The sequence below is a fragment of the Muscardinus avellanarius genome (assembly GCF_963383645.1).
Source record: "Muscardinus avellanarius genome assembly, chromosome: 1".
NCBI classification, from domain to species: Eukaryota; Metazoa; Chordata; class Mammalia; order Rodentia; family Gliridae; genus Muscardinus; species Muscardinus avellanarius.
The window spans coordinates 80,554,919-80,699,097 of record NC_137786.1 but is presented as its reverse complement, the minus strand read 5'-3'; the positions used below and the strand labels follow the sequence as shown (position 1 = coordinate 80,699,097).

The window sequence follows — 144,179 nt, the reverse complement described above, 5'->3', positions numbered from 1 at the left end:
GCATGGTGATATACACCTCTAATCCCAGTATTTGGGGGCTGAGACAAGAAGATCTCAGGTTTGAGGACAGACTCAGCAATGTAGAGAGACTCAGCAACCTAGTGAGACACTGTTCAAACACTAAAATAAAACAAGGCTAGGGTGCAGCTCAGAGGTGGAATGCCTCTGGGTTCAACTCCCAGTATCAAAAAAGAGGAAAACATGTTAAGTCTAAGAAAAGAAGTATAGATAGAATTGCATAAATCAGTGTTCCATTTTATACTTCTATTAGAAAGGATTGTTTCCTTTTTAACTCGAGATTTTGATTTATAAGGGTTACTATGTGAATGTGTCTACAGAAACTAAGTATTGTCTTAAATATATCCATGAAATTATAAATTTTGACAACTTAGTTGTAAATAAGACTAATTTACTTTTTGGGGTTCTTTTACATTAATGTAACATGAAGATGAATGGTGAACATTTCACACTTCAGGGAGGAAGAAGATGGTCCTGGGAGGGCTGAGCAGGTGCCCTGGGTCACCACGGCGCCTGACAGCTTCCCCGCCAGCTTCCTCTCCTCTCAGTTTCTTCTCGAAGTGGATTCTTGGCTTTGATCCAGCACTCTGATTTCTCATTCTCATACAGTAAATTGGGTGATTCTGCATCCTCTGCCTTCATGTTCTTCAGGAAGTCTTCTTTGATTAATCCCACCTCCTTGATTAATCACTCCTCAGGTCAAAGTCCCCTCAGAATTAATCCTAAGCCTCAAGATTCTCAAGTATTAGAAGGCATTTTCATGTAGTGTCCCTTTGTCCGTTGCAGCAACTCAAGGACACGAAAGTCCGGTATCTCTTCAAAAGCTCAGCCTTTTAAAACTGCACACAGTGGGTACTCAGAAAGTATGGACTGAATGGCTAAATAAGCAGAGGCAAGACCTCTCTCAGAATGAAGCCCTATGTCTTTTGCATAAAAATTGTAAGGTGCCAGCAACAATGTCTCTATTCATATTAAAATTATGAAATCTAGTATCCAGAGTTTCTGCCACTTATAACCACACCAGATTTATTCCCAAGGGGCAGCTGGTTCAGTGGGAGAAACCTGACTCAGCAGGTTTAAATTATTCCTTTTGAGCCACTTAACTTCTGAATTTCCTCATTCAGAGGCTTCAACTCGACTTTAATACTGCACGCACTCAAAACATTTGCATTTAATTGTAGCAGTAGTATGTTTTCCTGTTGGCATCTGAAACATATTCATTATCAGTGTCAGGCTTATGTTGAGAGAGTTTGGTTATTTATATCTACAAAATCAAATTCAACAAAGATAAGTGAAGGCATGTAAGTAGATTTTTCTACTTTTTTATTGTAAGAATGTGCAGCCTGTAGATACACAAATTCAAATCCTTGGCAAATCATATTTTCAATGACTGTTTGTCTAGAGATAAATGGATATGTGTAGAGAAAGTTATTTTAAGAATGATAAGTCAACATGAATTTTATTTTTGAAATGTATATAAACATGTATTTTGAATATGTGTATGATTCAAGAAAATATTGTATCTGGCAGAGTAATTGCCATAGTACTTCCTGTGATGAAGAGACTCAAATCTTAGAAAAATTTACATAAAAGTATCTTAAACTTTATTTCAAATTAAAGAACATTAAGATCTCATCATATGCTTATAACTACAGGGTTAAAACTGAGGTTTGAGGTACCAACTGGCTTGGAATATATATACCAGCTGGCTTGGAATGCACCCCTCTGACTACTCATTTTATTTTAACCAACATATCTTCCTATTAAAATGTCATGCCACTGGGGACTCGTGTGTGGAGGTTTGATACCTTTTGCTACTCCAGGATATATTTAAATTAATTTAAGAGCCAAGTGTTGTCCTCGATGTACCAGTTTTTGCTGTCATTTTAATCAGAACCAGAGGGCTGCTAGCTGCTGCAGATGGGACCATGTGAATATGTGTTGATTTCTCGAAGCCTGTGTGCTATGCCCTGTTGATCAAACCACATTCTTGTCTAACAGTAAAAGTTTTCTTCTTCAAAGGTGGAAGGCTGCCTACAAAGGATTGATGTACTTTGTGGATGGATAGTGACCTTTGAAAGGTATTCATTAATCATTTACAATGGTCCTGCAAATACAAAATGAAATGAATAAACGAGACAAGTCCTTGCCAAATTTTAACACCAATTTTTACTTAAAATACCGAGGTAATAAAAGAGCTGTTCTCTTAACCTAAATCACAAGGAAACATCATGCCAGTTTTCGTCCTTTCTGATTATGCAGATGCATTGACACGAAGCCAGTGCTGCTGTTAAAAAGATCTCATGTGTTTTAACTAGCAAAAGATGACAAGGTGATCAGAAGCCACACCTGTGAGACATCTGCAGCCTAAAAGATCAGAATAGTGAAATGCTACTAAGTGTGGGTGTACATAACCCTCCAGTATATATTGAGCTTTGTGGTCTTCACTGAGCTGGGGGCAGTAAAGAGAAGAGATTATATATATATATTATATGTACATTGTAGTCAAACATCACAATGGAATACAAAACTTGTGATGATATACAAGCACACATCATACAATTAGCCTTTATCCAATCCCCATCCCATTCCCTTCCCCTCCCTCAATCTCACATACGTCATGTGCTTTAAAGAGATTCTATCTTCCCCCATCCCATCCTCTCTGATCAGTCATCTTAATTGCTCCTCCATAGGGCCCTTTCTTCAACTAGATCTCCTCCTATTACCCATTTCTTCCTAGTTTTTGCATATTAGGGAAAGCATCTGATTTTTTATTTTCTGTGATATTTCTCTGTGTACGCCGTATTGCAAGTTTCGATCCCACTCTTGAAGTCCCTGGCACCAGCCTGGCCACCCGGCAGACTCTGATCCCAGCCTCGCTGGCTCCAGCACCAGCCTTGCCTCATGGCAGGCTCTGATCCTGGCCTCGGAGGCCCCAGCACTGGCATTGCCTTAAGGCAAGCTCCTATCCCAGCCTCGCTGGCTCCACCTACGGCCTCACTGCATGGCAGGCTCCAATCTTGGCCTCGCTGGTCCTGGCACCGGCCTAACCCCTCGGCAGGCTCCAATCCTGGCCTCGGAGGCCCCAGCACTGGCCTTGCCTCACAGCAGGCTCCGATCCTGGCCTCACTGGCCCCAGCACCGGCCTAACCCCAAAGAGAATATATATATATATATATATATATATATATATATATATATATATATATATATTTTGGTGGTACTGGGGTTCCTGGAAGCCCTTCTACCTCCGGGCTACACTCCCAGACCTATTTTAAACTTTCTTATTTTTGGAAACAGGGTCTCCTTAAGCCAGCACGGCTGGCTTCGAACCTGCATGATCCTCCTGTCTCCACCTCCCAAGCGCGGGGATTAGAAGTGTGCACCACCACGCCCGGCAAGAGAGGATATTTTAAAATGTATATTAACCTCTGTTCTCAAGGTGTTTCCCCCAGAAATGCCTTTTTCTCATTAGAGAAAACATATATTAGTCCATACAATGGATGCTAATAAGAGGACAGAAAAAAAGAGGTCACGGGTCCATCTATAGATGAGCATCATTCTCAAGTCTCAGAGCCAGAAAAGATGTAGCAACTTCAGCAGTAAAGAAGGACTTCTTGTAGGACTGGGCAGTTCTGAAAAATGGGTAGAAATCATCCAGGTGGAGGAGACGTCAAAAGGATATTTCAGGTGTGGTGTCCAGCATGGGCACAGCCTGGGATGTATGATGAATGCTCAGAGGGGCCACATATGGCCACTTGCTATCTCTGGGCTTGTTGAGCAGGTTCAGAATCAAGCACTGCATTGGGCCAAGTGCTTCTACTGGCTGTGTTGCAAACAAATTGATTTCACAGTTTTTAACTATAGGACGGACATAAATTGCAGTGTTTTAGATGCACTAAAGAATCTCATCAGGAGGCAGACACCACAATGCCAGAATAAGGTGAGGGCTGTCTGACCTGGATATCTCAGTAGGAATTGAAAACTAATGAAAAAAAGAGGTTTTTCTGATGCATTTCTAGGGACTAACACCCCAAATTACCTAGGAAACGGGAGTTATCTGTAAGGCTTCTGATGCTAACCATGAATTAGAAGTTTTTTAAGTGTAATGTGCCTGCAGTTTGCCACATGTGCCACTAGGTGGTGAACGTGCATTATTCATTATGGTGAAAAGGTTTGCAGCTTTTCTGCTGGTAAATGGGATTTCGGTAATTTTGAGGGTCTAAGTTCTAATTAAGTTAAATTAGATTTTCTGTTACTGAAATATAACTTTATAACTTATTTGACTAATTATTAATAGATAAAGCTGAAATGTTATTCTATGGTACTTATTTGAAACAAAAGAACCTGTGTAAAAGGGGCTATCTAAATAAAACTCCTATGGGATTCCCCATTTTATTATTTCCTAAACAGTAATAACTCAGAAAACATATTTATTTATTTATTTTGTTTATTTTGCAACACTGTGAATTGATCCCAGGGACATTCTACCTCCAAGTTAATCCCCAGCCCTATTTTTGATTCTTTATTTTGAAGCAGGGTCTCACTGAGTTGCAAAGGGCCTCACTAAGTAGCTGAGGCTGTCAATGAACTGCAGTCCTCCTGTCTCTGCCTCCCAAATGCTGGGATTATAAGCGAAGGCACTATGCCCGGCTTTTTAAAAGAATTGTATGCAAAGATTTTCACTTTTTTGTTTCTTGTAGTGTTCATTTAAAATATGAATGAATGCAAGTGTGTGTGTGTGTGTGTGTGTGTGTGTGTGTGTGTGTGTGTACACATTTAGGATATCTGGCACTTTGGAATTAATCTTTCCAGGTTCAACAAAATTATAATTTGGGTTGTGCTAAATTAAGAGTTAACCTATATTTATTTGGCTTACATTCATCTATATAAACATAGAAATGTATCTTAAAATCATATAGGATATTGGAATTTGGGGACTGTGCTGCCATGGTAATGTTAAAAGTGTTAATAGTGGTTAAGGTCATTCATTGGGGATTTATTATATATAATCTTTCTAATAACCAAGTACTTTGAATCATATCTTATGGATAAAGAAGCTGAATTTCAGAGCTGGGGATATAGCTCAGGGGTAGAAATTCAATTAGCATGCACAAGTCCCTGGGTCCATCCCCAAAAACAAGAAAGAGAGGGAGGAGGGGAAGGAAGGAAGGAAAGTCTGAAGTTCATATGAAACCAGTAAGGTATATGGGGACATTCAGTTAGCAAGATTCAAAGCCAAGGGCAATGAATGTAAACCAAGGTCAGAACCTAGTGCTATAAACTATGTAGCCTGTGGATTGGGAGGCTTGAAAATCTATCCTAAGAAGCAAAATAGAAACATTTATTCATATGTACTTATGGGGTTAGACCTTAGATATAATCCACAAATACTGTCAAAATTTTCTTCTAGTATATCAATTTTGGTGGAAAATGCCATGGGACAAGAAAAATTCTACTTGGTTGAACAGTAGCTTGAAAACTATTTATGATTTGCCTATACTATGAAATATTCAACTGGTTTAGCCATTTCCATAGTCAGAGTAAAATTACCCTCGTTTCTAACAACATATTATGTACTCAATTCTGTAAGCCAAAATATCATTTCATTCAAAACATAAGATAGCCAAGCGTGGTGGTGGACACTTGTAATCCCAGCATTTGGGAGGCAGAGATTGGAGGATCGCATTCGTGGATAGCCTCAGCTACTTAGCGAGGCCCTTCGCAACTCAGTGAGATTCTGTTTCAAAAAATAAAAAAGACTAAAAAATAGGACTGGGTGTGTAGCTCAGAGGTAGAATGCCCCTGAGTTCCATCCCTAGTACCACAAAATAATAATATAGACAAATAGTATTTAACATGTAAGAATAAACCCTATGGAGCTCTTCTAGCAACCAGCCTGGGCTTCCAAATGTTCTTGAAATTTCAGGAAAGAGAGGAAACATGTCTGTGATGCAACCTGGCAAGGAAACGGAGAGCTCCATGTCCTCCCAGTGGGAGTGGAAGCTGTACAACCTCTTCTGGAAAGCAAATTGGCAGTGGGTACCAAAATTACAAGAAAACAAATCCTTTGGCCAAACACTCCCACTTCCACAAGTTTAACCTGCAGACGCACTTACACATGTGCGAGCTATCACATGCACAGGGTGTGCTTTGCTTCTATATCCTGTAGTAACAAAAGACTGGTAAAGAATCTAAGCATCCATTAAGGGAAAACTGATTAAATAAATCATGGTACATCCTTGCCATGGGCCATTATGCAGCTATAAGAACAAGCAAGCTTTTAACATTGATATGGAACAATTTCCAAGATACATAGCTTATTATGGAAAACGGGCATGGCAGTGTTATAATATGCTATCGTTTGTGTCTTAGAAAAGAAAGAAAATAGAATACACACACACACAGTCACTCATACACTCATTCACACCTGTATTTGCTTGACTGTGCACAAAATAATCCCTGGAAGAATATGTGAGAAATTGAATGACTGACCTGTGTCCAAGGAGGGGTATAAGTGGGCTGGAATCAGGAAGTAAAAGGGAAGTTTTTCCATTCCAATTTAAGCATGTATTATCTGATTTTAAAATCCTTATTTTTTTACTTTAAAAATTAATGCATGTATAATTTTCTATCCTGCATTTTAATATCTAAAACTTTGGTTTGAAAGCCGGGTGTGGTGGCACATGCTTGTAATCCCTGCTCTTGGGAGGCTGAAACAGGAGGATCGCACAGGTTCGAAGCCAGCCTTGGCTACTTAGTGAGACCCTGTTTCCAAATAAAATATAAAATAGGTCTAGGAGTATAGCCCGGAGGTAGAAAGCCTCTGGGTTCCACCCCTGGTACCACCAAAAAATATATAAATAAATAAAAGTTTGGTTTGAGGAAATTATGAAGGATATACCAAAGACTTATGGACAAAGATATTTTTATATAGAAAGATTTTGTACTATTATTTAAAATAACAAAAGGAAAGACAAATCAATAAAAACACTCTGAATTTGGAAATTAAAAGCAAGAAATATGTGTGCATGCTACACATCTCTTTACATTTTTGGTATCAGGGATTCCAGATCAAGCCTGACCTTTTCACTGAATCTATAGCATTGGACATTGTGCTGGACATATAGTAATCACAATATTAATAATTACAGGAAGATTACTACACAGAAGAGAGACTGAAAGGATATATCTTAAATTGTTAACAATGTTTACCAAAGATCCTTTCTACTAGGCTTATTTTTAATTTTCTGTTTTCCAAGACAAAGTTATTATTTCGTGACTAGAGAGAAGCACACGTGTTATAAACAAGTATCCTAAAAAATTTTCTATTTTTTATGCATGTCTATCTATAGAGAGGAGAACAGGCACTTTAATGAACACCAGTGAGTGTTAGTATTTGATCAGCAGTGCTTACAAATTCTGGGAAGGGAGGTGATGGTAGTGGTATGTAAGAGGCAGCTGGTACTTTTAGTGAACATTGGAGGTACATGAGAGGATAATTTGAATGTTGATTACAAAATCACTCTACACCTAGGAGAGAGAGATCACAGAACTAGGTTTGGTGTTATTTGATTGAACAGAGTTATATAAACATTGAGGTCTTTTCTGTAACATTAGACCTGATTATTGTTTTTGCCAAGTTTTTGACTACAGACATCTAGGTTCTGGTCCCCTTGCTCTGTGACCTTTTGAAGATTATATTTCTCCATTCGCAAAATGAGGCTAATCATATGGTCTTTGCAGAGTTGCTTGTGGAGTATAGTCCTAATGCAAGTAAATGGCTTAGCATAGTGCCTGGCATAAAATACACAGGGCTCTCTCTCCCCATTCTGCTTCTCCCAAACCTTTCACTGAGTCCAGAGTATGAATGAAGAACTAAAGGTTGGCTTAGAAATGGGGAAAAAAGCTTATTTTCCAATCAGACATGTAACTTAATCCCACCAGTGTTCCATTAAGATATGGATCATCCAACTTTATTGATGGGGTGAGGAGTGTTGCCTTGGGGATCTATGACCATCCTACCACCTTAATGATTAGCATCTATATTGTGCTGATACAGAATAGACACAGATCTGCTTTGTGGCCTCTAGAATTTTGTTCTATGGAAAAAAGTAGGAAATTGCCTGTTAACTGTGCTGCTATACCTAAGGGTAATAGAGAACTTGCCACGTTAATATAGGCGTGGGGTGTTTACCTAAAACCACATACAGTGTGTGTGTGTGTGTGTGTGTGTGTGTGTGTGTGTGTGTGTGTGTTTCTGGGAATTGAACCTAGATATATTCTATCCCCTAGCTATATCCCCAGCCCCTTTTATTTTTGGTTCGGAAACAGATCTCACTAGGTTGCAAAGAGTATCACTGAATTGCCAAGGCAGGCCTTGAACTAGTGATCCTGCTGTCTGTCTCAGCCTCCCAAGTACTGGGATTAAAGGCATGTGTCACCATGCCCAGCTACCATAAACTTTTTGGTGTCTACTTTCTAGCCCTGAGAATTCCTCATCACTCATAATTCCTAAAAATAAGATAAAGCAGGACTTTTTTTTTTTTTTTTTTTTTTTTTGGCAGTACTAGGGATAGAATCCAGGGGCATTTGACCTCCAAGCTACATCCCAAGCCCTATTTTTTATTCTTTATTTTGAAACAGGGTCTCACTGAGTTGCAAAGAGCCTCACTAAGTAGTTGAGGCTGTCCTTGAACTGAGAGATCTTCTGATCCTCCGTCTCAGCCTCCGGAATGCTGGGATTACAAGCCTGTGCCACCACACCTGGTTAAAGCAGGACTTTTAATTAAAACATAATGGAACACGCTTGTAATTCCAGCATTTTGGAAGCTGAGACAGGAGGACCATGGTTCAAGGATAGCCTCAGCTAATACTTAGTGAGGCCCTTTATAACTCAATGTGACCCTGTTTCAAAATAAAAAAATAAAAAATAGGGCTGGGGGGATGTAGCTCGGAGGTGGAATGCCCCTGGGTTCCATCCCCAGTACCTCAATGGATAAATAAACAAATAAATAAATAAATATAAAAACAAATTCACATTCTTTCCTTTTCTTTGACTACAATTACAATTAAATTACAATTTCCTAGCCGGGTGTGGTGGCCCACGCCTGTAATCCCTGTGCTTGGGAGGCTGAGACAGGAGGATCACACAGGTTCGAAGCTAGCCTCAGCTACTTAGTGAGGCTCTCAGCAACTTAGTGAGACCCTGTTTCCAAATAAAATATTAAAAAAGGGCTGGGAGTATAGCCCAGAGGTGGAAAGCCCCTGGGTTCCACCCCCAGTACCACCAAAAAAAAAAAAAAAAATTACAATTTCCTTTTGACTAAAATTACAATTAATTTTTAATACTCATTTTACAAAATATTTTCCTATGTGTGTTCCAGATAAGTTTTAGCATTCTCTAACACAACAACTAGCTTACTTAAGTAATAAAGTAGATAAGGATAGACACATTTGTCATACTTGGAATAGATAAAATTATTCTATAATCTTACAAACTTCAACTTGAAAATAAAACAATAAACACATATAAAATTTTAACACATACAAATAATTTTATAAACCTATCCTGGATGATTTATTTTTTAAATGTCTCGACCAATTTAGACTTCTATAACAAAATGCCATAGACTGGGAGGCAAACTTATTTCCCACAGTTCTGAAGACCTGAAAGTTCAAAGTGAAGGAGCTGACAAATTCTGTCATCTGTGAGGTCCTCCTCCTGGCTCATCCATGGCTGTCCTCGGCTGTGTCCTAACATGGTGGGAGGGGCTGGAAGAGCTCTTCTGGATCTTTTCAAAAGAGCATTCACTCCATTCAGGAAGTCTTCACCTTTATGACCTGGTCCTCTCCCAAAGACCCCACCTCAAATATCACCACACTGGAAATTAGATTTGCACATTTTGGGGGGAAGAAGGCACACACACTTAGTCCATAACACTTGGATTATCTGACTAATTCTTTTTTTGCAACTAAAGTCAGCTGAATTTTCTAAGCCAATAAGGTACCAAGAAGAAATATACAAACCTTCAAATGCATGAGTATTTTACCCTGGCAGAATATAAGTGTAGCAATTAGCAGCATCAAATAATACTGCCAGTTATCAAATACTTTCTGTTATGTAATAATACTGTCTTCTAACATTTCTTAGAAACCATGTTTTCTAAATGTGGTCACCTTTTCCTGCACTAAGATGTTTGCCACTAAGGTATTTCTTACAAAATGACCCTTTAAGAATGATAGTATTTGGTATCACTGAATTGACTTTTTTTTTTTTTTTTGGTGGTACTGGGGTTCCTGGAAGCCCTTCTACCTCCGGGATACACTCCCACGGGCTACACTCCCAGACCTATTTTTTAACTTTTTTTTTTTATGTGGAAACAGGTTCTCTTAAGCCAGCGAGTCTGGCTCCGAACCAGCGCGATCCTCCTGTCTGCGCCTCTCAAGCGCGGGGATTACAAGCGTGCGCCACCACGCCCGGCTATACTTTTTTATTTGGAAACAGGGTCTCCTAAACCAGCTCGCACGGCTGGCTTCGAACCTGCGCGATCCTCCTGTCTCCGCCTCCCAAGCGCAGGGATTACAAGCGTGCGCTAGCATGCCCGGCCTGAGTTGACATTTTTAATTAAATTTCTCTCATTATCTCTTTTAATTTAAAGGAATAAATAAATGCCCATTAAAAAAATAACGATGCCGGGCCTGGTGGCACACGCTAATCCCAGCATTTGGGAGGTTGAGACAGGAGGATCATATAGGTTTGAAGCCAGCCGCAGCTACTTAGTGAGGCTCTCAGCAACTTAGTGAGACCCTGTTTCCAAATAAAGTCTAAAATAGGTCTGGGAGTATAGCCCGGAGGTAGAAAAGCCCTTGGGTTCCACCTCCAGTAACAAACATACACACACAAAAATAAATAAAAATGATAATAAATAAGTAAATGCCAAAAAATGCTCAGTGTCTATACTTGAGGGATATTTGTTTCTTTTAAAGAAAATATTTAAATGATTCTCAGAAAGATAAAAAAATCAAGAATGTAGAAATAAGAACAATTTTGATGTTTATATTAATACAGCGAATAATAACATTTTAAATATTAATTTATAATGCTATCTTTGTTTTCCCCAGCTATGAGCTATGTGTCTGTCTGGAGAATGCTACGTCTATTTGTATTTTTGCATAGCAGCAGTTTGGCTCAGATAAAATATCTAATTCATAATACTGGTAGATGTGCCAAAAAGTCACACAAACCAGAAGGTTCAAAATAATTTCTATCAACTCTGCACAGTGTGTTTGAGGAAGAGCAGATTGTTGTAACTTTCATGCTTACAATCAGGAAGCATTCATAAACAGAGGCATTTAGACGTTTGTGTACATCTGATATCATAAACACATAAAAATCAGGTAGGAAAAGTCAATATTGTCATCTATCTTCCAGCGCTTAATGATATTATAGTAACAAATAATAGTAATAATAACAAAATGTAATAAGTAACATTTTTGAAAATTATTGTAAACTAAGTATTGGGATAAATGTTTTAAAAATTTGTGGTTAATCCACCAAATTAGACTCAGAACAGCACTAAAGCTGGGTATGATGATGCATACTTGTAATCCCAGTACTTGGGGGGTTGAGACAGGAGGATAGCAGGTTCACAGCCAGCCTCAGCTACTAATAAGGCCCTCCACAACTTAAATCATTTCAAAATAATGAATAAAATAGGTCTGGAGGTATAGCTCAAAGGTAGAATGTCCCTGGATTCAATTCCCAGTAACACACACACACACACACACACACACACACACACACACACACACACTCCTAAATTGTTCCAAGTATATCTGAATGTATTAGAAAATATAGCAAAAATATTTTACTTTGTTTTTCTGAAATAGCCGAATGGAAGAATTAGAAGGAAGCCCCCCCTGCATTGCAGTGGTGCTGTTTTCCAGTGCCTTTCTATTTTCTTCTTATATTTTTAATACTAGTTCTTGATTTTATGTTGATCAAGTTCTCCTGCAGAGTGTGTGTGTGTGTGTGTGTGTGTGTGTGTGTGTGTGTGTGTGTGTATGTGTGTGTATGTGTGTTGGCTGGAGTTGCTTGCTAACATTTAACTGTGACCCAAACTCAAAGTGTTTATGATTTTTTATGGAGGTTTCCAAATGATGACATCTTTTTCAAACTCTGTTGAAACATCTGAAAGTGGGGGCTTGGTAAGGAAGAAGCATGTTCCAGGATGAGAGGAGAGCAAGTTACAGACAGCTGCTGGGGGTGAGGGGTGTGCACTTTCATGAAAAGTTTAATGAGCTGGGCTGTCTATGTGGCATGCTTTTTTTTTTTTTTTGTGGAACTGGGGATTGAACCCAGGGATATTCTACCTCTGAACTACACCCCCTGCCCTATTTTTTATTCTTTATTTTGAAACTGGGTCTCACTGAGTTGCAGAGGGCCTCACTAAGTAGCTGAGGCTGTCCGCAAACGCGATCCTCTGGTCTCAGCCTCCCAAATGCTGGGATTACAAGCATGTGCTACCACGCCTGGCTTTTTATTCTTTATTTTGAAGCAGAGTCTCACTAAGTTGTGGAGGGCCTCACTAAGTAGCTGAGGCTGGCCATGAACCTGTGATCCTTCTGTCTCAGCCTCCCAAGTACTGGGATTACAAGCACACACCACCACACCCAGTGAGGCACGACTTTAGAGCTTGGTTCAAGTCAGCACCTGTGTGTGCTTGCATGGCCTTCTCTGTCACCCACTTTTTCTAGCTGCATAGAAGACAAAACATCCTCCTTGTTTGATGCTGGGATCTCTTGCACAAACTAGACTGAAAGAAAGGTCTTCTTGGTGCATATCCTTGAGGGATGGTTGTTGATCTCAAGAGCCAGGCAAGGGCAACATACCTTACAATCGTTAGAATATCGGCAGTGGGCCTGTAGTGACCTCTTTCTCTCTTTTTACAACCAGTTGGATGTGTGTGGTTCCAGAAGTCAACAAAGACTCTTCTCAGCAGTAGCAACTTCCCAGATGGGCAACATCAACTTGGTAGGGCTCTCTACTTTACATATGGATTTTCTACCATCTCCACCACTATGCCAGCTTAATGAAACAAATTTAAATCACCTGTGACCCAGTCAAGTTCTATATTGTTTTCCCAGTTTCTTAACTAAGAACCACCCTATTCTCCTTAGAAATCAAAAGTCAGAAACTAGTAAGAGAGGAAGAAAATAACCCATTTTCTTGTTCTTACATGAAAACTGCTGTATTCCGGTCTGGTGGAGGCTGGATGGCCTAGTTCTGCTGGGGAAGGGTCTGAAAATTTTTCTTCCAAAGAAGGATTTTCTCTTTCTACATAGGAGCAAATCATTGGCGATTGAACACATCACTAATTTGGACTCTAACAGTCAAATTGGTGACATTCTTTTAAACTTTATAAAATGGGGTTAAAGACTGGGTAGACAACAAGATAAAAGCCTTAATGCTACTATTAAGGCAGTTGAAGGGAATGAAATGCATCAGTAGAGAATAGAGCAGTGGAATGCTGCTGTGAGTCACCCTACAGGGCCCAGTCAGCCCTGAGTAGGACAATGGTGTCCCCAGAGAACAGTGTCTCACCAGTTGCAGTCCTGCTCATTCTTAGCTAATGATTTTTCCTCCTGCATCACTGAGAAAAACAGAAGCGATGAGAACTCCCAGGTGTTCACATCTTCCTATCATCAAAGCTAAGAGCCACTTTATCTTCATACTTTTTCCTTAACTCTGGTCACCGGAGGTGGGGGGGCAACCCTATTCCTCCTCTCCATCCATCCCTTTGCAAACACACTGCAGCCACGGTTTATACTCATCTTCTGCAGCATTTTTTCTCCTCTGTGCTAGATCATTCCCGAAACAAGTAAATATGCTCTAAAATAGCCCTTTGCAAACTTCAACATGCATGTAAATCACCTGAGAATTTTGTTAAAATACAGATCATAATTGGAATTGTAAAGTATTTCTAGCATTTATCTTGAGAGAAAAAAAAAGCAAATGAAAAGCCTCTGTCAACCCCAGCTCTGCCACCACAGTCAGCCGCCCTCTGCAGCAAGCCTTTGTGGGAGGCATCTACAGGGAGCACATCTGCATTTCAATTTCACATTCTGTGGACCCACCCAAGGCGGCCACTCTACCACGGAATGGAAATTGCTTCTCTCAAGGACACGGCAATCTACTGGCCAAGCCCACGGGCATTTTTCTATGGTCCTTCCTGCACTCTCAGTAGAGTTTGGGAATTTCCTCCCTTTTGAAACACTTTCTTTTTATTTATTTGTTTTTTTTTACTTCCTTGGTGTATTTCCTCCTTTTTGAAACACTTCCTTCTTATTTATTTATTTTACTTCCTTGGTGTAATTCTCCTCCTACCTCAATCTTTTTTCAGTCTCCCTTGCTGGCTCCTATTCATCTGCTTAACAGTTTAGTTTGGTTCAACTTCAGGATTCTCATTCATTCTCTCTCTCTCTCTCTCTCTCTCTCTCTCTCTCTCTCTCTCTCTCTCTCTCTCTCCATACATCTTAATGGGGTCCAAGATGGTAGAGCATACCTGCACACATCACTCATTTAGCCCATCCCCATTTCCCACCCCATCCCTTCCCCCCTCCCTCCTTTTCATGTTTGGCTTCTAGATGACTCCTGTTCCCACAAATACCAAGGACTTCCAAATTTATACCTCTTTCCCTGACTCATGTTCCTCAAACTACTGATATCACTGCCTGGATACCCAAAGGGCACCTCACACATTTTTATACAACTTTTCATCTGTCCTTCTTCTCTGCATGCTCCTTCTCCATCCACTCTTCCTTGACTCAATAAAATCAGTTGCTCAGTCCGAAAATGTAGGTTTCTTTTCCCCCACTTTTAGATTCAAGCTAGTAATATGTCTTTACTTTAAAAATATCCTAAGCTGGGCATGGTGGCACACGCTTGTAATCCAGCATTTGGGAGGCTGAGACCAGAGGATGTTCCCGGCCAGCCTCAGCTACTTAGTGCAACTCGGCGAGACCCTGTTTCAAAATAGAGAATAAAAAATAGCCCTGGGGGTGTAGCTCGGAGGTACAATGTCCCTGGGTTCCATCCCTAGCGCTGAAATAAATAAAATAAATAAATAAGTTGATTGATTAAATTAAAATATCCTGCCAGGCATGGTGGCACATGCTTTTAATCCCAGCATTTGCATTTGGTGGGCTGAGACCAGAGGATCACAATTTGCGGACAGCCTCAGCTACCTAATGAGGCCCTTTGCAACTCAGTGAGATCCTTTCTCAAAAAGAAAAAGACAAAAAAATAGGGCTGGGGTTGTAGCTCCGAGGAACACTGCCCCTGGGCTCCATCCCCAGTACTGCAAGGAAAAAAAAATCTTGAATACATCCACCTGATCTCAACTATCATCACCCTTTTGCAGATTGCTATAATTGCCTCCCATTTCCTCTGTAATATACTCTTTAAGTGGTCTTGTATAAGTGTCAGATAGACCTTAGACTGTGTTCTGCCCTTCATTGAGACCCCACAATGTCCTCCCGTCATGCTGAGAATAAAATCCCATTCCTGTTCTGGCTGACAAGACCCTCTCTGTGGAATGCCTTCTCCTCCCATATCTTCCAGTTCCACTCTGGCCTTCAGCCGATGGCCACACTCAGGGATTCTGTTTCCTCCAGGTGGAGCTGGTTTCTGCCTGTCCCCCTGATCTCCTAGTTAATGACTCATCATTTGGTTCTGTTATTTATTTATTTATTTATTTATTTATTTATTTATTTATTTTTGGTGGTACTGGGGTTCCTGGAAACCCTTCTACTTCCAGGATACACTCCCAGACCTATTTCTTTATACTTTTTTATTTGGAAACAGGGTCTCCTAAGCCAGCGGGGCTGGTTTGGAACCTGTGTGATCCTCCTGTCTCCGCCTCCCTAGCACGGGGATTACAAGCGTGCGCCACCACGCCCAGCCTATTTGGTTCTGTTATATTATGTCTTTGCTTTCAGGTTGATCCCACCTACCTTCTTCTACAAACCTCATTCTTTGGTAGGGAGTGGCTGGCCAATGGAAGGTATTGTAAGGAGATAAAAAGAAGGAAAAATAAAACAGGACAATTCTCCCCAAGTCCTCATATTTCTCCTTGATTGTTGGGGCATTTTAAGCAGTGACTAGGTGGCTGGGGCTCCTCTGTGGCTTAGCTCCCCGACAGACAGATCTGTCCATCATCTCAAATACTGCTGAGTCCTCTATAACCCTGGCTCCTGCCACATGGATGGTCCATATGATCTAGTATCTGGACCCCCTTAACATCACATCGCTTCCTTAACCACCAAAGTCTGCCACAGTTGATATTTGATTCTCAAGTTTTCCCTCACCTATGCATCTACTTTCCTATGTGAAATTCCCTTTGAAACACCCAGTTTTTGTTTTTCTGATCCAAACACTTCTGTACTACTGCGTTCATCCTTGGAGGGGCCCTTCCTGACCACTGGGTCCCCCTCGAGTACCTGCACCCGTATCCAGTCTCTCATGGCACTTTTTACTTTCTGTTGCTTTCTTGTTTACTCGCTTGGTGCTATTTTGCTTATCACTGTAATCCCAGAGCCGATGATGACACTGTCAGATATTGTAGTTGATATTCAATTAATATTTGATGAATAAATGAGTAAGACAGATTTAGCGAAACAGAATACCGCTTGGATGGGGAGATGATGTGACTGATAAGCAGGGCTCTAAATATAAATTCCAGGAAAAAGGGAAGAGAAAGAATTAGCAAAAAGAAAAATGTTTACCCTTTGGGAAGAAAGACAATTAGTGGGTAGAATAAAACTATATATATATATATATTGGTATTAGGGATGGAAACCCAGGGCCTTGCACATGTTAGGGAAGGGCTGTACTGCTGAGCTGCATTCCTAGGCCTTTTTAACTTTCTGAGACAGATTCTAAGTTTCTCAGCTTACCTAAAACTTGCAAGCTTCCTGCAAGTACCTGAAATTACAAGTGTGTCACCGTGCCCAGTGAAACTAATATTTATGTAATGTCTACTAATGCCTCAGTTCCTTTCACACATGATTTAATCGTAATCACCTTTAGGCAGACATTGTCTGTATCTTACTGATGAGGAAACTTAATATCTGAGAGCTTAAATGATTTATGCAACATTACACAATTTGTAAAATACAATGTGATTCAAACTTACAACAACCATCCATATACCCTATTAGGACAAGCCCAGGAAAGTACATTATAGCTTCAATTTATGTCCATCCTACTTTCATTTTATATGCAGGAATTTTAAGTGCAGGTGAGTATAAATGATCATTTCTAAAGGACTTGTTTGATCCTATCAAGCCGACATCTGCTCACACTGTAAGATTTTGAGGCCCTTTTTCACACTGATTCCGATTCTCTTCCCCTGACCCAGCCCCAAAATTAATTGAAAGACAACATCATACTAAGTACACAGCAATGCTGCTATTAAATAAATAAAGCAGGACTTCTGTGCTTTCTTTCATGTTGACCTCAGAATGAGCCTGTTTTAGTGATTTAGTCTGCAGTAAGGAAGGAGTTTCTGGGTTAGACCTGCCCCATATATCAGCAGTATCGTATCGAGCATGAAGCTCTTATCCAGTTATGTGCCACATATGGCATCAATAGAGAAAGATGGCCTCCTCCCCTCCATATTAGCCAAGTCCTTTATTTGTACCGACATCATCTCTGTTTCATTGAATTTCCATAAAGAACCTTATTATCTTCTAAGGAGAACAACTGAGTTCTCAGCCCTGCCCTTGATTTTTTTTTACATTATGCTTAAGTCTGAAAATGGTGGGCCATGTTGTTGCTATGGCATTTATAAGAAAATTGAGTGAGAGAAAGCCCAAAATGGTGGAAGAAATACTTTCCTTGTATTGCCAATTTCCCTTACTTGGTGGATTCAAGTCAGGCCATCAATGGGACTTTGACGTTGCTTTTTCTCTGGTTTGTTCTCAAGACTTTTCCCTACTCCCAAACATCATGTTCTCAGAACACTTAAAACTTACAGCAGACAAACAAATCATGGAAATTAAATAGCAATAAAACTGTTGTTGACTTCATATAAAAAATATTATCCAGTATTTAAATGGCGATTATTTCCAGAAACTTGGCAATTGTAACCATACAAATGATGAAATTGATTCCAGTCACAGTCCATCTTTGTTTGGAAAGGAAATACCAGTAGTGTTTGAAAAATGGATTATTAAAGACCTTGGTTTGCTGAAGGTGGCTCATATGTTCTATTTGCTAACACAGCATCTTGTTGGGGGAAAAAAGGAAAATAAGCGCAGCTTTTCCCTACCCCAGATTATTTTCACTACAGATCTTTAGAGCAGGAAATAAAAAACAGCTAATGGTTCATGGGGCATGTGGAATTAGTTTAAACAAAGCCGAACCCTGGTCCTGCTGACCGCCTCCTCTTTCCTGTGCTGTTTTGTCTATGCCGGCCCTAGAATATGTCAACAAATCTCTTTTAAGCTCAGATGGGAGAAGGGATGGTGATTCTCTCTCTTTCTGTAATTTGCAACAGATGTGCTTTTTTAGAAAGGTACAAGTTTGCCTTGTAAAATATTTGTAAAGAAAAATAGCCTCCGGATTTTACAAAGTAATTCTTACTTGCTTTTGGAGCTGTCACAAAGAGCATTGTTTTTATAATACTAATATGATTCTTTTCTCGCACAATTTGATTATAACTCAAGATTGGTTTTTGGGAAGAGCCAAGTTTAAATATCTGAAACAATGGAGTGAAAAAATACCACATGTGACTTGATGGCTTTTTGACAGTGACCTAAACCAATCCCAGTTTCCATCATGAGACATAAGTTACAGTTTAGTTTCCCTATCCATCAAATGGGAGAAACCACCTGCTCCTGTCATCTCAAGTGGGAAGAAAAATTTAAAATGCTTTATAAATCATGTTTTTAAAAGGTAAATTATTATGTTCACAACAAATCCATTTAATAAAAACTTTTTTGAGCATTTCATACCTTGTGTATATGTCTTTTGGGATAAATATTAAAAGGATATCTAGTCGGGCATGGTGGTGCATGCCTGTAAGTACTTGGGAGGCTGAAAGAGGAGGATTGTGGGTTTGAGGCCAGCCTCAGCAACATAACAAGACTCTCAGAAACCTAGTGAGATTCTGTTTCTAAACAAACAATAAAAAAGAATAGGGGTGTAGCTCAGAGGTATAACACTCCTGGGCTTAATCTCCAGTACCACACACACAAAAGGATTTTCTTTTTTGATTAAAAATGGCACTAATAGGCCAAAGATGTAGCTTAGTGGTGGTGTGTGCTTAGCATGCTTGAGGCCCTGGTTTTGATCCTGCAGCACGCGTGCACACTCACACGGTCACGCACTACACTACACTAGAAAGTAAACTGGCAACAAAGCTTGTCCTGTTTAACATTAAATAATTTAGACCATGATTCAGGCAGGAGGCTTGCGGAAGAACAGACCATTAACTGTAGTGGGAGGTGGTATGTGCATAAACACTGGCAGAGAGAATCCCATGACACATGAGATGAAGGTGTGTGTTCTGCGCGAGGATGACCAGCGGCCTGTGGGGGACACAGTACTTTCAGTGGGTGAAGGAATACTGTAAACACTTGAACTTTCTACTCACATGCCCTTTATAAACCTCCTGTCTCAGGTGAGCATAAGCACAGCTGGAGACACGGAAGGCATGTGAGCAGCGTGTGGTACAAGGGTGAGGAGAGCCTCTCGGTAGCAGATCTTCCGTTTCCTCCAGTAGGATTGAGAGTAATTCCTGTCATCTTGTGTGACTGTTGTAAGGGTGGTATAAGATGGTGCCTATGGCAAGATACAAACATAAAATAATATTTTGGGGTTATTTTATATGTAAGAAGGGAGAAAACGGTCCTTTTATTATGATCTAATAAAACATTTAAGCATTTTGTAAAGCTACTTCCTTTTTTGGCGGGGGGGGGGGGAAGTAGTACTGTGGTTTCTGGAAACACTTTTACTTCCAGGCTACACTCCCAGACCTATTTTATATATTTAAAAAAAAATTGGAAACAGGGTCTCTTAAGCCAGTAAGGCTGGCTTCAAACCTGCGAGATCCTCCTGTCTCCGCCTCCCAAGCGCAGGGATTACAAGCACGCCACCACGCTCAGCATAAAATTGCTTTTTTAGTCTCTTCAGTTTGTGTGTGTGTGTGTGTGTGTGTGTGTGTGTGTGTGTGTGTGTGTGTCTGTTACTGAGGATTGAACCCAGGGGCATTCTACCTCTGAACTATACCCTGAGCCCTATTTTATTCCTTATTTTGTAACAGGGTCTCACTAAGTTGCGGAGGGCCTAAGTAGCTGGGGCTGGCTGTGAACCTGTGACCTCCTATCTCAGCCTCCCATTCAAATTGTTAATGATATCAATGACTAATTTTCTGAGCACTTCTTATATCCCAGACATTTGTGGTAAATGCTTTTGGTGGATTAAATTAGTTTTATTCTCTAACCATCACAAAATTAGGTTCTATTATTTCCCCCAATTTACAGAGGAAGAAGTAAAATAAATTTGCTCATGTAGCTCAGGAAATGATGGGGAAAGCATTTGAATCACACTCAGCAAAAGAGCCAGTTATCCAGAAACCTAATCACCTTCTACCTAAGATTCTGGTTCCCTAGAATTCGAATAACCACAGATTTCTCTACGCTCTCAATCGCCCCCTCAGCTCTGCCTCTGAACCTCAACAACTATTGTTTAAACACACATTTGAAAATTAAACAAACCATTTCAAAAGGCATCCACAACTATTTCATTAGAAGTTGGGATAAAGCAAACCTAGCCCGACATTTGCTATTCGGAGTTAGAAACAATCTCCACATGTCTACGATCAGACTTATAGGAAGAGCAGAATAATTTCCACCCACCAGCAGTGCCCTCTAATAAGCTCTCAAACAAGTCAAAGGGACAGAGGCTATTCCAGAGCCCTTGCTATCTTATTTATAAAACTTCAAAATCTAACCAAAAGAGATTTTTGGAACATACCTCATATTAAAACTTTTGTTCCTTTCCTTTTTTTTTTTTTTTTTTCAAGTAAGGTCCCAAAACAGGCAGGGACCTATCAGGGCTGGTGTAATCTTGTACTTCTTTATCAAAACTTTTCCACATTTATTCATTTAGGTTATACAGAAAGCCCTGTGGGCCACACACGTTCTTATCTCGGCACTTCTGGGTGAAAGTAGCCCTTGTTACTTATTTTCATCCCTTGTTACTTTGGACCAGCAGCTCAGAGCTCCAGAGTGGTTCCATCAAGGTTAGCCTGGGGCTAGGCTTCTTGGCCCTTTCACTAGGAGAGCATCAGAAAGCAGGGCTTCTCCTGAGACAAAGGCCTGACACAGGATAATCTACGAGGTCCCTCTCTAGAAAGTATACTTTCTGCCTGCTGGCAAGGAGGGTAAATCAAAGGTTTTGATATTGATATATAACCCTCATCTTTTAAGAGTTTTCAAGTACTTGTAGGACAGTTAGGAGCTTTCTTAAATCATTAGGACCAGGGAGAGTTGCACCTCCCTCAGGCCCTGTAAGATGAGGGTAAGCAGCAAGAAATTGTACTCCAGGGAACACTCCCCAGACAACACGACTCTACATCCCTGTGCAGACTTTTTTTAAGGTTCATCTTCATTTACCAGGAAAATAAATATTTTATATACAGTCCTTTATGAGTAATATTTTTTGTTTAATTAGAGATTAATGTAGTTAGGAAGTTTTTGTTTTTGCTTGACATATTTTCATTCCTGATATGTCTTCCTTCTTTTCTAAAATTCACACCGACCTCTTGAGGAATCCTCATTCTCCTGTCTATTGGAGTGTCCTTTCTAATTGCCCTTTCCCCCTTCTATTTTCTCCTCCTCCCTCCTTCTCCTTTTTGTCTAATCTTCTTTATCTTCTCTCCTTTTCTTTTCTTTCTTTCCCATTCTTTATTTCCTGGTTTTTATTATAACTCTCAATGTGCCAGCTGATTTTATTTAAAAATGCCTTTTTTTTTGTGGTACTGGGGTTCCTGGAAGCCCTTCTACCTCCGGGCTACACTCCCAGACCTATTTTTATATTTTTATTTGGAAACAGGGTCTCTTAAGCCAACATGGCTGGCTTTGAACCTGTGCGCTCCTAAGCGTGGGGATTATAAGCACAGGCCACCACGCCTATTTTTTTAAACACTGTCTACCCTGGGTAATATCTCTGTCCAAAGTCTTGTTACTTTACAATCATCTTAAAGTTAAATGTAAATGTATAATTGCCATTACAAATTACATTGTAGAAAACAAGCTAGGAAAAGTATCAGGCTACCTTGCAACAGAGTTAGCAAAAACAAATGAAGACCAGGTAAATATTCATTTTGCAAGCTTAAACGAAACAAAATGAACAAAAACCTCCAAATCTCTGCAAGTTAGAAGATCCTTGTGTGACATTAGACTCTACCACTGTTGTCTAAAATGGGATCTGACAGGTTATCACTAGATAACCTGGAGCAAAACTAAACATGCACAGACCATGTTTTATGTCTTTTATGTTTCATATTGCCAGGAATCCTCTCTAATATTTAAAAATTTTGTTTTTATTTAAGCCAGAATGAACACAAATAATTTGAATTCTTTTTACTAAATAATTATATTAATAATTTATTATTACTTCTACTTGTTAGAAACAGCTAACTTGTACTAGGCGTGCTGAGCTCGGAGCTTTATATATAAGTGGTATCTTCTGAAATTTAATCTTTCTTATGACACTAAAATATAGATGTTTTTGAGAACTTTTATTTTTAAGAGAAAAATAGACTCTTGTCACATGATATGCATCAATCCTTTTCATCTTAAATATCTTCCAGAATCCTTCAGTATCACGGTGGAGGGTTCCTATTTTTTTCTTTCTTTCTTTCTTTCTTTCTTTTTTTTTTTTTTTAAGGAAAAGAGCCAAGGCACCAAGTAAACTGGATAAGATCGGATAGAGTAAGAACTGAGTAAGACACTGAGAGAAGATTTAGTAGCCAAGGGACTCTGAGTTGCCAAGCTGCTCTCTGTGAGAATTCCAGTATTCTAGATGGAATTTTCTCTTTCTAAAGAAGGAATATTGGCAGGGAAGAGACATCTCATCACCTTTTTGTGTGTCTTTATCCAATTTATGTGTCATATCTAATATATTCTCAATAGGTTAGTATACAGAAGTGAATGGTTTTATTTTTCTTTTAGTAGTGGACCAAAACCATCTTTAGCGTAGAAAATAAATCATAGGAAGCATAAACATATTCCAAATGTAAATGCAGGCTTCATGCTATGTGACGCTCTATAGAAGAGCTGTAGTTCATGGTAAACTAGTTAATTATGTCCCAGCAAATATCAATGCTACCAATGACCTTTTGCCAGAGGTTATATAGTAAAACTTGAAAGAAGAAAAATTATGATCCAGATTAGCTCTTTGAGGTAGAAGATATCTAAAATCTGAATACTTTCTCCAAGAGGTAATATGGTTCCATTTGATGTTAGTTACTCTGACATGTAAGATTTAATAGCTTCCCCTTTCACGTTTAAGACATTTTATTAACAGTAATATTGTGAACAAACACATTCTTGGTACCTGATAACTATGATCAACGTTAAGAGTTCAACAGATTCACTTTCTATGACGTCAGCAGGGTTGGCAGTGACCACTTGGGCAGGGCCGGGGACACGTTCACGACTAAGGCAGGATGCATCTCAGCCTGTGGAGTCAGTCCCAGAACACATCCCTGGTGCCCGTCACTGCGGTTTCTTGTTTTCGTTCAAACTAGAACAATGAAGGGGTGCCTTTGCCATTTGGGCTTAAAGATCAATGAACGGGATTCTCTAAACATATATTCTTATTGATTCCTTGAGTTTTTAGGTTTTTGTAAATACCACAAAGCAAGGAAGTAGCTATTTCTTTGGCAGAATCTAGTTAACATTCTGTATGATAGGAAATAGTAAAATAAGCAACTATTAGAGATCACTGTAATTCAAGTTTTATAATTATTGATGTTTTGTGGTCTATTTAAAATCTAATAAGCAAGCTTTTTTGAAATTGCACAGAATTATAATAGATGTGCAATATAAATCTCACATGTTCTTAGATTTCTAGTTATAGCTTTTTATGGGTCATTTTCTTTACATCTTCAAAAGAAATCTTAACAATTCATTTGTTAAAGAAACCAGTGCCTTTGGATGACTACACTATGATATTTCTTTCATCCAAGTAGAATTATAAAGGAAAGCAAAAATGTCAATAAAAGAAATATACCAATTTATTCTCTACTAATAAAGTATTGAACGCTAGGGGGAAATATACAATATTGGAATGCAACACAGAGTAATACCATTACCCATCGCAGTTTTGGATCATGTACTATATATAAAGAGTACCTCATTGGTTGGAGACCACAGTGGAGGAACATAGAATCTGATAAAAGATTTTAAAATAAAAATTTTACTCTATTTGTTTTCCAAAACTTTGCCAACATTACAAACCATCCTACTTTGTCTTTTGGTGGCCATGGGTCAACAGAGTGACAGTGGGCTTAAGAGTACAAGACAAAGACAATTTGAGAGTGAGCTGGTTTTCTTTTTTGGTGGTACTGGGGTTTCTGGAAACCCTTCTGCCTCCGGGCTACACTCCCAGACCTATTTTATAATATTTTTTTATTTGGAAACAGGGTCCCTTAAGCCAGTATGGCTGGCTTCAAACCTGCGCCATCCTCCTGTCTCCGCCTCCCAAGCGTGGGGATTACAAGCGTGCGCCACCGCGCCCAGCTGAGAGAGCTGGTTTTCAAAGAAGCTTAGCCAATAATCATATAAAACTGGATTTTAAAGTATGTACTAAAGATTGTCTTTGTACATACTTTGCAAGACACATTCTATTAATGAAGGTCCCATATTAATATTTGAGCACTACACTGTTGATGTTAAACATGATGATTTCTAACGTATCTTTCATTTTTCGCCTTTGAATCAAGTTTCTGGATCTCACTTCCTTGCTGAAGATTTTAGTTGCATGATGAGGCTGAAGGCTAGATCGTGCTATCTAAAGGTCTCTAAATATTTTCACATCTTTTCTTCTTACTTTATTGGGATTTCAGGGAGTAACTGAAACATTCCTGGATAGACTAGGAGAGTCACACGGTGCATTATTGTCTAGAGAACAGACTGAGCTTGGTTAGTTATAATCCCAGTCCAAACTCATCAATTTTCTCTGAGCTTGTTTCCCTTGTAGAAAAACATATTGTAGGATAGTATTGAAGACTGAATGACCTATGTGAACTTAGTCATAGTGCTAAAGGAGTACCTATGTATATTTTACTTCTCTCTAAAATTACTTATGCTACCTTATAATAATATAAAATACACTAAGAAAAATGTAAGATGTATGACTAGAATGCACCAATAAAAAATTTACTAAAAACCACAGTAAAACCATGCTCAAGTAAGTTTTAATGAATTTATTTCTTCTTTTGTTAACACTATTGGAGCAAATCAGGGCAATATTCTTATCATTAAAACTTATTAATTGCAGACTTTGAATCATTATCATTTTTGCTATTAAGTACTTCCCTAATTTTTTATTTCATAATTAATCCCAACCAATGCTAATTATTTTGATTATAAAGGTAAGTTCAATGAAATTTTTTTCCATTGTTTCTTATATAGGAAATACCATCCTATCATTTGCCAGATTTGTTCCAGATTTTTTTCCACTTAGCCTTTACAATTTTTTGTTGCTGTGGCAGACGGAACCCAAGAATTCACACATGCTAAGCAAGCACTATACCACTGAGCTATATCCTCACCTCTAGCTTTTTAAATGTTTAATGACATAGTTTTATGTAATTTTATGTAACTATAGCGATCAATTATTTCCTTTGTGATTTTTTTTTTACTGCATTCATGTTTAGAAAGTCCTTTCCAATTCCAAGGTCAGTAAATTATTTACCTATATTACCTTTTTATAACCTACTTCTAGCTTTTTAAAATTAACCTAAAATATATTTGGAGCTACTTGAAGTAGATGTTCAGGTAGATCTGGGCTATCTCAAATAGGTTTGATAGTCACAGAATTGTCCCGAAGTATTTTTTTTGGGGGGGGGGGATGGTACTGGGGATGGAACCCAGGAGCCTTCTACCTCCGGGCTACACTCTCAGACCTATTTTATATTTTATTTGGAAACAGGGTCTCTTAAGCCAGCTGAGGCTGGATACTCCTGTCTCAGCCTCCCAAGCGTGGGGATTACAAGCATGCGCCACCATGCCCGGCTTCCCAAAGTATTTAACCCATGTGCCCAGTAACCTAACACTTCCTCTGCAAGATGGGTGCCTTATTACATACCAATCTTTCACTGCCTGTATCTCATTTTAACGACTCAAATGTTTGGCCCACTAAATGGCTTTATTGCTTTTACAAAATTTTCTTAGCTATACTTACCCATTTATTTTCCAACAAATTTTAGAAACATTTTATCAAATTCTCAGTTCAGTCCAAATATTAGGGTATACTTGAAATTGCATTCAACCAGAAAAAATTAGAACTCTTAATATTTAGTATTATAATATAAAAACACAGTATCTGTATTTTCATATGTTTTTCTTTTTGGTGGTACTGGGGTTCCTGGAAACCCTTTTACCTCTGGGCTACACTCCCAGACCTATTTTTTTAAAATATATTTTTATTTGGAAATAGGGTCTCTTAAGCCAGCGCAGCTGGCTTCGAACCTACGCGATCCTCCTGTCTCTGCCTCCCAAGCGTGGGGATTACAAGCGTACGCCACCACACCTGGCTTCATATGGATTTAAAAAAAAAAAAAAACAACTGTGGTGGTACTGGGGTTTCTGGAAACGCTTCTACCTCTGGGCTACACTCCCAGACCTATTTTATATTTTTATTTGGAAACAGGGTCTCTTTAAGCCAGTGCGGCTGGCTTCAAACCTGCACGATCCTTCTGTCTCCGCCTCCCAAGTGCGGGGATTACAAGTGTGCGCCACCATGCGCAGCTCATATGGATTTATTTTATTGATATTGCCTAAATATTTTATATAGTTGTGAAATAAATGAGTTTTTAAATAATTTTGAAGTAGAAATACTGTATTCTCAATGAACTTTTATTGTACAAACCATGGTTTAGTTCATTTTTCTTTTGGTGTTGGGATTGAACCCAGGGTCATACATATAAGTGTGCATCCTACCACTGACATACACCCCCAGCCCTCCAGCCTATTTTATTACATATGATAAATCATTTAGAAGAACACTTTGCTTATAGACATAAATGATCTTACCTGGTACTTGAGATAAAAACACTAAGGGTCATGCAGACAAACTCTGTAGTTATGAAAGGAACGGCAAAGAGCCACTGGTTATTAATTTAATTAGAAAGTGTACAATTACACAGGTGAAATTAATGCATTTTATTAAACAGAGGGGGAGAAAACATAAGAAACTGATGCATCCTGACTATCATGTCAGGTGAAGGGTGACTTCTGAAGACAGTGGGTAATGTGGAGAATTCCTATGCTGTTACTGGACTTTGTGTCTCATCTACCTCATTGTTGGACAATCTGTTTTGGCATAAGACAAATGAATAATGTACAGTTTCTCCCGTGGTAATTACATTTAAAATGAAAGCTCAGAGTAATTGGTATCTGCACTAAAGATCAAGTCCTTGATCCCAGTGTACCGTGTCGTCCTTGGAGGATGCGCACACACCTGTGATTCACTTGCTTTGGTTCTAGGTGGCAGGATGCCATCCCTGGCCAAGTGTTCTCAGTGTAACGTGCTTTCGACTTCTGAAATGAAAGTCAGTATGTAAATGTGCAACATGACATTATTATTCTAGCTTCCTGGCTGCTTTCAGCAAGCACTGACTGCCACATGAGGTCTCAAGTGTTCTGGCATAGTATGCAAGTGTTCAAAAGAAGTTAAAAGTAATGAATTTGGATCTACATTCCCCTAGATATTCAAGTTGGCATGGAGGAATGGAGTCATGGAATCAGGGTTGGATGGTCTCCACCAACAGCCTAGGCAAGTGCCTGTGATGCCAGGCTACTAAGCAGAATTTTCAATCGTGAAAGGCCACCACTATTTCTCTGGGTCTAAAATTAAAAATATGCACATTTCTCCTAGGCTCACAACCACTCTGTGTGCTTTATGCTCCATTCCCACCCACCCATTTCCCAGAAGACACCAGCTTTGCTTAAACTTTGCACAAGTTTTAAAATGAATTAAGTAAAATGAGGAGGGGTGGTGATGGTTGGGGAGAGCTTAGAATGTTGACTTAACGGTATTTATTATATGAGTATTATTTTTAAAAGGAAAATCAAGGTTAATGTCAATCTAATCTAGGAAGTGTGCACTTAATAGATTTTATTCTTGTCACTTCTGGCAGCTTTTACTGTTCACAAGTTTTATTTGCACCTACCATTTTCTGCTGCTGAAATATTTGGAGCCCAAACTATTAAGTCTGTGGGTGGTGGGGTCGAAAGACTGGGTTTACTAAGTAGCGTTGGAGGGTCCTGGGTCAGTAAAAAAATCCAGGTTTGGTAATTCTGGGATCGGCCCTCTCATAGCCCACATGTTTCTGTTCATAAGGGTAAGAAAAATCGAACTCAAGTCATGCGTGTTGCAACCATTTTAATAGGAGCACAGGTCCATGATGCTGGGTACCCTTCTTCTTTATGTTCCTTAATATCCAGAAATTTTTCATGAGTGCCAATGATCCATTTATATACACACAGAGATAAAGTCTGTTTAGATTTTGAAATGCAAGAAATAATCAACCAAAGAATTCAAGCACTAAAGTATACCTTTTACTCATACAGAATTTCTTTTCTATTACATTTTAGGACAGTGAAAAAAAGGGATTTATAAATAAAATCTATGCCATCCAGGAGGTATGTGTCAGTGTCCAGAACATCCTAGATGAAGTGGCTTCCTTTGGCGAGAGGATAAAGAAGTGAGTGATGCTGACATGTGAACCCTGGCCTTCTGTGGGACAGGGCGTCCATTTGTTTCGTGGAGGGTGAAATGCCACATTCTTTTGGCAGGAGACACTCCTTCTGGGTGATCTATTGCTCAGTTTCATCATTATTTACTTAGTTTCTGCCAGTCTTTGGTTTTATAAAAGTTCTGTCAATTTCCTCCCTGGAATTTAGAACATATTGGTTGGAAAGAAGTCATACTTGTAGCTTTGAAGAAATAACACCGTCCTAAATTTTAGCACATTTTTCACAGTGAAAGACTTTGTTCATAAATGGAATATAAAATCATGATAGAATAAATATAAGCCAAGCTATATGAAGATTTCAGGTAATCAAGACACATTTTTTTTTTACCAAGTTATGCTAAATTTAAGAAAATATGTATTATGTATATATACTAGCCTACAAAAATGTTCTTGAAGTATTTCTAATTTGCTTAAGTAGTAAGATAATTATCAATGAAATAAACTTTTATCATTTAGAAAATCAGAATGTTTGCAATTAAAACATTAGAATCTTCTTAATTTTTAAAATATAGTATCGTTGCGATCTAATATAAAATTAAGAAATTAACTCTTAATTTTGCATTGTTTGATTTTAAGTAATTTTTATTCTTGTACTTGTTGGGTTTTTTTGGTGGTACTGGGGTTCCTGGAAACCCTTCTACCTCCGGGCTACACTCCCAGACACCTATTTTTTATATTTTTATTTGGAAACAGGGTCTCTTAAGCCAGCGAGGCTGGCTTTGAACCTGTGCAATCCTCCTGTCTCTGCCTCCCAAGCGCAGGGATTAAAAGTGTGTGCCACCATGCCCGGCTTCATGTATTTTTAAGAACCACTGTTTACTTACAAAAACATAAAGGTGGATTCACAGTAATTGATTGAGTTAAAGATACACTAAGGGCCCATACTAGTAAACTGTGTAAAACTGGCCTGTATAAAAGATCTAGCCTCGAAAGGATGCTGTTTTTCTGGATAAGCATGGGTTTTCTTAGTTTCATATATCTATTTTTTTATTATTAATAACCAAAAGTGTTCTGAAGATTTAGATCCTTGGACATACACAGTACTTAAAAGGAGTAAATTATTTAAACCAGGGCTGGGCATTGTGGCACATGCTTGTAATATCAGCATTTGGAAGGCTGAGATAGGAGGATCTGGGTTCATGGACAGCCTCAGCTACTTAAGTGAGGCCCTTTGCAACTCAGTGAGAGCCTGTTTCAAAATAAAGAATAAAAAATAGGGCTGGGGTAAAGCTTGGAGACAGAATGTCCCTGGGTTCCATCCAAGGAACAAAACAAACAAACAAACAAAACAAAACAAAAAACCAGGGGTGTGAGTCATTCATCTGGTGTCTTTTCTGTGACAAGGGATTTTATTTTTAAGGGATTTATAATTTTTTGTTTAATATATTTCCACATGTGGATAGGTGCTGCTTCCACTTTTTTATATTACGTTAGAACAGCTTCCCTTTCATTCCAATATACCTCTAAGCAACATTCAGTCTGACTTCTAAAGGCTCATGGTCACTGTTTCTCTTCTTCTGCTCTGTTATTTCTCTCTCTACAAATGTTCTTTTGTTTTCCATACTCTATCCACCCAGGCATGAGGCGAAGCCCTAGATTTGGGGTGCTTCACTATTGGGTGTTGCCCTTTATTTAGGGGTTCATTGTACATTCATAAGTGATAGAAACCTCTCATTTAAACCAGAAGACCCTCAGTCAGCTGAGGGCAGACTAGTGAACCCTGAGGGGAGGAAGGTTCTTTGTAACTCTGAGTGGTAGGAGGCATCAGGAGGAAAGCTTGGCTGGAGAACATGATGTTCCAGAGGTGGACGATGCTTGGGGAAACCTGGGTTTTGTAGAACTTTCCAGATGAAGTTATAAGAATATGGTCAGATCCAATGAATCTTACAGAACCATCTCTTCTAAACAACAATATTTTGGATACTAATACAGTAAGATTCCCTTGGGGTCACATGAGATTAAAAACATCTATCCAGAAAGCAGATTCTGAAGTTATTTTTAAACACAAAATGAAAAGCTTCTATAAATACCATGTTTTGTTACTAAATAATCATTCCAGAACTTGAATTGCAACTCTTTTTTGAGGGAAGAACATATTCTAGATTTAGGTTCCATAATCCAAAATATAGAAATAGAAAAGGGCGAGCTTTCCCCCTTAACATTAGCTATGCTGGTGAGGATTCTTTGCCATTTATCCTTCCAACAGGAGTTAGAAAAACACAGGGAGTCCTTCGGTCGGGCTGCCCAGAAGGAAGGCTTTCTGAGTGAAGTGCCAGTGCCCTCACACATGGAGCTGTGTGATGGATGGCTCTGAACTGAGCCACAGGAAGGCAAGCAGACCCTTTGCCTTCTGTTCGCTCCACAAGCAGGCAGATGCAAGGGAAGCACAAGTGTCCATCAAGAAAGGAAGGTGTGATCTGTACCTGCTGACAGTTACAGGATGTTCACTCTGCCCGTAAAAGGGGTCAGGGACACAAAAGAGCCAGACTCTAAGGGTTATTCAAACATGGAAACCAAATTGATCCAACTTTGGATCTCTTAATAGGAAAACAACTTTAGGAAAGTGAACTTAGAAAAAGCAAGCTACATGCCACAAAGCTAAGGAACAACTGGTTAAGCTGAGGCACAGTAAAGGAAGAAAACTTCTTAGCAATCATCCTTTATTGGACCAAAATTGCCCTGGACAAACCCCACTACAAATGACTACAACATATATTACCAGGCAATTAGAAAAAATAAACACTAACATTTATCTACATCATACATAATTTCATATTTTTCTGAAGTGTCTTTGGAGCCCTTCTCTAAAAATTGACATACTTAAGACTCCTGGAGTTGATTAGCGCTAATTACTTTGATTCACATAAACATGTTACCATCACAACCGGTTTTCCTCGAAATAATAAAAGCTACCCTCATTTATAAAGGAGAAAACTGAGGGCTGGAGAGGTTAACTCATCTAAAGTCACATAACAGAACTTAGGCTTTGAACAAAGATCTGCTTCAACTTCTTGGCTCTTTAAAACACTATGCTCAAGAGTTAGTAGACAGGATATGTTAGTTTCCAATTGATAGCTAAGCATCAAGAAGATTTAAAAAAATGCAATGGTGTTCCTGTAAGTGGTAAAATATTTACGTACCCAACTCTGGAGGCTTCATGTAATGCTTCTATTTACTGTATAATTTTTATTCTCTCCTAAAAATTATCAGATTCACCATAAACTTCTACACAAAAAGTCTTAAATGATTACAATCTTTCCACCTTCCATTTCCCTGATTATCTACACTGTCTTAAATTTTTCTACACCATCTTATATGCCTTTATTTTTCTTTTATCTTTTTGTCCCACTTAACTTCCCAACTGTGTGTGTGTGTGTGTGTGGTACTGGGGATTGAACCCAGGAGGTTCTACCTTCAAGCTACCCCTGGCCCTATTTCAATTTTTATTTTGAAACAGGTTCTCACTAATTTGTTAGTTGCTGGGGCTGATCACAAACCTATCCGGTCTCAGCCAAGTACTGGGATTACAGGTGTGTGTCACCATGCCTACCAACTTCCTTTCCTATTTGTTTTTATGTCGTCTTATTGTCAATACTGTCTTGCAGTCTTCTGAACAAGCCCTCCACCTTATGAACAGTACAAACAACTTCGCAGCCCCATCCCCATTGCCCTGATAAAATCTACACTTTCCCAGTTTGTACTTCATTTTCACAGTTTGTCCTACAAACTCACTACATATCATGCTCCCTTTCTGCCAGAGGTATTATAGGGAGAACAATAAGCAATATTGAATTTATTTCTTAATTAACAATGTGTTTTTAGGAAAAGGGCAATGACAGTAAATGAGTTAGGAGGTAACTGCTTATCTTTTTCCTGATTTCTAGCTTCTATTCCAGCAAAAACAGAAAGGAAGGATTCCTCTAAGGAATTCTAAAATTCAGAAGGTTTACACAGAGTATAAGATTTATGCCTACAAAAAATTGCTGAAAACATTTTACTCCCAATGTGGAGAATATGAGAATTGTTGAAAGAAAGGATGGTAGGCCCTGGTGCATTCTGCTCTATGAATCACTGTGGTAAATAGTGAAGATGATATGTTATTTGCTCTTTGGTAGGTGAACATTAAGGAGATTAATGCAATAATGATTAGACTGTGAAGTCACCTAGGACAATCTGGTGGGACTGTTAACAAAATCTTTCCCTGGGCCCTGTTTATGGAATTTAGCAGATTCTGACTAACCTGTGTCCTTGGGTACTATATTACCCTTGATTTCTATTGTAGAGAGAATTATAGACTGTTCCAAGTTAGTCAGAATCACATTTATTTTAATCTTTGTATGAAGAAGATGTGAATTACTCAGGCTGCTGATGTGTTAATTTTTCATTCAGTACTTTCAACTGGACTGTCCCATTCTTAAGCTGGCTGGCCATTGTAGCCCTGTGTGTGTTCACAATCATCCTGTACTTCATTCCACTAAGATACATTGTCCTTGTCTGGGGTAAGTAAAGCCTTTTTTTTTTTTTTTTAAACTGTCTTAGCTGCTAAGAGTAAACTATTTTTAAGGGATGAGTTATACTGTCAGTAGTTCACTATATTTATGGTCATGTAGCAATTCCATGATGAAAAGAGACAGGTCAGTTAAAAATCACAACAGTATAAAGATTTAGGTCTACTTGCAAAATGCGTTTTTCTTATCTGGCACCATAGGCTCCATCATACTATAAACATGTAGTTGTACAGATTCTTCATATATCAAAATGTAGCTTTGTCTAGATATTGTTCTGATTTATTTCTGCCACTTACACACAAACAGAGGCATTTCGATCCACATGGTACATTTAGGACAATAGTGTGGTACTTTATAATTTTTTTTTTTGCTGTGGTACTTTATCTTATGGAAGTGTATGTAAACATGGTACTAAACATGGCTGCCTGTTTAAGAGGTCACCTTTAGGATTCAAGAAAAGGGTTGTTGGCATTTACAGGATCCATAGCAAAAACAAAAACAAAAACAAAAACCCTTGGTTTCTATGTACTGAACAAGAATGCTTCTACAAAAATCTACAATAAAGGTATTTTTTGGAGGAGGGGGGGCCCAATTTTTAATGCAATTTTGCTGCATGCCAACATTCCTATATACCCAGATTCCACTTAGGAAGTTGTCGATTTCAGCATACTTCAGTTTCTTTCTGGATGAAATTCTGGTTTGGAAAAACCAATTTTCAGTCTTTAAAATCTAACATGTAAAACTATGATGTTAATGACACACACAGGACTGGGCAGGAGAACTCTCTGCTTGCCCTTGCCTGCACACCCAAGAGTGCTAATGCTATACAAAATGTAAAGAGCACAGATGGAGCTAACTATTGAAAACAGGTGCTTACTCTGAAAGCAAAGAGAACAGAGGAAGTCTTTTTTTCTTTTCAAGGTTTTAAAAGAAATTTCTAGAATAAAGAGTCAAGGCCTGACATCTCCAAGCCCTCTTGTTTTAAGACTCCCATTTCCCTATTCTTTGGTCCTTCTTGTTATCCGAACAGGCCCTCTTACCCCTTCTCATTACTATCATCAATACCTTTAGACACTGGGTCAGGGCATGAGGAAGTAGTATTTCTTTTTCTAATGTCTAAAATATACAGAAATTTAATTGACAGCACTTTCACTATACAAGGAATGAGGTGTTTCCATCATAGTCTTGCTTCTTACTGTATATTCAAGCCCTTATCTTTTGTGTTCCCTGCTGATATTTAAAGCAGATGCTGCACTACTGAATGACTTAGGGTAGATAATCACAGCGGCAGCTTCTTAACTCTTAAGTTATCGAGGGTCAGTCGTGCTTGGCCATCTCCTTTGCCATAGTTAGCAAACACTCCCATCCCCCCAAATTATTTCCTCAGGTTCTCAGAAACTGGAGCTCACGGCAGACATCTGGCTATGTAACCTGTGGTGGCCTCACTTGCTAGCTATCTTAAAAGTAATTTTAGAGAATGTGTTTGGGCCTCTTGTTTCATCAAGTGAAATAAAAAAAGAACAGTATTCCTTTAGTGGTGGGTGATTGCTGAAATATTAGCCAGATATCTAAGACATAGTTCTTACGTGGGAAGATAGAGACCAAAATCACAATTCCAGAAGGGCCAACAATGCTCTAGTTCCTGGTTCAGTTTTTACCAGTGTGTTGATGTCATGTAAAACTGTTTATTTTTCACAAAGTTCTTGGCAATCCCTTGCTAAGGTTTGAAAAAAATCAAGGTCACATGTCTTCTAAATATTGAGCTTCACAGAAGCACTCACCTTTCCCCACAAAGATGCATCATTTGAAAAGGAGGAAACCAATCAATTAGATTTTCTGCCTTAACAATCTCAATCCAAAATTCAGAAAGAAAAATTTCATCATAGCTGAAATACTAAAGCAAAGCTTCTAAGTAGTGTTAACACAGAGGGAGGAAAAATAAGAAACTGTTCATTACTTTGAGGCACCTCACTTTGTTTCCCAAATTGAATGCTTTTCCTGATGGAAAGGAGTTACTAAAGTGCTAAGAGAAAAACAAAGCAGCAGCTAACCTGGAAAAGGGGGAACATGAGGAAAAAGCTTAGAGAAGGGGCTTGTTTGTAGGGGAAAGAGACACCTTAGGTGTACTGGTTTGTTTACTCAGTTAAGGCTGAGGGGTAGCATATAAGCTAGGTCTTCAAATCAATGTAACACTTCAGCCAGAAATGTGCTTTTTCTAATTCCAAAATGGAGATTTCAATAATGTTTGACCTATCACTTTTTTAGGCATCAATAAATTTACAAAAAAGCTTCGGAGTCCGTATGCAATTGATAACAATGAACTACTTGACTTCCTTTCCAGAGTCCCTTCAGACGTACAAGTGGTATGTAGATTTCATTATTACTGTTATTATTTTGATGTAGTGTGGCACTGCATTTTAACTTTTATATCCTTTTAATGTCAAAGGTTTTAGAAGAGCCAGGGTCAGTAAATCTTATAGCAGAATTTACCAATGAGCAATTTAGCCAACATGGGGTGTTATTTAAGAAAAGCTTACAAAGAATAGGGAATGGGAGAATGAGAATAGATTACACAAAGAACCTACCACGGCTATCTGGGACACTCTTCCTCCAATTAAGCTCAGATGGAGTTTATGAAGGGGCAACATCATGACCTGAAGGGAGAAAATAGGAATATTTGATGATGAGCAAAATGTACCAGTAAACATTTAAGAGAGGAACACTTCAGAGTATGTATCAATTAAATGCATTTTAAAGATGCATATTTTAGACATTAGTGAGGGGGAAGAAGCCAACTACCTTTTGAAGACTAGGGCATATTTCTTCTGAAATAATTTGAGGTTAGTTTTATTAAGCATCAACTACTCTCAGAGTAAAGTAAGAAAAGGTTTATAATCAAAATCTTAAAGATGGCTTGTAGCTAATACCTTTTCCCTTTGTTTCAGTTGAGTTTTTCATCTACAGGAGCATGGGCTGGTTAGAGAGAAAGATTGTATTCAACGAACAATAAGTTGCAAAGAACCATTATCCAGCCCTTCAAAATAGACTGAGATGGTTTGGCTTTAACGTAATGTGCTAGGGTCAGTGAAGACCCTAGCCCATTTCCAAAGTTCACATCAGGGTTCCATCAAGTTTCTGGCAGGATTTCCTTTCTGACTCTCGCTCTATCATTCTATTGTTTTGTGCATCCCAGCTGCAGATCCCATACAGCCTCTAGAGTAAGCACACTCCCTCCCCCAGCCCAGTGTCTCATTCCTTTGCTTTTCCTTCTTTTGCCAGAAAGTGGCCACCTGATCAGTCTCTCTCTGAACTCTGTTTAAACAGGTGCAATACCAAGAACTGAAACCAGATCCTTCCCATAGCCCATATAAAAGGAAGAAAAACAATCTTGGCTAGCCAGCTCCCAGCACTGAGGAGACCAGCATCTGTTTGGGAGATAAAAGCAAAAGCCTTCAGCCTCAGCAGCATTTCCTTTCTTTTTGCTTTTTATTTATTTTGCTTTTTATCATGATTGAGAGAATTTGTAAATAGTCTACAGAGGCATATATATGTATTTGAAAATATACTTTCATTGTACAGACCCAACTTGATAAAGGTTTATCTACTGCTGTGTGAAAACCTTGTTAGCTATGGATAATAATATAACACACTCAAAGAACAAATGTAAGGGTGATGACACTGGAAGATACACACTTCTTTAATTACAAGTATAAGAACCAGAATCCTAGTTAAATGCTCAACTGTGCTCTGATTAAATCTACATAAAATGTGAATGCCAATTTGATTTTAAAGTTTTTTTATGTGACTATTTTTATCTGATATGTGATCCATTACAGTTTTCTATGCTTTATACATTTCAAAAAGGGGGAAATCCTAAAGCCTGGCTAATGGAAAGGATGCATTTCAATTTAACATAGCACCTGACATTCACTCCTGTGCAAATTGCTTATATATGACCAGGCTGATTTTAAGCTAATGAGTACAGGTACATCCACCCCCTCTAGAAAATCTGAGATCCTATAAAGAAAACTTACAAACCTTCTATCATTCCATCTAAAACCTTAAAATCTCTTCAGGACTACATTAACATAAATACTGCCAGGTTTATATCTGAATTTTTATATCTACAACTACTTTAATTTACACTGAGTTAGCAAATTAGCAACCCAATTCATTTATCAAAAACATTAGCAAAATCCACATTGCTGTTATCAACATATCTTTGTGCATCTAAAAATATTTAATACTCAAGTGTTCTCATAGACAAAAATACTTGCTTTTGCATTAGGTTATTGAAATACTTTAATGCGTACTATGATTTTCTGTTAGTAGTGTGGGTTTTAATGTAGAGAAGAATGCAGTGTGCTAAGTGATAGGCCATTGTTTCATTACATTCACTTATGAAAAAATAACTCGATAATATGAATGCATGAAAACCTGTTTTGTAAAATAAATTGCTTGGGGAGGGTTGCCTTTAAAACTGTTTCACTATTTATCATAGAAGCTATACTTAAAAATTGCATTCCCAAGTCTCTTACTGTAGCTTTTGTACTTAACTCCCTGGTATTTCGAGGGAACATACCTCTGGAGAAAAATAATTTGGTCAGTGAGAATGTCTAACTTCCCTGACTTGGCAGGGAATTAAACTCAGTTGAAACTGCTGCAGACAGTGTTTTGCACTATTTTATTAATAAAAGACTGGGATGGGATGAAGGTGGGGATTAATCTAGAAAAGCAGAAAACAGAAATATATATTTCATTCTAAAGGAAGATTCTTTAAATTTAATCTCACAGAAACTGATTTTTAAAGTATTTTTATTTTAGAAGTATGTTGTTAAATACTATTTCTTATAATAGAACTATTTTGATCTGTTTATACACTATGCTTGAAAGAATGTCAATTAAATTCTCTTTTTACAGAAAGGCTTTGACCTCAACATGCTCTACTTAGTGCATCATGTTTAAAATGACATGTTTCACCTCTGCATACCATCACTGTTTGTTGCTAACATGAAGTTGATGTTACTATAGAAAGTCTGATGGCATAATTTGTTTAAAATAACTTTCAATTATACCTTGTGTGAGATTTTTGTTCTGTGCTGAAAATGTCTACACAGATGTCTATAAGCCTGATATTCTAACAATCTCAGACATATGTAGTGAGTAGTAACCATAAACAGATTATTAATTTCTATCTGTTTCATTGTATCACATTTCTGATGTTTAATTCAATAGTAATGTTGACTATACATTCACTGCATTAAATACAAAAGAAAATATTGTTTTCTATGTATAATCAGTACTCCTATCTTTTTTTTTTTTTTCCTTTTTGGTGGTTGAGAGAAGAATGATGGGGAATTGTGTGTATATTCTTATAAATGACACTTCACTTGAAGAAACATACTCAGCTTGAACAAACAAGGCTTTTCCTGAAACCTTGACTATTGTATAAAAGTCAATATTTTTGGAGGGGTGGGCATCCAATGAAGCTGAGAGTGCAGTAAATAGCTTGAGGCATGGAAGTGATATCCAGGTAAACCATCACTGACTGCTTTTAGAAACTACTGGAGTCATAGGCTAAACACAGACTATCCGAGTAGAATTTTAACTATTTCTTTCCCTTTCTCACAGAGGTATACTTTGTCTTAAGAGCTGTCTAATTTTTCTTGGTTTTGAGAAACTTTTGATGCAAATATTTTAAGATATCTTAAGAAACAGGTGTCAGCTGGGCATGGTGGTACATGCTTATAATTCCAGTACTTGGGAGGCTGTGATAGAAGTGCAGGTTTGCAGCCAGCCTCAGTTACTTAGATTCTCTGTAACTTAGTGAGACCCTGTTTCAAAATAAAGAATAAAAAATAGGGCTGGGGATGCAGCTCAGAGGTAGAATGCCCTTAGCTTCAATCCTCAGTACCGCAAAAAAAAAAAAAAAAGAAAGAAAAAAGAAAAAAATAAAAGAAACGTCATTCTAACAGCAATTTGGACTGCTAAGTACAGTAGATATTGTGAGCAATAAATATTTTCCTCATCTTTCAGTGACTTAATATATTGAAAGTTATCTGTATTTACATTCCAGATTATTATCACTATTAATTGTGATAATTCAAAAGAAATGCAGTTCTGTCCATATTTTAACTTTTTTCCCTCACCTATATAAAGAACACTATACTACTACTTGTTCAATTTGGTACTCTTCCAGACTAACAGATTCTCTAGGAATTCCAAGTTATTTTGAACCATTCTATGCACTCTGAGAATCTGAGTTGGGATACTCATTAAATGACTGCTCTGTGATGTACTTATTTAGTACCTACCATATGACCCTGTCACAGGCAATGGTGTTTAAACTAATGACAGTACATTAAGATCATACCTTGAACTGAAGTACAATGAAAGTCAAATTTAATTAAAATATTTCTTACAGTAACTTATTCTGCACTTAAAAGCAAAGAATAATTTTGTAGCTAGATCTTCATTCAGCGTCCATAGAAACTTTCTTTTTTACCTCAATCTAAATATCCAAGGATATCCTATACTAAAATAGCCTACTTTTGTATTAACAAATCTTCTTTAAAGGCTATAGTTTCAGTCTATAAATTTGTTAAATGAGCCTACATGTTTATAATGCTTTTGGGTTTTGTACTTGCTACCAAAAATAAAGTATAAGGCAGTTAATGCTCTAGAAATACAAGAAAAGAAAGTCAACATTTTACCTCTTGAAAAAGCCTCAGGTTAAATCCTGGGGCTTTAAATGTCATGAGAATGTGTGTACAGATGTTTATTCATTGGTTCAATTAGAGTATCTACAATCAGTCTTTCTCCTTCCTTCCTTCCTTCCTTCCTTCCTTCCTTCCTTCCTTCCTTCTTTCTTTCTTTCTTTCTTTCTTTCTTTCTTTCTTTCTTTCTTTCTTTCTTTCTTTCTTTCGCAGTACTGGGGATAGAACCCAGGGGCATTCTATCTCTGAGTTACACCCCCAGCCCTATTTGTTATTCTTTATTTTGAAACAGAGTCTCACTGAGTTGCAAAGGGCCTCACCAAGTAGTAGCTGAGGCTGTCTGTGAACTGTGATCCTTCTGTCTCAGCCTCCCAAATGCTGGGATTACAAGTGTGTGCCACCACACCTGACTTAGAATCAGCCTATCAACCTCTTATAACTGCTCAGTCAAGTATGAATTAAAACCATATAAAACCTAGTGCAGTGATACTTACAATAGTGCTATTCTTTCCAATTATAATTTTCTTTCAAGAGATAATTGAAGTAACTCACTGAAAAATATAAAGCATCCTTTTTTTGGTGAAAATATTATATCTCAGGTTTAATGTTTATACAGTGGCTATCACATCAGAAGACTCATTCTAGCTGAAACTCCAAGGCTTAAGAAACACCAAGAAAAACCATTATGTATGAACACTGCAAATAAAAAACATTAAATTATGTAAATACATTGACAATGTATTTATATAATGTAGAAATTAAAAATGCAATGAAAGGTTTGTTGGAATTTAATGACTGTATTTGTACTTTTACAGGGATCTGGGTCAAGAACCAAAATAAAAACAAAAAACATGAAAACAGAACAACCAAATATATAACTTGTCTCAAATGAGTGTCTATTTATTGGGAATCTCTTCTTTTACATTCTAAGCTAAAAACAAACAAAACTCCCCCAAAAGTGTTGTACTCTATGAACAAACAATATTTTTGGGTTTTTAAAGTCTTATATGACAGGCCTATATATTCTCCAAATGTCACCAAAAAATTATGTCTATTTTAATGTAACAAAATGGCCCTACTTTGCTTTGGTCAACTAAAAGAATTATTATATTAGGCAGGCTTTGTTTTTAGGAAAACTAAAATGGTTTAGGATAATAATATGCAAAAGGTTATTTTCAGTCACTATGTAGCAAAATTAATATTGCAATGTAAGTCCTATCTTAGATTCCTCAATATGTCTTCAAAAGTAAGAAAAGACTCACCAATCTGAGTCAGAGAACAAACCTGAAAAATCACCTTATTTTCTATGGAGGATTGCATCGAAGAGCTTTTGAGACATAGCTGAGGGGAGCTGTTCTGCTACTACTGAGGAAAGATGATAATATTGGGTCAATTTTATTTTCTGATCATAATCAAGCTTCAAAATAGCTTGAGTCAAATTGAGGGATTTACTTTTGCTAAAGCTCAAATGGTGATGAAATTGGAGAAAATGCCAAACTTCTAAAAAAAAGTGACATGCTGGGCCTCAACCACTTTTAGTTAAAACTTTTTGACAAGCTACTTAGGTTGATCTTGAACTTATGGGCTCAAGTGATCCTTCTGCCTTAGCCTCCCAAGTGGATACTACTAAAGGCTTGTGCTACCACAATGAGCTCTCAGCCATTTTTAATTGTCTTTTGCATTATGAGACATCCCTAGGACAACAGTCAAGCACTATTACAGAGACAGCTGGACCACAGAGAGGCAAGGGGAAAGAAAGGCCAATTTTATTTCAAACTCAAGAGATTCCTTTTTAAAGCAATTATTAGAGAACTGGATACCCTATAATTACATTCCCCATTAAATATTCTTCCTTACATGGTATTGATTACAACAACTGCAAGTGAAAATCTTTATGTACCTTGTCTTGGAAAAAAATTAAAAAGGTGCTAGTAGTGTCCATTTCCCATTATATAGGAAAAGTTATATCTGTTTATTATATGATAGGAGAGACAGCTAACATTAAAGTCTGCCCAAATTTACACAATGGTACACCTATCTCTCACCTTTGTCCTAGAACTTTTATAGACTTCAGTTTCAATGAACAAAAAAGCCTCACAAACTGTAGTAGGGTCTTTAAAGCACATGGAAGTCAAATATTATTCACATATTAAGAAGCCATAAAAATATACTAATGAGCTGCTCATTTTATTTGAAATTCCTAAACAATATCCCTTTAGGATGTACATAAAATGCATTTTCACAAATGACAGTACTTATTTATTTAATTGTTTATTTGTGGTACTGGGGATTGAACGTAGGGGCATTCTACCTCTGAGCTTTTCCTCAGCCCAATTTTTTATTCTTTATTTTGAAACAAGGACTCACCAAATTGTGGAGGGCCTCACTAAGTAACTGAGGCTGACCATAAATCTAAAGTCCTCCTGTCTCAGCCTCCCAAGTATTGGGATTATAAGCATAAGCCACCACATCCAGCCAAAAAAAATTTTTTTTAATTATCAAGTTATCTGGTACTTAGTATAACCAAGAGCCAAATATACTGACTCTTATGGGTGAACAGGTACATGCTATTCATTTCTGTGTACTACAACAGTAACTTAAGAATGCACATGTACTTGGTCTCCTATTACTATGACAACCCTGACAAGCAAGCAAGAAATGTCCTCTAAAACAGACTGATCAATACTCTCCGATATACTATTGTTATAATGTAGGTATCGTGTATATAAAACAGTTAATTCATTCATACTATAAATAATAAGTTATATTCTAAAGTGGATTTATTTAGCAGATTAATAATAAGGATATATATACCTTTTTATATATTTCTGAACTATAAATGTAATATATATATATATGTATTTCTGAACTATACCACCAGCGCTTTTTATTTTTATTTTTAAACAAGGTCTTACAAAGTTGCTAAGGCTGGCCTCAAACCTGCAATCCTCCTATCTAAGCGTCCCAAGTACTGGAATTATAGGCATGTACCACCATGCCCAGCTAGAAGAAAATTTTTAATAAGACAGTAGTAAATGCCTTTCAAAGGCATTTTAGGCACAACTTTTGGTAAATATAGTTATCATTTAGTCTTACCAGGATCTTCCTCATTTTTTTTGTGTTGAACCTTAAAACATCCATCAGAAAAGTAATTCTTCAGGATCCATTATTATTTTTACAATCTGAAAGTAAAGATACAACATATCATGACTAAACATGAAAAAGTTTTCTCTTTAGCAACTAAGGAATACTACTAAAGAGTAATGATCTCCCAATCCCCACGCCAACATGGTGAAGCTCTACTTTAAAGTAGAATACAGGAAGTCAATAAGCAAAGTGATTAGTCAGATTCACTCTCAAAGAGGGAACACATACGCCAGGTGTGGTGGCACACACTTGTAATCCCAGCATTCAGGAGGCTGAGACTGGAAGATTGCAGTTTGCGGGCAGCCTCAGCTACTTAGTGAGGCCCTCTGCAACTCAGTGAGACCCGGTTTCAATATAAAGATTAAAAAAAAAATAGGGCAGGGGCATAGCTCGGAGGTCAAATGCCCCTGGGTTTCACCCCCAGACCAGCAAAAAAAAAAAAAAAAAAAAGAGGGAACACATAGTACAAGTGTATATATGAGATCTATAGGATACCAATAATTGTAACTATGTCCTACCTTACAAAAAATTTATATTTTAAAGTTGTATTTTATCTTCTATAAATCTAGTAGATATTTTAAATAAGACAAACTTAGAAACATTTCAAAACAGATTTATAAGCATTACTTTTAAAATAAATTGGTTATTAACATAAATATAAATCAAGCTGGGTATGGTGGCACATGCTTGTAATTCTAGCATTTAGAGGCTGAGACAGGAGGATCACAGTTCACGGACAGCCTCAGCTACTTAGTGAGGCCCTTTGGAACTCAGTGAGACCCTGTTTAAAAATAAAGAATAAAAAATAGGGCTGAGGGTATAGCTCGAAGGTAGGATGCCCCTGAGTTCCATCCCCAGTACTGCAAAACAAAACAAAACAAAACCTATATATACATATATATCATATTATTAACAAACTTAGAGAAGTAAAAAATATTCACACCACAACTACTATTCACAATGTACTTAGATACAATCTCCTCCCTCTGTAATTTATTAGATGCAAATACTTCATCCCCCCCCCCCCCCCCGTGGCACTAGGGATTGAACCCAGGGGCATTCTACCTTCAAACTACATTCCAACCCTACTTTATTTTTTATTTGAAAACAGGTCTTGCTAAGTTGCTGAGGTTGACTTCGAACCTGCAAGCCTCCTGTCTAAGCCTCCTAAATATTGGGATTATAAGCGTGGGCCACCATTCCCGACTCCTCCTCCTCCTCCTCCTCCTCTTCCTCCTCTTCCTCCTCCTCCCCCCCCCTCCTCCTCCTCCTCTTCTTCTTCTTCTTCTTTCTTCTTTTTTTTTTACATGTGGACTTATTATTTTTTTAAATAGTAGCTATCCTGATAAGTATGAGGTAGTACCTCACTGTTGTCATTGTTGTGTAACTTGTCTATAATGACCATCTACTTTTATTTATTTATTTATTTTTTGGTGGTACTGGGGTTCCTGGAAGCCCTTCTACCTCCGGGCTACACTCCCAGACCTATTTTTATACTTTTTTATTTGGAAATAGGGTCTCTTAAACCAGCACGGCTGGCTCCAAACCTGTGTGATCCTCCTGTCTCTGCCTCCCAAGCGTGGGGATTACAAGTGTGCGCCACCATGCCTGGCTACTATTTTTAACAAAGAAATAAAATTAGTCAAACAAATGAGATCTAAGGAACATTTTCTTCTTTTTTTTTTGCAGAACTGGGGATTGAATCCAGGGCCATTCTACCTCCAAGCTACATACACCCCAGCCCCATTTTTTATTCTTTTTTTTTTTTTTGGAAACAAGGTCTCACTAGGTTTTGGAGGGCCTTACTAAGTAGCTGATGCTGGGTGCAAACCTTGTGAACCTACTGTCTCAGCCTCCCAAGTACTGGGATTACAAGCATGCATCACCATGCTGGGCTTCTAAAAATTTTTTTTCTTAAGGTACTGGAGATGGAACCCAGGGGCATTTTACCTTTGACCTACATATCCAGCCCTATTTTTTATTCTTTATTTTGAAACAGGGTCTAAGTCATAGAAGGCCTCACTAAGTAGCTGAGCCTGCAATCCAACTGTATCAGCTTCTGTATTGCTGGGATTATAAGTGTGTTGTCATGCCCAGCAGGAACTTTTAGTAAATAACATTTGACCTCCTTTTAAGTCCATTTCCTCCAATAACATGTAAGAGAATGAGCTTAATAGTATTTGAAGAGTTTCAAAAGAATAAAATGATGGGAAAAAAGGAAATGAGACATCTAAATTTTTTGTGTGTGTGTGTGGCAGTCCTGGAGATGAAACCAAGGGGCATTCTACCTCCAAGCTATACCCCCAGCCCTATTTTTTTGTTCTTTATTTTGAAACAGGGTCTCACTGAGTTGCAGAGGGTCTCACTAAGTAGCTGAGGCTCTTTGCGAACCACGATCCTCTGGTCTCAGCCTTTCAAATGATTGCAAGTGTGAGCTATCATACCCAGCACAAGCTTGTGCCACCATTTAAACAACCTTGAAGAAAAGTCTGAGTACCAAAAGTTAAGATAGCCTGTTTCTGATGATACCATTAAAACTGGCATTTTATTCTTTATTTTTATTGAATTTCAACTAGAAGAACTTTCTACTGAATAATTATCCAGATTCTTGGTTTATTGAAATCTTATAGTTTATTCCTGATTATTAATAGATTTTCTAAATGCCTTCTATTTTTTATTCTTTTACTAACTTCAATCAATATGCTTAGTAACACCTAGAACTCTTTACTTTCTTGATTTCTTTATACTAGGACATATCCTAACCATTCCTTGCCAGTCTCTGTCTTTAGAATTCTGCTTTTAAGTTTTCATACAAAATCTTTTTAAATGCCTATTTTAATTGTATCAAATTCTACTTAATGCTCTGTAATTTTATTCCTATACTGTAAAAGAGAAATAATGCAAAGCAGAAAAACCCATCTTTAGGGCAAAGTCTGATACCCAAGATTTACATATTCTTAAAATCAAAAGTCTATTGTAAATAAAACTATTCTGGTCATTAGAAAAGTTTATCGAGAGTTATGACATAAACTATTGCTGACCTAACCTTGAAGTTGAGAAGTCACTGACAATAAACTTAGTTCTTTTATCTGTCACCACTTTAAGATGAATGATTTTTCCAACATGACTACTTCACTTGGAGATGGAAGACTGGAGAAGAAATGGCAATTTCAATTCACCTACTATCAATAGAAATGATAGTAGGATAGGTGTAAATTCAAAGCTGGATTCCAGATTTTCAGTTCAGTGTAACTTGCCTTCCTCCATTCTTTGGTGGAATCACATCTTATGTTCCAAAGTAACTACCATTTCCTTTTAGTAATAAACACCCCTTATAAATTACTGTTCACTTGATCCAACCTAAAACCTGTGAAAGAGGGTGATTAGATTTACCAGATCAGGGTTTAATATCCTAAAAATAATTGGGGGCCAGGACACAAAAACAAAAAATTTGAAGTAAAGTTTCAATTCTAATTGGTGACAGCTACTCACAGATGATCGAATAAAGGCCTTTATGGAGATAATGTCTGTATTTGCTAAGGGTATTATGATATGTTACAATGTTTATACATTATATTAATATATATATATATATATACATATATATATATATATATATATTTAAAGAATTGCTGTTTTTGTAACTGATCACTATTCATTTTACTGACTTAACACTACTGGATTTTAGTTCAGTAACAGTTTTAAAACCCAGAAAAGAGTTCATAATCCTTCAAAAGCTAAACATAAAAAAAATTACTTGTATTCAGTGCTAAGGGTTGTATTTGAAGGTTTAAAGAACATAATTAAGTATATTTATAATCAAAATTATAAAACTACACTAAAAGACCTCCACTAGTGAATTCAAATATACAAATTAGAAACAGCTTATAACACAAAAATAGCTCCCAAAGCAAGTTCTTCTAAGAAAAAAACTAATCACTTGGATGTGTGTATATGGTAAATCTAACAGACCTCTTTTAAACAATGAACATATTATTCTTTCCAGTAATTCACATAAATTCATGTATCTCAAGATACGCATAGGTCTATGTTGCTTGATGTTTTCATAGACTGAGAATGAGTTAAATGTTTTAGATGTTGTTTAAGATAGGAAATTTAGTATAAGAGGGCATGTTCTTTGTAAAAAAAAAATCTAGTGATCAATGATGTTAACATATCTTATGAAATGTTTATTTCCTCTGAAAAGGTCTACTATGAGTAGGATTTACAGTATCTTGAAAGATGTATGCCTGGAACCAAGTAAAACAACATAACCTTTTCTAATTAATTTATAGTCTAATAATTTCTAAATCTGCATCAGTGCAAGTAACCAACAGAGTATATCCTCCTACCACAATTCATTTAAACTTACAAGGTGAATTTTTGGTAACATAATTTGATTTATAAGGAATATAACTATTCCATGTCTCCACTTTTGACATCTCCAGGCACAGCCTAATTCGAGTAATGCCATCACTGACCTTTCTAACTCAATCCACATTTGTTATAAAAACAATTAGCATTCAAGTTTTTTAAGCTCCTCGCCAAAAGGAGGTACAGTTGGCGTGGAAGCTACGTGATAACTGCCTGAGGGAAAGAGTGCCTCATGTCACTCAAAGATGACCCCTTTCTACTGATTAAGGAGCAACCCTGACAGGCTCTCATCAAGTTCATCACTTCACTGGAAAGGTGTATAAAGGCATGAGGACAGCACATTCCACCAATAATTATTTTCATGTGAGCTATTCATTTATCTTTCTATAACAGCATAAATAAAACAAACATTTTTTGGGGGGTTATTTGTAGTATACTACCATTAATGCATTTGTATTTGCCTAAGAATGGGTATTAGTTTACTAAAACTGCAAAAGTACCACCAACATTCAATCAACTCTAAAATAAGACAGCTAAGATACTGATCAAACTATCAGATTCTTGAATGTTTACATTTAAAAACTAAAGCAGAGTCTCATACTGCAAAAACTCCACAAAACTGAAATTCTTTCTTTCAACAGCATATATAAAAGACAATAAAATTCACAATATTTTACCTTCTCAGACTATGAGTCTATCTTCTTTCTTCATAGAGTCAGCCTTTGTCAAGTTCACTACCTGGTACACTGTCAGTATTCAAGAAATGTTGAATTCAAAGCAATGATTAATTAGTTTCACTTTTGATTTTTATGAGAATAAATGCTTTTCTGGCCATTTTGGAGTTAGCAAAAGATAGAAAATATATACTTAGGTCATTTTATTCTATACAGTAAAATTAAGAATTAAGAATCCAAGCTGGGTGTGGTGGTGCATGCTTGTAATCCCAGTACGTGGAAGGCTGGGATAGGAGGATCATAGGTTTGTGGCCAGCCTCAGCTACTTAATGAGGCTTTCTGCAACTTAGTGAGACTCTTTCAAAGTTAAAAATAAAATAGGGTGGGGGCATATAGTTTGGAGGTAGAATGCCACTGGGTTCAATCCCCAGTAAACACACACACACACACACACACACACACACACACACACACACACACACAACCTAGAAAACTAATTTCAAAAAGATCCTTTTTAAGAAACTGCTAACAAATTTTGCCTTGGGAAAAGCTGAATTTTAACAGCTCAAAAATCTCCCAAGCTTGATTTATAATAAGGACTTTATATCCTTTTATTGTTTTACATTTCTATGGTATTATGATATCAAATCTGGCAGAGTACAAGGAAGAACAGCATTACTCAGTTTTGTCTATAGCTGCCAACTTTGAGAAGTCTCCATCTGAATAGACCAGGAAGGACTCAAATAGACTTTTAATATTTTTGTAATTTCTTCTTACTTTACCGCTAAGATAAACTTAAGGCAATTATTGTGTGCATAAATAAATAATAGTGGATATTATTACTGAAGTTATTCATATAGTATTGTCAACTATGCCACAAAATATGGCAACCTAAACTTGCCACACTGGACATTTAAGTATGAAAGTACAATACCTTCTTAAAAGGAGAGACCTCAGTCGCATTTGAGTGTTTAGAAAATGTCATCTTGGCTTGTAGAAGTTGGCAGATAGAACAGTCCGTTATGAAATATAATTTAGAAAACAACTTTTTCTTAACGTTCAAACCTGAACTCCTATGTTGATTACTTAATTATCTTATAATTACAATCAACTTAAGCAATTGCTACCATATATTTTGTTTTAATGATCCATTATAATCAAAAGAGGTAAAAACTAAAAAGGAAGCAATACGTATTAAGTGTCATACAAAATTCTATCATGACAAGAATACCAAAGCTCAGAGAAATGTAGACAAAGATTTGAAATTATGTCTAATGCCAAAGCCTAAGTTCTTAAGTTTATATTAAATTTGTCAAGCAAACATTTTCCCAGGTGGATTCACAAGTGAGGTAAAGTAGTACTCCTGGGAATAAAAGCCTTCTTAGTCATCATCTGGGGAAGCACATTACTTCCTATGAATATCTTAATATTCTTTTAGATAGTCCCCACTACATCATGTTTTCTTGGATAGTCTGGCAAATTAAGTAATAAAAGATGACTTGTATGACATCACATTTGAAGGCTAAATAGAAACTATTAATATTTCTTATGGTATAAATAAAAGTGTTTTACTTAAAATACAGAAAAAGACCTTGATGTTTTTCAAAGATGATATACTAACAGCAGTTTTCAGTTCAGATTATAAACCTCATTGTAAGAAACTGAGCATTTGTATCTTGTTAAAAGATCTAATTCCAAGATAAACCTGAAGTGTGCTTCTTTTAGCAGATTGATTGCCCTGAGATTATCACTTTAGTTACATAAAAGCTAAATGGAAGTTTTAATGTTTCTTTTCAAACTATATCACAATGGAATTTATTCCTACTAGTAAAGCAACTCCAATTTTAAAAATGGTTATTATCTGTACCCTATCTTTTAGTTTTACTATAAATTGATCTTAGGAAAAAACTGCAAATTGAAAATTATTATTCTGTAAATTCATACTGTACATTAAAAATTCTAGATCACCTTAAATCTATTACTTAGATGCCACTTATAATCTTAGTATTTAATATTAGGCAAGAAAATGTTTTCAATTACAGAATATTGGTTACTTGGCGTACTAATATACTTAGTACATGCTAAAATAAAACAAGATCAAGAGACTGAACTGTCAGACTTCATATATTAGTTACATTTAAAATAAAAAAGAGGCCGAGTGTGGTGGTACATGCTAGGAATCTCAGCATTTGGGAGGCTGAGACAAGAGGACCGTGGTCCGCAAACAGCCTCAGCTACTTAGTCAGGCCCTTTGCAATTCAGTGAGACCCTGTTTCAAAATAAAGAATAAAAGAATATGCTGGGGGTATAGCTGGGAGGTAGAATGCCCCCGGGTTCTATCCCCAGTACTGCAAAAATATATATATATATAATATATAATATGTATATATATTATATATATATAAAATAAATAAAAATAAAGATTAAAGCCAAAAGCAGAGTAATTATTATTTTAAATATTAAGAAATGTTTATTTTGGAAACACATAAAATGCTTATTTTAGTCCATCGATCTATAAAGAAGAAACAGAGACCTACATATTTGTATGAATATCCTTGCCATGATTGCAAGACCTGAAACATCTAGAATAGAAGACATTACATTCTGATTTGAAAAAATATTTAAATTATTTTTACATATATAATATGAACAGATAAATAATATCACTTTCAGAACAACAAAAATATTATAAACAATTTATACCAAATGAACAATTTTTACTGAGTCAAATTCTACACGTTGAAAAAAAAATTGAAACCCATACTTGAATTCTGCCAAAGACTTTTAAGTATTTTTAAAATTTAGCAAGGCTGCAAAGTCAATAAATAAATAATCTATCAATAATCTATGAAATTTATAACAAAACAATTTAAATATGCTTAGAAAGTTGACTCATACTTTTTGGCATCATCATGAAAACTCTGTGACTGACCGACACATCATTTCCAATGTTACCAATAAGGCCTCAGTATGTACTCCAGGACTCACTTTCAAATTCTCAGGAAGTTCCTGAAGAATATTTGGGAGCTTTTGCAATGTCTTTATATTTCTAGCATAGAGATCCAATAACCAGTCTGTTTGAGCACTGGTGTTTTCTTTATAATTTTTACAAGCCATAAGTAGCTCATTTAGATGGGTTAACCCTTTGAAAGCTAAGATGAACTCTGAAGATAAATCAAAAACTGAACAAAAATTCAGCAACATCCTACTAAGTAAAAATGAGCCAAATTCTAGTTGCTGCTGGTAAAAATGTTTCTCTGCTTGTGCATGAAAATTCTCCAATGTATCTTCTACTTTTGTAATAGCGAATAGTTCTTCCTTGATTTGAGGTGATATCACATAATCCAAGGGCAATTCTCCCTTAGAGTTTCTCTGCTGTAAAAGCACTGGGCCTGTGAAAAAGAAAATACAAAATGTTAAGAGTAAAACATTTTTTATTTTGGCAGCTTAACAGCTGTTTTCTCTCTCTTTTTTCCCAAAGCATACAGGGCTCTGTTTACAATCATATTTTTTACTATTTCATGTTGGCATAATTAACTGGCTATACATATTGACTGCCTGATAAAGGTACACTTGAAACAAAATTCTAGTCAACTGTCTAATGAGGTTAACTACATGGCTTAGTTAAATCAATAGTGACTATAAATAAAAAAGGCTTTAATAAAACTTACCAATTATCATCTTAATATAAGAAATTTAATGCTCCCAGAAGAAACTAACAAAAATATATTCATCTTAAATTCCATATAAGAGTCTTAAGTTTATCACATAATAGTGCCAAGAGGAAAAAGTAGTGCCCCTTTTCATTGCTGATAAGCAATCCTAGAAATGCAAGGACTTGCGCAGATACAGAACACACTTTTCATTTCTCCTTGCTTATGCTTAGGCAACTGATTTACAAATCATTAAGTATTAATTCTTCTGGATAAAAGTTCTTATACGTTTATCTAAGCTAAACCCATTTAACCACATACTTTTCTAGGAGTTCATCTCCTAGGTAAGAGATGATGCAAGAAGGGCAAAATAACAATTATACTGAACTTGGTCACATAGCAAAATGTAGGTGTTTTCCATACCTTTGTCAATCAAATCTTATAATTACTTATGTACTTGGCCATAAAAATATTTCAAGTACTAGCAGACGTAATTAGAAGGTCCTATTATAGATTACAACTAACACTCTTAATGATGACTCCAGCTAGACATATATAGTGGCTTAGATATAAAAGGTATTTAATGTAAAAGGTTGGCCATTAATTTATAATATATGATTAGTGTATAGTTTATGATAAAAGGGGTTTAAATCAAAATTAAGTCCTTTTTTCTTTAGCTGATATCTCAAAAAACAAAATATTTTGAGATATACATATATCCTTAGAATTGTTGCTCTCAGGCCTGAGTAACTCACAATTAAACAAAAATATAGCTACTACAGTGATAATGTGACAGATCTAAACCAAAATATAACTAAGTCTTCATGATTGCTAAAGGACAGTGATAAATTCAAGTATAAGCAGATTTCCATTCCTAGCTCAGAGAATTTACCTTCACTAGTAATATTCAAATTGCTTGGTATAAAGCTATACTCTACTAAAGAGCTAACTTAACACAATAATGGCTCCTTTATCACTTAACATCGAAGAAAGAGCAAATATTGGCTTGGATGTCAGATACATAATTAAGTATAAAAACCAAAACACTTAGTGGTAGAAAAATGAAACACTCAGGAGATAGAATATTATGTTTATTAAACAAATAATGTGAAAAAATGGAAGAACTGAAATATATTGGTTATGAAATGGTGTCAGTAAAACAGACACAGTACAGGCCTTTAGGGGGCAGGAGAAGACTATAAATAACCAACGTCTTAAGCTACCATGCTGCACAATCCTCCTTAGATGTATACATAGCAAGAAAGATATCTGAAGAAAAAATATGCTTTTTGTGTTTAGGCAAAATCAAATGCTTTCATTAAAAACGAAAATCAAGTTAATTTTTAAGTTAAAATTAGTACAAATAAAAGCAATGGGAAATTTACACAAGTCTGTTTTTATATTGCACACTCATCAATTTTCTTTTGTTTCTCTTTTAAAAACATAGATTAGTTTGAACATTCTGATGTAAATTTGTAATATTCAGATCAAATATAAGAATATAACTGGATAGAAAGGGGCTTTCTGAAGGCACACATTAAAAACCATTAAATAAACATCAAGCTTAAGTTACCACCTTCTTTGCAAATATAACAGTTATTACCATTTGAAAATCCTTCTACTTTAATTGAATGCAAAAATGTAAATGAAGAAAAATATTCTAAGATATCTTTTTCATAGTCTATAAAATGCCTTATTAAAATAACATTACTTGAGTTAGTAGGTAGGTACAGGAAATAAAAGAATGAAAAAATCCAAGTAATCATAATGAACTTACATTAATTTACTAATAAGCTTTCAGAGATGACTAGTTTAGACATTACATATGCCAAGTAAAAGATTAATATTTAAAGCCAATATATTCAATCAAAAAATATAATCTCATACATGCTTAACAATACATATATATTGCAAAAGGGCTTTTATCACTACTAAAAAAATGTGGTTACATTCTAGGATACTTTTTATCCTTACTTTTTCATTAATATGAAATAAAAACCTCTTTTCTTACAGATTTTAAGTATAAAATGCTATCTATCTCCAAGGGATTCATCAAAAACTGGATAATTTATCAAAACCCATTTAGCATAAACACACTCACCCCCATGCTGTAGTAGCAGCTTGCCAATTTCTACATGTCCGTTTGACAGTGCATCATGCAAAGGAGTCACCCCGTCCACTTGAGTGAGCAGATCTACCTCTGGACAACGTTGCAAAATTTCCTGGACACACACTGTGTTGCCATAGTTACAGGCTTCATGCAAAGGCGTCCAGCCAGCATTGTCTAAATTAGAAATCAAGGCAAGTTTTAAAACAGCATAAGTAGGACTTTGGGTAGTAAAGTATTAATGTTTTACTTCTCTCATCAGTCTGATTTTGTTAAGTGCTACACATACACACACACAAAATTGCACGTGCGCACGCGTACACACACACACACACACACACACACACACACACACACACACACAAAGAGTTTTGATAAAAAATGCCCAAAGTACAATTTTATTTCTTTAAAAAAATAAAATAAAACAGCTAAGCACGGTTTTAAAATATTAATGTTGGGATATGATCGTAATATAAAGACCAAAAATATTTCTATACAATTAACTATAAATCATTATGTAATGAATTTCCTAGTTTTGCGAATGAAATATTTTAAAGATATCTTAGGTAAATTTACGTGATTTTTCCTAACGTGACATGAAACTGTTTTATATGACAAATATTAAGACACTGGATGAGACCACAAAGATTTAAAACTTACCTTTAACATTGATGTCTATTCCTGGCAAAGAGAGAAGAAAAATCAATTTCTCCACTTGGTTATTTATGCAAGCTCTATGCAGGGGTGTTTCTCCTGCCATAAAAAATTAATAGATTATTCCAGAGAAGACAAGATATCAACTAAAGAAAATAATCAAAGGGCATGAACTAGGAGATCTGGCTTCATGCCAGAAAATTATTTATTGAGTTTTCCTTTTGACTGGTTTAAACATCTCTTGCATTAAAAATAGGGGTGGGGGAGTATAGCCCCACCAACCCATAGAGCTTCTGTTCTATCAGCAATTCAGCAATGAAATTCTACAGCAAAAGGTTTAACACAGGCATTGTCTCCCCCTAGTTCAAGTTTTAAAGCTTCAATCCTGCTATAAAATCCCCAAATGATCAGAGAACACCAAAAATACTAGATTTTGTAGCAATAAAAGTTTAGAGTGCAATTGGCCTCTTTTAAATTTATTCATGAACCTACGTTAAATGTATGGCTTTTTTTTATACAGCATTTATAGCTTAATTCAAATGAATGTTTCTGGCTAAGCACGAGTGCCTCTACACACTCAAGTATAATTCAGAACTTCAAATCCATTAACAGATGGTTTGCTGCTTCTCAATAGGCTGTCTGGCTTGGCTACAGCAGGAGAGAGAGAGAGAGGAGAGAGAGAGAGAGAGAGAGAGAGAGAGAGAGAGAGAGAGAGAGAGAGAGAGAGAGAGAGAGAGAGAGAGAGAGAGAGAAGAGAGAGAGAGAGAGAGAGAGAGAGAGAGAGAAATGAAGGAATCTTAAGATAAACACCACACACACACACACACACACACACACAAATCTCTAGTACCATTTAAAGCTGAACAAGAGTAACAAATAGAATGGCAAAGTTGTTGCTAGGACACAATTAGTGGCTCTGAGTAAAATTCTATTTACCCATATCAGTTATAACTAAGATTAATAAAATGTAACTGGGTAATATGATGTAAAAAAAATTTATAAACTCAGAGGTGACTGCTTAGGAAACAAAATAAAATAGTGAATCACATTTGTTCTTGCTATAAAATACTAAGTAGTACATTTTTACAGTGTTCAGTTTTACAGATCATCTCTGAAACTCCTACCAAAACATTTCTTTTACATGCATAGAAAAGCTTTTCAAGTTTTCACTATTTCTCAATTCTCTTCCTCTCTCCCAGTTCCTTCTGCTGTTCAGCCTAAAGTCATTCATATTCATTTTACTTTCTCAAACAATAAAACAAAGAGAAAAGACAGATTTGTGAAACTAATACCTAAATTCATTTCTGTTATATTCTTCATACGTTGAGCCAAATGGGCAGTTATTTTGAATTTGTGATATTCAATTATGAATTCATGTCATATTGAATATCACAAATATGACAAATCATGACACTCATAATTTCCATGGGTATCATGTTAATGCTTGTATTAAAAACATAATATAACTTATAAACAAGAGATTCAGCAATTTACTTTAGCCAGGTATAGATTATGCAAAGACAACTCATTTTTGTGAATTAAATTGGTATCTAAGTAAAAGAGGTACCAAAGTAAATTATTACAACATTATTCTTGTTATTCCATCCTTTAGGTACTTGGGTTCCAGTACAGTTAGAACCAAAAGCCAAACACATTTCATAGTCTGGGCTCAGTGCCTAGAAGAAAAGAGCCCATATGCTTAACACAGCTATGTAACATAGCCTACTCCTCATTCTTTGTTCACAAAATGTCTAAGACTGAAAGAGATGAAGACAGAATTATACTTTCAAATCAGAAGACACTGGTCCTAAGCAACGCAGGTTGAGGTGGAATAGAAAAGTAAGGAGGGCAAGTCTGGATTGAACTCAATGAGTGCTATACAATGAGTGCTGTTTAGTATCTGGAAGGGAAGGAGGGGGGAAAAAAGGAGGAATACTCTATTATACCAGGTATTAAATGATCACTTTCTTTGTGTAAATGACAGTTCAAGAAAATAACATGGTATCAGGAAGGTATTTCCTGGACCTAGTCCAATATTTAAGTTCAAGTATTCATCAGGGCAAGTATGTGAAATCTGCAAGTATTGACTAAAACCATGAAAAGTTCTTAGTATGAATTAATTTAGATGCTTGGAATACCTTTTAGATTAGTCTTGTGAAAATTCATCTTTGGAACTAAAGAGGGGCAATTCTCCTTGGAACATGACAATTCTCCTTCTGACTTCTTTTTCAATTTTTTTAATGATGAGGAACATTTAGCAAGGTTCAACCCCCTAAAAGAAAAGAAATAATGAAAGCTCGCTTTTCATCAAGGCACGCCAGCATACATTAGATGGTATTTCTTTTAAAATTTAGCCTTTTTTTTAAATTTAAGCACCCTTAATCATTCAGTCTTTACTGCCTTCTAATTTTAAAATTGATTTTGACCATATAAGAACAAATTTTACACATTAATTTTCATTTTATTATCTTTATTACCACAACTGCCCACTAGAAGTTTATGAATATAGAATGATGCGTAAAGAAAAGGAGACCAAGTAAGCCGTATCTGGAAGAGAAAAGGTGGGAAAGTAAAATTAGAATGCAGACCTCTGCTCCCCATTCTTATTTCCATATATCGATCCAATTCTCTTCTTCCTTTCAGAGAACACTTCAAGCTTCTTGAATTTTCTACCACACACTTTCAGAGGAGATTTTTCATTTTGAAGAAGTTAGTACAACAACAATTTAGAGAACCTCATATGACCATGCATTCCTTTTTCTTTCTTTCTTTTTTTTTTTTTGGCAACAGGGATTGAACTCAGAGACATTTTACTTCTGAGCTAATCCCCCAGCCCATTTATATTTCTTATTTGGAAACAGGGTCTCACTAAGTTGCGGAGGGCCTCATTAAGTTGTTGAGGCTGGCTTTGAATCTGCAATCCTCCTGTCTCAGTCTCTCAAGTACTGGGATGACAAGCATGTGCCATCACGCCTGGCTCATATGACCATGCATTCTAAAATCTCATCTGTAGCTGAGCGTAGTGGTGCACCCTTGTAATCCCAGCCATCCCTAGTACCACAAAATAAATAAATAAATAAATAAATAAATAAATAAATAAAATAAAATCTCATCTGTATTATCAAAAAGTAGTCATACAAATCACAGGGCAAAATTATACAAAACAATAATGTAATGAATAGCTTTATTTCTTTCAGATAGCACTTAATAAAAATATGTTTTTTGTATTATAGAAAATGTTGGTCACATGCATTTTCAGGTCTAAAACTGAGTTTTCTCATAGACCATGTTCAGACAGTGCCTCACATAACCTAAAGTTTAATCAGAAAAAGAGCTGTACTTCCAAACAAAGCACAGTTTAAATAATAAAACACTTACGGTAACTCTGGCAGTCCTTCGACATGTTTCTGCTTAGCACCATTCAACATTAGTAAGGCTCTCTGAGATTCAAGGCAAGGTCGCTGTCCTATTTTCTTTAATATCTGTATCTTTCCAGCCCCATATGTATCAGTTTTTCCCAACGCTGGCAAATAGGAATATACCTGTTGCAAATAGTATTACTCCTTTTACAACTACAAAGACAATAGTAAAATTACTTGATTCATTTCACCATTAAATTTGGTTACTTTCTTGATTTCACAATTATAGTTGCCACCCTATCTTGTTTGAACACTATACAATATTAAAAAAGCTGCTACTTCCATATTGTTAAGCCAATGCCATAGACAAGAAGAAAAACACCTTTTCTGAAAATAATTATATTTTCGAATTCAATTTTAAAACCTATTTAGGAAAGTTCTTTTAATTTGCCTTATGCCCAACTAATGATCTCTTTGCCTAGTGTCTATATTTATGATTTATGTACAACTGGTCCTTCCTTCCTTCCTTCCTTCCTTCCTTCCTTCCTTCCTTCCTTCCTTCCTTCTTCCCTCCTCCCTTTCCTCCTTTTTTCTCCTTTCATTCCTGTTCTTTTTTTTTGTGGTATTATGTATTGAACTTAGGGGCATTCTAACTCTAAGCTACCTTAAACCCCCCCAGTCTCAAACTTGCTTTGAATTTTTTTTTTTTTTGGTGGTACTGGGGATGGAACCCTTCTACCTCCGGACTACACTCCCAGACCTATTTTTTATATTTTTATTTTTAGAAACAGGGTCTCTTAAGCCTTCAAGACTGGCTTCGAACCTGCGCGATCCTCCTGTCTTCGCCTCCCAAATGTGGGGATTACAAGCATGTGCCACCATGCCCGGCTTGCTTTTAAATTTTGAAACAAGGTCTCACTAAGTTGCTGAGAATTTTGCTAAGTTGCTGAGGGTGGTCTTGAACCTATGACCCTCCTGTCTAAGCCTCCCAAGTACTGAGACAGGAGGGTCACACATGAGATTACACATGTATGCTACCTTATCTGGCTTTTCACTTTCATTTTGATAACAGTTTTCTTCAATAGAACAGAAACTAAGTCTGGAATAAATAAGGAATCCTTAAAAGCCAAGTACTGTTACAAATTTTCCAATCTGACCAATCAACAAACTTTTTTCACATAAAGAAATTTAAAGTATTAGAACTTAACAAAGTCTAAACATAGCCTAGATAAAAAGAATACACCTTGGATTAAATGTAGCTTATATATAAAGTATTTATCATTAATAAATTTTTCTTTTAAAATACCACATAAATTTTTTTTTGGATCTAGTTTCAAAATTATGATCTTATATAATATGGTAGTGATAAGGAAACAAATATTCTTATATCATTTTAATGCTATTAATCCTTAATTAATCTCAAAATACTTAAGAATTTCTATTCACTAAATTATTTTTGAGGTGGAAAAATACCAGCTCTCTTATGAATTAGAAAGATTAAGTATGCCCTGTCCACTATTAGAAATAACTATTACTTTTTTACAAATTGAATTTATGACTTCACTTCTTAGAAATTAAAAGAACTAGAATAGTACTTACCATTTTCTGAAGAGAGAGTGGTTCCAAAGAAAGACTGATGGAACTCTGTATGTGTATGACCTCACGTCTTAGAAATGAAAAGAACTAGAATAGTACTTACCATTTTCTGAAGAGAGAGTGGTTCTGAAGAAAGACTGTTGGAGCTTTGTATACACAACTTTTTAAAGACTGCCTCTGCAACAAACATTTGAAGCCAAGCCGAAGAAAAGGAGCAAATGAAAATCTCCAATTCCTCTGAAGAAAACTCTACAGAAAAATAAGGGGAGTAAATATAGTCATTATGACATCCTATGAAATGTGTTTTTTTCTGTTTTTGCAGAACTGGGGGTGGAACTCAAGAAAAACTCTACCTCCAAGCTATACCCCCAGCCCTATATTTTTTAAATTTTTTATCAGTGCATTGTAGTCATATATCTTAATGGGATACAAGATGGTGGAGACATACATGCACACATCAGCCCTATTTTTTATTCTTTATTTTAAAACAGTGTCTCACTAGGTTTTGGAGGGCCTTACTAAGTAGCTGAGACTGGCTGCAAACCTGCATCCTCCTGTCTCAGCCTCTCAAGTATTGGGATTGCAGGAATGTGCTGCCATAAAATTGCTTTTCTATAGGCTATTTAGTCTAGATTTTATTCAGTCAAGTGATGGTTTCTGCACCAGTAGAAATACCTACATAATTTTAAACTACTATATATATAATATGTATTTTATATATTATAAATTATTTTATAATTTAATATTTTATAATATATAATATACATATAATATTCCTATTGTCATTCCAAAGAAAAATGTATAGCACATTTGAAAAACATTACCTTTTACTACTTAAAAAAGTCTTAAAAGTACATGTATAAAGAACAGATAATATTACAAATATATCAAAGTAGGTGAGATCTTATCACTATATTTTCAGTTAACATTATAAATCATGATTGGATTGATCCTTTGGAAAAAAGGAACTTATTTTTAAATGAGCACATATGTATTTGATTTTGCAATGATTAGTCTTTGATATGACAGGAAAAAAGAAATTAGACTGAATTTCCTGATTATACCCATGAATCCTATCCCTGAAGAGAAGGAAAGTCACAAAGTAAAGAAGGCAAACAAGAGAGTATAAAGATTTCATTAGAACTTTGCACTCACTCTACTATGTATTAATCCAATGTTGATAACCAACAAAAACCACCAAGAACCTCACATCTCTGCTCTCCAGACTGAATGCTAATATCAAGATGAAGAATAAAACTTGACTTCTTTACTCAGGACTGGAAGTTCCTTTTAGACTGAGAAGACTAAGACACACAACTGAATGTTGGGGTTCTGGTGTTCTGACAACAAAAGGTTGGAGTTCTGGTGTTCTGACAGTCATCACTGACCCTTGACTCAGTGACTTCCACTGTGGTTGTAGGTGGTGTGAATTTTGTTCCCTGGGAAAAATATGGTTGTCATAACTGAGAAAGGGTATGCTATTGGTGTCTAATGAGAAAAGGCCAGTAAAGTCACTCTACAGCCTACAAAGTGTAGGGCTGCCCCAAACAACAAATAATAATTAATTAATTTATTTATTTATTTTATTTTATTTTTTGGTGGTACTGGGGTTCCTGGAAGCCCTTTTACCTCCGGGCTACACACCTAGACCTATTTTATACTTTTTTATTTTTTGGAAACAGGGTCTCTTAAGCCAGCACGGCTGGCTTCGAACCAGCGTGATCCTCCTGTCTCTGCCTCCCAAACACGGGGATTACAAGCGTGCGCCACCACGCCCGGCAACAAATAATTATTTGTTAAATAACAAATAGTTATTTGTTATAACATAACAAGTAATTGGTTAAACATAACAAATAATGGCTAAAACATAATCAGTGCATAGGCTGAGAAATCATGCCTTCACTAAAGACACCGGAGGCTCTGGCCCTGTGGCAGACAGCCATATGGGGGCTGTTAAACTTTGGGCAAATGGCTTGAGTAAGAGTCCATATTCCATATTAGGATAGATTTTTTTCTGAAAAATAAATATATAAATATATGATAGTTTCACCTAAAAAATAGAAAAAAAATATTCTCTGGTAAGAAAGAAAGCAAAAAGAAATATTGAAATGTTATCTTTAAGTCATCAAAAGCTTGGTATCAGACAAATGAAACTGTTATGTGAGATTATCATTTTTAATTTTAGATAAATTGCCATATTACTAGATGTCAACTACTAAGTCAAGCATGGGAGGGAGGGATAGGGAAAGAATGGGGTGGGGATTGGGTGGGGGCTGACTGGGAAAAGTGTGCATGTATGTCTACAGAAGTATGTATCCTACTATGATGTATGAATACAGTGCACCAATAAAAATAAATTAAAAAAAAAAAAAGATGTCACAGATTCACATAGCCCTGCACAGACAGGATTGCTGAAATGGCCTCAAGAGAGACATAAGTTTTAAGAACTGGAAATAAAAAGGAGTAACATTTATTCTCTAGCTATATTCATTAAAAAGCCTGTCTATCAATAGAGTTTACTGCAATAAATTGATCTCAACTTATAAACTACAAGCAGAAGCAAGAGCAATGCAGAAATAATTTGTCCCGTAGAGACTGAAGGAGATAATCTCAGACTGGAACTTTCAGATGGAGTTATTTACCTAAGAAGAAGTTCATTTGGTAGATTTATATATAAGAACACAAAAACTATAATGGTTCCATATATTACCAAGTAACAGAGTCAAAGGAAATGAAAAATAACAGATAAACAAGAAAACATAGGAAGTGTAGCCCTGGACCGTAAGATCTGTAAAGGGCAGGGTCATTTTTGTAGCCATTACAAAATGTATATCAGCCACTAACTTGTACAGTATTTGACTGATGAATGGATGAGTAACAGATAACATATCATAATAGCCAAGCCAAGCCAAATCTCTTAAAAAAGTTAATCAGATTGTTTCTAATTCTCCATGGCTTACAAGTTCCTACATAAACTCCCCAACCCCTTCTGACCACTTTTCCCATTGATGTTTATTACTAGCCAGGAATTACCCAGTTCCGTCCTATCTTATAGCTTTAGTAAATTTGTCTTCTAACTGGAACATTCTCCCCTGACACTGACAAACTTCTGCTTATCTTTTAGGTCCTGCGTAAAAGTTCACCAATCTCAACACCTAGTTTTTCTTGTTTAGAGCACTTATTTTAAATGATACATAATGATGCATGTGCATTAACTTAACTTTCAGTCTGCCTCTCACTGAAAACTCCAATAAAGCAAAGATCATCTTTTGTTTCCTGACTTCACTACATACAAAGTTTTTAACTGAATGGCTGGTAGAACAATAAAAATTTGTTGAATGAATAAAGGAAAGAAACATTTTAACTGAGATAATTAGTAAAAAAATATAAAATCTGTATTTATGGAAGAGAACTAAAACAAGAAAAGAGATTAGAGATAAAAAAAAACTAAATAAAAGCTTATTAAGAGTACCAGAAGATGACAAGTTTTCTTTGGCATTAAAACAACACAAGAAATTAGTTTAACTTGAGGACAAGCAAACTGTGGCTTGCTGCCTATTTCTATGAACAAAGTTTTATTGGAACACAGCCACTCTCATTTATTTGTTCACATACTGTATGGTTGCTCTATTACTACAACTGCTGAGTAGCTGGGACAGAGTCAGTTGAGCCTAAAATAAATATAAATATAAATGTATATATAAATATATATATATATTTATATTTACTACCTGGTACATCATACGAAAAATCAATTTGGTTAGCCAAAGGGGTTATTCCTCATAGATCAGAAATTTCAATAGGCATTAAAAATAGATGTATGATAGTTTCACCTTAAAATACAGGAAGAAAATTTGTTCTGTCCACAGTAATTAGAAACAAAGGAACATGGATTCTATATGAAACTAATAGACATGAGTTCTGATGGAAAATATTTTATATGGCTTCTGAACTTAATTTTAAACTTAATTTTCACCTAACAATTATAAATTAATAATAATCATAATAAATGAGAAAGATGGACTAATACCTTCAAGTGGAAGTGATTGAAATAGCTACAATATAACATCTTTTAGTGAATTGAAAATAAAACAGTAACTAGTCAAAGAATAATGCAAAGATGTTGAAAAAGAAATGTTAAAAAAAAAACAGGTGAGAATACCCACAGAAAAAGAGAAAAGAGAAGGTGGCAAATAATTTTCAAATTTCCTCTTAAAAAAATATGAACAGAAAGAATATTTATAGAAATAATTCCTAGTTCACTTGCAGAAATAAAGTATGGTATTCCACAAACTATATAATAAACAAATACTTTTATTTTGAAAGCTGCAGCTTTCTTAAGTTTAAAATGTGCATTTGATTTCCTGTTTTTTTTGTTTGTTTGTTTGTTTGTTTTTTGGTGGTACTGGGGTTCCTGGAAACCCTTCTACCTCTGGGCTACACTCCCAGACCTATTTTATATTTTTATTTGGAAACAGGGTCTCTTAAGCCAGCACGGCTGGCTTTGAACCTGCGCAATCCTCTTGTCTCTGCCTCCCAAGTGCGGAGATTACAAGCATGCGCCACCACACCTGGCTGATTTCCTGTATTTTGAAAAAGGTTAAATAGCAAGCTGAATGAATGGGAAAAATACTAGGAAGATAATAATTCGAACCAGTTTTAGAAATAATGTTAGGTTCAACACTTCAACACATAGGAGCAGGTAAAACTTTCTCAACAAGACCCCAAAGGCACAAGAAACTAAAAGGTGGATCAATTCATGGGATTGCATGAAACTGAAGAGCTTCTGTAAGGCAAAGGAAACTATCAAGAACTTCACAGAAAGCCAACAGAATGGGAGAAAAATTTTTGCCCACTATTCCTCCGATAGAGAACTAATATCTAGAATATACAGAAATCTCAAGAAACTCATTGCTAGGAAAACAAATAACCCAATTAAAAAAATGGGCTAGTGAACCAGACACTTCACAAAAGAAGAAATTCAAATGGCCAAAAAAGCCGGGCGTGGTGGCGCACGTTTGTAATCCCCATGCTTGGGAGGCGGAGACAGGAGGATCACGCAGGTTCTAAGCCAGCTTTGCTGGCTTAAGAGACCCTGTTTCCAAATAAAAATATAAAATAGGTCTGGGAGTGTAGCCCAGAGGTAGAAGGGTTCCATCCCCAGTATCACCAAAAAAAAAAAAGGCAAAAAAAGTATGAAAAAATATACAACATCATTAGCAATCAGAGAGATGCAAATCAGAATTACCCTGAGAGTTCACCTAACTCCAATGAGAATGGCAATCATTAAAAACACAAGCAACAAATGCTGGCAAGGATGTGGAGAAGTGGAAACTCCAAAACACTATTGGTGGGATTGCAAATTAGTGCAACACTTTGGGAAAAGAGCAGAATTCTCAGAAGAATAGGAATGAACCTATCACATGATCCACCAATACCACTTCTGGTATCTACCCAAAAGAATGGAAACCAAACTACCAAACTAATGCATGCTTATCTATGTTTATAGCTGCATAGTTCACAATTGGTAAACTATGGAACTAGCCAAAATGTTCATTAACAGATGAATGGTTTACAAAACTATAGGATATGTATACAAAGGAATTTTACTCAGTCATAAACAAGAACAAAATTATGTCATTTACAGGAAAATGGATAGAACTAGAGAACCTTATGCTAAATGAGATTAGTCAGTCACAAAAGTAAAAAATTGGATGTTCTCCCTAATATGTGGAAGCTAGGAAGATGAAGAGGAGATACTATAGATGTGCAAATAAGGTGACTTAACTGAGAGGAATTGGGGGGGGGGAAATTCTCTAATGTACATGATGTACATTCACAAACATATCAATCAGTAAGTCAAACATGAGAAGGAGGGAGGGGGGAGAAAATGGGGTGGGAAATGAGAAAGGGTTAAATAAGTGATGTATGCATGTATGCCTCTACCACCTTGTACCCATTAAGATGTATGGCTAAAATGCACCAATAAAAAGTTAAAAAAAAAAGAAATGTTAGGAATTTTTAAATGCACAGAATAAACTGTATATATATGTGTGCTTTAAGAAGAGTAAAAAGAAGGCTTAAAAATGCTTTTCCAACAGCAATATAATTTAAATCTCATCTGGAATTTTAAGTATTAGCAATCAAACATCATCCCTGGATCAAAGTAATCACTGTGTCAACAGAATTACAAAAGTAAAATAAGTAAAATTGGGGTTGAGTTTTCAGGCACAGGCTCACACTTCTAGGGTTTAAATCTGTCATATGACAAAGGGGGTGGTGGTACACGCTTGTAACATTTGGGAGGCTGAGACTGGAGGATCCTGGTTTTCGGACAGCCTCAGCTACTTAGTGAGGCCCTTTGCCACTCAGTGAGACCCGATTTCAAAATAAAGAATAAAAAATAGGGCTGGAGGTGTATCTCAGACGTAGAATGCCTCTGGGTTCCATCTGCAGTACCGCAAAAAAAAAAAAAAAAATATATATATATATATATATATAAATAAAAATAAATAAATAATATATATTTATATATAAATAAATAAAAATATATATAAATAAAATATATATATATATATATGTAGGTAGGTAGGTATAAAATAAAAAATAAATAAATTTGTCATATGAAAACTGAGTATAATACTGGAGAACATTGACCTGCTTTACAGTGCAGAAAAATTCAGAATATGAGTAAAGTAAGTACTGAAGATGAGGAATAACACATACTAGAACTCTACTAATATAAGGTCCATTATATCATGCATTTGGCTAATCTCTAAGTTTTATTTCCTTAAAGGTAATTATTATGTCCTGGAAACAACATATATAATGATAATCTCTAAAACCACTGTTTATCTATCCTGAGTCCTCAAATTCAAAGAGGTTTCATTATAGAATGACAAGAAATTCTGTTAACCAAATATTTACTTAACATTCTAGCAAATAATGGCAGAATTCTGCAGTTTCTGAAAAGGATAAAAAACATTAAACTATTTTGTAAAAACAGTGGGAAAAAATGAGAAGGGTTCTGAAGGAAGATTGAATTTGAGCTAAGAAATGTTAAAAAGTCACTCAACAAAGGATAGCTAGTTCACAAAAGCAACAGTAATCACCCCCTCAGCTCAATGAAAAAGAAAAAGGGAGGAGATAAAATGCTTTAGATAAAAATCTTCTAACTTTGGTAGTATAAAAAAAAGACCTCTCTTTGAAGAGGGCATCATCTAATAAATCCTGGACCCAGTTATAACCTAGATTGCTATTCTGGAATCTCTCTTTAAAGTATTAAAAAGTGATTGACAGTGGATTCAAGAATTTTTTCTTTATATAAAACCAAGATTCACTAAACATGTACAGTACAACTGGATACATTTTCACAGTCTAAAACATTGGCAATTAAGTATGTAAAAATCATGGTTTATATTTGAGGGGCACACAAGTTCACTTGGTTTAAAATACTTCATCTGCCAGGCCTGGTGAAACATGCTTGTAATCCCTATACTTGAGAGGCTGAGAACAAAGGATCTCAGGTTCATGGCTAGCTTCAACTACTTAGTGAGGTCCTCCACAACTTAGTGAGACCATCTTAAAGTAAAGAGTAAAAAAATAGGGCTGGGAGTGTAGCTTGAAGGTAAAATGTCTCTGGGTTCAATACCCAGTACTGAAAAAAGAGTTCATTTTAGGAATTTAGAGTTTAGAAACAAAAGGAGGAAGGGAGAAAGAAAGAAAAGCACAGATTCTTCCTAATCTATGAAATTAGAAAGTGTACCTAAGGTCTTAGGGGAGCCTTGCTCAGTCTGGATGACAAAAGATGTGGGTAGAACTTTTCAAAAGGTGACAGCTGAGAAAATGAGCTCTGACATCATATTGCTTAATATTTCTTCTTCTATTTAATTTAGAGGAAACTTTAATATTAAAATAGATAATGAAGAGAGGAGAGAAAAAGTATACATTTAAGTGCTATTTGCTTTACTCATGATCATTCTTGTTAAATAAGTTTTTTTACATTAAGAGAAATTAAACATCAAAAGATATATGGGGGAACATGGTATAGCCAGTGAATGTAAACCAAACCAATTAATTAATCCAATGGGCTTTATAATAAGTATTCTGATGCAACAAATTTAATTTTAAAATACTACTGAGTGTTCATTTTAAAAAACCCTGGAAATTATTCATATGGCACAGGTTGGTCAGAGACTGATAATGCTTTCTACTCAACTTGAATGATTAGAGGTACAAAAGTTCTGAAAACAGTTAACCTGTATGGAGTCTAAAAACCATACACAAAACACTGAATCTCTCTCTCCACTGAAATGGGCATAAAACAATTTTAGATCTATTATGTAAGATAATTGAAATACAATTTTTAATCATAGGATTGGGAGAACATTATATTATATATAACTATAAAATAATTTATTTCCAGGTAGTATTTTTTATACTTTCATCTTATGTTCAACTTTTATAAAATCATCAAAATAATATTCTTGGATAATAAAGTTTACATATGGGATTCCAAGGCTTATGTTAAGGTCTAGAGGATATTAAGATTATAAAATTACATATATTGTATGAGCTCAACTAATTAAAAGTACTTAGAAATTTCAGAAAGATGTTAAAAATCAACAGTGATTACCTGTATGGGAGCATTATGGGTATTTTTCATCTTGAGAAATTGTCTGTGTGTAGGTTATTTCTGTGTGTATGTATCTGTAACTACTTTAAGGAAAGTTTCATAGGAACACATGTTAAAAGATTACAGACTGCATAAAGGAAACTCAAACTAATTTCCAGAATGGGTCCAAGAAAAACATAACATAGACACACTTACCATCACATGAAAGGGAAATATAACTTCCTAAGTCATCAGACATGTGTCGCATCACATTTCTACCCATCTTAAGACCAAGGAAGATCCAATAATCTATTGCTGCTCCAAGAATTCCAGTCAATAAGTAAGCTAGTTCATGTTTGAAGACCTAACATTAAGATGGGAAAAATATTACTAAAATATATTAAAGGATCTTTATTTTAAATACTTGCTGAGAGACCACACTCAGATATTTAAAAATACAGGATATGCTAATACTAAGAGATATTCCTAAGATGGCTAGCAAAATAACTCTCTTTTGACACCCATCCTTCCCCCACCTCCATACTTTTCTTTCTATATACACACACACACAAATATATGTACTTTTCTCTTCTTCCATATACATATTCTATTTGAATATATATAGATACATAATATGATTATCCATATTTGAGTGCATGTATGTGTGTAATTTGTCTCCAGCTGGGTAGCTTATCTAAAATGATTGGATCCAGCAGTGTTTCTGATTTCAATCTTTTTGATTTGGAATTATCTACATATATGTAATGAGATATCTTAGGCATTTGGAATCCAAGTACAAACTCAGAATTCTTTTCTGTTTCATATACACTTTATACATATAACCTGAAGGTAACTTTACACAATATTTTGTGTACCTATATTTTAACTTTAACCTATCACATATGATTAGGTATGAAATTTTCTATTTGTGGCATCATGTTAGTGCTCAAAAGGTTTTGGATTTAAGGGCATTTAGAATTTTTATATTAGCGATGCTCAATTTACATACAAAAAACTAATAAAACAAAATATACCTGAATAAAGTACAATAAACTTAAACTAATTTTATCTGATGCTGTCAAGTGATTTAGTTAGGCAATAATTCTATTAAAACAATGAAGAAATACCTGGCTTATCTAAGTTTCTGTTAACAGAAATATATATGACTATCAAAGATAGATTTGCTACCCTTTGCCATTCAAACACAGAATTATCCTTTATGTCTCTATAAATGACGATTTTCTAGAAAAATACTTGAAAAACATAATAAATAAAAACCTTAGCCAATTTGCTGCAAAGAAATAGACTGAGCCACGTGTGGTGGCACATGCCTGTAATTGCAGTATTTGGCTGAGGCTGAGAAAGAAGGATCACAGGTTCAAAGATGCCCTCAGCAAGCAATCAACATAGCAAAGACTTTTAGTAAACTAGCAAGACCCTGTTTCAAAACATGAATAAATAAATAAAGAATGAATTAAAAGGTTAAAAGGTTGGGGATATAGCCTGGAAGTAGAGTGCCCCTCAGGTTTAGTCCCCAGTACAAAAATGAATTAGATTGATTCAAATTTGAATTATTAAACACTTTTAGATACTTTTAGAGTATCTAGCTTGGAGATGTGTAGAAATCAGTTTTAGAAGTATGTTACTTTATATTGTCACTTATATTATTATTTGTGTTACTAGGGATTGAACCCAGGGACATTCTACCTGAGCTACACATCCAGCCCTATTTTGGAACAGGATCTCACTAAGTTGTGAAGGGCTCACTAAGTTGCCAAGGCTGGCAGAAATGCACCACCACACCCAGCTTATAGTAAATATTTTTAAATTCCTTAAAAATATATTGCAAGACATATAAACCTTACTTAGAAAGCATGATGTAAATAAATTTATGTTTTTAAAAATATCCCTTTAATTTATAATTTAGCATAAACTTAAGATGAAAAAGTATGAAAATATTTTAAAAACACCTTTAACCTTAAATATAAAAACTAGCTGAAATTACTGTATTATTTGTAGTTACTGTTTAAGCATGTTGGATGTGTGAAAAAAAATCACTAAATTAATCATTGGGTAGAAGGAATGTGAAAAGGTCTTTTTTTTATTTTGTTTTGCAGTATTGAGGATGGAATTTCAGGGGACATTCTACCTCCAAACTACACTCCCAGCCCCATTTTTAAAATTATTTTATTTGAAACAAGGTCTTACTAAATTACAGAGGGTCTCACAAGTAGCTGAGGCTGGCCACAATCCTGCGATTCTCCAGCCTCCCAAGTACAGGAATTACAAGCATGTGCCACCATGACCAGCTGTGAAAAGGTTTTAATAAAAATATGCTTGCCAAATAGATTATTTCTGCTATGATCTGCCATCATACTGTACCTAATATGAGATTAATATGAGAAATCCCTAGCAGTCTGAATTTTCAGTGGGTACTGGCTTTTTTACTCCTGCTCAGTTTGCCCTTATATACTTCTATACTTGCATATACAGTATCTTATTAGGGCATCATTCCTTATCTTAAGAAGCAATTACACAAATGATTTCAAAATGGATTTTCTATTTCTGGTTTGTTCTGCAAACATAGGCGAATGGTCAAGCAGCACATATGTCAGGCCTGCCAAAGCAGTATTTATGGAAGGAAAACCCACAGTCAGGATCAGGAGGAAGTGTGCAGGACCTCTCAACCCTCTTTCATTGTAGGATAGCACAATGTACTCTGCCAGGGCTGAATATTACAATACAGGAGAGAAGTTCTTTCCTTCCTTCCTTCCTTTTCTTTCTTTTTTAAGGGATGGACCCCAGGAATATTCCACCTGAGGGCCAAAAACCCAGGCCTATTTTTTTTAATTCTTTATTTTGAAACAGGGTCTCGCTGAGTTGCAAAGGACCTCACTAAGTAGATGAGGCTGTCCGTAAACCAATGATCTTCCTGTCTCAACCTCCCAAATTCTGGGATTACAAGCTTGCACCACCATGCCCGGCTATAGGAGAGAATTTCTAAAGCATGGGGCTGGAGGAATTTTAAGCTGCACTGTTGACAGTTAAAGAAGTAACACCCTTCTTCTGATATGAGCTGGGAACAAAATAGAAGGCCTGATCCTATCAGGTCAGAATTCACAGGTGAGCCATAGCACCACCCCCTCCCACCTTGATTAGAGAACTTGGTTCAAGCTTTGCAGGTACAGCTGTGTGGTATTGGAAGCTAGAAGCAGGATCAGCCATATCACCAGCTCCAAACTCTAAAGAATTTTGCAGAAAAACAAGTCTATTTTTTATAAAGCCAACATGTAGGTGATCGCTATGAGCAAGTTAAGTTAATCTTCACTGCTCATCATACAAATATCAAGAGAACAGAACACAGCATAGTGAAAATATATTAACTAGCAAACTGATCGTGTCCACATTAATACAGAATGTTCCAACATAATGTATACCTCAATATCAATAATAATACAAATCAGAAAAAAATCAAAAGATTGGTTTCTTTCTCTTTCTTTCTTTCTTTCTTTCTTTCTTGCGGGGGGGCATTTGACCTCCGAGCTATACCTCCTGCCCAATTTTCTATTCTTAATTTTGAAACAGGACCTGAGTTGCAGAGGGCCTAAGTAGCTGAGGCTGTCCACGAACTGCGATCCTCCAGTCTCAGCCTCCCAAATGCTGGGATTACCAGCATGCATCACCACACCTGGCATGGTTATTTGATTTCTGAAAGTACTCTGCATGTCAATGATATATTAAGCCAGGATCACTTGAGCCTCAAGGTCCTAAGACTATGAGTGGGAAAGAAGGATATTAGCTTGCAGACGTTAAGTCTCATTTAAAATCACAATTCAGCACTCCATCAATTAAAAACAACATAAAAATCAAACAGTTGGGACCTTCTCTTTTCCTTATACAAATATATATATATATATATATATATATATATATATATATATCTGTATTGGTTATTAATAACAGTTAATATTAATTATTAATAACAGTTAATAATAATCAAGATAAATTTATCTTGATTATTAAGTATTTAAAGATGGGTATAAAGTTCCTTTCAGTGATTCTGAGGAATGACTGTAACTTCATGGTAAAAAAAGACCCTGCCAGCCAGGTGTGGTGGCACCCACTTGTAATCCCTGCACTTGGGAGATAGAGACAGGAGGATCGAGCAGGTTCAAAGCCAGCCTTGTTGGCTTAAGAGACCCTATTTCCAAATATATATATATATATATATGTATAAAATAGGTCTGGGAGTGTAGCCCGGAGGTAGAAGGGTTCCATCCCCAGTACTACCAAAAAAAAAAAAAAAAAAAAAGAAAGAAAAATCCTGTCAAAGTCATTCTTATCTGTATGTCATTGGCTCAATATGCATATTGCTATAGTTCCGTAATAGTGAATTCCTATATAAAAGTTATCTTTTTGTGTACATGGTACCTGGTATTGAACTCAGCCCTCTGAAACACACTCCCAGTTCTTTTATCTTTTATTTTGAAATAGGGTCTTATTTTGTTACTGAGGGTCCTGAGTCTGTCCTCCAACCTGTAGTTTTCCTGCCTCAGCCTCCCAAGTAATGGGATCACAGGCCTGTACCACCATGTCTGGCTATAAAGGCACTCTAAAGTCAGGTTTTTTATCCTTTTATACAACATTCTTAAGTATAAAGGTATAACACACAGTCCAAGACATTGTGCCAGGAATTATCCTTATACTACTTTAACAATGTATTTGCGATGGTATAATTTCCAGAATGACCGATATAGATGCTGCAAGAGATTAGTAAAAAAGTGACAAATAAACTATCAAAGAAAAGTTTTCTCAAAATACTGAAATGTTTGCTAAAGCTGAGAGAACATAAATACTCTACAAATTAACAAAGAAATAGCCATGATTTGCATATATGACATATATTTACCTTAGAACTCCTTTTTAATATGTTAAAATCTATTACCAGTCTGCCAATACGGTTCTCTAGTATCTGCCAGTACAATTAATTTCCAAGTTTACAAAGCTGGCAATCTTCCAAAAAATTCACTACTCTGTAATGAAGAACAAACTAGCATTTTCACCTTCTGACCCCCAGGTTAAGGATTTCTAAAATGCCCATGCATGACAAAGTTCTCTTTGGAAAGATGCAAACAGAATGTACATACTGTGCCTCTTCCTGTTTTAAACACTGGCAACTGCAACATGAGAAAGTATGCTGTAGCAGAGAGCTGGCCTCTAGTCAAGGCTTTGCCCTTATAAGCTGTGACACCTTGAATAAGTTACTTAAACTCTTCAGCTTCAATATTCTTGTCATTAAATACAAAATATCTTCCATTTCTACCTATCATTGTAGGCTTAACACTTAAGGACATTTCAAAGAAAAGTGGGATTAACCATTAAAGCTTAGTAAGATTTGCACCTCCTCCATAACCTTGACACAGCCCACCTCTGCTCTTTGCCAAGGAAAGCCCAAAGCTTTCTCAGACTAATGACAATGAAATTCACTGCCATTGTGTCACTCTGCAATACTTGCTGATTGACATTGTGACAAAACAATATTAGCATAAACTGAGGACTTCTGTTTAGCTAATGACTTAAATTGAATGCTTCAACTCAGCAAATCAAGAAACAAATGCTTTACAGTACGGAAAATGATGTCTGTGAACATGCGTGGAATTCTTGAAACTGGAAACTGCCAAAAAGATTTAATTAAGTATAAGAATAAATTTGAACAGAAAGGTAATGCAATAAAAAAGCAGTTTATGTGAATTTAGGCAATTCAAATGTTAAATATTAATTTGCAAAATTTAAAAACAGTTTTCATATTACAACTGATGCTACAATTTATTGCAGATTGCTTCTCAAATATGTTGCTTTTATTTATAAATTTGAACAAAATCTTCAAGTTAAATATGTATAAAATCTGTTACTATTTACATCAGTGTTTCTTTAGTAATTTCTTATCTGTGGTTGTTCTTTGATGATTTAGTAAAATTGTGAAAACATCAGTTTTATTATTGTTTTAAGAGAGCAATTACATTTATGTAATCAAATAAATAAAAAAGGAAATGTTCTATAATAAAATATTTTCTATCTTAAATCAACTATACAAAAAGTAAATAAAAAGGCAGACGGTAATTTGAATGTCCACCATAGGCTTCAGTTCTAAAATACTATACTCAGCTGAGTATGGTGGCACACACTTATAATCCCAGTAATTGGGAGACTGAGATCAGAGGATTGCAGGTTCATGGTCAACCTTAGCTACTTAGTGAGGCCTTCTAAAACTCAGTGAGATCTTGCTTCAAAATAAAGAATAAAAAATAGGGCTGGAGGTCAGCTCGGATGTAGAATGCCCCTGGATTCAATTCCCAGTACTGCAAACACCCACACACACACACACACACACACACACACACACACACACACACACTATACTCAACTGGCAATGAGGTATGGATAGTTCTACTTTGGTTGGATATTTCCAGTTTCTATACATTTGCAAAGACATATGTATTTTAAAACCAGATTCATGTGCAACAAAATGTCTACTCACCTGGTTAAAGTCACATAACAGGAAAACTTGATCACAAAGTCTAGCTATATTTGAGAGTAATCTTGCTTTTTAATGCTGATTTAGAAAAAAAGAAAAACAACTAATGTCCTTAAAAGATTTTTTTTGATGCATTCCTAAGCCACCCCACAAATAGAATTGTGTGTGTGTGTGTGTTTATGTAGTACTGTATAATAGACCCAGGGGCATTCTATGGACCTACACACCTAGTCCTTTTTCATTTTACTTATTTATTTCTTTTTTTTTTTTAAACAGGGTCTCATTAGGTTCCTAGGGTTGTCCTCCAACTCTCGTTCCTCCTCAAAGTTTGCGTCTCAGTCTCCCAAATACTGGGATTACAGGCATACAATACTATGCCATGCTATAAGTAGAGCTTAAAAAAAAAAAAAAAAAAAAAACCTCATAAGGGCTTGTTTCTGTTAATGGAAACCCAAGGAATTCTGATGAATCCATTTCTAGAAAGCTAAAAATGTTGGATGAGATAGACAAAACATCATCTGAAAAAGAGACAATTAGTTATGAGCAATTGCTAGACCAAGATTTAAGAAAATGTAAAAGCCTAGGAAGGCACTCAAAACTAACTGACTTTTTTCTGAGTTTTGCTGATCTCATCAAAAAGAAGCTGAGTCAGAACTATGGTTTTTGAATCTAGGGAAAAGGTTAAAAAATGTCAGAGCCTAACACCTAAATAGACTAAGACCCTGAAGGGCCTCACTTGTCCTAAGACGGAGTGAATCAAAAGCAAAACTACATGTATTTGTAGCCTTTTACTTCACTAGACTATACAAAGTCCCTCAGACAGGCATTGCTTTAGGGTAGTCCTTGTCTGGTAATACATGTAGGCACTTGACAGAAGAGAATGGATACTCTCTTGGAAAGTATTTTGATCATTGCCAAATTGTTTCTACACATAATTTTCCAAATGCAATTTAGAACACACAGCAAATGATAACTAGTTCACAAGAGAAAATAAAAAGCACAGGAGAAGAAAAGAAACAACAAAAACAGACCTATAAAAACTTTAGATAGAAAACAATACATCATAGATTCTACAATAACTATTAGTGCCATGTTCAAAGACAAAATAAAACTTGGAAAATTTTGTAGTGTACTACAGACCATAAAAACGTCATAGCAAGGAGCTAAAAGTCTAGTGCTAGAAAAAAAATTTAAAACTTAAAAATGCAATGGACATGTTAAACAACCTATTAGATACAGCTAAAAGAACAAGTAAAATAAAAATTAGATGAAAAGACCCTATTAGGAATGCTCCAAGAATAGAAAATAATCACACACACACACACACACACACACACACACACACACGTAAAACACAAAGGACATGACGAGAAAGGGCAATATAAATTTAATTGGAATTTAAATAGAGGAGGAGAAAGAAATAGAACTGAGGAAATATTTGAAGAAAAAAATAAAGCTACCTAAGAGTTTTCCTTAAGAGAGAACAGACTTCGTAACTCTTCATTCTTAACTATTCATGTTTACTGTCTCTGAAGAAAATCTTACCTAACTAGTATTAATGGTATAAATAGCAATTAGATAATGCAGCAATCCTGAAAAACAGAATGGCATATATCATGTATGTATGTATATGTATATGTGTGCATGTGTCTGTATATATACATACATATGTATATATATGTATATATACATACATATATGTATATGTATGTATATATACATACATATATATGTATATATGTATATGAAACTGTAAAAATATTAAACAGGTAGAGAAAATCTAATGTAGATTCAGAAGAGCTGATTAAAACAATTATTAGGTTTGATACAGTAGGTGACAGCAAATACTGTAAAACACACAGAAAACATATTCCAGCCCCTAATCTTATAAGGGGCCCAGAAGAAAAGTTTGGCAAATCTAGAAAGCCGAAACCACATAAGGCGTATTTTTAATTATAATTTACTACTAGAAATAAACAGAAAAGCATAGCCAAACAAACAAAACCTATCTACTTTAACAACAACTTAATTCACTTTTAAATTTTATTTATTTTCATTTGTGGTACTGGGGATTGAACCCAGTGGGATACTATCTCTGAGGCACACTGCCAGCCCTATTTTATTTTTGAAATAGGGTCTCACTAAGTTGCTGAGTCAGGCTCAAACCTGTGATTCTTTTGTCTCAGTATGCCAAGTACTGGGATTACAGGCATAAGCCACTTCACCTGGATACTTTTTAAAATTCAAAATTTAAAAAGTCCTTTTAAAATATCTCTTGGATCATAAGAAAAATCAAAACTGACAATAGAAAATACTTGAAAAATAAGGGCATCCTACACTGAAGTATCAAATCTATGAAATGAAGGTCGAATTGTATTTCAAAGGTAATTATGTATTAGAAACAAAATAAAGTATATGCCTATAATCCCAGCACTGGGAGGCAGAGACATCAGGTTCAGGACAGCCTCAGGAAATTAGTGAGACTCTCAGCAGCCTAGAGAAGCCTGTTTCAAAAACAGACCAAAAAAAAAAAAAAAAAAAAAAAAAAAAGAGCTGGGGGTATAGCTTGGAGACAGAATATCCCTGGGTTCAATCCCCAGTACCAAACGAACAAACGAGTCAAACAAACATTTATTATATAGGAAATAAGGAAAGAATTAAAAAGAGTAGAAATTAATGATATAACACAAAGAAGTAGACAATAAAGCCTCAAAGGTAGATTGTTTTAAAGAGGTAAATAATACTATTTACCCAGAATATGCCACAGTATATTGCTACACACTACGTTTTGTCTTTATACACTAGTATAATTTTATTACAAAAATATTCTGTAATCCCCCTTTAGTTAATATGCAATAGATAAAATTCTTTGTCAACTTATCTAGATGGAATTCATCCTTCAGTAACAACTGTACAGAGTAGCAGAGAAAACGTGTATGTAATTTAATAATTTCACTATTACTAAGACTTAGGAAATTATTACCAACTTCACATCATTTGAGTACAATGCTATGGTACATTCTTATGCATTCATTTGTTTATGTTCAAGTATTGGTATTACATATGTGAATAAGAAATTTTGATAGATGCTACATTTCCCTCCTAAAGAATAAACTTTTTTACTGTATCTTAATCAACAATATTATAAATCATTTAAAGGTATTATAAGCAAGGAGACAAAATGGTATTCTAATTAATCTAACAATGAAGACAGTATCATAAAGACCTGATCCCAAGGCTTGGGTTTTAAGGATAAAAAGATTCAATTTCTTTATTAAAGCTTTCTGATTTTCAGTTTTCTTACCCACAAAATGAGAAGATCAAAACCAACAGTTCTAACTCATAGGATACTATAAAGAATAAATGAGATAATGTATAAAAGTGCTCAGCAGAGTAGTTAGGGTGTAAGTGCTTAGTATACAAATGTACTTTCAAAAATTTCATGTTCTACAATTAACAGAAAGATTAAACAGTTTGTATTTCTTGTCCACGAATTGTCTACTAACCTGTGTTCACTTTCTATTTGGTTTACTGACATATTAGTAGGAGATACATTGCCCTATTAGTAGGGTTTATATTTTGAATATAAACTCTCAGTGTGTCTTATCTGTTGCAATATGTTTTCAGAGTCTATCCCATATTTTTTAAAACCTTTTAAGGTGCCATTCAACTCCAAAATATTGAACAGACTATAATAAATTCTTGGTGACTACTAATATGTCAATAAACCAATAATAAATAAATTGAATAAATTTTGTTTGTTTTTAAAAGTGCCTTATTGGATATTAAAAATTGTTTCTTGAGATATTTCTTTATAATTAGATTTTGTCAGTCATTAGTAATTTAGATAAATTTGAGGTGTATAGGGAGAAGGTCACCAAGAATTTATGATAGTTCAATATTCTGGAATTGAATGACACCATAAAAAGTTTTTTTTAAAAAATATGGATAGACTCTGAAAACATATGCAACAGATAAGACACACTAAGAGTTTATATTCAAAATATAAACCCTATTAATAGGGCAATGTATATCCTACTAATATATCAATAAACCTTCTCTATATACACCGCAAATCTATCTAAATATTCATTTATCCTTATGTTAGAACCAAGTTTGGCACTTTGCATGTTTTATACATTTAATTTTTCTAGTTGTATTACAGATAGATAATATACTTAAATCACAATGATAAATTACTAATGACTGACAAAATCTAATTATGAAGAAATATCTCAAGAAACAATTTTTAAGATTCAGAAAGGCACTTTTAAAAACAAACAAAATTTAGCCGGGCATGGTGGCGCACGCTTGTAATCCTAGCGCCTGGGAGGCGGAGAGAGGAGGATCCCGATGGTTCGAAGCCAGCCGCGCTGGCTTAAGAGACCCTGTTTCCAAATAAAAAAATATAAAATAGGTCTGGAAGTGTAGCCCAGAGGTAGAAGGGTTTCCAGGAACCCCAGTACCACCAAACAAACAAACAAACAAACAAATTTTATTGTAGCACCGGCAATACTGTATAGATTGACTCAATGTTTTTTTTTTAAATCATAGTTCCTTATGAACTGAAATATATACAAGTAAAAGCTTTAGAATGATAATTAACTACAAATTTCAGCAAATAATTGCTCCTAGTTATTATATCCAAATGAGAGATGAAGAAATTAGCTTCTAAAGACCTTTTACCTTAAAAAGAATAAAAACAATAGAAAATAATGATATTTTAGGCTCATTTTTGTTTTTTCAAGTGATACTAAAATCTAGAGATATCAAAATCTATGGATACTCCACTGTCTTATATAAAATGGCACAAAATATGCACATATAAGTTAGACATGTGCTCCCATGTATTTTAAATCATCTCTAGATTACTTATAATATCTAATACATTCTAAATACTATGTAATCAGTTCTTATACCTTATTGTTTAGGGAATAATAAGAAAAAAAGCCTATACATATTCAATACAGATGCATTTTTCCAAATATTTTTGATCTGCAGTTGACTGAATTTATAGATGAAGAGCTACAGTTAAAGAAGACCAACTATATTTTTTTACATGGATCATTATTCATTTGCAAATGAATGTTACTTACATCATTAGACTTGCATTTTTCCTTGTGAGAATATATTGTCCATTCCAAAAGCATATTTACTGGCTTGGTCAAAAGTCCAGAGGTCTCACTTCCTGACCAAAAGATTTCAAGAAGAATTGTCTTTCCTGTTATTTTCAGATTCTGAGAATCTGACCAGTCATATAACCTATGAAAATATGAATAAAAAGTAAACATCTATGCCCAGTTTAATCATGAGTTATTAAGCACATCTCTTGTTAAAACAAAAAAATGCTAGAAATTTCTGAATATAAAAGGATATAATATAAAGGTTACAGCATATACCTATAATAAAGGACAAAAATACAAAAACTAGCCTTAGTTAAAAAAATCACCATTAACATAAACATCTTAGTCTTTCAAGTTTAGACCATGCAAAAATTGTTATCATAGGTATTGTAGTCAGAGCTTTTTAAAACTAGTGTTTTTTCCTTGAGCATTTATTTACTAAAAAATTTGAAAATATATCAATCCTGAAACACAAAAGCATACTATCTATCTATCCAAAAAAAGAGCAAGAAATAAAAATATGAACTGAGAAAAGTTATGTAAGCCTTCCTGTCACTGGATGGTGTCTGAAAATGTTTTTAAAGTAAAACTACCTTCAAATAGAAAAGAGATGACATTTTAGAAATATCTCTGCAAATGATTATAAAAATAATACATAAAAACAGTAGATGTAGAAAACTGTGGGTTTTTGGGGGGAGTTTAAAACTTACTTTTGACTCAGATGCCGCACTTCACTTTCAACTAAATTAAAGAAAAATTTGAGCAATGTAAGGTGAAGGACCTTAGAGCCAATAATATTTTCTGAAATCTGATGACAAAAACTTTCATTGAAAAGGCAAGACCTGAAAGACAAACCAAAAAAATCTATAATATACAAGCAAAATCACAGAGTGACTTGTGGACAAAATGTTTTTAGAGTAGCATTTTAATTTTAATAAAATTCTCTTCAACAACATACAGAATATGCTTAATAAATCTGTATTAATAACATATTTTCTTCCTTTAAAAATTAAACCATGTCCAATATCTCATGATTACTTAATTCTTAATTATACAGATCTAATTTCTCTGTCAATGGTTATATTTAACAATCACAGGTATTCTCTCTTTGTGCTCTTTATTTTACTTTGATAAGAAAAACTGGAATTTCCTGAAGTCCTTTTAATTCAAATGACAAGTTATACTATCAGTCTGTAATACCCACTAAAATCTTTCTTATCCAGGATTGTTTTTTTCATTATTTAGTAAATAAAGATTACTTAAGGCTACATTTTTAAAAATATTCAGTATTTTCTATCTTCTATTGTAGGGTAGTCTAACAGAACATTCTACAATGATAAATATGTTCTACTAGACAGATGAAATGTGGCTATGCACCTAAGGACCTGAATTTTTAAATATGTCATGTTAACTAAATGTAAATATAAATATTCACATGTTACTATTGGCTACTGGGTTGGATAGCACAGTTCAGTAATATATTTTTAAATAGAACCTAAGATTTTTGATGAACTCTAAGACTCATAAGAGTAGAGATTAGATATTAAGATGTATTACGATCTCCCAACTTTCATATCAGTTATATCAACAACATACCTATAACTTTGTCTCCACATTCACTGTCTTGTTTTGAATACCTTCTCAGATTAGAAGAGTCCTTATTAGCTATTAAATGTAACTATGCATTTAATATTTGAGTCTGTTCTATAAGATCCATCACCATTTAGATATTTAGCCTATCTGAAATCTTCCAGAGATAAACAATATAGTTTTCATTTCCTTTTAGAAAACATGTATCATGGAATCCTTAAAATATATGTACAAACAGAGAAATTAATATCACCCAGATAATTTAAACTTTTATTAAAACATTGGGCTCAATTCCCAGTGAGCCCAATATTTTGAAATAAAATCTAGGAATTTCTGTCCAATAAAAAGTATACTATTGCTGGTCATAGTGATGCACACCTATAAACACAGTACTGGGGGGCTAAAAGAGGAGGATTAAAGATTTTCAAGAAAGTTAAAAAAAAATTAGAGCTGGGGTATAGCTCAATGGTAGAATGTTCTGGGCTCAATCCTCAGTACTACAAAAAAAAAAAAAAGGCTACTTTCATGCTGCCCAATTCCATCTACTTTAGCATTGATTAATTAATCCAAACTGATTAAATATTTATTATATCCTAGACATTATATTAAACAATGGAGATGGAGATGTTTAAGACTGAATATCTGCTCTTAAGAAAGTCACAGGCTGATATGGGCAGCAAACTTAAAGGAAAAGGCAAGAGTCAGGAAGGAGCAATTAAGCTGCATTTGAAAGGATAATGAGAAGTTGATCAGATGTTTGTTAGGCAGCAGGAATAAGAATATATTTGTAGGCAGAGAAAAAATGAGAGCAAAGGGATAGGAAATTGAAATTATTCATTCGGCATATTTAGGAAAATGAAGATAAGAATAGACAATTAAAAGTGCTAAATCATAGCCGGGCGTGGTGGCGCACGCTTGTAATCCCCGCGCTTGGGAGGCAGAGACAGGAAGATCGCGCAGGTTCGAAGCCAGCCGCGCGCGCTGGTTTAGGAGACCCTGTTTCCAAATAAAAATGTAAAAATAGGTCTGGGAGTGTAGCCCGAAGGAAGAAGGGCTTCCAGGAACCCCAGTACCACACACACACACACAAAAAGAGCTAAATCATGAAGGGAGCTGGACATGGTGGCACATTCCTGTACTCTGGAGGCGCATACAGGAAGAGCATAGGTTCAAGTACAGGCTCAGCAAGTTTGTGAGATGCTCAGCAACCTAGGAAAACCTTATTTCAAAACAAAAATAAAATGGGTTGGGGGTATAGTTCAGAATTAAAATACTCCTGGGTTTAATCTTCAGTACCAAAAAATCAATCAATCAATCAATCATGAAGAACTTTACATGTTTTGAATTTGAACTGTCTTTTTTTAATTATTTTTATGTGGATCATACTGAAAATGGCATACATTCAGACTGTGCTTGGTGCCCTCTCCCCCGGCCCACTTCCCCTTTCCCCTTTCAACAATGAGTGGTGTCCAGGTTAACCATGCTACATTCATACTTTTAAACATATTTGGATGTAGCACCTCCACTAATCAACCTCAGCCTGCCTCCTCTCCTACCCTTCCATTTCGGCTTTGCTGAGGTTTCTCCTCCGTTATCTGGAGTCCCTCTGGTATTCCTAATAGTTCCTAGTTTGGGCAGATTGATCTCACTTAACATAATGTTCTCCAGGTCTTTCCATCTTCTTGCAAATGACATCATTTTGTTTTTCTTTATAGCTGAGTAGAATTCTATTGTGTGTATTTCCTATAATTTTGTAATCCATTCAACTGTTGATGGAGACCTAGGTTGGTCCCATATTTTGGCTATTACAAATTGTACTGCTATGAACATGGGTATGTATATGTTACTGCAGTTCTCTGATTTCAACCCCTTTGCAAAGATACCCAAGAGTAGTATACCTGGATCATATGTTGGATCCATTCCCAGTTTTCTAAGGAATCTCCACACTAATCTCCATAGTGGCTGAACTGATAGATGGCTAATATCCAGAATATACAAAGAGCTCAAAAGACTGATAGAGGGCTAATATCCAGAATATATAAAGAGCTCAAAAGACTCTATACTAGCAAAACAAATAGCCCAATCAAGAAATGGGCAACTGAATTGAATACATACTTCACAAAAAAAGAGATACAAATGTCCAGTAGATACATGAAAAGATATTCAACATCATTAGCCATCAGGGAGATGAAAATCAAAACTACGCTGAGATTCCATCTAACTCCAACCAGAGTGGCAAGCATAAAGAAATCAAATAACAAATGCTGGCGAGGATGTGGGGAAAGAGGAACTCTTACACTGCTGGTGGGAATTTGAACTGTCTTCTATAAGTGCTGTGTGAGTCTCAATAAAAGACTTTAATCTAGGAAGTGACAAAATTACTTTGGACAGAGCATACTGAGGCACCTTGGAAAACAAATTAAAGGGAATGAAGTAGAATCACAATCAATATAGCTGCAACTACAACAGTTTATATAAGTAATAACAGAAATTTTAACTAAGTCAAAAGGAGTGACAGAACAGATTTGGAGATTAGGAAGGATGCTAGTCATATGAAGCATATTTTCTCCATTCTATCCCTATGCTGTGTGGGTACTGTTGTGCTTATATTTTTGCTTACATCTCTCCAACCTTCAAAGAACAAGAACTATAATTTTATTTTTATTTTTATCTATGAAGTGGAGCATAGTGTCTGGCTCCCAAGAAGTATGTATTCAGTAAACATTTGTTGAAAGAATAAATAAATGTATGCTTGCTAGCAAATTAGCTCATTTCAAATATAGCACAACTATCCAGAAGGTAGGTCAATCTTATCATCTCAAAGAGTTGACAAAAGTCTAAGCCTTTGCTTGGCTAGTCAATTGTCACCACCAGGAACCTTCTAAAACTGAATACTTAGATAAAAGTGAAAGATCTTCCCAAAGAAGGATGATCAAATACAAAGAACTACCAGTGTAGAAATGGGAAAATGATTAGTTCAGCATAGGAAGAAAGGAGAAATAAAATTTGTGAAGACAGTAACATTTGGAAGGCAGCTATATCAACCACTTATAACACTAAAGCTCATTGGAGATAGTAACATTTTAAAGACAAATGAAGGTCTAAGATGATAACGTGTAGACATGCAGACTCCAAAATATATATCTTTTATATAGTTACAAAAATCTATAATCATTGATGACAATTTGATAATACACATATTCAATAAATGAATAACCTTTTTTTGTGGTACTGAAGATGGAAACCAGGGGGATACTACCTCTGAGCTACACCTCCAGCCCTATTTATTCCTTATTTTGAAACAGGGTTTCACTAAGTTGCTGAAGGCTTCACTAAGTAGCTGAGGCTGGCCATGAACATAGAATCCTCCTGTCTCAACCTCCCAAGTACTGGGATTACAAGCATGTGCCACCATGTCCGGCTAATGAATAACCTTCTGATAACATGCAAATTTATTAATTTTATTTAAAAGTTAAAACAAGCTTCCTTGAAAGTTCATTTTATGTATCCACTGAACTTTTTTTAAATAGTTACAAACATGACCAACATAGACTTCTTCTTTTTATGAGTTTTACAATGAAAAACCCACAAATACACTACAGATATTTTTCTAAAATTAGAAATATACTTCTTTTATAATTACTTAAAACATACTGTATAACAACCGCAAAACTAAATTTAGCATTTTCACATGTGAAATTCCTTACCTGATAAGTACTTCTACTAAAGACCAGGCTCCTTTCATACAAGTTGGACACTGAAACAATTCTAAGTAATATCTTGACATGGCTGGGGACTTCCAAGGAGGATGCAGGTGAAGAAGAGCTGACAATACATGAAAGTATCGACCAGAAAATGTATCTATGTTATCCTATTATTTAAAAATAAACAAGTAAGTAAAACACAATAGTTTAAAGCACAATTTTACCAGTTAATCCAATCTAACACTAGAATAACAACTCTGGCCTTTCTTATCACATATAAATGTTCAGACAGAAATGTCACAGATATTTAAATACTACAACTGAGAGGCACATTCTAAATAAGTATCTACAAATTAGTAATGTTAACTATTAAAACTAACTTATATGAAACACACATTTTTCTTTTCATTGTTATAGTGAGAAAAAGAAGTCCCAAATTTCACCTAAAAAAACTTTCTCCTGCAACATTTTCACTTATCACCACATACAGAGCTTATGGCTTGATTACAAACAGCACCTTTATGAACACAATCAGAAATGTACTTTTCAATAGCTTTTCCTACTGGTTTTCTAAGGAATATGTTCATTCTCTCTGTTTATTGTCAATAAAAATTATTACTATCAATGTACTAAAAGAGTAGTTTAGCAAATGGCATTCTACATCACTGTATTTTGGTTTTAATGTTAGCTAATTTATTCTCATGTGAAAAATCATTTTACCCAAAGAAAAGTTAGCTAAAGCACTCACAGTAGTGCCTGACTACAGTTAAAATATAGAAAAAGTGGCAACAAATACGCACTATATTTCCTAGTAAAATGAGGGGAAAACACTTTTGAAAAGAGAAAATAAACTATAAGCTTACAAAAATGAGAAAATATTCATATTTTAGCATTCTTAGAAAAAAGATTATAAACCTGTAAGACTGCTCTTACCTGAAGAACGTTCTCTAGAAGAGCATGAAGAAGGCATACAGGAGGGATATAATGTGCTTGTAAAGAAGAAAGTTCCTCAATTGCTTCTTTAAAAAACTGTCCTTCTATGAGACTTTCAATTAAATTTAATATGCCTCTAGGAAATTCACCATTTTTAACCTTAAAAAAAGGGCTTTTTTTATTACTCAAAAAGAAAGTGAAATTCTGGAATTGAATCATGAATTAGTAGAAAACTTTAGTTTCCTTATTTGTAAAATAAAGACAACTCCTACCCTCACTAGTTGATAGGGTTATGATGTGATTCAAAAAGGATGTGTATGTCTGTGTTTTAAACTAGAAGGCAATATAAATTATTATGTTTATTATTTACATTTGCTTTAGTATGAATACTGAGGAAGCACTAACTTCAAAAGAAAATCTTTAAAAGGATGGTTCTCTTTTCAACTTGGAAGTAAACTATATTAAGATATTGTAAATATTTTAATATATCATCAGGCACAATCAATATTTACAAAAAGTGGTAATTATTAAATAATAAAAAAATCACTCTAAGGATGTACACTAATATAACACTAAGAGTTTCACAAAATCCACATGGTGAATATACTTTAAAAAATAAAATAACTACTCAGAGTTAGTTGAAAGCTAAAAAAACTACATGAAAAAACAACAACAAATTTTTAAGAATAAATAATGATATACAGAAAATAACATACTTTGAATATATCAAGAATTTACACTGAAAGTAGAACATATGAAATTTATGAAATGTTAGAACAAGGATATATACTTCATCTGATTCATAAGCACAAGGTAAGCTTTTAATTCTTAACATTGGTTTTTACAACTGCATGGAATTTCCTTTTTCTTTTGAACTAGAGAAACTACATTTCAAATTTGATAGAAAGCTTTGTTGTACAGGTAATACATTCCTTTAAGTAAAAAATAACTAAAATAACAAAAGATAAAGCTTCTTTTTTGCCCCCATCATCACCCTACTCGAAGCCCCTTACCTCTACATTGTACACTGGTTGTTTATCTATTCTAAGGCAGTTGTATCTGACAGCCTGCAAAACAGCAACCATATAATTAAATTTAACATTCTAGGTTGAAAAATACATTTCAGCTTACATAGCACAAAATCCTGGCCAAACATACAAAACAGATTCAGGAACACATTAATAGCTATAATTAATCTGATACTGATGTCTGCTCAAATTAGTAACTTTCATCATTTTAGGGTAATAGCATTCTCATGAATACTAACATTTCTCTATTTTCTCTTTCTAAATTAAAATAACTTAAAGGTAAGGTCATTTTCACTTTGAAGACCTGAAGAGTCCTACTGTCCTTAATATACTAATAATTAAAAATATAAATGAGAAACATTTTTAGGGGGGAGTCAGTCATCTATTACACATAATCACATATAAAATTTTCCTTTAATTGCATATTTTTAAAAAGATTCTAGAAAAACACCTCCAAAAATATAATAAAGATATAAGATCTTGATTCTAGAAAGTTCTAGAAATAAAAATATAAAACAATCAAATAGAAAAAGAGAATGAATAGGTATATGGCATGAAAGAAAGTATGAATGGCAAGTATAAAATACGTTCAAACTTGTTACTAACAAAAGAATGAAAATAACAAATCTTTGGCTTCTACTCTGTTTAAAGCTGAAAGAGAGTTGCACTCACATTAAAAATAAGAAAAAGCTGGATAATTTACCAAGGAATAATTTTTTTTTTTGTTTTTTTGTTTTTTTGTGCAGGTCTGGGGATGGAACCCAGGGGCATTCTACCTCTGAGCTACAGCCCTTGCCCTAATTTTTATTCTTTTTATTTTTGAAACGGGGTCTGAGTTGCAGAGGGCCTCACTAAGTAGCTGAGGCTGTCCACGAACCGCAATCCTCCGGTCTCAGCCTCCCAAATGCTGGGATTACAAGCGTGAGCCACCACACCCAGCTCCAAGGAATAATTTTTTAAAACCCCTCAGAATCCCAGCTGTGGTGGCCCACATTTATAATCCCAGTAACCAGAGAGGCTGAGATAGGAGAATCATAGGTTCAAAGCCAGCCTTGGCAACGTAGCAAGTCTTGGCTCTCAGAAACCTATTGAGACCCTGTTTCCAAATAAAGAAATAAAATTGGGTTGGGGGTGTAGTCTAGAGGTAGAATTCCTCTAGGCTCAATCCTTAGTACCGAAGGGGAAAAAAGAACAACAGCCAAAACACCCCAAGAGGTCAAAAGTCATAGTGCAAACAACTGCACTGAAATATAAAGTATCAAACTATCTATCAATCATCCATCAAAAAGTTATAGCAGTCTAAAAACACAACTTATCTGTGACAGTTTTGATGTATAAATAGGAGAATTTAGCATATTTACTCAATATATATTACTGTTCTAGTAGATTAATAAACTAAGAAAATTATCTTGACATATTAAGTATAAAATAAATTGTAGGTGTGTGTGTTGATTACAACAGAGAAAGATATTAAAGTATACAAAATTCTTAAGAGTACAGCTTTACCTGAGCTCTATATATGTGCTTCCTTAAGGCATTTTTTATTTCAATGATATCCACATCTGTCCTGATATTATTGGTTTTGGATTCTTTGGCATAATTAGCAAAAAAAGAAGTCTTCATTTCTTTCTGTATATGTATAAAAGAGCTTTAAAAGAATGCACTAAAGATGGTGTCAATATAAATGATATCATTAATAGACAATATAAGAACAAATTCACATAATGCTAACTACAGCAAAGATTCTCACAATAATTTATCAAAATTATGAAATACAAAGAGCTTAAAACCCAAACTTCAATTTTGGAAAGTTTTATCTGATATGCACTTCTGTAACTTCTTAAAGTACTTTCCACTTTAACCTGTTCTCTTTCCTAAAACCTGTTTTTCTTTGTTGCGGTGCTCACATAATGAGTTTACCTTTATCTCAAGGTCCTTCTGAATATATGGATAAAGGTTGAGTATTTCCTACTGGAAATGCTTGGGACCAGAAATGTTTCAGATTTTGTAATATTTGCATAAAAATAATGAAGTATCTTGAGGATAGGACCCAAGTCTAAACATAAAACTCATTTATGCCCAGGCATGGTGGTGCACGCTTGTAATCCCCGTGCTTGAGAGGCAGAGACAGGAGGATCGCATAGGTTCGAAGCCAGCCTCACTAGCTTAAGAGACCCTGTTTCCAAATAAAATATAAAATAGGTCTGGGAGTGTAGCCCGGAGGTAGACGGGTTCCATCCCCAGTACCACCAAAAAACAAAACAACAACAACAACAACAACAAAAACTCATTTATGTTTTATATGCTTCTTCTATATGAAGCCTAAAGGTAATTTTACATATTTTTAATGAGCCTGGCCTGCATTTTTATTGCAATCCATCATATAAGGTCAAGTGTAAAAATTTCCACTATGCATCAGATTCTAAAAATTATCAGATTCTAGGATATTTTAGATTTCAGATTTTTCAATTAAAAATCTTTTATTTGTATAAACATGCTATAGCTTAGAATATAAAATAAAATTATACTCTAGTAGTAATTTATCTGAAGAGAATACCACTTAAAAGACTACCAATCTCAGTAACTCTGTGGGGAAGAGAAGGAGGCTAGGTAGAAGGCGGATGGAAGTACACAAAAAGCTGTGTACATGTATGATTGTATCTTTTATATACTTCTATTGGTGCATTATAATCACATCATAATTTAGTTCATAGTGACACACATGTTTTTAACACATTAAATCTAAGTATAATTATAATGCACCATTATAAAAATTAAAAATTAAAAACTCTAATTACAAATGGTCTGTATAATACCACAAAAGGGATAAAAACATAAAATGACATTAGAATGTATTACCTAAACTACATAAATATGTAGTTTACAGTTTTCTTTTTCATTTTATAAAATTCAGTCTCTTTTCAACAACGTGTTTCTTTTTCTTTGGTTACATTTATACAAAATAAAATTCATTTGAATATCTTTAATATTAACTCAAATTTACTTGTGTATTCATGTAAAAATAACTATTTTGGACAAAAACTATAACTATTACACAAATTAACTCAAGAGGAGTTTTTTCATAAAACATAGAGATAATACTGTAACAGAAAATAATAATAAGCCGGGAGTGGTGGTGCACACTTGTAATCCCAGTATTCGGGAGGCTGAGACTGGAGGATCGCAGTTCACAGACAGCCTCAGCTACTTAATGAGGCCCTTTGTAACACAGTGGGACCTGGTTTCAAAATAAAGAATAAAAAATAGGGCAGAGGGTTTAGCTCGTAGGTTGAATACCCCTGGGTTCTATATCCAGACCCGAAAAAAAAAAAAAAAAAAATGATAATAACAATTTGATTATCTGTCTAGATTATATTAGGAAGAGCCAAAAAAATTAAATTGATTAGTTTATGGAGTTTTACCTGATTTCTGTAATATACATGCTTTCTTAAGGTAGTTTGAATTTTGTCATATTCGATGTCTTTCTTGCAGTCACTTTCTTTTTTGCGTTTTTTCCTCAAACTATAATTCCTTTGAATATCTTCACCTTTTTTCTTAGTTTCCTTCTACAGGTATTTAGATCATAATTAAACAAATCTCAGTAAGAATTATATATGTTAAAACCCCAAATAGACTCAAAAAAGTGACATACTACACAAGTATACCATATTAAAAAATAAAATTCTAACTAATAGAAAAATCTCACCCATACCTGGAATTGGTTTATATTGGCAACTATTTGATAAAATAGTTGAGCATTATCCAGAAGAGTTAAACATGTACAACCTTTATGAACCAGCAATTCCACTAGTAGAAATATATCATAAGTTCAGAGAAATTCCTAAATATGTCTACCAAGAGTCACACAGGATAGTATTCAAACTGTTCAGAGCAAAATTGTTCATATTTCAAAAACTTAAACCAACAAAAAGAAAAACTACTTTATCAACAGTAAAAGAATCAACAGATATAACTGTGATATATCCAAAGAAGGAAACATATATACACCAGCAAAACAATGTCTATAAACAGCATGGACTACAAAATGTTAACAGGCCAAACTAAACAATATATTATTTGGGATTCACCAAACTAGTAAAACTATAAAAAGCAAGAAAATAAATTCTAAAAGAAAAGATACTTCTGTGTTATATGGAAAAGAGACGATAGGGTTAGGAAATGACATAGCAGGAGTTTTTAATAAATTGGGAATGCTATTATTTTATGTAGCTGGTGGATATATACTCATTTTATATTCTGTTTGAACCTCTATACAAATGTTTTATAAATACTTTTGACATATTTTGGAAGAAATTTTATGAATGACATTATACTGAGTAAATTTAAAAGGGGTTACAAATATAAATAATTTTTAGTTTGTAATTTTACCTGATTTCCGTATGTATGCCTTCCTAAGGTATTTCGCATTTTAACAAAATTCAAATCTTTACTGGAATCTCTAAATTTTTCCTTTTTGTGATGTCCACTCAAAACAGAACTAACATTGACATCTTCTTGATTTTGCATTTCTTTCTGCATGTTTAAAAAATTATTAGATTATTTATGAAGTATATAATCTTAATAAAAATAATACAAGTCACAACAGAAAAACTCAGAAAGGTAGATTCTGTAAAACACACATAAGACTTAAAGCTCTGAAAAACAAATTACACCTTGGTTGTAGTAAAATAAACAGAACATGAATATTTTAGTTCATTTTTTCAAGTAAGTTCACATATACATTTTAGTTTACTTGTAAACTAAATTCAGAGTAAAGAGTATTACAAACCATTTTGTTCACTCATTTTACTTTGAAATTTATTTTAGAAATAAAGTTCTAGCCAGGTACAGTGGTGTATGCCTGTAGCCCCAGTACTTTTAGAGAGGCTGAGACAGAAGGATTGCAGGTACAAGCCTCTGAGCAAGACCCTCAGCAACTTTTTAAGACCTTGTTTCAAAATAAAAAGTAAAAAGAGATGGGCGTATAACAAGGAGGCAGAATTCCTCTGGGTTCAATCCCCAATATAAAAATAAAAAAAAAATCTACCTACGCTTTTATATGCAATCTTCCAGATGTCATTCAAATAACTTCCATATCTTTTTAAAAAATCTATATTTTATTATTTTCCCCATGTTTAGCCAAAACTAATTTGTGTGTGTGTGTGGGGGGGGGTCTGGGGATGGAACCCAGGAGCATTCAACCTCCAAGCTACAACCCCTGCCCTATTTTTTATTCTTTATTTTGAAACAGGGTCTCACTAAGTTGCGAAGGGCCTCACAAAGTAGCTGAGGTTGTCCATGGACTGTGATCCTCCGGTCTCAGCCTCCCGAATGCTGGGATTACAAGTGTGCACCACCACACCCGGCTCAAAACTAAATATTTTAATAACTTCATTATTTTATATTCCTTCCTGTATTTAAAAGTAGTTTACTGAACACTTCAATAGATATAGAAATTCTAAATAAGCCTTTTATTAAAACATGCACAGGTGATCACAGAAAGTACTTATAAGTAGTCCTATAAGTCATATAAATAACAACTGTACTTTGGAAAAGCCAAATAAAATACATACAAAAATATTTTAAGCTTGTCAAGTTTTGCAATATATAATTCCTTAGAAAACTACACAATATAATAGTTCCAAACCTGTTTTGAAAAATTCTTTTTAAAAAACAATTGAAGCTGGGCGAGGTGGCACACGCTTGTAATCCCAGCATTTGGGAGGCTGAGACAGGAGGATTGTGATTCAAAAACAGCCTCACCTACTTAGTGAGTGAGGCCCTTTGCAACTCAGTGAGACCGTTTCAAAATAAAGAATAAAAAATAGGGTTGAGGGTGTAACTCGGAGGTAGAATAATCCTAGGTTCCATCCCCAGAACCACACACACACACACAAACACACACACACACACAAAAGATATAGCAAAAACAGAATCTAGTTTGAGTTTCTTTCTATGTATAAAATATATTAATTTAAATTAACAATAATACTGTTAATGATAATTTGATAAATTAATAGACTTTTATAAAAGACAATATGGCCAACATGGTAGCACACTCTTGTAATCCCCGTATGTGGGAGGCTGAGACAGGAGAATCACAGGTTTGCAGCCAGCCTCAGCTACTTAGCGAGACCTTCGGCAACTAAGTGAGAACTTGTTTCAAAATAAAGAATAAAAAATGGAACTGGGGCTATAGCTCAGAAGTAGAATGCATCTGAGTTCAATCCCCAGGACTACCAAAAAAAAAACACAATATGTAATTAAAAATAACATTAACTCTTCTAGAATTGAGTAATGTCATTTATTTGTTCATTGTTGATCTCAGAAAAAAATTATAATTCTTAGCCACACTGCTCTAAGTTCAAAGTCCTTTCTGTTTTCTTTGGTTTTCCAATGTTAATAAAAATCCATTTGTGTGTGTGTGCGCGCGCACGCGCGCGGGGGGTGGGGGTGAGTGAAAGAGATACTAGAGATTGAACTCAAGGAGCATTCTACCTCTGAGTTACGTCTTCAACCCTTTTTATATTTTGAGACAGTCTCACTAAGTTACTCAGGCTGGCCTCAAACCCACCAACTTCCTGTCTTAGCCTCCCAAGTATTAGGAACACAGGCATGCACCACTATATCCAGCACCATTTGTTTTATTTTTTAAACTTTGTTTTCAATGCAGTTAAAATACATGAATATATGACATATATATATATATATATGAATGTATAGGAAGGAATTTTAAGTAATCAGTATGTTTTGAAGAGGTACTACATATTAGAAACTCTGTATGCTTTTATAAGCATTATTTCAACAAGTCTCAAAACAGAGATATATAACAATTTTCTAATATGCTTAGTAAACTAAAAACAGTGTATTCAAATACTAGCTTTCAGATTCCAAAATTCATGTTACTGTCACCATGTATTGACTCTCAAACAATTCTTTAGGAAAAATCAAAAAATGTGCAGTTTTTAGTCTAAAAATATTACCTGGGTTCCATACATGGTCTCTCTTAATGCACCTTTCATTTCAAGAACTCCTGTATTTCTCCTGATATCTTTGTTTTTTCCTTGATTGCTATGTTTAGTCCAAACAGAATGGGTTGGGGAACCTTCATCATGTTGAATTTCTTTCTATATGTATGTAAAAATGGTTTGGACAATTAAGTGTAATTTCAACATCATATATTTTATGATTTTCAAATTAATCTTCAATTACATAATACCTTGATAGTATGTAAAATGCACCCTCTTGAAAAAAAGGTTATCTAAACTTTATTAAAGCCTTTTAAGAGCTGGACGTGGTGGTGAACACTTGTAATCCTCAGGCTTGGGAGGCGGAGACAGGATCATGCAGGTTCGAAGCCAGGAGCGCTGTCTTAAGACCAAAAATAAAAAAGTATAAAATAGGTCTTGGAGTGTAGCCTGGAGGTAGAAGAGCTTCCAAGAACCCCAGTAGCACAAAAAAAAAAAAAAAAACAAAAACAAAAAAAACACATTTTAAGAAAAAAATAAAAACTGTGAAGATTCTAAATAATAAAGTGACTTCTATTTGTCTCAAGGAATGGTTTATCAGTCAATAACATCAGTCCTTTTGTGAATAATCAAAAACATTTTATCTTGTTCCTGTCCAATTTCAAGTTATGATACAGATTTTAAAACTTTTTAGAGATTACAGATACACTGCTTCTTTGCTTATTTTTCATTCTTTTACTGATAGTATTTCTCACTTACAAATAAGGTAGGTAGAAAATAAACAATAATTCACAGCTCTTTTTTATTGTGGGTTTGGGGATGGAACCCAGGGGCATTCTACCTCCGAGCTACACCCCCTGCTCTATTTTTTATTCTTTATTTTGAAACAGGGTCTCAGTAAGTTGCAGAAGGCCTCACTAAGTAGCTGAGGCTGTCCGCAAACCATGATACTCCAGTCTCAGCCTCCAGAATGCTGGGATTACAAGCGTGTGCCATCACGCCCGGCTTATTTTAAACGAACAGCAAAAACAACAAACAAAAATAATTGTCCTCACTTCACTCTATCTCAAACAAAATTTTCTTGCCAAAAAAATTAAAACTGGATTCATATACTACCTACCAATTTAAAAAATACATGTAAGCCTAAACATATAATTCTAGAAGTTTTAAAAAATTAGCTGTGAGTAAAGGTAAAATCATGATTTTCCCAAAATGTATTTCTGAAAGAGTGTTCAAAGATTCACTACATTTACCAAGAGACTAGAGAATTAGTATCCTCCAAGGGAACATTTATAATAAAAATTAAAATGAGGTAAGGCCTATATTGTAATCTTTGGTTCCTTCTCATTTATACTGGGCTTCCTAGGTAGGTATGAGAGCCTTTAGTGATGCAATCTTCAACCACAGAACAATCCATGAGAGAAGCTGACTAAATTTCTTCAACAACCCAGAAAACTGAAATTGAAAACTAAGAAAAAGAAGGACTTTTATTCTTTCCTATTGAAGAAAGAATGACTGAATACACTAAAGGATAATGTATAATGTGAAAGAAAGTAAGTCTATGGCTTTTATTTCACATGGTTGACAATGGGAGGGTAACTTCAGAGGCCCAGACTGAGAAATGTTCAAAACACAAGATTAATTAACCCCACATAAGATTCCAGCTACAAAGAATGCAAAGGGACATCATTATTATCAGCAACTAGGCAAGAAACATATTATTTTCTTATACGTCTTTCTCAGATGCCATATGTGGCCTGATAATGTGGATAAATGATACTACTGCCCTGTGTGTTAACTATTTTAAAATCATAATGGGACACATAAACTATGACATTTGGAGAACTATTCTTATGAAATGTATTTATTTTTATTCCTTATTTTATAAATATATTTCTAGTGTCAACTAAGTACCAGGTATTTTATGTCTGTCTCCATATATAATCTAAGAAGAGACAAGTCTAGTGTATTTTATATAGTCTAGTGCTACGTATCAAAGAATGGGTAAAGGTTTGCTTATTCAGCAACTTATTCTATTATCTATTGGCAGGACAGCATTGTTGTGGCAATGGGTCTTAGCCTAGATTCTGTTCCAGATGTTTAACACAATTTCCTACTTTGAACTTAAGTACTGATAAACTTTGGTACCAAGGATTCATTCCAGCCAAGACATTTGTCTCACAATTTGAATGAATTCATGAGACAGATTATGGGATTCATAAGGATGGAAAACCAGAGAAACGAAGTAAAGAACAAGAGTCTTTTGAGTGTTATTTGGTTCTTAACTTGTACATATACTTTGATCTTTACATAGTATTTTGTAATCTGATGATTATTACCCTACACTACTGTTTATACAAATTAGTATTTCTTAACTACCCACAAAGAAAATAATGAGTGATTATCAGGGAATATTTTTTTTGTGTGTGGTAGTGGAGACTGAACCCAGGGGGGTATTCTACCTCTGAGCTATATCCCCAGCCCTATTTTACTTTATTTTTGAAACAAGGTATAATTAAGTTGCTAAGGATGGCTTCAAATCTGCAATCCTCCTGTCTCAGCCTCCCAGCTACTGAGGTTACAAACATGTGCTGCCACACCCGGCTCAAAGAATTTTAAAAGAACTCTAGATGGAGAAAAGGAAAGAAATTAGGAAAGTCAGATTGAAGAGAAGAAGGCTCAAAATTTATTAAGTGCTTAGCCTTAAGTTTTTGCTCTAATACATGCAGCTGTAGAATCTTGGGCAAGCTATTTAACCTCATTGTACCTCAGTATCACCAACTATACATGAAACCATAAGACATATCACACAGGGTCATGAGGTTTAAATAAAACTAAGACTATAAAACGCTTAGTACAGTGCCTGATACATACTAATCAGTCAATAACTATTAGTTGTAGACTAAATAATAGTTGTTATTAACTAATAAAGTTAATTAATATTCATATTAATTATTAATAATTGTTGACTATTGTTGTCTAGTAATAGTTGTTAATTATCACAATAAGCAAAGCGGCATTAAGTATTAACTTCTGAAAAGAAAGAGAAGAATTAAGACACAGTATAAATGACTTCTCTGGTCATAGAACTAGTAAGTTATAAATGTGGTTCACAAATTAATCAATCTAGTTCAACAGTCTTTTTTTGTTACACTAGGTATGTTTCCATAAGACTACCGTGGTTCATTCAATTTTTTTGCTTCACTAGGCATAAAAAAAAAAAAGTATTCCTTAGTATCCTCTCCTTTCTATGAAGCCTTCTATGGGTCAGAAAATTAAGACATATTGGTCTCTTCTTTCTCTGAATTCCTTTACACTATCAATGCACAACTCACACTGAGCTGTGAGTTTAATAGTTTCCATGTTATTTCTAAAACACTAAATAGTAGAGCACTTCAAAGGCTGATATGTGATCTTATTCATTTCATATTCCTAGTGTACTGCACAGTCCCAGGTACAGCAATCGTCTTTAATAAGTATCTAAAACCTTGAACTAAATATAGCCCTGTTACTCAGAAGCTTTCTGAAAACTACAAATCAGTTAAATAAAATAATCTTATGAGTTATTTTTAATTCAATTTTTATAGCATCTCTTCTTAGATGGTACCTCAGTATCCATCTAAAGAGGAACATAATATGTTCTATGCCAAAGAGGCAGAAGGAAAATAAGACACTAATATAAAGTTAGCTTTTTAATTTTTCCACAGAAGTGATCATAATATGCCTTCCTAATATGGACTGGGACCCTTCACCTGTCAGATCCAGATCTTATAGAACAATATATTCTAAAACTGAATATAAGTTAGATCCTCTTGCTACTTTTGGTTGACTTGCAATGGCTTCCCTCAACTATTTCATAAGTTGGATCTGAATATTGTCAGATTATTGTAAAACAAGACTACGAATAAATATACATTACATATTATACTCTAATAATTTCTTTAAATAGAAAAAGGAAATTCAGATACATTTATTAGTACAATTAAGAATGATTTTCAAACCAGGCATGGTGACACACACTTGTAATCCCAGTATTTGGGAGGCTGAGACAGGAAAATCACGGTTTCAGGACAGTCTCAGAAACTTAGTGAGTGAGGCCCTCCACAACTTAGTGAGACCTTGTTTCAAAATAAAGAATTAAAAAAATAGGGCTAGGTCTGTTGCTTGGAGGTAGAATGCTCCTGGGTTTTATCTCCAGTAACAAAAGAAAAAAAATGATTTTCATTCAATTGACAGTATTTACATTTAAACTATTCAAAGAGGTCCATCATAGGATGATTTTGGCTAAAACAAACTCTCACTTAATGGGAATGTGGTCCAATATAAGGATAGGTTTAGGGTTGGTTAATACAGGAACTCAAGTACTAGCAAGAGTCGTAACTCTACCCTCTGATACTGGAAATCTAGCTTTACTCTTAAGGCTAGTATTCCTCAGAGTCAATTACTAGTAGTGATTCATGTTACATTCTTCTGTGCTGAAATCTGAAGAAGCCAGACTGGCAGTACATCTCTTTTCAGAATGAAGGAGGATCATTCTAGAAGCTGTTACATAATTCTCTTCATGTCCCATTGATCTGAGCTGGTTTACATTGCTTATTCCTGAACCAATCACTGTTGTTATGATTTAGATATGGAAAGCCCCCAGAAAAGCTTATGTGTTAGCAATGCAGAAATGGTGAGAAGTGAAATAGTTGAATCCTGAGGGCTCTAACCACATCAGTAGATTAATCCATTCATAGATTAATAATTTGATTGAATTTACTGGGTGCTAACTGGTATGTGAAATATAGCTAAAGGAAGCAGACCACTGGGCACATGGCAATGGGAACTATATCTGTCTTTTATCACCCCTTCTTCCTCTGTTTCCTAGCTGCCATGAGATGTCCTCTGCCATGCACTGCTGTCATGATGTTTCTGCCTTCAAGCCATCCAACAGCAAACTAAATCTCTGAAGACATGAGCCAAATAAACCTCTCCTCCTCTAAGTAGTTTCTGTCAGATATTTTAGTCTCTGAGAGGAAAGCCAACTAATATAATTGTCAAGGCCATGAAATTATCAACAGTCCAAGTAGGTCCATTCCTTGAACAAACACTATTTCCAATCTACCTTGCTACTAGTTACTAAGGAAAGTTTTAGAATGATATATGATTTGTACTCTTAAGATTTTCATAATTTCTTTCATAATTTCTCGGTTAATCTAATAACCCATTTGCTAGGCTCTTTATGAGGTGACTGGAATAACTATGGAAAAGAAAGACGAGATTCTTAATACAAAGAATCTTTTGGGTTATACTGAGAAAGAGTAAATTACCAACTAATAAACCAATTAATTAATTGTGATTATTGTGAGTACTGTGAAGGAAAATAATGCTATGACAACATATTGTAGGTGAATCTAACCTAATAAAAGATCAGGGAGGCATTTGAACAGGCACCATTATAACAGAAACCTGAATGATGAACAGAAAGAAGACACAAGATGTAAAAGAAAAGTTGGGAAAACTTTAGAAAGAGAAAATACCTTCTGGTAAGATACTAGGGTAGGAAGTGGCATGAGTGCATGCGTGTGTGTGCGTGTGCGTGCGTGCATGTGTGTGTGTGTAAGATACTAGGGTAGGAAGTGGCATGAGTGCATGCGTGTGTGTGCGTGTGTGTGCATACATGCGTGTGTGTGTGTGTGTGTGTGTGTGTGTGTGTGTTAGCAGGTTACATGTGTGTATGTGTGTATACTTGTGCTCCTGTTCATGTGGTGTAGGTACTAGGGACTGAACCCAGGAGCATTTTAACTCCAAGTTACACCCCTAGCCCTTTTGTTTTGAAAAAAGATCTTGCTAGGTTGCTGAGACTCTTGCTATGTTACTGAGACTATACTCGAACCAGTGATCCTCCTGTCCTAGGTTCCCAAGTACTGTAATTATAGGTGAATGCCACCATGTTCAGGCAGCTTAGCCTATTTAAAAAACTGGGAGAAGGCAGTTTTGTTACAGCATAGTAAGAGTAGAGAAAAGTGGACCAGGATACAGTTGAAAAGGTAGAAACAACAGGAATCCTGTGAGAACTTGTAAGCCATGTAAGAGTCTGAAAAATTTAAGACAATTGGAAATCACCAAAGGGTTCTAACTAGAGAAGTGACAGGATCAGAACTACTTTTTACAAAAAGCATTTTCAATATTCTTTTTGAATTAACTAGAATATACCAGAAAAAATAAGAGTAATTAGAAAATCTTAAGAATAAAAAGGAAAAGTAACAGGAAGAGTAATTAGGGGTTTATTCGAGGAGCACAGAGGAAAGATGAGCCCTATTTTGTATCCTTTATTTTGAAACAGGGTCTCACTAAGTTGTGAAGGGCTTCACTAAGTAGCTGAGGATGGCTGTGAACCTGAGATCCTCCTATCTCAGGCTCTGAAGTATTGAGGTTACAAGCATGAGCCACCAAGCCTGACTTTTCTTTACTTCTTAAAAATTTCTTCATTTAATCCCCATTCAAACAACTTGAAGATTTGTATTTGTACCAATTAGGGAGAAGGGGAGGTAGGACAAGAAAATATTTCTAAATCCTTAGAAATAGCTGTCTCAGATACTATAGATTAGCAAATAAGGTGACGTAACTGAGGGGGATGGGAAGGGGAAGAGGGAAATTCCCTAATGTAAATGATGAACATTAACAAATATATCAAAGTCAATCACTAAGTCCAACATGAGAAGGAGGGAGGGAGGAAGAAATGGGGATTTGGGTAAGGGCTATTTGGGTAATGTGTGCATGTATGCCTCTACCATCTTGTACTCCACTAAGATGTATGACTAAAATGCAACAATAACAAATTCAAAAAAAAAAAGAGAAATAGCTCTATCATTTCAAAAAGAAAAGCCCAAAATTCTCATGTGATACTCTATATTCCACTGCTATTTTATTATATAAACATTAAAATACTTACAACTATTCTGTAGTATCTACCACTAAAGCACTGAAACAAAAGTATAGATTCAAAATAAGATAAATTTAAACTTAAGCTTTTTTAAATCTGTAAGAGGTATTCTTTATTGTTTAAGTAATTGAGAGCAACTGCCTTAAACATGTTTTTAATTATTTTTCACTCCCTCTATTTTCAATTTAGAATATAATTTTAATACAAACAATCAACCCTCCGTAACCACAGGTTCCAAACACATTCAATCAAATCCAGTTAGAAAATACAGTTAGGCCTATGATGGCTGTGTCTGTACTGAACATGTGCAGTTTTTTCTTGACAATATTTTATAAAGATATAACAAATATTTACATAGAATTTGCATTGTAATAGGTATTATACATTTTGAGATGATTTAGAGAATATAGGAAGATGTATATAGGTAATATGCTATATATTATGCATATATATACATATATATTATGTATATATTATGTATATAATATGTATATAGGTAATACTATGCTATTTTGTATAGAAAATTTCAGATCTAAGCTTCTGGATTTTGATATTTGAGGAGGGGTCTGGAACCAATCCCATGGGGATACTGAAGGATGACTGTATTTCACTATTTGAGTACTTTAAAAAATAAACATTTAAAAATGTGTAATATTTATTTTACTTACCTCTAAAAGGAAATCCCCTAGATACTGAATGGGATAGAATGGAGCCTTAAAGTTATCTTTTTCTTTCTCAGCATTGATTCTTGCATTACTGGCAATCACATGAGTTATTCCACTCGGTGAACTTTTTGATAAAATAACATTTGCCTTTCCAGCCTCCAAAACTCTAAATAAAAATGTAAACGGTATAAAATGGGTAAGAAAAATTGAACATAATCAAATTATCTTAATAGATTACTTCCTATGTATTAGTAAGTGTAGAACTTTTAAAAACAAATTAATTCTTTTGTGCCACTGAGGATCATGGAGAAATCTATTGCAAGAATTTCCTAAAAATGTTAGGTTTTCAAAGCTGATTTTTAAGAAACCATACTATTCCTTTTGCCTATACATTTTTTGATATGGGAAAGTCTTTTATGATCCAAGAATATTACAGTATTTCTTAAGTAAAAGCCACAGCAATGCCCCCCCCCCCCACACACACCCCTGGCAAATAGCCTATAAAGAAAGTCTAAGGAACCAAACTTGGATGTCCCCATATCCAAAGAAATCATTCTGGAAGACACACACAATTACAAACTCTCCTCTAGCAGGTTATTTCTTTTAAAGTTTTTGATCTACATTAAGAAATAATTTTACAGCAAAGACTCAGAAGATACACACATAAACATCTCAAAAGTTTCAAGTTTTGCCTCTGCTTAGGATGTAGAAAGCTACAACAACTCCTAAAACCTAACAAAACAAAATCCACAAAATCATAGCTTTCCTTGAGCCGTCAGAGAACCAAGGTAATGAATCAATCAAGTAAGCTGATTTCCCAAATTCTTTCACTTTTGGTAGAACAAGGAAACAATTGGCTGTAATAAGAGCATATAAGAATAGAACAGGTAAAATTTTAGGACATTTAAGGTCACTTAAAACAATTTTAAGACATTTAAGATTTAGTTTTAATAGTGTGGCAGTTTGGAAAAATGGGAGTTTCTGATACAAGAAAGTCTGCTCTCACTTGCAAGCTCTTTGCCACAGGGCTCATTTAAATGCTCATAAGCCTGGAGGCATGAGAAGAACAAAGGCAGCCCTCCTGGGTAGCACAGTAGTCAGGCCTGATGTAGGATAGAAGAAATAAGTAGGTAGCAAGAAGACAGACAGGAAGGAAAAGTAAAATATAACTTTAATATAAGAAGCTGGAGCTGAAGTGCTTCAGCCTCTAATCCACAAACCAGCTCTCTTTCCTAAGCCTGACTCTCCCCAAATTCCTGGGAAACCTGTAGATCCTAGAGTTAACTACAATATTTCTGAGAAACCTATAATTTAGGATATTCCAGTTTATCTGTCAATCAGCTAATGAGGACCCTAATCAACCAAAGATCATCCACCCTAAGGCTGACCAGACCATCAGACGATCAGGAAGCACCTCAGGACTACTGGACTGAGCTCATCCACTATAAGACTGACCAGATCACCTGCCCACAATAAACTGCCTCAAGACTACCAGACTGAGCTCATCTTCACATACCTTTTCCAGCCCTCCCCTCACAAAAGTTCCCTATAAGAAGAGAACCCTGAACTTCCCAAAATGCCTTCCTCATCTTGAGGTGGCCTGCATTCTCTCTTGAATGTGTATTTCCTCCTCCTTTCCCCAAATTAACCTCAGTCTATGTCTCTAACTGGTGCGTGCTGAAATTCTTTTCCAACAGGTTAGCCAAGGACCCTGCAGATCCTGAATTCCTTAGCTGAGAGCTCACCCCAACAGGCCCAGGAGATACATACATACATACATACATACATACATACATACATAATCATATACATATATATACATACACATATATAAAACACACATACATACACACCACTTTTCTTGGAGGGGTTGAAGTAAAACTGGTAGAAGTAAAACCCGTCTATCTCTGGAAGGAGGGCAGAAAATGTTCTTTTGCCCAGCCCAGGAAAAGATCCATTGTGTCAAAATGAGGAAAACAAAAATTATCTGCTCTGAAGGAGGAACTAAAAGGTCACTTGGGCCCAGGATTTTGCATCACTACACAGCACAGAAATAATACTGAGGGAGAGTCCAGAAACTCTATTTCCCAAAATTCTGCCCACACATACAAGGCAGATTTTGACTGCTGGGAGTGGGGGATTGAAACACAATACTAAGAAAGCCCCAAGCTCAGGGACAATAACACAGAGAATGTTTACAACCAAAGCCTATCTAGCAGAACTAAGAATACATTTTTTCCATACCCATGGCCTGCAAATGAGTAACAAGACAGATGTGAAGAGTGTGAAGAGAGTCCTTCAGTAGTCTAGTAGTATGGGGATTTCCAAATGTTTGTGGCAGAACAAGACCCAAGGTCTGATGCTAAACACAAAGAAACCTGAAGCTCTCTGCTGTATGTGATAGTGGTGCACTGCAGGTGACTATAGTATCAGCAAAACCCAAACCCAGCATGTAGCTGACAGGATTAACTCAATCATCCATAAGAAAGGCCTTGTACAAATAGACCCTTTTCTCGATATAAGTATCAACCATCTTAGCCTCTACTATTCTTTTACATTTAATGTCTATTAAAAAGTAAAATATAAGTACAAGACATACAGAACAGACAAGAAAAAAATAAAAGTACAAACATTATCAAGTGATAACAGAATTGAACTGGGCTTGGTGGCATATGCCTGTAATTATAGTACTTGGGGGGGTTGAGACAAGAGGACCACAGGTTTGAAGCTAGCATGTGATAACTAAGAGAGACCTTGTTTCAAAATTCAAAACAATTTTAAGTGCTAGAGGTATAGCCTCAGTACAAGAGCACCCCAGAGTTTAATCCCCAATGCCCATCCACCCAACCAATAATATAGACTGAGAGATGATTCAGATGTTGAAATTAAAACTGATAGGACTTCCGGGAAGATGGCGACGGAGAAAAGCGGGGCTTACAAGCCCCGTTAACAACCAATCTCTATTACCACAAAATCAGTGCCTTTCATAGCCAGAAAACACCATCAGCAGAGAAACAAAAAATGTAATTACAAGGGACAGAGAAAAAGAGGGCTGGATAAACCAGAAAGAAACCAGACAGCAGTGCTGCAGCTGGAGCCGCAGCGCGAAGCGGTAGGCGCCATTTTCCCTTGCAGCACCAGGACCCAGAGAGGAGGGGAACTTATAACAGAGCTCAGAACCAGAGCGGAGATAAGCCGGCATCACGCTCGAGGATGTGACGGCAGCAGCGACTTCACCAGACGGCTCTAGACCAACGCACTCAACAGCCCACCAGGCTCCAGAGAGGAGCGGCGGACAGCGGGCCGAGGTGAGCCGCTGCGGATAAGCCGGGAGTAATTTGGCAGATTTCTCGGCTCAGGAAGCATCTAAAGCTCCCAGAGGCTGGGCTCAGCACACCCTGCAGGGACTCAGAGCAGAGATCAAAAACAGAAAAGAAATATGCCAGACTCATGGCCGAGGGCATAGCAGCGGCGCCATATTGCCACCGGCAGCAGCAGCAGCGAATTCACCGAGTCCACTACAGCTCCATCTGCGCACTCAACAACAGTGAGTCTAATTGTGGCCCCTAGAGGAGAAATCCCAGTACTGTACTCCCAGGGACTTGACCCAGTGGGGGAGTGGCGGTGTCAGAGATATCACACCATAGGAGAATGCCCAACCTGGCACCCCACCATGGTCTAAAGCAGCCTCGATTGACTCCCTGGGTCTGAGACTGCGATACAACCAAGTAAAGGAGTAGTGGGGACTGAGATACCACAGACTCGAGATCCAGAGCACCTTAAGTGAAGTCATAGTGACCCAAGAGAAGAACCCAGAGAAAGCACAAACTCCCGAAATCATGGGAAAGAGGAATAACAATGGAGCAATGAATGCCCACAACCCCATAACATCAGAACCTGATAAAACAGAAATTCAGAGATTTCTAGAAGATCAAATCAGGAAATAATACTGTAGATCAAACTATAGAAATATTAGAGGTGTTTCAAAAAGAATTCAGAGAGAGCCAAAAAGAGATAAAGGATGCAATTAATGAAGTAAAGGCCTCAATTAAAAGTACAAACAACCAATTAGACCACATGGAGAATAGAATCTCCCTCTTAGAAGATGATCATTCAAAAACTGAATGCATGGTTTCTAATCTAGAAAAAAATATCCGACAGCAGGAATCTGACATTGAAGAAATATGGGCCCATTTTAAGAGAGCTAACCTAAGAATAATTGGAATAGAGGAGGGAAAAGAAGGTGAAACCAAAGGGATCAACAATCTCTTCAAGGAAGTAATAGCAGAAAGAGAAAGAGGTCGATACACAGGTCCAGGAAACTTATAGAACTCCCTTTAGAGAGGATCAGAGAAGAGGATTCCTACACCACATAATTGTCAAAATGACCAATGTGGAAGCCAAGCAGAGAATCTTAAAGGCAACAAAAACAAAGGGCCAAGTGACATTCAGAGGCAAACCAACTGGAATCACTCCAGACTTCCCATACCAAGTCATGAGAGCCAGAAGGGCTTGGAGTAACATATTCCAAACTCTAAAAGAAAATAACTTCCAGCCAAAAATTTCCTACCCAGCAAAACTTTCTATCAAATTAGATGGGGAAATAAGAAGCTTCCACGACAAACAGAAACTGAAGGAATTTATGTCTTCAAAACCAGCGCTAGAAAAAATACTCAGAGATTGACTACAAAGAAGAAATAGGTAATACACACCAGAACCAGAGAAACAAGATTTTCCATCCAACAGACAACTAAGACTGGTTATCTCTGAAGATTCATTATTTATGCTAGTCTTTTACCTATCTCTAAATTGTATTGTTTGCCTTTATTGTTGCTAATTTTTAGGATGTCTAGTTGGAATATTAATATACCTTCAGATATAACATTTGGAAATATTTTATCCCATTCTATCAGTAACTTTTAGCTGTTTACATTGTCTTTGGATATACAATATTTTTTTATTTTTTAGGGAGTTTGTTGCCTGTGCTATTGAAATCATATCCAAGAAATCACTGCCAATTTCAATGTTGTGAGGTTTTATGACCCAGATTTTCTTCTTTTTTTATTTTATTTTTTTTTCTTTTAACAATTTTTTATTGAACATAAATAGTATACATTTAAACTATATTTGGTGCCCTCTCCCCCTGCCCTCATTTTCCCTTCCCCCCTCCCACCAATCTCACCAAATACAGGAATCAACTCAAGATGGATCAAAGACTTAGAAATTAGACCTGAGACTGTGAAGTTAGTAGAGGAGAGCATAGGTTCAACACTACAACATATTGGCACAGGCAGTAACTTTCTCAACAAAACCTCCAAAGCTCAGGAAATTAAAGCAAGAATAAACAAGTGGGATAACATCAAACTAAAAAGTTTCTTCTCATCAAAGGAAACTATCAATAATCTAAAGAGGAAGCCTACAGAATGGGAAAGGATCTTTACCAGTCACCATTCTGATAGGGGGCTAATATCCAGAATATACAAAGAGGTCAAAAGACTCTACACTAGCAAAACAAACAACCCAATCAAGAAATGGGCAAATGAACTAAATAGACACTTCACAAAAGAAGAGATACAAAGGGCTAATAGATACATGAAAAGATGTTCTTCATCACTGGCCATCTCGAGATGCAAATCAAAACTACACTGAGATTCCATCTAACCCCAGTCAGAGTGGCAAGCATAAAGAAATCAAACAACAAATGCTGGCGAGGATGTGGGGAAAGAGGAACTCTTCTATACTATTGGTGGGAATGCAAACTAGTTCAACCACTATGGAGATCTGTGTGGAGATTCCTAAGAAAGGTGGGAATAGATCCACCATCTGATCCAGCTATACCACTCCTGGGTATCTTTCTAAAGGGGTTGAATTCAGAGAAATATAGCAACATATGCATACCTATGTTCATAGCAACACAATTTGTAATAGCCAAAATATGGAACCCACCCAGATCACCATCAACAGATGAATGGATAGCAAAACTGTGGGAAATACACACAATGGAATTCTATTCAGCCATAAAGAAGAACAAAATTATATCATTTGCAAGAAGATGGAAAGCCCTGGAGAACATTATGTTAAGTGAGGTCAGCCAAGCACAGAAGGAGAAGATACATATGTTTCCTCTAATATGCCCAAACTAGGAAACACAAAGGATACCAGTGGGACTCCAGATAATGGAGGGGAAATACCAGCAAAGTTTGAATGGAAAGATAGGAGAGGAGGAAGGCTGATCATAATTAATGAGGGTCTACATCTGAACATGTGTAAAATTATGAATAAGACATGGTTAACCTGGACAACCATATTTTCTTCTAAAAGTTTAAAGATTTATATTTAGGTCTTTTATTTATTTTGAGTTAATATTTGTATATGGTGTTAGGTAAGGGTCCAATTTTATTCTTTTTCATGTAATTATTATTTTTCAACCATATTTAGTTAAAAGATTAGTATTTCCTCCACCAAATGTTCGTAGAAACCTTATCAAAAATAACTTGACAATACATGGAAGAATTTATCTCTAGGCTTTTATTTTACTCCAATGGTTTATATATCTGCCTTTAGAACAGTACTATACTGTTTCAATTATTGTAGCTTTATATGGTTTGAAATCAGAAAATATATATCTTCTAGCTTTGTTCTTCTTCAAGATTGTTTTGGGTACCTAGAGTCCATATTCCATATCAGGATAGATTTTTTCTGAAAAATAAATAAATAAATAAATGTATGATAGTTTCACCTAAAAAAAAAAGAAAGAAAAAATATTCTCTGGTAAGAAAGAAAGCAAAAAGAAATATTGAAATGTTATCTCTAAGTCATCAAAAGCTTGGTATCAGACAAATGAAACTGTTATGTGAGATTATCATCATTAATATTGGATAAATTGCTATAAAACTAGATGTCAACCACTGAGCCAAGCATGGGAAGGAGGGATGGGGAGGGAACGGGGTGGGGATAGGATAGGGGCTAACTGGGCGATGTGTGCATGTATGTCTACAAAAGTATTTTCTTTATACCATTATGATGTATGAATACAGTGCACCAATAAAAAAAAAGATGAAAAAAAAGAAAAAAAAAGAAATTAAAAGTGACTTCTAAATTACTGTGACTTAAAAGAATCTAATGAAACAGGCAGGCAAAATGCAAAAACAGATGAGGAATTCAGCAAGGTCCAGTGGAAGGAACAGAAATAAAGGGCCCTAGCCAGATATAGTGGGAGACTGAGACAGAAGGATCTCAGGTTCATAGCCAGCCTCAGCTACTTAGTGAGGCCCTCTGCAATTTAGTGAGACCCTGTATCAAAATAAAATAGGGCTGGGGGTATAGCTCAGAGGCAGAATGCTTCTGGGTTTAATCTCTAATACCAAAAAAAAAAAAAAAAAAAAAAGAAGAAAGAAAAAGAAAAGAAAGGGCCCTGTATTAAGAGAAAAAATGTACTTAAAGATAGGTTAATAGGCCAGTAGAAATTATCCAAACTAAAATACAAAACTTAAAAAAATAAGTGTATGAAATAACTGTGGAATAGAACAAAATCTCTAAAATACATGTAATGTGCTTCCAGTTATATTCGGGTCAAGAATATTGCTGCTTAATAGATAAAGAAAAGCCAGGCATGGTGTGGCACATGCTTGTAATTCAAGTACTTGCGAGGCTGAGACAGGAAGACTGCAGGTTTGCGGCCAGCTTTAGGTACTTAGTGAGGCCCTCTGTAACCTAGTGAGATCCTGTTTGAAAATAAAGAACAAAAAAATAAGGCTGAGGGTGTAGCTGGGAGGTAGAATGCCCTTGGGTTCAATCCCCAGTACTACAAAATAAGTAAAATAAATAAATAAACAAATAAGAGAGAAATAGACTTAAGTGTCCTTAAAAAGTTGTGCAATAGCAAACTGGCAAGTGAATATCTGCACTTATTGTAAAAAAAATTAAACAAAATATATGCAAGAAAAAAACAACACAAAAGAATGCATAAAGGCTAATGGCTGAATATTATCCATAATTAATAAGACCAAAAATTAAAAATTCTTGCATATACAAGACACACATAGAAACCCAACCAAAACAAATACACAGCAGAATCAAACTGTTAAAAGCCAAAGGTCAGAGCCAGGTATGGTGGTGCAGGAGACAGAAGGATTGCAGGTTGAAATCCGCCTCAGCAATTCAGTGGGGCCCTCAGCCATGAAGCAAGACAATGTTTAAAAATAATAAAATAGTGCTGAAGGTATACCTTGGAGGTAGAATGCCCCTGAGTCTAATCCCTAGCACCATGAACATACAACATGATACACAGACAAAGCTCAGGAGAAAATCTTGAAGGGAATCAGAAAAAAATAAATTATGCACAAAAGAAAAAAACAAGATAAAAGAATGACAATTGACTTCTCATCAAAACCATACAAACAGAAATTGTTTTATTTGTGTTTTTTCTGACTGACTGGCTATAAATGTGGCTTCCCACAATTCCATTCTCAGGTTCAATTAATTTGCTATCGCAGCTCACATAACTTAGACACTTATTTTTGTTTACCTTACAGGATACTTGAAAAGCATATGAATGAAGAGATGCATAGGAAAAGAGATGTGGAAAGGGGTATAGAGCTTCTATACCTTCTCCAAACAAAACAGCTATTAAAAAAAAAAAAAAAAAACTCCATGTTTGGCTATCAAGAAGCTCTCTGAAGACTCCTTATTATAGAAATTAGTTAGTTCTTACCTATCAATTATTAACTTAAATGCAAATTGATTAAATTTTCCAATCAAAAGGCAAGGAGAGGCCAAACAGATTTAAACACAACTATATGCTGCTTATAAGAGTCTTACTTCAATTTTTATGAACACACATAGTGTCCAAATAGATTTAAAAAAAAAAAACACAACATGATCCAACTATATGCTGCTTATATAAGAGTCTTACTTCATGTTTTAAGAACGAACATGGAGGCCGGTGCTGGGGTCAGCAAGGTTGGGATCGGTACCTGCCATTTGGTGAGGCTGTAGCTGGAGCCAGCAAGGCTGAGATAGGAGCTAGCCTAAAGACAAGGCCGGTGCTGGGGCCCCTGAGGCTGGGATCAGAGCCTGCCATGAGACAAGGCTGGTACTGGAGCCAGTGAGGCCGGGAACAGAGTCTACCGGGTGCCCAAGCCGGTGCTGGGGCCTTCAAGTGTGGGATTGGAACTTATAAAGCGGCATACACAAAGAAATATCACAGAAAATACAAAAAAATTGGATGTTCTCCCTAATATGCAAAACTAGGAAGAAACGGGTAATAGGAGGGAATCTAATGAAAGAAGGGGCCCTATGGAGGAGCAATTAAGGCGACCACTCAGAGGGGATGGGATGGGATGGGGGAAGATGGAATCTCTTTAAAGCACATGATGTACGTAAATAAATATATCAATATTAAACACGAAATCAAGCATGAGATTGAGGGAGGGCAAGGGAGTGGGATGGGGATTGGATAAAGGTCGATTGGATGATATTTATTTGGATATTCTAACAAGTCTTGTATTCCATTGTGATATTTGACTACAATGCACCAATAAAAATATATTTAAAAAAAAAGAACGAACAAAGATTGAAAATGAGGGTTAAGCTAGGCATGGTGACACATGTTTGTAATCCCAGTACTTGGGAGGTTGAAACAGAAGGATTCCATGTTCATGGCCAGCCTCATCTACTTAGTGAGGCACTCCACAGCTTAGTAAGACTCTCTTTCAAAATAAAGAATAAATAAAGGACTGGGGTGTAGCTTGGAGGTAAAATGCCTATGATTTCCATCCCTAGTACAACAAAACAAAAACAAAAACAAACAAAAATACCCAGAAGGGCTAGGTACGCATTAGACAAAAAAACACTTCAAGAAAAACCTATAAAAAAGAGACAAAGAAGGTCATTATGTAATGATTTAAAAGTCAATTTGACCAGAGGACATAATAAATAAAAATTAATAAAAAGGAAAAATTAAAAGATAAAAAGGAAGAAATAAATTGCAATAAAATAAAGGAGACTTTGATATACCACTGCAACAATGGAGAGATAATAGAGACAGAAAATTAAAAAGAAAAAACTATACTTTAGACCAAATGGACCTAACAAGACATATTCATAACATTCCATCCAAAACTACAGAATGCACATTCTTCTGAATGTAAACAGAGAACATTATCCATGATAGATCTTATGTTATAGCACAAAACATGTCTGAACATACTTAAGAGGACTAAAATCATTATCAATCATATTTTCTGACTACAAAGGTATAAAATCAGAAATCAATACAATAGGCAAACTCTTTGAAAAATCATTAACTAGTAGTAACTAAATACACTCTAGAACAACCAAGAGGTCAAAGAAGAAATAAAAATATATTACTCAGGGCTGGGGATATAGGTCAGTGGTAGAATGATTTATCTAGTATATGTGAAGCCTTGGGGTCAATACCCAGCACTTTGGAGGGGGGATGTTGAGATAAACAATAATGAAAACACTATATGACAAAACTTATGGGATGCAGCAAAAATTAGTCTAAAGGGGAAGTTTACAGTAATAAATGACTAATAAGAAATTTGTTCAAGTAAAAAACCTAATGTCGTACCTCAAGGAACTAGAAAATGAACAAACTAAACCGAAAGTTAGCACAATAAAGGGACTACCAAAGATCGGAATAGAAATAAAGACATTAGGAAACAAAAAACAAAAAAAAAAGAAAAGAAAAGAAATAAAATCAATGAAACCAACTCAATTTTTTTAAATGATAAAATTGACAAATCATTAGCTAGACTAAGAAAAAAAAAGATTCAAATGAATAAACTCAGAATAAAAAAAATCACAAATGATACCACAAAAATACAATGGACCATAAGAGGCTTTAATGAACAAAACCTATCAAGACTGAACCGTGAATATAACACCTAAAGAGACCAATAACAAATAGTGAGATTGAATCAATAATAAAGTTTGTAGTCAAATAAAAGTCCAGGATCATAAAATTTCACTTCTGTATTCTACACTCACAAAATCCCTACTGATTCTTCTTAAACTATTCCACAAAAGCGAGGAAAGAATCCTTTCAACCATGTAATTCCACAAGAGCTGCATTATCCTGATGCCTATTACAGAAAAGGACACAACAACAAAACCTATAAGCCAGTATCTTTAATGAACATAGATATAAAAATTCTCAATAAAATATTAACAAACTGAATCCACAGGACTTTAAAAAGACCATTCACAATTACTTTGTGGAATCTATTCCAGAAAATCAAGGAGGGTTTAACATTTGCAAAACCATAAACATAATATGCCACATTAACAAAATACAGAACAAAAATCACATATTTCCACTGAGATGGAAAAAGTGTTTGGCAATATTCAACATCCTTCATGATAAAAATCCTAAATAAACTGGGCGTGGTGACCCACGCTTGTAAGCTCAGTACTTGGGAGACTGAGAGAGGAGGATGGCATGTTCAGGAACATTCTCAGTGACTTAGTGAGACCCTGATTCCAAGTAAAAAATAAAATAGGTCTGGGGGTATACCCCAGAGGTAGAAAGTCCTGTGGTTCCACCTCCAGTACCAAAATGAAACAAAACACAAATCTGCGTAAATAAGGTATAGAAGAAACATACCTCAATACCATATAGGACAAAACCACAGCTAACACTATATAGAATAGGGAAAAACTGTAAGCTTTCCTTCTATGATCTGGAACAGGACAAGTATGCACACTTTCACCACTTTTTTCAACACAAAACTAGAGGCCCTGTCCAGAGCAATTAGTCAAGAGAAAAAAACAAACAATATCCAAACTGAAAAGAAGACAAACTGTTCAGTTTTGCAGGTGAAGTACAATTTATTTCATGAATACAAGTTTGGTTAAACATTTGAGAATCAATCTGTTAATTCACCATATTAAAAGATGAAGAGAAAAACATTATCTCAATGGACACAGATACAAATACTTAATATATTTCAAAAGCTTCCCAAAACACAAAATACATAGGAATAAATTTAATAAAATATGTACAGGAGTTAAACAATGAAAATTATTATTTTATTTTGTGGTACTGGAGATTGAACCCAAGTGCATTCTCCCTCCAAGCTTTACCCCCATCCCTATTTTGTATTTTTTATTTTAAAACAAGATCTCACCAAGTTGCAGAAAGCCTCACTAAGTAGCTGAGGGTGTCCAAAAAACACGATCCTCTTGTCTCAGCCTCCCAAGTACTGGGATTACACACTTGTGCCACTATGCCTGGCTCAATGAAAATTATTTAACATTAATGAAACTAAAGAGCACCTGAAGTCCACTGATAGAACGACTCAATATCATTAAGAACATATTTCTTCCCGTAGATAAAATACAATCCAAATGAAAATCCTAGCTTGCTTTTTTAAACAAACTGATTCTAAAATGTATATAAAAATACTAATAATTCAGAATCAGCAAAACAATTTTCAAAAAGACAAAGTTGGAGGACTCACACTACTTTTCTTCAAGACTAACTATAAAAAAAGACAAAGTTGGAGGACTCACACTACTTTTCTTCAAGACTAACTATAAAGCTACAAAAATTAAAACAGTTTGGGATGGTATATGGCCAACATATCAATCAGTAGAACAAACAGAAGTCGAAAAAATAGACCATACATATATGGTCAATTGATTTTTGACAATAGTGCCAAAGTAACTGCAGAGTAACTGAAACTTTCTTCTACTGCTACTGAGAATATAAAATGGTACAGCTACTGTGAAAAACAATTTGACATTTTCTTATACTGTTAAATACATAATTGCCATTTGAGCTAGCAATTTCATTACTAGATTTCTAACAAAAATGAAAACATGTCTACCATAAATACTTTCATTCAAATGTTCAAAGCAGCTTTACTTAAATTGGTAAAAGTTAAAAAAAAACTCTTAATGTTCATCAACAGGTAAACTGATATTTCCATAAAGCAGAATAATAATCAGCATCAATAACCAATGAAATGTTGTCACATGCAACAATATAGATTGAATTTCAAAAATATGGTCCTAGCCAGGCATGGTGGCGCATGCTTGTAATCCCTGCACTTGGGAGGCTGAGACAGGAGGATCGCGCAGGTTCGAAACCAGCCTCAGCTGGTTTAAGAGACCCTGTTTCCAAATAAAATAAACAATTTTCAAAAAGACAAAGTTGGAGGACTCACACTACTTTTCTTCAAGACTAACTATAAAGCTACAAAAATTAAAACAGTTTGGGATGGTATATGGCCAACATATCAATCAGTAGAACAAACAGAAGTCGAAAAATAGACCATACATATATGGTCAATTGATTTAAACTTCCAAAGACACAAGAAAATATTATAAGATAATGTAAATATTACAGATCTTGATATAGTGAGGGTAATATGGGTATATAAGTTTATCCAAACTCATCAAAATCTACACTTAAAATTGGCACATTTTGTTGTCCATAAAAAAGTTAATTTCCGTTAGTGACAAAAATATTCTCCCTCTAAAAAACAAAGTTATAGTCTTTATTGAAGAGGAAGGCTTTAAAAAATATATAAAAGACACAGTGAAATTAAATTCTAATAGAAACACTAATACCATAAAGACAGTACTATGTAAACTGAATAAAACTTTCTAAAACAATCTAATACTTTCCCAGCAAAAATCTAAAAGCTTAAAAACTAGAAAACAAGTATTTATCTCCTAATAATCATATTCTTTTTCTTTTGCTTGAATTTGCCAAAAGTACTATGGAAGCTAAAATAGAAATCAACAGAAAAATCTACAGCAATACCATAAAATGCATTTTGTTCTATTAACAATATAACACTTCTATAGCAGAATGGCTTACCTAGAAGATTAAAGACTAAATCACATTAATTTATATTTTGACTAGATTAATAATTGTAAATAAATACAAAGGAGTATTCAAGCAAAATGTTTCTTCATTCACTGCTTTAGTTTTTATGAGATCTCATCCTACCTTACAAGAGAATCACTTCGTTTATCAGCTCTGACAAGTAGGACAACTTTCCATCTGTGGAAAGCTCCTGGAGCACCAGTGCGTTTCAGCTCTTCACGCCATCTTTTAGGTGCAGATTGCATTTGAGGTGAATAATGGGAGTCTTTTTCAATTTTATATCCCCATTCATAAGTTGTTTCATCAAGCCATCTGCCACTTTTGGCACTATGAATTATATAGTCCTTAGTTAGTACCCACTTTCCTAAAAGAGAAATAAATTATCCATCACAAAAGACTCTTGGTTCTGATAAATGGTAAACAATAAAGATCAAATATCAAATAAAAGTCAAACTTTTTCTACATGAGATTCTGTGCGATACTGCTAACATTAACTTTTAACTATGTTCTAAATATTTGAAGTGAGGCCTATAACATCACTGAACATTGTATGTAATATTTCTGGTGACACATAATTATAATTTCAGATATTACTTAATGAAAAGCTTAAATCTAAAGCTTTAAAACACAAAATAAAATATAGTGTTATCTGACTTATTATTACTGATATTACTTACTTATGGGGATTAAGTTTATATTCTTCCTTGCTTGCTAAAATTTTTTCCAATAATGTTCAAAGCATTGCTATACTATGCCAAACAAATTTATTGATCTGAGAATTCTTCAGGCCAGTTAACAATATTCCATAGTTTCTTTATCTGGGCATCAATGATCTTTTAAACAGTTAGGTCAATATATGTTTTTATATGTGGAACTAGCAATGAATCAAAATTTTTTGTAAATTAATCAAAAAAATGATAAATTCAGCAGCACATGATGGCACATGCCTGTAATCCCAGTACTTGGGAGGCTGAGACAGGAGGATTGCAGATTTGAAGCCAGCATCAGCAATTTAGTGAGGCTCTCAGCAACCTGGCGAAATTGTTTCCAAATCAATTTAAAAAATCAGTCTAGGGTAGCTCAGAGGTGGAATGCCTTTGGGTTCAAATCCCAGTACCACATACACACACAAAAGATAAATTCATGCAAGTTACATAGTGTGTGTGTGTGTGTGTGTGTGTGTGTGTGTGTGTGTGTGTGTGTATGTGTGTGTGTATACTGGAAATGGATGGAACTCAGGTACAATCTACTTCTGAGATACCCTAGCTCTTTTTATTTGGAAACATGATTTTCACTTGGTTACTGACAGTATTATTAAATTGCTGAGGCTAGTCTTGAACCTGAGATCCTCCTGTCTCAGCCTCCCAAGTACTGGGATTACATGCATGAGTCACATTGCCCAGCCCAACTTCATTACACTTAAAAAAAAAAGGCAATCAGTGCCCAGTTTATCACAGTAGAGAAAGCTATGGCAGTAACAGTGTTAACAAAGAGAAAGAAGAGAAGACTAAGTTCTAATTAGAGTGTATACAAATTAGAAACACCAGGTGCTGTGTGCATGTATGCTACTATCACTCTAAACTACAATATGATGTGAGACTACAATGTTCCAATAAAAGTACACTGAAAAAATCAGATGACTATTGCTTTACAGCAATGATAGAAGGAGAAGCAGAACAAAAAACACTGATTATTTGCAATGATAGATCAAAGAAAAGAACTTGACTGAGAACAGATGAGGCTTCAAAACAGCTTATCTTTTGGCAGTCTATGCCAATCTTTTCATAAAAGCTTTGTTTTTTCTTATATAATACATATACTAAATCTTTGGTCAAGTAAATATATCTGACTATTTAATGTATTTTTCAACTGGGTACAGTAGTGCATGTCTATAATCCTAGTACTTTGGAGGCTGAGACTAGAGGAACCAGGCCAGTACATGGGAACTTAGCAAAACCCTGTTCTAAAATAAAAAAATAAAGAGATGAGGTGTAGCTCAGAGGTAGATTGTCCTCGGGTTCAATACCCAGTTGAACCACATACATACAAATTATATATTTTATATATATGTATTTAAATATATATTTATATATTTCATGTGTTACAAAGCTCAGAGGGATAATAAAGCAAAAGGTGTATCAAACACTTTCAGAAAAGTATCAGAAAAATAAACACTTATATTTGATATAATAAGCATGGTATCTTTCCAGAGACTAAAATAGTTTTTCTTTAACATGAAGACTTTTTACCCAAGGTTTAGAGAAAGGCAGTTAGCTCACTTACCTGCTGCACAAGCTGCTAAAAATTTTTCACTCTTACACAGACGTTCAGCTATAAGATGTGTACAATTTTTGTATTTCTAGAGAGAAAAATCCACAGGAAAAAAATATTACTAAGGTAAAATTTCCTTAATAACATTTTTTATTCTTATAACATCAAGCGAGTATTTTATCCTTCTTCAGTCAATATTTTAATTCTATTTTCAACTACACTTTGAATGTTTTTATATGTTTCTATACTCACCTCACTCTTAATAAAAGTGCAATCTAGTTTTAAAAGCAATTTGCCTAGAGCTTCCTTTTCTTCCATCTTAAATCCTGTCATTTGGATGATATGCTTTGGATTGCCATCTTCCATCTAACATATACACACAAAAAAGATAATACATGTTAAACATATTATTCACATTATTTTTTAACTATGAGTGCTAAAATAAAAACTAAAACTATTTACATATACAATAAATTAAATATGTAGGGCTTAACTGTAAATACTATATCATGTTAAATTTACTTACATACAGTGCTAATTTTAAAAGTTATCTTCTCAAAACATAATCTTAAGGTGAAATTTTTTTTTTCTGGCATGAACACTGAATGTTTGCATTACTACATTATACGCCACTAAAACATGAATATAATTCTTTGAAAATAAATATTATCTAAATATTACCATAATAATTGTTTTGTTATTAAAATAGTTTTTTTTTGTAAGAACTCTTGAAAGTAGTATACTTGTAGACAATGATGCAATCAGATATTGTACTGGTATATTTTTTCAAATAACTTTTTTAGTTTTTATACTTTGTCTCATATCATAATGTCATTCATTAAGGTGTTTGTGGAAACAGGGCATGGTGGCATATACCTGCAATCCCAGTACTTGAGAAGCTAAGACAGGAGAATTGCAGGTTCAAAGTCAGTTTCAGCAACTTTTGCAGGCCCTCAGAAACCCAATGAGATCATTTCTAAATAAATAAACATAACAAGCCGGGCGGGCCGGGCGTGGTGGCACACTCTTGTAATCCCAGCGGGTGCGCTTGGGAGGCAGAGACAGGAGGATCGTGCAGGTTCGAAGGCAGCCGTACTATCTTAAGAGACCCTGTTTCCAAATAAAAATATAAAAAATAGGTGTCTAGGAATGTAGGCCGGAGGTAGAAGGGTTTCCAGGAACCCTAGTACCACCAAAAAATAAAAAAAAATAACAATAGGACTGAGGGTGCTGCTAAGAGTACTCCTGATTTCAATACCCAGCACCACAAACATAAATATGTAAATTGTTTTGAACAGATATCAATAAAGAATATGTGAAAGTCACTGAAGAAGTTGCCAGAACTCATGGTCCCACATTTTTTTTTAGCTGCGCTACATATCTTTCCTTAACTTTGCTATATGTGTGTGTTCATTAATTTCATCATTTAGCAGGTAGACAAGAAAATTGTAGTTTTTATAAGGAACTTAATCCATATTTAAAGGTAATTCAAAAGACACCTGGTATTTGAGGTAGTTCAAAACTCATAGTACTTTTAGTTAGAAGAATATATAACTGTGTATGGACCCACATATATATATTTGGCAGTAGAAGGGATTGAACCCAGGGGTGATTTAACACTCAGCTCTTTGTAGTTTTAAAAGAGCTCTTTTTATAAAACAAAAACAAAACAAAAAAAATCCACACTTTCTTTTTTGAGACAGAGCAATCCCAGGCTGACTTTGAATTTGCAATGCTACGGCCTCGGCCTCCCCAGTACCTGAGATTATAGGTGTGCTGCACCTTGTCCAGCTAATTAAGATAATAATTCTGTTCCTTTACATGAGTTTAGAAATATAGACAGTACTTTGAAGATCCTGTTTATCTTTACAGAAAAAAGTAGGAATGAAAAAAATTACAATAATTTGCATTTATCTGACAATTTTGTTTTAATTCCTAGGAGTGACCATTTAATACCACAAGCAGAACAATAGCAGTGGGTATTTTTGATAATCAAAGAAGCAATGGCTTCTTCCAAACAACTGAAAGAAACTTTAAGGGCTGTGTATGATTATGCATAGCATAAAGTAAGTCCTGGGTTCTACCCCTACCACCAAAAAATAAAAGTAAACTTCAAGAAATAAAACTATTTGAGGCCAGGATTAATATTATTAAATGAGTGAACACTTTTTTTTTCAGTACTGAAGATTGAACTCAGGCATTCTATCTTTGAGTTACATCCCTGGTCCTCTTTTATTCTTTATTTTGAAACAGGGTCTCACTAAGTTGTGGAGGGCTTCACTAAGTAACTGAGGCTAACTGCAAAACTGCAATTCTCCTGCCTCACCCCCCTAAATACAGGGATTATAAGCGTATGTCAACACACCAGGCTACAAATTCTATTTTTAAGACCAAAAAATACATGCAGTGGTACTTGGTATCTATAAGTTCATTTCCAGACCCAACCAACTACATATGAGAAAAAAAGAACTGCAATTGTACTAAACATGTATACTTTTTTCCTCAACATTATTCCTTAAACAATACAAAACAATTATATAGCACTTACATTGTATTAGGTATTTTACTTGATACAGAGATGACTCAAAGTATACAGGAGTATGTGTATAGGTTATTGCAAATACTACATTTTATTCACAAGGAACTTGAGATTCCACAGATTTTGGGACCCAATAGGGTCTCAGAACCAAAGCTTCATATACTTAACTGTTATGTGTATACACACACATAAATCTAAGGGTTGGCATTCATTCTGGTGTAAAATTAGAAAGAAAGTCACTAGAATCCATATACAATATTACTCAGAGTCAGGCCTGGTGTGGTGGCACACGCTTGAAATCCCAGTATTTGGGAGTCTGAGACAGGAAGATGGGGATTCACAGACAGCTTCAGCTACTTAGTGAGGCCTTCTCATTTAGTGAGACCTTGTTTCAAAATAAAGAATAGAAAATAGGGCTGGGGATGTAGTTCAGAGGTAGAATGCCCCTGGGTTCCATCCCTAGTACTACAAAAAAAAAAAAAAAAAAAAAAAGTACTCTGACAGGAGTAAAATCTTCATTTCCCTTGCTTATAGTTCCTAAAAGGAGGAACTTCAGCAAGGATAAAGTACTCCTGGCTTCTCTTTTGTCATGCCTCCCTTAGGAGAAGAAACTCCTTGAGAAAACAAATGATTATGCTTTGCTTAGCATATGTACACATTTGCAAAGAAGTTTCCTATTAATGTTTCCTGACTTGTCCTAAGGAGCTTACAGTAGTAGTCTTGTACTACATGTGTGGGAAGATCAATTCAGAGGTTATGTATGAAGCAGCACACTGGAGTTGCACATCAAAGCATCTCCTTCAAATCAGTTTTTATTCAGTAAAAGAGCTGATATTTTGATCTTTATATATTTGACTTTCATATTTCTCAACTGGCTCCAAAAGAGGCAAAAAGGTGTAATACATTAACCCTCTAAAACCCGAAAACTCAGATACAAAACATAAAGAAGTATCTTAAGGAATAAGACTCTTGAGTGAAACAATGCTTTTTTAAAAAGTTACAAAGAGTAGTCAGTTTAGTACAAAATTAGAAAGTATTCAGAGTAGGGCTTGGTCTCTTATAGAAAAAAATTAATTACACATGTAAAATACTATCATCAGTAAATAAAATATAAGTAACTTCTTATAGAAGGAACTTTTTACTGTATTAATTATCCCACTTTTAAAGCCATTTAAATGGATTAACAGCTCTTGAGGGGGAAAAAAGCCTGTTAACATACACTGTCAATGTATTATAAAGAATATGCTGTTATAAGAAATAATAATGGACTAGATTGACACAGAATACTTATGAATACATATAAAAAGTCATTTGTAGATTATATAGCATATATAGACATAAGTAGGGAAAAACAAAGCTTTAATTATAGAGAATTAGTGAGATAATCCTTTAGCAAATTTCCTTTAGAAAATTATAGGTCCTTCCAAAAACACAACACAAGGGAAATCCATTATATCTGTGAATATGGTCTTGGTATTTAATAATTGTTTGTATAGTTTTAGAAAACTGCTGTTATCAGAGGAAAGAAGGTTTTTTTTAAAATTTTATTTATTTTTTTGGTGGTAGTGGGGGCTGGAACCCAGAGGCTTTCTACCCCCAAGCTATACTCCCAGACCTATTTTATATTTTATTTGGAAATAGGGTCTTACTAAGTTGCCGAGAGCCTAAGTAGCTGAGGCTGGCTTCGAACCTGTCCGATCTTCCTGTATCACCTCCCAAGCGCAGGGATTACAAGCGTGCACCACCACACACTTGGTGAAAAAAGGGTTTTAAATGATGTGTATACTTTTCCTACTACTTGTATTTTACCTATGTATTTAAGAGGTTGTTTTTTGGTTTTGGTTTTTTTTTTTTTTTTTTTTTTTTTTTTTGGTGGTACTGGGATTCCTGGAAACCCTTCTACCTCTAGGCTACACTCCCAGACCTATTTTATATTTTTATTTGGAAACAGGTCTCTTAAACCAGGGAGGCTGGCTTCGAACCAACCAGATCCTCCTATCTCCGCCTCCCAAGTGCGGGGATTACAAGCATGTGCCACCACCACAAGGGGCAGGGTCTCACTAAATTGAAGGTCTTCACTGGCCTCGATCCTCCTGTCTCAGCCTCCCAAGCGCTAGGATTACAGGCGTGTGCCACCACGCCAAGCCTATTTAAAAGTTACTTCATACTCTTTTAAGAAATGTTACCAAAGGAGTTGAAGTTCTTTAAAAACCTAAAATCTTATATATCTGGCTCTCTTAAAATGCTGATATAGTTTGAAACTTCAATTAAATAATCAAAATATTAAAAAAGCAAAAGCCAGGTACGGTGGCACACACCTATAATTCCAACACTTGGGAAGCTGACACAGACGGGTCATAGGTTCAAGGCAGACTCAGTAACATAAAAAGACCCTCAGCAACTTAGCGATCCTGTTTCAAAATAAAAAAAATAAAAATGCCTGGGGGTGTATCTCGAAAGTAGAATACTCAAGTTCAATTCCTACTACCTCCCCCCAAAATTTTATCATACTATATTCTTTTCAGATCAAGTTAACAATATCTATTTCACAAGTGAATATTTATTATTAACAAAGTGACATTTTAATGTAACTTACTGGTATCAGTATATAAAGCAAAGTTTTCATTTTAAACCATATTGTCTTTATAATGGAATAGATATAATGGAAGCAATCCCCTTTAAATTAAACAGCATTTTCTTCCAAAGCAAGATATTACAGTAAAATGAAAATAGGACTAACTGTATAATAGTAGATATAAAAAAGCCTTTTTAAAGCAATTTCTTTCCTTTGAAAATGATTAAACATGATGAAACTGAAACTACTGATGCAAAGAGGAAAGGGAAGAAATACTAATGAAAAAACAGGATGTCTTGATTCAGACAAATATGTATATGTTTAAAACAATCCAAGCAAACATGGATATGTTTAAAAAGAAATCAGAATATAGGACATTTATTCACGAGTTTATCAAAAAGTTTTATATAAATTTATTCCAGGTGATTCTGCGATACGGAGAGAGCTAACTTGTAGAAATATAGTATAAGAAACTAATAATCCAAAATGTAGCTGTACCACGAATATTTCTAGGAAAATTATAGACCTTTAGCGGGGTACCTGTAATCCAGAAATCTAGAAAGCTGGCACATGAAGATAATAGACTCAAGGCTAGCTTCTGCAATTCATGGAGACTGTTTCAGAACAAAAAACAAGCCAGAAGCTGGGCATAGTGGCACATGCCTATAATCCCTGTACTTGGGAAGCTGAGCCAGGAGGATTGCAGGTTTGAGGTTAGCCTCAGCAATTTAGTGAGATGGTTTCAAAATTAAAATGGGCTGGGGATGAAGCTCAGAGGTTCAATCCCCAGTACCAATAGAAAAATAACAAATAAAGAAAATAAATAGGACTAGGCATGTAGCTAAGGTAGAACCCCCATGGATTCAATCTTCAATACTACCAAAACCAAAATAGATAGATAAATAAATTACAGATCTTTTTAGAAGTTATGGAGGGGTGTCCTTGAATCAACCACAAGACAGTAAGATACTATCTTCACAGAAAACAGGAGAACAAAGCAGCATTTATTTTTGTCGGTTTAGGTTTCACCATTACTATCAAAAAATTAAAAATTACATACTGCATTTCTAGCTATAAGAAAATGCTTTTAATGTAATAGTTTCAAAGCTGTATAATGATTTTTTAAAACTTACTCACCTTAAATCATCTAACACAGAAGTAAGGAGCTAGTGATTGTGAACAGCGCTGACATTTAGGAACAGCAAGCAACTGTCTCTATGGACTTTCCCAAAATATCTCCCTCACAAGCCTATCCCTAATGCCTGAAATTCCTGTGCAGCTGGTGCCAGTCAGAAATGCTAATAAACCTATAACAGCACATATCATCATAATTGTGAACATTTTATTATATTGTTTAAGGTCCCTTGACTTCTCTATAATGCATAGCCAGGACACACTTGAAAAATATAAAAACATAGCTAGAATTTATTGAAAAAGGAAATCAGAGGAAAGTAGAGGCAAAGATACAGATGGGAGGCATGGAATGCAGAGCAAGATATTAAGAGTTGTATAGAAAGGGAAAGTTAGCCAGTTGTGGTGGCCCGCTTGTAATCCCTGAATTTGGAAGGCGGAGACAGAAGGATCCTGCAGGTTCGAAGCCAGCGCTTAAGAGACCCTGTTTCCAAATTTAAAAAATATGAAAATGGGTCTGGAAGTGTAGCCCGGAGGTAGAAGGGTTTCCAGGAACCCCAGTACCACCAAAAATAAAATAAAAACAAAAAATAAAAAAATAAAAATAAAAAGGGAAAGTCACGCCAGTTATGGTGGCACATGCTTGTAATCCCCACACTTGGGAGGCGGAGGGAGACAGGAGGATCTGCGCAGGTTCGAAGCCAGCCTCTCTGGCTTAAGAGATCCTGCTTCCAAATTAAAAAAATATAAAAACAGGTTGGGGAGTATAGCCTTGAGGTAGAAAGGTTTCCAGGATCCCCAGTACCACCAAAAAAAAAAAAGGGGGGGTGGATTACAAAAAAGAAAGGTAGGGATGCTTAAAGAGGTCTTTGTACAAAAATAAGGATATATTTATAACAAAACCAGACAAGCCAGGCGTGACTGTGCACACTTAAAAATCCCAATAGTTAGTGGCTGAGACAGGAAGAGGGAAGGTTCCAGGCCACCTCAGCAACTTAGACCCTGTTTAAAAAAAATGCTGTGGGGCATAGCAGTACATGCTTGTAATCCTAGTACTTGGGAGGCTGAGACAGGAGGATCAAAGGTTAGAGGGCAGCCATAGCAAGTACTGTGACTCTCATCAACCTAGCAAGACTCTGTTGCCAAAGAAGAAATAAAATCAGGCTAGGGGTATAGCTCAGAGGCAAAATGCCTCTGGGTTCAATCCATATTAACACACACACACACACACACACACACACACACACACACACACACGCTGGGGGTACAGCTCAGAGGTAGATCTCTGGGTTCAATCTCCAGTAGCAAAAAATAAAATGAAAATATTAAAAAGAGACAAACATATATATATATATAAAAACTTTGAGATTATATAAGCATCTTATGTTATCATTAACTGAAGGAAATACGAAATTTATACAAATATAATCATGTAAGTATATTTAAGAACTACATTTGACTTCCAAAGTAATCTTAACTGATTTTTTTCTTTTCTTTCAATACATGTTTATTATAGACTATCTGAAAAATACTGCAAAGCATAAAGATTAAAATCAATTATTTTATAATATCATTGCTAACATTTTGGGGGAACTTTCAAGTTTCAGGTATGTGAAAAAAATACACATACTACAAAATTTAGATTATGTAATTATGTATTAATTTTATATAAAAGTGAATCATGATCATTTTTCCTTGCCCCTTAATATCCTTTTTGGATATTAAGGGGCAAGGCACACGATGAAATTAGTGGTCTCTCAATTTTTAATAAACCACTTTGATCTTAAACCTTCTACAGCAAACTAAGAAAAATCACTTCAAATTCCCCTTTTGATAAACTTGCACCAACCCTTGAATGCAATCAATGTTGTTGCTTTGAAATCAAGAGTATGAAAGATTCTTATGATTTCTCTATATTTAATTGTAAAGGAAAACAAAGATGTGCTAAAACTAAAATGGGTCAAGATCTCTGCTTTAATCAATTTTATAAAATTTTAGTCAATTTTATAAAATTTTATATTATTTATAATAATAATGGTATTTTGGGGGAAAGTAACAGTCATTAGTCCTTTTGATGGTTAAATTCAGTGCTACAGGGAGAAAACAGAGAAGTAGCAGTGATTATGATGAGAAGAAAATGAGAGGCTGAGAGAACACATGGAAATGTCCCATCTACCTAATACTATGTTCAGTATGGGGGACGGGAGGGTACTAGAGATGCTAGTTTAAGGGTAAAAGGATTCTTAAGCAAGCTGGACTAAAGGTACAAGTTCGGGAGAAAAGAATAGATGGACAATAGTTATTAGTCACCAAGCCTGCTTCAGTGGCCTATGGTCTCTGGATCACTTAAAAGGAGGAGCACAAGTCTAAGACTGAAGAAGCAGGTTTGAATTTTTATTTAGGATCTAGTCTGGTCTATACATTTCATATATTTTGGCTCATTTTCTTCTTTACAGCATAATGTTATCATTCTCAAACCAATGAGGATAATGAGAAATTTGATTAAGAAATTAGATGAAGAATACACATCTAGCAACACAGTAAAATAAAAAACAGGCCTGTTTCATTGAAAATTATATCTTAGAGAATATCAGCCAGGCTCAAATTTCAGAATTTATTATAATATTCTTAACCACATAATTTTACAAAGCAATCTAATTTTCAGTAGGACTTAGGAAAGGAACATTACATACAAAGGAATCCACTACAAGGGTAGAAAGACATTTACATCAGCAAATCTAAAAGAATTTAAGCATAATTATATATTATTTTCAGAAAACACCCATGCCTAGAATTTAAAAACATTTCCAAGAACAACCTAAAGAGTACCACTTGTTTTTTTTCTTATGGAAAGCATAAAGTTTCTATTATTTTCCTCTCAATATGGATTTAGGATCCATTAATCACTAGAGTAATTCATATAAGCTTTCTTCCCAATCAAAAATAACAGTGTATTTTTACTTTCAAAGTAATTCTACAGAAAGTAAAATCTAAGTGACTTTAAAAGTTCTGGGTGCTGGGCGTGGTGGTGCATACTTCTAATCCCAGCATTCAAGAGGCTGAGACCAGAGGATCTCGGTTCATGGATAGCCTCAGCTACTTAGGCCCCTCTGCAACTTAGTGAGATCCTGTTTCAAAATAAAGAATAAAATAAGGCAGGGGGTGTAACTTGGAGGTCAAATGCCTCTGGGTTCCATCACCAGACCTGCAAAAAAAAAAAAAAAAAAAAAAAAAAGTTCTGGGGAAGCCCAGTGTGGTGGCACAGGCTTATAATTCCAGCATTTGGGAGGCTGAGACAGAAGAATCCTGGTTTACAGACAGCCTCAGCTAATCAGTGAGACCCTGTTTCAAAATAAAAAAAAAAATAGGACTTGGGGTGTGGTTCGGAGGCAGAATGCCCCTGGGTTCCATCCCCAGTACTTAAAAAAAAAAAAAAAAAAGTTCTGGGGATATTTTACTTTTAAGCAATAAGATAATGATAAAAGTGTGAAACAGGAGCTAGAACATTTTACAGCATTTATTTTTCTATTAGTATATTAAAAGACCTAATTACAAGAGAAATAGTGTTTCATTTTAGCTGTCTTTGAAAGTGGTCCTTCAGTTTCAAGTTTTATTATTCAGATCTTACATAGAATTGTTGATTTTATTTAAAAATTAATAGTGAAACTGCTACCTTAGAATATATCAACCAATCAATAATGAAAGTAGTGTCTAATTAATAAAGCTATTTTTTTCATAAAAGCCAGTATTTGGAGACATGAGTAGAAATTATGGATGCCTAGAAAGAAACCTGAAGAGCTGGGGGCCAGGGGGTGGTGCAAGCTTGTAATCACAGTAATTGGGAGGCTGAGATGGGAGACTCACAGGTTAAGGTTCACAGCCAGCCTCAGCAATTTAGTGAGGCCCTCCAAAACTTAGTGGGATCCTGTTTCAAAATAAAAAATAAAACAGGGCATTCTAGCTCTGAGTAGAATCCAATCCTGGCACTAAATAAATGAAATCTGAAGAGTTCTGTTTATGAAAAGTAACCACAACTGACTACCCTTTTAAGTACTTGCACCTGTTCTATACTTTCTGCTTCAGCGAAGAAAATACTGTCACAAAACTGAATTTCATTTAAGTCCATAAGGGATAAGAAAATTTGGATTTAGAAGACAGATCTACCACAGGCTTATCTGTATTATTGAAAGCTAATTGTCTTTACATAAAATACATTTAAACATTCAAGTATTTGAACATCCTAGTTCATTAATCAAACTTTCTATCTTATACCAATCCACCCCAAACTATCAGTCTATGTACTGAACACCTGTAGTATTGATTAGACAAACTTCCCATTAGCAAGAAAATCTTACACATCAACACATTTCTAGGAATTGAAGCATAACAGAGTAACTTAAACCAAAAAGTCTACAAGATGCAGCATCTGTCTTATGTATGCTGTAAATAAGGTTTAAATGTTTATTTCCTGTCTCAAATTTTTGTTTGTAAGACATTCAGTTATTTGTAAAGAAGAGCTTGGGGCCTTCAGAATCATATCCCATTTAACTTCTGGGAGAAATACTAATATGAAGTATTAAGACTATTGGGGGGGGGGCAACCAATCAGTGGCTTTAGAAGTGGAAGACATCTCCGGATAAACACTTAAGTCCAGTTCCCAGCCTTCAGGAAGCTGAAATCGAATCCGCAGGAACACAGACCCTCCCTTTAGGAGAACGTGTATTTGTGTTTATTTGTGTTGAAAGGCCTATGGTAGCTGCAAAGACGTGCTCGATGCCATTTAAGTGTTAAAGGAATCCTACGGGGGGGAGGGCGGGATGACACATTTTCCTCATCACAGGAAGGTAGGCCTGGGGGATCCCTGCCACCTTCACTGACGCTAAGGTCTGGCAAGCAGCCAAGAATCTGGGCTGAGAGCAGGTGTCCCGGGCGGTTCTATGGAAACGGGAGACGCGGGCGGCCTAGCGCGGGGCTGCGCCGGCTGGAGGCGGGGAGCCGGGGCCTAGGGGGCCGGGCCAGCGGCCGCTGCGCCCGGAGAGCCGGGAGCCGGGACCCAACCGCGGAGGGAGAAGGCGCGAAATCCCGCAGCGCCGCCGCCGCTCGCCCCACGGCAACTTCGGGGGCCAGGCCTGGGGAGAAACAGCCCCGCAGCGCCAGGGTGAACTGTGTCTTCCGAGGTGAGGCCCTTTACCTTCCCGGCCGGAGCGTCTGAGCTGCTTTCCTCGGGAGGCGGCGGCAACGGGGGAGGCGACTGCCCCGGCATCTCTCGCCGCTTCACTAATCGGGGCTCTGGGAAATAATTTCCCGCCGCGCGCCTGGCGGTCCCGGAAGTGGTTGTACTACTTCCGGGTGGTTGTCAGTAACGCTCTGGAGCGGTCGCCAGGGCAGTCTGGGCTCCACTTTGGCCGGCGCTGTGGTTGTCAGTCTCCTGCTGGATCCGCTGCGGAGGTGGAAGATCGGTAAGTGAATTTTCTGGGTTCTGCCGCGGGCCTGGTATTTCCGGCTCTGCGGGCCTCCGTGCGGCATCTTGGCTCCACTGAGAAGAGAGTGGGCGAGGGTTGAGTCCCGAGCCACCATCCCCGTGGCTGTTGATGCTCCTAGCAGCTGGAGGAGGCCTGGGGTCCCGGCTTACTGATCTTCTCCACTTGCAGTCTCAGTGTCCAACTTCGGCGGAGGCACTGTGTACCGCTACTGGGCTCGGCGCCCAGTATGTCTACCAGTGAAGGACTGTCCTTTATATCTCCCATTGGCAGGGTTTGATCGAGGGCTCCTTTACCATCTGTTTCCCGTAGTTCTGTGATGCCATGCTTGGGAAGCCTGCAGTCTCCTGAAGAGGACCTTTTACAAACATTCAGGGAACCTGGGAACGTTAGGGGGAAGGGTGTTCTGGCAAGGGGCGTTCCCATTTAGAATTAATTGAGTGTTTTCTCTGCAGTTTGAATTAGGTGAGGAGAATGGTTGTTTTCCTGGCTGCTATGAGCTAGGACACATGGATAACAAGCTTCTAATTTCATGCAGGTGTTAGATGCACTTTTTTCTTTGCTTCTGAAAACCAGAGATCAAAAGTAGATATCCTTTCACAAAGGACTGCTCACGCTTTGCTACAGGCTTTCTCAATAACAACGAATTCAGGAGAATTTTAGATGAATGTCTGAGATAGCCAAACTAGTTGTAAAGAGAAGTTGCTTCTGACAAGGGGATAATGTGAGGAAAGGTGCTTATTTATTCAAAAAATTGAAAGATGTGAGGCAGTGAAACTTGAAGACTTCTTTCTTGAGTAATACAGTTTCTCCAGGTAAGTAGTTTTCACTCACCACCTTATATTCAGTAATCACCTTTATTCCCCATAAAAGGCAGGTGGTTGATTTTTTTTTCCCCCAAACCAACCCATTCCAAAAAGTTCTAGGGAGTACTGTACCACAAAGGAAAATGCAGTATGTTCAATTCAAGGCCCAAGATGCATCAGGCAAGTGCCTTATTACATTTTGAGACTAATGCAACCAATTTTAGGACAGCACATTGATTTTTCTGTCCCCCTGGTTGGTTAATAATTCAGCAAAATTTTATAATCTCCCTGTTGATCCAAATATTGTCATGTTATTGTATCATATATGTTTTATTTCTCCAATGGAAAAGATTAGAAATTATTTCAGGGAGATTACCTGTTATTTCCATCTAACATCTAATTCTTAGGTAGGCAGTGATTTTTCTTTGCAATTGCTTTTGATTTGTAATTTCTGCATTAAATTAATGAAACCAACAACCACTAATTCCACAGGTGTGTATTGTCTGCCAGGCACTCTACAGTTATTATTTTATATAATGCTTAATTTAAGAAGAAAGTCAAGAAAATAATAAGTATTTTTTCAGCATTTTATACTGAGAGACTCAATAAGGCTGTGATTTCCCACACACCATACAATTAAGCACGATTAAGATTTGAACCCATCTCCCTGACTCTAAACTGGCTCTTTCTACTATGTTCTCAACTTCTTATCAATAAGCAACAGAGCCATCTTTATACTCACTGAAAAAAGTATACCCATGGTACACCACATTTAAAAGTCCACATATCACAAAACTTGAGGATAAAGGGATTTAAGGAATATCATTACCATAGGTAATTTTCACAGGTGAATAATGGGACTTCTTTTCTGTGTTGATCATTGGTCACTTTTATCATCTTCACTTAAATATCTGTTCTGTACATGGACATAATACTTAAGACAAAAGCAAAAGATCTAGAGATGAAAATGTCACCTATCTCTGAAGGAAGCTACACACACACACACACACTTGTTTGTGTGTGTAAAAATTGAGTTTTTTAATGCTTTATAAAAATGGTTATTATTTATTGATTATTAGCAAAATGTTCTATTTCATGTAGAGCTCAGGTGGATGGTAATTACTATAAGCTAATAGGAAATATGCATAATTAAACTTGCCCACCCCGATATACTATTTTATATAGAGAACTAGAAATAGCCTGATTTCATGGAATTTTCAAAAATCTAGTTTAAAGTTTGGAAATTACATAGAACTTAATTTTGAAGAATATCTTGTTTTATATGTTGATACAATTATGTGTGTCTATACATTTACACACATACAACTAACCTCAAATATTGATGTGTATTTAATTACATTGCGTTAGCTTAACTATGTCAAAGATATTTGCTTTTGCATATTTCATAGGAAAATCTCCAGGATATTTTTTCTAACAAAATTCAGTATTTAGGAAAATTGATATTATATCAGTTTTGTTCATCATCTCATACACAGTATCTAGCACTATGCCTGGCATGTAGTAGGAGCTCAATAAACATTTATCATGTGAATGATTTCTATAATTCCTGGGGTATTATTTATATCAAGACATATTTGTACTTATGATGTTTAGAAAGAAATTACCAGCCAGGCATGGTGGCGCACTCTTGTAATCCCAGCATTTGGGAGGATCAAATGCTGGGAAACCATGACAGGAGGATCGTGGTTCCTGGACAGCCTCAGCTACTTAGGCCCTTTGCAACTCCGTGAGACCCTCTTTCAAAAATAAAAGAATAGAGCCGAGCATGGTGGCACACACTTGTAATCCCAGTACTTGGGAGGCTGAGATAGGAGAATTGCACAGGTTTGAAGCCAGTCTCAGCTACTTAGTGAGGTTCTCAGCAACTTAATGAGACCCTCTTTCAAAATAAAATATAAAACAGGTCAGGGGTGTAGCCTGGAGGTAGAAGCCCCTGGGTTCCATCCCAAGACCACTGCTTCCAATTTGTTTTTAATAATAGCTCAGTACTAAATGTGTGTTAAAGGAAATTTCTCTGGGGATCATATTTTTTATCAATAATCTAGATATTGGATTACATAATCTATAAGGCCCCTTCCATCTCTAAAATCCTCTGACTTCAGTTGACTCCTCAAGTATTACCTGAATATGGCAGTTGTAGTGTACTGGAAAACCTTCATTGGTGAAATTTTACATGGGTTCGTGTCAAGAACAAGACCAGAGTTTTAAAAAACAACAACAAAACTCAACCTTTCTCTTTTATCATCTTCTGACACTAATGAGTCACAGAACCTTTGTGAGCTCTCCTTTGTAAAATGGTTCCACAAGATTGCTTTGAGAGTTAAGTGAGTTGGTATATATAAAAATTTAAACACAGTTGCCCCTAAATACAGATTTTCTCCCCCCCCCAATCTGTGAGAATAAAATACTTGTGGCTATAAAAATGCCTTAAAATTAAAGTGAAGAATCTTTTCACTTATACTCTACTAGGAAAGATAAAGTTACACATACAAATAGTTATTACTTAAGGAACAATTTACAAACATCAATGAACAAAAACCATGATGGAATGCAGAGAAAAACCTTTTGCTTTTAGGAAGACAGATGAAGAAAGCCTTGATGAAGAAAGTAATGTCCAATGTGAGCCTTAAAAGATGGTAAAGGCCGGGTGTGGTGGGGTACGCTTGTAATCCCTGTGCTTGGGAGGTGGAGACAGGAGGATCTCACAGGTTTGAAGCCAGCCGCTCTGGCTTAAGAGACCCTGTTTCCAAATTTAAAAAAAAAATACATATAAGATAGGTTTGGGAGTGTAGCCTGGAGGTAAAAGGGTTTCGAGGAACCCCAGCACCACCAAAAACAACAACAAAAAAAGATTTTGGCAGGGGAACAAGAGGGTAGAGTATTCTCTTGGAAAATGCAAAGGTATCTGAAAATAGTGAATAAATCACTTTGAATATTTAGGTTGATGAAGCCTAATAGCAAGGTTAAGCTAAAGAGCTGAGTTAAGGACAAGCTTAGATAACAATGTGGGCATGTTAAAGATGTTAGGCTTTTCACAATAAGCAGTGATTTATGTGTATAATCAGGATGGAGTGGGGAGTGGAGTTGGCATTCATTCTTTGCGTTGTAAAAAAAATATTCATTTGTTTCAGAAATACTAGAGCATAAGCCGGGCATGGTGGCGCACGCTTGTAATCCCAGCATTCGGGAGGCTGAGACCAGAGGATCATGGTTCATGAACAGCCTCAGATACTTAGTGAGGCCCTCTGCAACCCAGTGAGACCCGGTTTCAAAAATAAAGAATAAAAAATGGGGCAGGGGGTGTAGCTCGGAGGTCAAATGCCCCTGGGTTCCATCCCCAGACCCCGAAAAGAAAAGGAAAGAAAAGAAATACTAGAGCATACAAATAAGCCAAAAAGAAAAATAAATTAAAAAGTTTCTATGATCTAACCATTCAGAAGTACCTGCTCATCATTTTCTCTACAATCTTACAGATTTGCATATAAGTATTTTCTCAATAAAAACAATTTAATACTCTACATATTATCTTGTGACCTGCTTTTCTTCATGTAATATACCGTGAATCTTTCCATATCAATAAATTTGCCTCTATAAAATTATTTTAGGGCCTTATACTATTCAGTTTTATAGCTTTTAAACTGACATTCTGCTGTTAAATAATGGTACACTAAAACATTTTATGATAAAATATTTTGACATTTTTTATCTACTTCCTTGTTACAAATTGTAGGAAAAATGATAATCTATAGGCCATATACCCATATAATACTAATGATGCATATTGCTATACTAATTTCTTATTTTACCAAGTATATTTAAACTTGGCACAAAATTTAGAAGGTATAAAGGGGTATGTAATATAAGACATAAGCCTCTTTCCCCTTTGCCCTCCTGAATCACAGCAGCCCAAACAGCACCTATGTATGTATTAGAGTATACACAAAGTACAGCACAGTGTGTTTTAGGAAAGGATGCCCTTCTGGACAATTCCTAACTCTTGAATACACTGCTTGTAGAACTGATGCTACTTTTTTACTGACTGAGAAAAAGCATTCTTTCTGCTACCATGAGAGCCATGCAGGACAAGATTGGACAATCAATATATGAGCTGGATCTCAGCCCTTCCTCCCCATCACCCATTTTGGATACTTCTACACATGGCACAATTTACATAATCTGTGAGCCATCTCAGCCATAGTGTTTCCTTTTCCTGAGAGACCAGTTTCTTTTGAATTCTTCAAAGGATGGAGAACTGGCTTTTTGTCAGATCTCTTACTCTGGGTAAGCAACTGCACATCCCCATCTGTGCAGGTGTAAAAATATATAGGATCTTCACAAATTGCTAACCTTATGGTCTTATGATGAATATTGATTCAAGATAAGATTAAATCAAGCAATACTACATGGAGCATGCAGCAACTTCCCCAAATACATACAAATGGAATAGCTGTTCTAAAACACTTGGCTTTATCCTAGTTTCTCTTAACCTTTTTTTTTTTTTTTTTTTTTTTTCGTACAGAGGATGGAACCCAGGGGCATTCTACCACCAAGCTACACCCCCAGCCCTATTTTTTATTCTTTATTTTGAAGCAGGATCTCACTGAGTTGCAAAGGGCCTCACTAAATAGTTGTCTGCGAACTGTGATCCTCCTGTCTCAGCCTCTCAAATGCTGGGGTTACAAATGGGTGTCACCATGCCCAGATTTCTTTTAGCATTTTAAACACTCCACTGGGCTGATGAAAAGCAGCCCTTCTGTACACTGCACTGATAGGGGATCCAAAGATCCCCTTCTGGGATTAAAGAGGCATTCTGACCTCAACACATTCTTTGAACACATATGAACTACAGGAATAATATTAAAGTAGCCATTTTACCATATTTAGTCATCCCACACACAAACTATGGTACTGGAGGTTGAACCCATAGGCTTTCTATCTCTGATCTACACACTCAGCCCTATTTTTTTATTTTGAAACAAGGTCTTGCTAAGTTGCCGAGACTGATCTTGAACCTACGATCCTCCTGTCTCAGCTTTCCACGCACTGGGATTACAGAAGTGCACTACCATGTCGGGCTTACCATATTTACTTCCTAAAAGCCGAGACCAAAGCCAAAGACAGATTTTGTTCAAATACAGAGGTCAAGCTTAAACATTAGTCTATTCATAGAAACATACATTCCATATGAAAATATTTTAAAACAATAATCGAAGCTTAAAAGGACATCATTTTGATTCACTTGGCAATGCAGTGTAATGTAAATAGCTAAATTCAGAGACTTGGATATGGGTTCAGAATTATGAACTTAAATAATTGTGATCCTGAAGAAATTGCTTGAATTCTCTGAGCCTTAATTTCTTCTATAAAATGATAATGTCAGGTTTATTAATTTACTAAGATTAAATGTGATAATGTGTAAAAGTAGACTGATACATCGGAAAAATGTCATTAGAGAACTGCCTAGTTTGGTTTTTTGTTTTGGGTACTGGTGATTAAACTCAGGGACATTCTACATCTGAATTACACCCACCCCCAGCCTTTTTTATTTTTTATTTTGAAACAGAGTCACTAAATTGCTGAGGCTGGTCTTGAACCTGTTATTTCATCCTCCCACTTTTGGGGTTACAGGTGTGTGCCACCATGTCTGGCTTAGAAGAACAGATATGGAATCAAAAGATTGGTTTCAAATAAGAACTGAAAAATGCAAACATTAGCTAAGGAGCTGATTTTGACAATAAGTAGTTAAATTTTTTATTCAAGTAGCCAAAAAATACATTGATCTTAAACAACTAAATAAATATTAACATCCACACTTGAATATTAGCCTCAAACATGAATATACATTTGTTACTCTACCAAAGATAATTCCAGGTCAGATCAAAATTATTAAGACTGCTATATCCCCCTCAATTTTTTTGTTGTACTAAAACAAATATAGAGGTCCCAGTGTAATCAATGATTTTCAATGGTAGGTTATGACATCAATTTGGTGGGTAGTAGCCTGCATTTTTATTTCATATCTAAGTGTATTTTCTGGATTTAAAATGTATTTGTAGCCGCATGTGGTGGTATATACATATAATTTCAGTAATTGGGAGGCTGAGACAGGACGATCAAAGGTTTGAGGCCAGCCTCATCAACTTACTGAGATTCCATTTTCAAAATAAATTTTAAAAAGGGCTGGGGGGTGTAGTTGGGAGGTAGAGGGTTCTGAGTTTAATTCCCAATACCTGCCACCAAAATACTTTTGTTACTAGGAATTAAAAGTTGAATTTGAAAGCAGGTGATTTATATGAAGTTTTTTTTTTATTTTACATGGGGAAATAAAGACTAAAGAGGTGATGTTATTTGTCAAGATAATTGTGGACACATGTGACTTGAACCTGCCAATTGGTCTTAAGAATCTAAATATCAGACTCTTTAGGTCATGCTTCCCTCAAAAGCCTTCTGTCTTGCTCTACCCAGGACACCCCAGTTAGTTAATGAGATGCTACTTTTCTATCCCTTTCATTATTTGTTTGCTAAGATTTACTAAGAAGAGCTCTTCCCTGACTCTAGCAGTTGAATGTTAGGGAGGTTGTACATGTGGACTGCAGTTGTTTCTAATTTTCACCCTATCCAAATTTACTGTCTTCCTTCCAAGGGGCACAGCTAATTGAACAATGTAGGTCTGGAATTTACTTACATTAAAGTGAGTGATTGTATTGATGAGGCCTTAAGTTTCAGTAATATAGTTGAATATTAGTTTGTGTTTCATTGTGTCATGATATCTCTTTACCCATCTTCCTTTTTAAAACTTCAGCTGGCTGGGTGTGGTGGCACATGCTTGTAAACCCAGAATTGAGGAGGCGGAGACTGGAGGATTGAGGTTTGCAGACAGCTTCAGCTACTTAGCAAGTCACTTAGCAACTCAGTGAGACTCTGTTTCAAAAATAACAAAAAAGGACTAAAAAATAGGCCTGGTGGTATAGCTTGGAGGTAAAATGCCCCTGGTTTCCATCCCCAGTAACACACACACACACACACACACACACACACACACACACACACACACACACACACACCCTTTATAGCAGGGCATGGTGGCACACACTTGTAATCCCAGTACTTGGGAGGCTGAAAGAGGAGGGTCATAGGTTCATGACAGTGGCCAGTGAGGCCCTCTGGAACTTAGTGAGTCCGTGTTTTAAAAAATAAAAGAATAAAAAATAGAGATGGGGGTATAGCTTAGAGGTAGAATGCCCCTAGGTTCAATGCCCAGTACCACAAAAAATAAACTTCAGCTCACCAAATATTTTTCACTTTTAAGATGCAAGTTTTTTATATTATCATGATAGTGTATTACTTTGAATTTTTTAGATACAGTTGTTCTTTTCTTCTCTAGTATATATTCATACTTGCCTGTAGAAATGCCCATAGGCAACTTACTCTTCAAACATGAGCCAGTCTGTCCTGTGCTATGCAGAGGTTTGATTGGGAAAGAGCTTACAAGGAGCTGGTTATTAATGGGGCCCACCTAGGCTCTGTTTCTGTGTTGCCTTCAGTGCCCTGGTATTGAAGTGCTAGAGCTCTAACCCAGGGCTTTCCATATGCTAAGCAAATGTTTTACCAGTGACCTCCATTTCCATCCCTGGAGCACAATTTTTATTCTCCTTTTAAATTTTCCATACATTTCTATCTTTCTTTATATTAATTTGTAGTATGTTACACTTTTAAAAAACCAATTTATTTTGTTTTTCTTATTATTAGAATGGTTATTATTATTTTAGTCATAGCCTCTTCTTTATCTCATCCTACATTCCACCATCACACATGACTACCTTTCCTCAGATAAACTAATGTTAACAATATTGACACATAAAAGAAAGTTTTTGCAAAGACATATTTGCAACTTTCAAAATATGAAGTGCCTAGGAAAAAAAAATAACATATCAAAAGATGTGTAAATCTCTATGGGGAAAATAATAATGTATTATCATGTGAAAATAAGGCCTTAATAAAATTATATATAATACACATGGCTTGGAAAACTCCTTGCTGTAGAGTTGACCAGTTGATCAATGCAAATCTCAAATTCTTGTTCTTTTGGTGGGGAAAGGAAAATACTTGACAAGAGGTTTTGAAATTATATAGAAAGGCAAAAAGCCCATAGCCAAGAAAAACAATAGTGTACTTTGATTCAGGAAAAGACAAATAGACTGTTGGAACCTTATCAAAATTTTAGTCTAAGCTGAGTGTGGCTGTGCATGCTTGTTATCCTAGTACTTGGGAGGCTAACCTAGGAGGATCACAGGTCCTCAAACCAGCCTCAGCAACTTAGACCATGTTTCAAAATCAAAACTAAAATAGGGCTGGGGATGTAGCTCAGAGGTAGAATTCCCCTGCATTTTATCCCCAGAACCCACCCCCCCACACACACACACACACAGTATAGTCCACAGACCATAGCATTGGTAGCACTGGTGGCATTACCTGGGAGCTTGTTAGAATAGAGAATCTCAGGCCCAAATGCAAATTAACTTAATCACAACCCATTTTTAACAAAATCCTTGAGCATCTTCAACAGATACAAATATATTTTTAAAGAATATATACTAAAGAATATATTTAAATAGTAAGGTTATGGACAAATAACAAATGACAGAATCTAGGACTCTCTTGTTAACAAGGGCACCCAGAAGGATGTGAAAGAGATGGTTTTAATAAACAATCTGTGGCCACTGGTAAATAAACAGGAAAAAATAATTGGATTGGATGGCAATTACTGGTTTTATGTGGTGCAACTATGCCTTATTCTTTTTTGAACTGTATTTCTTTAGTAGTGGCCAATATTTAGTGAAAATAAAATAATTTTTAACATAAAAATTTTCCTTGGTGGCACTATTATGACGTGCCTATACTGTATGAGCCACACTATTCATAAACTTTTCTTAGGTACCTACTTTTCAGGATGTCTTTATGTATTTCTAATATTTTTTCATAGTTCAAGCCTGCAGGTCATAATTTAATGATAGAACTCCACTACAAGTATAGATAACTAATGGGAATGTATCTCCCCCACACACTCATTCTTTCAGTGATAAAGCTTTGTCTGGTTAATTTATAGATACATTTTATAGATTTTTTAAAAAAAGAAACATGAAGATAAGAAAGGACAGATCGACTGACAATTCATTGTTTCAGTGATAAAAATTCATCCAATTATTTTATAGATTTTTGAAAACACTACTGAAGACACTAAAGAGGGAACATTTCTACTGACAACTCATAAGGAAAATAGAAGATCAGCACATTTTTAGAGTCTTCTGAAATAAAATTAGGTAAGAAATGTTTTTCTTCATATTTTGAATAATTTGTACTCTGCGTACCGAGTTTCCTTGAAGGCTTCTAAAATTCTATTCCTTAGGCCTCTAAGAGAATACAGTTAGTATTTTCCGTTAGGAAGTTAGTGTGCCAGCCAGCTGTCAGCTTTATGATATACCTGATCTCCCATGTCAGGGGAAACACAATTCAATTTTAAACCAAGTTTTCTGCATGACAGTGCAGCAGGGCTGCCAGCATCTCTCTTTATGTCCCTTTCTTTGAAATCTCCCACTCCACACAAACAGTATAGTTTTATTTTTAAATGCTTTGTGTGAGATGAAACTGCCACTAACTGACTTTACTTGTCTTTAGTTTAAAATCAGTGAATTGAATGAAATAATACGTATTTCTGTTACTCTTTCTCATTTCTCAAAAATAAAATACAAGTGCTTGTTTAACTTGTGACTTGTCTAAACATGTTGAAAGCATTGACTATAAGGCATAACACTCAGGTTCTGAAAGGAAACTGTGACAAGTTCAGTCAAAAGGGAAAAGAGGAATAATTTATAAAAGGCACTGCAGATAATGATGCCAACCAGTTATTTTAAAATGCATCCATCTCACCTTTTAATGAATTAGATTTGTCAACAGCAAATGTTTTATGCACTACTTCTAATAAAAGTGGCACACTAGAAATTCAGTGCTTTGAGGTTGGCTTCTTCAAAGCTTTAGAGTATCTTCAATTCAAAGATATTTTTAAATAATAGATATTTAAAAGTATATTTAAATAATATTGAGGTTGTGACACAAACACCAAATGACAAAACTCAGGAGTTTCAAAGCAGAGGCTGTCATGCCATCACTATTTCCCATAGTAACTGCTTTTTAAATTAGGAGGGTAACAGACTGATTTGGGGATTTTGTGTCAGTTTAACTTTAAATTCTCTTGTTGTTTGGGTTGGTGTCACAACCTTAATGTCAACTTTTCAAATTGGTTTCTACATTTTCTTTGGTTCAGGGTCATTAAAAAATGCATATGATGAATCTAAGAGGCATAAATAGGTCACACTAAAGTGGAATTCTTGCTTTCCTGGAGTGGAGAGACAGCTAATACCTGTCTTCTAAGTGGAAAAAGTTAGCTAAGGCATTTTCAGCAAATTTTTGTTCTTTAGGTATTTGATTCAGAAAATATGAATACAAATACATGATGTGGATATAATTCTATTTATACTCTGTTCATCTTGTATCCTTAATCCTAATTATTTGACCTTATTAGTTATTGCCTTGATAAGTATTAAGAATCACAATTCCCACAATTGATCTTTCTTTTTACTTTAAGCACAAATTGTATTTCACTGGAAGAGGACTTACTTGATGTAGTTCACTGTAGGTAAATTCTTTCTTATAGACTTACAAATGTAATATTTCATAACATGCATTTATTTTTTATAAAAATCTTTTTTTTCTTTTTTCTTTTTTTGCAGGTTTGGGGATAGAACCCAGGGGCATTTGACCTCCGAGCTACACCCCCTGCCCTATTTATTTTTTATTTTTTTATTTTTGGTGGTACTGGGAGTGGAACCCAGGGGCCTTCTACGTCAGGGCTACACTCCCAGACCTATTTTTTATACTTTTATTTGGAAACAGGGTATCTTAAGCCAGCTGAGACTGGCTTCGAACCTGCGCGATCCTCCTGTCTCAGCCTCCTAAGCGTGGGGATTACAAGCATGCGCCACCACGCCCAGCTCTGCCCTATTTTTTTTTTTTTAATCTTTATTTTGAAACAGAGTCTCACTAAGTTGCAGAGGGCCTCACTAAGTAGCTGAGGCTGTCCGCAAACTGCGATCCTCCAGTCTCAGCCTCCCAAATGCTGGGATTACAAGCATGTGCCACCATGCCTGGATGTAAAAATCTTTTTTTTTTAAAGTTACACTTGTCTCAGAAAATAAAATGTAAAGTATGATTAGTATATTTAAACATAAATATTAGTGCTGTGCCTGCATTTAAGGAAGCTACCAGAAGCATTCCTTACCTCAGCATTTAGCAAAAGAGAGAAAGGAGAGGGGAAGGAGGGAGAGAATAATGTAATAATCCAAATTCCTTCTTTTCCTTGATTCTTATTTGATACAGTCTTAGAGAGCAGGCATGTCTGTATTGCTTATGTTGAAAATAGTTTTATTTTGGGAAACAAAATAGAATTTGTTCTACAATTTCCTCAATCACCTGTGTTAGAAAAATAAGAGATGAAAAGATAGACAAATTATGTATTGGCCTCTTTTGCTGGCTCCTAAAAATAACCACCAACCAAAAACATTTTATAGTTTTCATCTCCTCCTTAACTGAACCATTAAGTTTTACCCATTGTGGTTTTTATAAATGCCTGAGAGAACATTAGTCTTTATTTTCTAATGTAGTCTATTTCTTCTGTGTCTTTATTTTTCAATCATTATTGCATTTGATAAATCTTTCTGTTTTCAATTGGGAGTATTAACTATATTTTATAGTGGTTTGAAAATGTATGGTTATCTATGAAGGATTTGGTTAAATCCTCCAAATTCACTTATACTATAGCAGTCCTTTTCCTTGAATAAATTTTTAAAATCACTGTTATGAATAAATTTTTAAAATCACTGTTACTGTTCATACTAATCTTACTTCTGATACCTATTTCATGAAAGCGAAAATTTTAAGGCAAAAAATGTCTGTTTCTAAATTTAAAGGAAGCTCTTCAAATAAATGAATTGGAACTCTGCCTGTACCTGCATTATAAAAAAAAAAAAGTCTTCTGGTAATAAAAACAAAATATACCCTTTAAATATCCAAGACCAAGCAAGATTAGTGCAAATTCATTTAAAGCAGTTATTTATTCATTCATTCATTCATTCATTCATTTATTGTGGCACTGGGGTTCCTGGCAGCCCTTCTACTTCCAGGCTACACTCCCAGACCTATTTTTTCATATTTTTTATTTGGAAACAGGGTCTCTTGAACCAGTGCGGCAGGCTCAAACCTGCCTGATCCTCCTGTCTCCACCTCCCAAGCGCGGGGATTACAAGCGTGCTCCACCATGCCCGGCTATATTTATATATTTAATAAAGTTAGGTAATGGATCTAACTTGTGTATAGTGTCCTTCAATATATAGTGATGTTTTCGTGACTGCTTGGAAAAGAGTGGTGAAGTTACATTAAGTGTTTCAGGTGATCTGTCAATTATATAGGTCACTTTCTAATGAGATACAATATATGCTCTTAATATTTTTCAATAATACCAAGAGATAGCACCTACTGTGTCCTTTCTATATTTAAGGACTGCTCTAAATACAATTTATGGGTTATCCTGTATAATCCTGATAGCAATTCTTAGTGATCCCTGTTTTACAGATGTGATAGGTGGTACAAAGAGATTTACTACCTAGTGAGTCATGGAGCTGGGATTCAAATACAAGTGTGTGACCCCCAGGTCTCAAGCTCTGAATCCTTGCTGCTCAAAATGTGATCCCAGGGCAGCAGTGAGACCATCAATAGGGAACTTGTTAGGAATACAGCATCTCAGACCTGAAAATATTCAGTTTTAAAAAATCAAGGATGGTACATTAAAAACTGAGAAGCACAGCTCTAACCTACTCTGCTACCCTGATCTCAGATACAGAATTCACTTATCTTTTAAAATAATTTTACATATGTTATTGAATTTCCATCTTTGTGCTTATTTGGCGAGTCTTGCCATATTTCAAGTGCATCATCACAAGATTTAATAGATAAACATAAGCAAGAAATGAGTGGACCCAGATTACTTTGAATGCAATTGTATAAAGAACAAAATGAAGTAATTCCAGAACATAAATAACAAGCCTTTTTCCCTCCAGAAATAGATCACTGTTTCAACATCTAAGACTTTCTTCAAATCACAGTGTAGCACACTGTCTTTGAGTAATGGAGTTTGTAGATTGCCTGCATTTGAATCTCACCTCCTATTTCTAGCTGTTAGAGCTCAGGACAGTCATATAATTATCTATACCTCAGCTTCTTCATATGTAAAATGAGGTTTAAAGCCCTACTTAATAGGACTGTAAGGATTAATGAGTTAATACATGTAAAGAATTCACTTAGCCCTGGTGAGAAAAGTATTTGTTAAGCCAGGCTTGGTGGCACATGTTTTTAATCCCAGCATTCGGGAGGCTGAGACCATAGGATCCTGTTTCGCGGACAGCCTCAGCTACATAGTGAGGCCCTCCACAATT

At 35.6% G+C, this 144,179-nt stretch overlaps 2 protein-coding genes across 16 annotated transcripts in view; one reads left to right on the top strand and one right to left on the bottom strand.

Moving 5' to 3' along the window:
• MCTP1 (multiple C2 and transmembrane domain containing 1) overlaps positions 1-36,979 on the top strand; it is a gene marked incomplete at both ends in the record, with an annotated part of 619,238 nt that extends 582,259 nt beyond the window's left edge. For 12 of the 13 annotated variants that reach the window (XM_080719329.1, XM_080719323.1, XM_080719328.1 and 9 more), the window contains 4 exons: positions 28,915-29,024; positions 33,465-33,574; positions 35,849-35,946; positions 36,908-36,979. In XM_080719329.1, coding sequence (XP_080575455.1) covers positions 28,915-29,024; positions 33,465-33,574; positions 35,849-35,946; positions 36,908-36,979 — 390 coding nt within the window. Of the gene's footprint in view, positions 1-28,914; positions 29,025-33,464; positions 33,700-35,848; positions 35,947-36,907 lie in introns of those variants that run through there. The other variant, XM_080719326.1, reaches the window with a different exon arrangement.
• Positions 36,980-51,404: 14,425 nt separating this feature from the next.
• On the bottom strand, positions 51,405-118,449 carry SLF1 (SMC5-SMC6 complex localization factor 1; the record flags this gene model as incomplete). Of its 3 annotated transcripts, none has more annotated exons than XM_080695194.1 (20): positions 51,405-51,886; positions 54,249-54,431; positions 54,915-55,007; positions 57,047-57,180; positions 58,287-58,450; positions 59,967-60,112; positions 68,694-68,841; positions 80,109-80,274; positions 80,846-80,977; positions 85,433-85,596; positions 86,363-86,521; positions 87,376-87,429; positions 88,897-89,019; positions 90,813-90,956; positions 91,780-91,923; positions 94,374-94,517; positions 101,955-102,117; positions 115,936-116,176; positions 118,096-118,171; positions 118,336-118,449. In XM_080695194.1, the coding sequence occupies 20 exons, from the start codon at positions 118,447-118,449 to the stop codon at positions 51,405-51,407; spliced, it is 3,174 nt and encodes a 1,057-aa protein (XP_080551320.1). The 3 variants fall into 3 exon arrangements, with proteins under 3 accessions (XP_080551320.1, XP_080551321.1, XP_080551322.1); XM_080695195.1 differs by having other exon boundaries at positions 90,813-90,953; XM_080695196.1 differs by lacking the exon at positions 94,374-94,517.
• Positions 118,450-144,179: the final 25,730 nt, after the last annotated feature.